Source organism: Sebastes umbrosus, chromosome 14 (genome assembly GCF_015220745.1).
Source record: "Sebastes umbrosus isolate fSebUmb1 chromosome 14, fSebUmb1.pri, whole genome shotgun sequence".
In the NCBI taxonomy this organism is placed as follows: domain Eukaryota; kingdom Metazoa; phylum Chordata; class Actinopteri; order Perciformes; family Sebastidae; genus Sebastes; species Sebastes umbrosus.
In genome coordinates this window covers 18,182,012-18,300,457 of record NC_051282.1, presented here as the reverse complement: position 1 = coordinate 18,300,457, position 118,446 = coordinate 18,182,012, and the positions used below count along the sequence as shown (strand labels likewise).

Sequence of the window (118,446 nt, the reverse complement as noted above, 5' to 3'; positions counted from 1 at the left end):
GTTATGTCCCAATGTAAAAAACTAATCCTGATCTGTCATCACATCTCAACAACAGCTTTTTCCCGTTGAAGGTGAACATTCATATAAATAATCTGCCTGAACTCATCTAATTTGGCATAAAATATCATTGTCACAAGAAGATCCTCATCACACGGTGAATATCTGAAATACTTATATATTTTCTTAATTAAGGTGTAATAAATATAACCTACGAATGATTGCTGTCAACACCCTGAGCTGATGTTAAATCCAAATTAGTGTCTAATTAAAATATGCACAATGAAATGCTGCAACTACAGAGTTGTCTGTCTCTGAACGCTATATAATGTGTGTCATTTGAAAGCAGGGGGATTTAGAGACTTTGGAGACACGTGCAGACAGCTCTCCTACTTTGAGACGACCACTCTACAGTATGAGATCAGAGAGACAGAAGAGGAGGAGGAGACGAGACACGAGGGTCAGCATCTTGCCTTCTGAAGGGAGTTACATTACAGAGCTGTAGGACAAACAGAGAACACACAGAGAGTTGTGTTGGCTTGACTCTGCATCATTTACAGTATACAGTATAAATTGTATATTGCAAAAAGGCTGGAAGAGAAGCAAACAGAAAGAATAATCAGAACCTCCCGTCTTGAATTATTGAGGCATCATGACACAGCAGGTCAGTGGCTCACCGTTCCTCAAGCCCTTCTTTCTGAAGACGCCGGGCAGAGTTGTCAACCCTCTGCGACAGAGACGACACACGCTCCCCGCCAGCGAGTTCAGGAACCTCACGCCACAGGACGCCATCAGTGTGTTTGAGATAGAGAGAGAAGGTAAGACAAGTTTCTGCTCACCATATAACTAACCTGATATGTGATTTAACACTGTGTATCATCCGGTAAGAACTTGACTGACTTTCTATGTGTGTTTGATAAAGAAGAATATACTGTATTTTCCATTCTGTCATTAGTTTAGTTTAGTTTATTTGAGAAGGGACAGTGCAAATGAATAAATACACATGCCAAAAGGCTATTTTTCATCAGTTGTTCACGTGTTTAGTTGTCTGATGTGAATGATATCTGACTCTCTTGAACCTCTGACAGACCAGGCTGACTGAATAAAGGCATTTGTCCGCAACAGAATAGTGCAATCTCCTCTTATAGACCCCCTAGTGACACGATTAGTATCTTTTCTTGTGTGGATAGAGATGTTGATATGACCCACTGAATAAACTGGTTTCTTTTCAACCCCCCAGCATTTGTCTCTGTGTCTGGAGAGTGTCCACTTACCTTGGATGAAGTGCTTAACTTCCTGGGTCAGTGTCCTGAGCTGTCGCTGGGTTGGTTCGAGGAGGGACAGCTGGTAGCTTTCATCATCGGCTCTGGCTGGGACAAAGAGAGGCTCTCACAGGTATGAATACACTTAGAAAAATGTACAAAGAATATGACAAACCTTTTCAAATGACTGATTTTGACAAACCTGCTGTGATGCATATGAATTTTGCCTCATGGGTGCTTTGACTTTGCCTCTTTTTCTGCAGGAGGCAATGACTCAGCATGTCCCAGACACCCCCGCTGTGCACATCCATGTGCTGTCAGTGCACCGTCACTGTCGCCAGCAGGGCAAGGGCTCCATCCTGTTGTGGCGCTACCTGCAGTACCTGCGCTGTGTCCCGGGCCTCCGCCGAGCTCTGCTGATTTGCGAGGACTTCCTGGTGCCCTTCTACCTCAAGGCCGGCTTCAAGGAGAAAGGGCCATCAGCCATCTCCATATCCAACATGCAGTTCCAAGAGATGGAGTACATGGTCGGCGGGCAGGCGTACACACGGAGGAACAGCGGCTGCTAGTCCATGAGCACCCTACTCCCCACCCTCCTCCACTTACTCACCTCTAACATGGACTCAGGGCAGATGAGATTAATAAAACACAGCCAACAGATGGACAGATAGAGGCGCGGAGCCAGTATGCACCAGTGGACTCCATTCACTTGTCAAATCGTCAAATCGTTCACAATTCACTATTGTAATTTTCAGCATTAAATCTGGATTTGTTATGTAAATACTCTTCTATTTTTTGTAAACCATGTAATTCAAAAGGTTTGATGTGATTACTTTAAAAGTTAGTCACTTAAGGACGTATGTTCTAAAAACGCTTGGATTGTCAATTGAATATTTGTAGCAGATATTTGCTGTTTCTTTGTTGCATGATTTGAATAAAACAATCTTTGAGAGACATTTTAATTTGTAGATTTTTTTTACTGTTGTTTTCAGTTACATGTGAGTAGACAGGTAGCTAAAACACTACCGTGTTCAAAACAATCATCACTTCTTGAGAAGCAATCAACAAATAAAAAGAAAACATTCGAGTGCTCAGCATAATGTAACAAAAATATGGCAGTAGTTGGTACATTTATCAACAAGGCACCAACGGTATCAATATTTGATTTTTGTCCCTGCTTCGGTATGAGGTTGCCTGAATAATAAAAACCTATGTCTGGAGTGTGAATGTAAAAATCCTTCTCTCTGTACCAGCGCTGGCTTCTCTGATTCCTGCCTCGCGTGTAAACGGCAGCTGAGATTTTTGATGAGGTTCAGAAGTGCCATACCTTTGTTCCACTGGACAGTGAAGGCGTGATAATGACTGCCGGTGAACAGGGAGGTGATTAAAGGAAGTGTTTAAGATGAGTGGCATAGTATTCATACTGACAGAGTAAAAAAAACACAAGTATATTGTTCACAGAAAAGGGGACAGTCCCCCAGTCACACATGGGCAGAGTGGAGACACAGACTGGCTGATATCATCTGTTAGTCCACATCTTTTGACCTGATGCCTTCCTGTTGTGTCCACACTTCAATGGAGGTGAGCGTTGAGGTCGTACTTCTCGCAGAATTTGTCCGTGAAGGGGATGCAGGTGAGCAACTCGCACCATTCACACTTGATTGGGTAGACGTAGAAGAGCACCACAAGGCCTGAAAAGAGCCCGACAAACACCAGCAGGAAAACGATGATCTGACAGCGCTTGCGGTACAGGTCCATGCGGCCGAAGCTGATGTAGGGTAAGAAGGCGAAGGACAGGAAGAAGCCAGAGATGAAGCCGCAAATGTGGGCGAAGTTGTCGATCCATGGCAACAGCCCAAAGGCAAAGAGGAAGAGCACCACACACAGCAGCTTGGTGAAGGCCCTCCAGGGCTGGGCAAGGATCTGCCAGCTCTGAAACAACTCCACGAACAGGCAGGCCAGGATCCCAAACTGAGAGCCGGCTGGGCCCACCTGACAACAACGACAGCAGAAAAAAAAACATGTTCACAAACATTTATGACGTGATTTAAAAGTTCTTTGCATTATATGGTTTTCTTAGTAAACCTGATGAGCTCCCAATCAGGAAATCTCTGATCGGGGGCGGTTCTAGGATCAGACCTTTTAAGGGGTCACGTGTAGATTCAAGTGCGTAGGTTTTGTTTCACCATTGTGGGGGGACACATATGCAATTTTGAGCATCAAACACTTCATTTCCTGCATTCTGGTGAATTTTTCTGCACCAACTTCTGCTTTTTCTGCATCAAGTTATGGTGGAAATGTCTTTATTTATTTAAATGAAAACACAAAATATAATGCAGTAATTCCAAGACTGTTTAGGGATCCCAGTATGCAGAAATATTCAAATTCACCATTTTTAGAATAGGTGAAAATAACACATTTATACTGCATGCAAAATTCAGTATGCATGCATGTTTTGCTACAGTCGAGATGAAATTTATATGTGCTTGAGCACCCCTAAAAAGACTCTAAAATGGCCCTTGTCTCTGACACATAACATGACTCATGAATGCACTGTGATATGTTGTGTGGGTGTTAGACTGGTGATCACCTCTGCTCTGTAGGGTAAAAAGATGGCTGAAGCTAAGTTGCCAGTGATGCCACTGAGAATGTAAATGATTGAGATGCGCAGCCAGCCCGCCAGCTTCTCCAGGTCCCTCAGGATGGTCATCTGGAAAGCCACCGACACCAGGCAGTGAAGGATCCTGGGAGGACAGGAAATAGACAAAGTGCTCATGTGTGTGCAATGTCACGTGTGTGTGTGTGTGTGTGTGTGTGTGTGTGTGTGTGAGAAAAGCTGCACGTGTTGAGAAGATAATTCCTCCGTGTTGAAGAGGCAAACCCCTCAGCAGACCGATGACTTTGCCCATCAACAAAATCGGTCTCTATCTCACTGAAGCTTAATGAGTTCGTGTAGCGAGGGCACTTTGTTTAATTACCCAGGAGACAGATAACAGACAGCACGAAGATGAAGCACTGCTCCTCTTAATAGTGAGGTCAGCTCTTTGTGCAGACTGACTGACAGGTCTGAACTACACCAAAGTAGTGCTCGTAATCCGAAATATACAGTTCATAACTGCAATCAACTGAATATGATTAACATATTTGTTATGTACAGTACGGAAGTACAGTCAGAGCAACTCCCGCTATAAGTGAATAAATAGATGATTCACTAAATTGAACCAAAGTATCTTTGTTCAGCCAATCCTACATCACAGGAATATGGAAGTACTTTATTTTATTGCACTACCCATATACTATTTATTTCAACATTTCATGCATGTGGGAAATATTTTCTGTGATCATGCATAACCAGTTCCAGGAGGAAATAATCGCCTCATTTACCACTTTGTTTTTGTTACTATTCTATCTCTATATCCAGAGTTAGAGCACTGACCTGTGCTATTACTGTGTGTGTGAGGGTCAAGCAACAGGATGGGATGATTTCAGTGGCTATGATACACTCTTGTTTTGCCAGCCTTACAGAGAAAATTATGAGAACTTGTCTCTCTCGTCTCTCTGTGGCGGAGAGAAGTTTGTATTTTCTCATTCCCACAAGAGATAAGAAAGGCCAGGTGCACGCAGCTAAAAAAAAGGAGGATTTAGAAATTAGAAATGCGTTGGTGGACAAAGATATCCTTTTTAATAAGCTGAAGCCATGGGAAGATGCACGGAAGGGTTGACCAAGAAACGAGACCTAGAGATACCGTTATGTGTTGAAAAACATCTCCAAATATGGTTAAGGGAAATCACGGGCCGACCAGGAAGTTAGCATCGCCATGGTTCACAGACGAGGGAACCGGATGTGTTAAAATGCTAACTCATTTCCGTGTTTTAGGACTCATTCCTGTAGCAGAATGGGGAGGTATTGAATTTACATTAAATCTATAAATGTATGTGTCTTTTTACTCTGGGATCAGTCTGCTGCATGGATCAGCTCAATTTACTTGTACTGTTTTGATTTTACAGTAAATCTTTATTACATTGAACTTGATTTGTTTGAATTATTATTTTAGTTTGGTAGGAACCTGAAACCATCTGGTACAGTTGAAGATTTCCTCCCACGCAGGCACTGTTTTATTTTTTATTATACATAACAACCAATAACCTCACCTGTGCTTCTGTAAGCTTTATCTTCTGCTGTCTTGTTTTTTCTTTTACATATATTTGCTGAATGTCTCTTTATCTTTCTATGCTTTTGTTTTGTTGTAACGGGAGTATGAAAACACCAAGAGAAGAGCTATTGACAGCTGGAGCCAATTTCCTTGTATGTGCCAAACACATTTGTCTAATAAACTGATTCTGATCTTTTAATCTCACCGCTGGGTGAAAAACACGGATCTAGTATATCAGGCCTTTTGAAATGTTGTTTTGACTGATTCGAAGGCTGATAGGCTGACCTTTTCCACTAAATAGTGCTTCTGGTTTGCACGTTTTGCTTATATTTTGGGTAGAAGGTGCTTTACATATGTAGGGTTTTTCTTTTTTTTTATACTTCTCATATTTGAAGCTGAAAATATCTGCACAAAATAAAACCATTAAAAAAAACTCTCTGAATGTAACTTTTATAACAATAGCACAATAAAATACATCCCATATCATTTTTGTCTGTTTCCTTTGCAGTCAAATCTTAGAAATAAGCAAAACCTATTTGCTGACAGCTAGTGACTCACCCAGCATGCAGGAAAAGTGAGAGCCAGAGCCTGTAAAACTGATCTGGGATCTCGGGGTTGAGGAAAGGCAACAGTCCACACACATCGTCCATGCAGTGCACCTGAAGAAAGACATAGCACAGCTTATTAAGTAATGTTCCTCAGTCATACGCATAATATTAATGCGACAAAGATCACAAATGACATGTAAATGAAGACAGACTCAGACTGGTATTCGGGAAGTATACAAAATAGTTCACCAGATTAAATATAGCAACAGATGCAAGGCAAATTAACTTTTGCACTTTTTTGCATTAAATAGCTTCTCTCCTTTTTTTTCCCCATGAGAAAATAAAATGCCTCATTTGTGCATAATAAGGAGAAAGTTGCTTACTTGCGAGCAGAGAGTAGCCTCCTCATGAAAGTAGCCGTTCATGAAGTCACAATATTCCCGGGATGTGATTTCACACCTTGAAGAAAACGAGCAGAAATTAATAAATTAAGTAAACTAGTCATTTATCATGTGTTTTTTTTTACTAGTCCAGGATATGGTTCATCATACTGTAGGTACATCAGCTCTCCTCACCTCCCTTTGGTTCCAATGCAGCATGGTCGGCCTGTGATGGTACAGTCTATATGAGGCAGGTTGGTGTGGTTCCCTGTGTTGTACCTGGTACAAATCTAAAAGCAAAAGCAGAGTTTTTTAGTTTTTGTAGCAGCGATTTAGTTCTAAATCTTCATCAGTACTAAAAATGTGATATATTTTTGGACTGTCTTAGACCACAGGAATAACATGAAGTTCCCCTTTAGCTAAAAATGTGATATTTTCAAATACTGTAACAAAGATATTTAATTCCCACAACCACTTCATCAAAGTCAGATCATATGTGGCTGATCATAATCTCCCTCTTCATGCCTAAATACCAGACAGGTTTTACTGCACTCACTGGCCACTTGCTGATGTCATCAGGCCATTCATGAGGAGATACTGAGGCAGGCTCTAGACATATCCTGTAATGAGACAAACAATATGCACACATTATATTTACCGTTTTAAATACTGTGTGCAATGAAAGAACTACTAGTGAATCTTACCTGGGGTCCTGATGGCACACGGAGCCGTACTGTCTGTCTTTACCATGTAACTGGGGTGTGCTGGAATGCCTCGGCCACTTTACCCAATCAGCTAGAGTACTCTAGAAATAAAAGCACAAAAGAAAGGGTTAGACGTTCCCACAGCTTCTATCTGTATTGAATTATAAAGGTCGAATAACATGAAGAAGAACTGGGTTTGTTTACAGACCGAGCATTCCTCCTCTGAGGTTTGGACGCAGCCGGAGCGATCGTTACGCACACAGCAGGCAGAGTTACGTTCGATAGCTCTCTTGTCCCTGATAAGATCATGCACCTGTTTGTCCTGCCGCATGCATGGAGAGTATTTGGCCCCCAAGTGGATCAGAGCTTCCTAACAATACAGAGATAAAGGGAAAAAAAAACATCTAAAATGTAGTGTTTATTTGAAGACATATACACAGGATTATTTCTTGTATTCTTGATCTTCTATCAAAAGAAGAGCGCTCACCGACCCCGGCCCGATCCAAAAGTTCTCCTGCTGCACATACTTGACATTTTCATACACAGCTTTGTTTCTTAAAATCTAAATCGGAAGAAATCACAAAAAGAGAACAATCAATATGAGATGAAAATATTGTTAAAGTGTGTTAACAAATCATCACAACTGAGCCGTTACTCACAGAATCAACTGTCTCATGCTGGGAAAAGCCCACTGGTGCAATACCATAGGTGCATACAGCCAGGATAGTGATGAGCAAATGGACAACGGTGATCCAGTATGTAAAAAAAGGCCTGGAGGAGATCGAGAGTGTGTATGTTAAAAAAAGAACAGCAGCGCTCATCATCCATCACTGTCATCCACTGAGAGAAGCAGAGAGAAAGCGCTGATTAGTCAGGTCTGTGAAGAGGTGCAGTACCTGTGGTCATCCATGTCCTCTATCTGCCTCTTGACGTAGCTGTCAATGCGCTTGCGGTAGGTGCGGTTTGTGAGCTTCCCTACCATGCCCAGTCCATAAGGCCTCTTCTCTCGGGCAAAAAGCTTCTTGACAGGTACAACGATGCGCTGGCCACGCCGCTGCCCGGTAACACTCACCACCTCCTGCCGCAAGGGCACCTTTGGTGGTCCTGGAGTTCCTTCTTTGGCTTTACGCCACCCTCGCTCCAGAGGTCTGGAAGAGTTAACAGAGGAAACGACTCTGCATTACTATGAAGGGGAGACACGCCGGGTGAATAGGGTAAAACAAATTAACTAATAGATATCACCATGAAACTTCTCCAGTTGATTACTTACATTAAGACAATTATTTTTTGTATTACAAGTTTTCTGAAATGTTAAGTTTAAATATGAAAATTATGCATTATGTTATCAAATATGTGCAACTTTGCATAAATATTATTTCCAGAATATAAATGTGAACATTGGATAAAGCAAGGTTCAAAACTGTTGTTTCATGTTGTTGACATATTACGTAGAGTCAAAGATTTTTACAGAGGGAACTTTAGGTATCTCTTTTTATCACTCCATGAATCAGAAAATATTGTCAACAGCCATAAAAAATCAATTTCCGCCATGTTTTTATGTATAAAATGCTGTATAAATCAGGCCATGAATGATATATGAACAACCCCTCTGTAAAAACCTTCAGAATATAGATAGGAATGAAGTGTGGTGTATTGAAGTGGAGATTTAGTATGAGAAAAACCTAATTTTGAGAAATCGGCCTTTAAAGATATGTATTGTAAAATGTACTACATTTTGCAGACAGCCCAGGTGAATAGGGTAAAACATTTAACTAATAGATATCACCATGTAACTTCCCCAGTTGATTACTTACATTAACACAATTCTTTTTTGTATTACAAGTTTTCTGAAATTATATTTTAAAATATGCAAACGAGACATTATCTAAGACCAACTTTTGCTGAATTTATGAGAAATCTACGGACTCAAATAGACAAAGTAGTAAAATAAACACCTAAATGTGTATTTCGAATGTTTTCTTTCCACTTGTCTGAAAGATGACATGTTATGGAAGCAAAATAGCCCAAAATCATAGTTTTGTCAGACTGGTTATCAACAGAGCTGATGTGAAAATCTCACTGTGAGAACTGTTTTTCCAGTAACATGGATGGTGTTAATCATTATTTTAAAAACATTGGTATCAGCACAGCCTGAATGACTAACACTGTGGCCACAGTGCAGTAACTTACAGCATGAGATGACTTCTCTCCAGCTCTGTCTTGTCAAGGGCGCTGCCTGTCAGCTCCGTCTCATCCTTCTTGCCGCTGGGCTCTGCCTCTTTCATGTCCGCCTCAGACGGCGACTCAAACACCTCGTCTGCGTACGTGGACAACTCCTCCTGCATCAGAATATCCTAGAAAAAACACATTGTGGAAAAAAAACAGTGAGTAGAGGTGCAAGAAATCGTGATCCCATGGGTTTTTAAAAGGAGAATTATTATTCACAGGTTACACAGTAACACAACAACATTGTTGTTTTTCCCCGTCTTACTCTGGCAAAGAAAGATGTGTCCAGTTCATCAGGAAAGTCGACCATGTCCTCCTCCATGAAGCTGGCAGGGGTGAAGCTGCGTCTTTGGGTCCGTCTTAGAGTGCTGTCCCGTATTGAGCGCCCCTGAGAAACACACACACACACACAGTAAGTAAGTAAAACAGTACCAATAAGGTCCAATAACGTACAGAAAGGAACATGTACAGTGTTTTTGTACACATATTATTTATTTTCCTGTTTATTTATTATACATGCTATATTTGCAAGTATAACTATCTGTATTTAATCTGTTCAGTGGATCTCATCCCTCTCACTCACCTTGACCAGCGCTGCCGCGGCCCTGAAGCTCATCTTCGCCACAGACTCCCTCTTACGTCGACGAGGCAGTCGGTTGAGACCTGAGCGGGAGCTGGTGAAGGAACAAAGCGACGCGGCTCCAGGGGTGATGGGGGTCTGAGGCACGCTGTAGCCATCCACCTCCTCCACCATACGGAAGGCTCGTCCTCGCGCCAACGGGTCCACAATCTGGAGACCAACAGGTTCAACAAGTGGTAGTTAGAAAGAGCCAAACCATATGAATTATCAAGAGACATTCAACACATTTAACACATTTAACACAAGACACAGGCTCAAACTAAGGAGAGTGTCTGTCCATAATGCACCTGTGTGCCAAGTTGATGTCCCAGTGACATATTCAAGAACATCAGTCTCTAAATTGTTTATTTTTTTCAAGTTAAAGCACATGATTTTCCACCATGTGCATGACATATTTTCATTAAAAAAAATGGATTCAAATAAGAATAGCATTTAAGCAAAGCAACCCCACTTTACCTTTTGCATGCCATATTGTGAGGAGGGGACGTAGAGAGGAGGCGGCGTCTCCGTGCTGGTTAAGGAGATGTTGTCCTGGCTGGGCAGATCCATCTCTCGGATCACCTGTGGTTTCAGCTTCCCGTAGCGGAGGCTGCAGTGGCGCAGGCTTTTCCTCTGCCATTTCTGGGTGGCGTCGCCGTCCTTACTGACCCCAAACCAGTCCGCTGTTCCCCTAACACCACAAACACTGACCTTTCACAAAACTTGCACACATGCTTCATTTCTCACAGACAGATTAAATGCTATCTGGCATGGTTGAACTTGAGGTGTAGAGGCACTCATTAATGAGCCATGTATATGCAGGAATGGGTCGACAAACGTGTGGGACTGATAAGACTGCACTTCCCGGGATGTAGAATAGAATAGTGCAAGTAATAGGCAGAGTAGAGGGAGCAAGTCTGGGCATGTTTATGTCAAGACACACCAGGAAAAGACAAGTACACACAGACCAAATGCATGTAGGAGAGTCACAAAGTCTATATGTTCAAAAAAAGAGAGAGCAAGAGAGGGATTTACTGCAAATAAAGTCCAACTTATTCAGATTTCTCTAATCTTAATTGACACAAGCCGACGGCAAATCCAATTAACAGAGAACGGGGGATTTTTCGGAGGTTTTAATTGTGTCCTACTCCACTCCAATTCCAACGAACGTTGATGAATATACATGCAATCACGTTGTTGAAGTTGAAGCCTAATAAGTACCAGAGCAAACAACGTTATTGCGCCCCGAGGGCAGAAAGAGGAAGTGGAAACATTCTTCAAAGGAAAAGTTCAGGCAAGCTCGCTGTTTCTACTCTAATTACCAGCTGCAGAGTGAATGTTCAGTGAAGTTTGGTTAAAGTCTATTTTTCACTTTTTTTGTCAGTGAATATGTTTTGCTGGTTGTCTGGTCCTCTGCTCTCGAACAGAGCCTACTTGCCAACCTTGAGACCTCAAAAATAGGGAGGATTTCAAAACCAAAGCTGGGTGGTCTGGGGGTTAAAAATTTGAAGACTTTGTTTCCTGCATTCTGGTGACTTATAAAGAATGAAAATTGCAAAGTTATTTTAATTATAAAGTACACTGCAACAGCTGCTTTATGTTACGGCAATGCAACTTCTAATTCTCAGGAACGAATACCGAGTAACTGGCCTCTCTGGTGTGAACTTGTGTGAATCTCTGGCATTGTCAGTTTTCATTCATTCACTCGAGTAGGCCTATTTCTTTCTCCTACTCTCCACTTCCCTCTCCTTCTCTCACTCACTGAAGGTCCTTTCAGACACAACAAAACAACGACACCACTGCGCTCTTAAACCTATTATTTCAAATGGCTTGCGGCGCGCCACGACGACTTTTCGCTGCATCGAGCTAAGCCCTACTTTGGGTGCAGCGTGCCCTGACAATGTGCGCTAAACCCAGCGGTGAGCGCAGATCAAACCACGAGCAGCTCTCTTTCACCAGGAAGCAACATTTGGTGTAGCCTGCTCACTGCCCAGCTGGGTAATTACTGCAACTCTGACTAAAGAGGAATTTGGTAACAGGAAAATTACTTTGAGCTTTTGGTTTCAGTTCCTCTTGTGACTCATTTAAAAATATTTTTTTTGACTCACAGCTGCAACAACTGGTGACTGAATGAATCTTGTAACGTGTAAAGTGAATAAAGATTAGGGCGGTCAAAGTTAACGTGATAATAACAGGTCAATGCAAAAACGTTTTAACGCCACTCATTTCTTTAATGCATTAACGCAACTTGTGATTTTTAGGTTGTAGCGGGCTCAGTTTTAAAGCTAGAGTGAAGATACTGGCACCATATGAAGCTAGAAAACCTAAGGAATTCATTGGTACCAACCATGTCATACTAGCTTGTCGCAAAGGAACATGTTGAACAGATACAAAATGTGTTAGTAATTTGCGATTATTCACGATTAACTATTTTAATCGATTGACAGCTCAAATAAAAATAAGAAATTTTAAAGTAACATTGTCAAAATCATTTCAGAATTATCACTGTAAGCTAAACATATATACAGTATACTCACTTATTTCCTCATAGTGAATAAGTGAGTATACAGCACACACCTGACCCTAACACTTGCAGTCTTGTGAGGGACGTCCTCCCGTACCTGAGCAGCGTTCTGGAGAGCGAGTGGTGCTTCCTGATGCTGCGGCGAGCAGCCCGCTGCCCCTTAATAGGAACCGTGTTAATCCGCTCAAAGTGCACCCTTCTGCTGCTGTGACCAGGCAGAGCAGGGCCGCGAGGTGGTGAGAAGGGACAGAAGGAAGGAGGAGGAAAGAGAAAAGACAACAACAGGCAGTGAGAAGGAAAAGTGCAGCTGGACAGTGCTGTAGCCATCATGCAGAGAAAGAGCAAAGCAGACTGTTAGGTTAAGACTTTAAGGTTTTCATTGAGATTTACGACATTAGGAAGGTTATAACCAGGCAGATGACAGAAGCAGTCATGCAATTTGGAAAAAAGGAAAGCAGAAATACTGTAGTTAAATGGAAAAGTTATTTTTTTACATGCCATGGGACTCAGGCTGCTAACATCCTACATTTAACTCATGAATCTTATATAAGCATGTGCTGCTTATATATTACATACTGTAGCATTTCATCCTATAATCTGCAAACTCATATTCTAATCTTGAAGCATGCTACAACCCACTTATATCAAGACATTAATGCTGCGTTTACCTCTTTATGGTCTGAGTGATGGATGACTGGCGTTGTAAGACATGCCGCCGGTTGTCAAAGAGGTCGCGGGGCGGCGACTGGAGGTGAGAGGTTTCCACCGGCATGCTGATACTGCGCAGGAACCCCTGCCTCTTCACCGGCTACACAGGAAAGGATGCAAGTGTGAACATAAGTCATGAAAAAAAAAATGACAAAAAAAACAAGAAGGGGATTCAGCGAGAAAAAAACACCTGAACAAAAGTGGGCGGCTCATCTAGCGACATCTGAGCCGTGGGAATGTCCAGTCTGAGCCAGGGAGGCTTCTTCCTCTGCAGGCTGCTGGTGCTCTCCCGCCGTGGTTCAGCCATGTTCTCTGTCCCACCCCAGGCCTGCCAGCTACACAGACAGAGAAAGAGAAGATGACATTATTATGAGGCTCAATGAATCACATTACAGTAATAACACATAATTAATATACTTATTACACAGCTTTGTTGTGATGATTGTTCAATCACAGCGTTCTACGATCTGTTATTTCTTTATAACAGACCGTTGCTATGTATAACAGACCGTTGCTATGGCCGCAGTTCTAATATCAGACTCTGGCGGACCATTTTTGTGTCATATAATTGATTTTTTTAAGTAAGTAGTCGTATAATAAGCAGGATAATGTACAGCTAGCGGTTCATTGTTGTGAAATAACAACAATGACCGGCTCGCTGTACATTATCCCTTACATAAACTATACAATACATTGTACAATGATTCGATTGCGCAATACCTATTATATATGCAGTCATTAATACTGCATGTATACTGTACATTTCTTTTTTAGTTCTTATTTATAGTATACTAGTCTTGCATTAATATTTAAAACACTTAATAGATCCCTCTTCTCAGCATATTTATTTACTTATTTACACTGTGGTTATATGTCTTTCACATTTTTGTACATACTTCTATTTCTTATTTAATATTTGTATTATTTATTCATATTTATCCACATATATTATGTTATATTTTGTAGCATATGTGCATACTTTATATGTTACATACCCCTTTATTTCTATTTTTCTTAATGCTTTTATATAGGTAACGTCCCAATTTCACCCAGGGATCAATAAAGTATTTCTGATTCTGATAATCAGAATGTAAAGGAACAGTGTGTAGGATCTGGTGGTATTTCAGCGGTGAGGTGAGATCGCAACCAACTGAAGAAGCTTCTCCCGTGTGCCAACCGCGTCAGAGAGCTACAGTGGCCGACGCGAAAATGTCAAAGTCCCTCTCTAGAATCAGTTGTTGTAAGAGTAGCATAGGTCATTTGGAGCATAGCCAGTGCGAGGAGTGTGTGTGTATATGAGGGAAGTGAGTGTTGGCAACGGAGACGAGTAACGTCATCGACTCCTGCCCAAGCAGGAAATGTTAGCAGTGTTTGGTTTGTCCGTTCTGGGCTACTGTAGAAACATGGCAGTGAAACATGGCAGACTCCGTGGAGAGGATCCACTCTCTGTAGATATGAACGGCTCATTCTATGGTAATGAAAACACAATGATTCTTATTATCAGGTGATTATACGCTAAAGGAAACATTCTTATTAATCTTATATTCCATTGCTGCCAATAGATCCCCCTAATCGTTACACACTGGTCCTTTGAGGGTATTGTTTACAGTTATAAACATGATGGTCAAAATCATTTTGTGCTGCAAAATTGTTTCACAAGAGGGTGCTAAGGCCCCTGATTTGATTCAGGCATGGGTGTTCACATATTTCTGTTCATTAGACAGTGAAGGAGAAACCACAGAGAACAGCCTACAGCTGTTTACCCCTAACCCAAAACAGTTCAGAGCCATTTAAAAAAAAAAAAAGCAATAAATATGTGTGCTGGAGAGTGGGGGAGTTTGCAGCCTTAAATATAATCCCATAATTCTACAGTTAAAAATCAAACTGAATCCTTCTTTGCGGTTAAAAGTTGCTCTGCATCCAGCAGACATCTATCAGAGACTAATGACTATGTATGCATTCCCACGACGAGGCCTGTGGAGCAGAGGAGGTGCACAGTAAACCTCAGCATCAGACAGCCTGCCTGTAGCTGCAGCCTTGTTATCGCCAGGCGTTTTATTGTCCCACCGTTTCTAACCTCACTACTCTGGGCCGGGTGCTTCATTTCCTGTCATTTACTTAATTCCCATGATTCCCACGGAAAACTGCTCCTTTACCCCTTAACATTACACACTACACAGGCATCATTTGCACTTCAAATGGTAAAGCAGTAACCCACAGAAATGTGTGTATGCACAGTTACGCCTTCGTCATTGATTAAAAGCAATCTCTCACTCTGCAGACGTGAGGAATGTTCAAAATAACGACGGCCTTTCTGCAAAGTGTAAACTTACGAAAGCTACGGAGCTGTTACAAAACCAAATGAATTTGAAGAATCCCTTTCCCATCCTTAAATTAGTTCTGTTTCTTTCACGAGATGGCATCACTCAGTCTTGATGTCGCATCAGGTCAGCTTCGAGCTTCCAGCAGGTCACGTCCTCACTTCTCTTGTTACAGATCCCAGAAAAAAAAGTCCACTGCTTCTAGTGGCCACATCTGCTTCCCATTGCCATTTCAACGCACCACAGGCTTCTGTTTTAGCCCAAGTGATGATGGGAAGTGTGGATCTCAGCAGAGACGGAAGGAAAACCTCAGACTGAGGGCAGCAGGGGTCATCACCAATGTGTTAATATTTAAACACGGTCTAGCTCTCGCTGACAGATATTTCTCAATCCACCAGTTCCCAGAAGAACAGTAACACTGTATTTATTATATCATACGCTGACATTTCTACCGCAATAAAGTTACTAAGCGTGCTACAAGAGGCAGAAAAACTAGATGGGATGTTTATAAGACAGCAGTAAGTTGTTACAGTGGGGTTTCATCTTTCATTCACTGTCAGTCTGGAAGGTTTATTAGGCTTTTACATTGAATGTTGTCTGACCTCCAGTGACATTGTCTGGACTGTGATACCAGATTAGCAGAGCAGACTGGACCATAGCCGGCTGGTGCAGAGTCAGAATGCCGAGTGAGAAACAGAGAGATGATTGGTGGATGAGGACCCGTAAACAGAGTGCAATGTGATATATTGTGACTAAGGCTGTCACAGTTAACGTGATAATAACGTGTTTACGCAAATTTGTTTTAATGCCACTAATATCTTTAACGCATTAAGGCAACTTGTGATTTTTAAGTTGTAGCAGGCTTAGTCTTAAAGCTAGAGTGAAGATACTATAGCATCTTATAAAAATAGAAAAACCTAAGGAATCCATAGGTGCCAACCATGTCGTATTAACTTTTCGGGAAAGAGGGTAAATAACACTCCAAACTTGTGCTAAATTTTGGCGAGGAAAAACTGGCATGGCCATTTTCAAAGGGGTCCCTTGACCTCTGACCTCAAGATATGTGGATGTAAATGGGTTCTATGGGTACCCACGAGTCTCCCCTTTACAGACATGCCCACTTTATGATAATCACATGCAGTTTGGGGCAAGTCATAGTTAAGTCAATGTTTGCCCACTCCCATGTTGATAAGCATATTTAATACTACTACTACAAATCTCCCTTTAATGTACATTTTGAACAGATAGAAAAAAAATCACGATCAATTAATTTAATCGATTGACAGCCCTAATTTTGACCCATCCGGCTTCACTCTGCTCTACTTTTTTTGTGTCACTAAAGACAGACTGCAAAGTCGTCTGCCTGTAAATGCACTGAGAAGCATCATCACTGCAAATCCTGTATCTCAGCTCGCGCACAACAGCCCTCTCTGTTGCCGCAGGCCAGAACACCCGACATTTAATTACTTTCACCATTAGTCCAAACAGCGGGGCTCCTGATCTAGAGCAGATCAGTGAAGGGAGGGGGCATCAGCTTCAGGGTTGCAGATTGAAACAAACTGAGAGCAGACAGCGAGGGAACCTAATTTTCCTCCATGCTAAACATTGTTTGATTGCTTAAGCTTTGGCTCCTGTTTGCCCTGAATGCTGCGTTGATGCAGCTCTGCCTCCAGAGAACGAAGGAGGGACGGCGGAAGCAAACTCTCATTGTTCATGCTGTGCACTTCTCCTCCTGCTTTAGGCTTTTTTCCTGCCTACTGTCTCCCGCTCCTCTCGTCCTCACATGCATGTGGTCTCTGTGTGAGTGATTGCCATTTACAAGCAATTACAGCTTCATAGTTTCTTTATGCCGGCTGTCTACTTGCACGCCAGCTCCAACCCACACAGACAGACTTTAAAAAACATTCAAGCTATGTAAATGAAGTGAGAGGGCGGCTGAAACTTCTCACAGCTTTAAATGACAGTGAGTACTAAACATCTGTATCTCACACAGTAGCAAAAACTGTTTTCTGATCGTGCCAAATTGACCTCAACACATAGACATGTACAAATAGTAGCGCTGTCAATCGATTAAAATATTTAATCGCTATTAATCGCGCATTTTTTTCCTGTTCAAAATGTACCTTAAAGGGAGATTTGTCAAGTATTCAATACTCTTGTCAACATGGGAGTGGGCAAATATGCTAAATGTATGTATATATTTATTATTGGACATCAATTAACAACACAAAACAATGGCATATATTGTCCAGAAACCCTCACAGGTACTGCATTTAGCATAAAAATATGCTCAAATCATAACATGGCAAACTGCAGTCCAACAGGCAACAACAGCTGTCAGTGTGTCAGTGTGCTGACTTGACTATGACTTGCCCCAAAACTGCATGTGATTATCATAAAGTGGGCATGTCTGTAAAGGGGAGACTCATGGGCACCCATAGAACCCATTTTCATTTACATGTGAATGTGAACAGAGGTCAAGGGACCCCTTTGAATATGGCCATGCCCGTTTTTCCTCGCCAAAATTTAGCGTACGTTTGGAGCGTTATTTAACCTCCTTTGCAACGAGCTAGTATGACATGGTTGGTACAAATGGATTCTTTAGGTTTTCTAGTTTCACCTGATGCCAGTATCTTACTGTGGTTTTAAAAGTGAACCCGGTACACCGCCGGAAGATCGTTTGCGTTAATGTGTCAAAGAAATTAGTGCCGTTAAAACAAATTTGCATTATCGCATTAACGTATTAACGTTGACAGCCCTAAAAGATAGTTTTGCAGATGATGCCAGCCAAACTTGATGCATTACTGCAGCTATGCAGCTTTTTGTCATGGATTTCCATTAGCCCACTGATCGGTGGGTTGTAAGAGAATTTGGTCCCAGCCCAAGGTAAACCTCCAACGTTCATCAGACAGCCAAGCCAACTGCCCTGGAAGTCTGTCTTCCTCTTTCTCTCTCGTCCTCCTCCAAAGTCAACATGGCAGCTAAACTGGCATGGGCCTGCGACTCGTGTCTCAGGAGAAGTTTAGCTGGAACAGTTGGCACCGCTCAGCCGCCGACTCATTTCTCAAAATGTCAGTCATCTCTCCAATCGAGTGATATGAAATCACTGCGCAGAGAGGGCAGGACTCAAGGCTGAGAAAGACCAGTCTTCATAGGCAGAGAGTCCTTCAGAAGGAGAAATATCCTTGAGGGAAGGAGAGTTGATTGAATTTTGTGTTTGGCAATTATCCAGACTGGAGGATTAGCCTTCCCTTGACACCGCGTGTTATCTGTTCATGGTCAAGTCTGCCGGTTAAAGAAAAATCAGTTGTAAAGTAATGGCTCACTGAGACAAGACTATTGAGTTCATTCAACATGACTAACTGCTTAGCGAATGCCCCACAACGTCTTATCTTACTCTCAAGGCGATTGCGCTTTTTTTCTGGTTGAGATGTCGCATGGCAACAATTCAAAGCGTGTAATAGTTTCCTACAGTGTTTACATTCCCAGCACTGATTTCAACTCACATTCTTTTGACCACGATGATTTAATCTAGTGTCTCAAAAATGATTTGTTTTTTTACTTCACGATTCACATCTAAAAGAGGGAAAAAACATCCACGCCCTTTACTTTGCAAAGCGCCTCGCATGGTTGGCTTCCTGCCGTCATTTGCTCCTTGTGAGAAACTAACACTTCCTACTCATTTACACAAGACCCAAGACAACCCTGCACGGATTGTTTTTTAATTCTGGGGCTGACATTGGCTACCTCTTCTCTCCATCAGGCAGGGACGGACGGACAAAACACAGAGGACAAGCTGACGTCTCTCCAGGTGCAGGGACGTCCAGCCGGCCCATAATGACTGGAGTTGACAGGCATAACCAGCTCTCTCTGTCTCTGTCTGGGGAGCTGCGATTTATTGTATTACTGTCTGCATACAAACTCAAGCCCAATGACGTTTTCCATGCCATTGTTTAATATAATCACTTGGTAATGGTCTCCAGTCGTGCAGAGAGAAAAAAGGCAGTGGTTTGTGACAACAGCTGCCACAGGTGAGGCTTAAAGTCAAACAGATGACTGGCTCAGTGGATGGAGCTCTTAAGTGCCACCTTGAACACATTCAAGCCAGAGTAAAAAAACTAAAAAAAACAAAAGCTGTGTGAGAGTGGGGGCTGTGCTACTGCTTCATTTTGTGCTTGTTCATTGTGCGCAACATAACGTTTTCTCCGACTGCTTTCACGCTTCAAATATGCGCAGAGAGCATTGCCCTCCTGTTTCACATTCATCATAAATAAAATAGTAATCTGGCCGTGGCCTCTTTTATATTGAATCTGTCATCTTTTCTGCAGATGCCTAGTTTAAAAGCTTCAGTCCCTATTGTACATGAAGAGAAATGATGGACAGAGCGTTTTTAAACTGAACACATATAATCTACAATGTACACATGACTCTACCTTAAAGAATTTATGAATTTCTAAGAGAGTCTTGTGAAATATTTGTACATTTTTGAAGTCTTCTCTATCCGAGGCCATTTTGAATCCCAGTGCATGCCATACCCACATTCCTCACGATCTCTGGCTGCACTGAACCAAGCTGAAATGGCAGAGAAGGAAACCACATGAAGTCTAACCATTATGGACGGGAGCTGGCTGGTTTCCGGGTACTGTGTGTACTCTACTGCTCTGCGCTGCTCTGCAGGAGGTCGGTGAGCTGCAGCCACACTGAGGGTGGATGACAGAGCTGTGTCATAGAGGCTGACAAAGCCTCAGGTGGCTGGCCAAGTAGCGCCCTGCCTGCTCCCTACAGGGGTTATAAAGTCAGGGTGGACAGTAGTATACTAACATGCACGGGGCGGGCGCCATGATGGATGACCTCATTAATTTGGGTTGTGAGAAGGCCGGATAGCTCATTCTTGAGAACTGCAGCGCTTCCTGTCCCCAGGCCTTCGTTCCTCTTTCCCTCTTTCATCCTCTTTCCCTTCCTGCATGTTGCTTCAGATTCTTTTCTCCACTACAGGGCAACTTTTTGACCACTTTGGCTCAAATCATTATTTTAGTGTTATCTAAACATTTTACACACACACACAATATATATATATACATATACACACTGTATATATACTGTATATATATGTATATATATATATATATATATACATATATATTACTGTATATATATATACTTTGACAGCCCTATACAGGGTGTCAAAGTTAACTCAATAATAACGTATTAACGCAAAATTGTTTTTAACACCACTCATTTCTTTTACGCAACTTGCAATATTTAATTAACCTCTTAAAAATCCGACTGGCCGCAGATCTTTTGGAGGTTGGAGCAGGCTCAAAGCTAGAGTGAAGATGCTGCTATCAAATGAAAGTAGAAAAACCTAAGGAATCCACTGGTACCAACCATGTCATACTAGCTTGTCATGAAGGAGGCTAAACAACGCTCCAAACCTACACTTAATTTTGGCGAGAAAAAACTGTCATGGTCATTTTCAAAGGGGTTTCTTGACCTTTGACCTCAAGATATGTGAATGATAATGGGTTCTATGGGTACCCACGAGTCTCCCCTTTACAGACATGCCCACTTTATGATAATCACATGCAGTTTTGGGCGAGTCATAGTCAAGGCCTGTTACCTGTGAGGGTTTTTGGACAATATTTGTCATTGTTTTGTATTGATTTCCAATATTAAATATATAAATACATTTGCATAAAGCAAGCATATTTGTCCACTCCCATGTTGATAAGAGTATTAAATACTTCACAAATCTCCCTTTAATGAACATTTTGAACAGATACAAAATGTGACTAATTTGCGATTATTACACTACTACAGTACTTGGCAAATAAATCTGTTTCTGATCTACTACCAAGCTAATAATATATTAAATAATATATTAAATCATATTTAATATCGAGTGATGTTGCTACAATTCTGTGTAACATAAACAGGTTTTAGATCATCAGATACTGATACTGTCTTCCTGAAAACCTAGTGACACAAACAGGTTATGTTTGGTATTCCCCCATGCTCTAACTGTTAGTCATTCACTATAAATGCTCCTACTATCCATTGTTTTTTTATGTTTCACTCCATGCTGGAGGCAAGGCTCGACGCTGGAAACAATGAAGGGAAACTAGGCACGGTCACTCTCCCTGCTATTCTCTCACTAACTAGAAACATTCTTGGTAAAGCCTCTTCTCACTATAAGAACACACACAACGCAAAGACACACTTAATGCTGCCGTACAGTAGCTGTAGTTCTCTTAAATGGGATTTCACAATGATGAGCAGGAACTCATGACCACATAGTCATTTAAGTGAGTGGGTGGAGGCATGTGGGAAACAATATGAAGAAGCAACAGATCTGACAATTCACCCCGACACACGATCTAAACATTAATCATTAGCACCTAATAACACTACAGGCGTGTGACTTGTGTGGTTCCTACCGGATCTGAGGCCCATCTGTGCATTAATTGCAGAACTATGCTTTTGATCTTTATATAGCACATCGTGCTTCCGACCGGGGTTGAATTAAGAAGCTGACAAAACTACAAAGCTACTGATATTTCATTTGGGTGAGAGGAACAGAAACCGAGACAGAAACAGGCACAAAAATAAACGTGTTATGCTACAGTGAACACTTTAACGGCAGATGACATAACCAGATGTGAAGATTGATTTAAATACAGAGTTACAGCTATGATATACAGCATGCTGCAGCGATTAATCCATGAGTTGTCAACTATTAAATTAAGCTATTTTGATAATCGATTAATTGGTTTGAGTCATAAAAGTCAGTAAAAACTCTGATTCCAGCTTCTTAAATGTGAATATTTTTCTAGTTTCTTTACTCCTCTATGACAGTAAACTGAATATCTTTGAGTTGTGGACAATACAAGACATTTGAGGACATCACCTTGGACTTTGGGAAAAAACTGATTGACATTTTTCACCATTTTCTGACATTTTATAGACCAAACAACTAATCAGTTAATCAAGAAAACAATCAACAGATTAATCAACAATGAAAATAATCGTTGGTTGCAGTCCTAAATGTGTCTCTTCATTCCTGGCTGCTCTGGCGGCAATGAAAACCATGTGACTTTAACACATGGCTTCCACACACATTAATCCTCAGCAAAAATAAAATGGAGCTGTCCCCAGTCCGGGCTTAAAGCCTTTCTCTCTATCTCTTTCTGCCCAGCTTACAAGGAAGAAAAATACTCCACCAAAAAAAAAAACGCCGCAGGCCAGAGAGTGAAGTGCAACCGAGCACCAGTAAAGCCGCAGTCATCTGAATTGACCCTAGTGACATGTGACAGGCTGTCACACCAAACCTTACGACATTAAAAAACACACAGAGAGAGAGAGAGACAGCAGAAATATCCGTCGCAGCTGACCCTGAGATCAAGTGTCACAGCTATCTGAGGGCCAGGCATGGTGGGCGGGCGGGGCTGCTGCTGCTTTGACTTGCAAGGTGGGTGGTTGAGGGTCGGCATGCCCAGCCAAGAAGGGTGGAGCAGCCTTCATGCCTTTTCCCATGTTTTCCACAGATCTTTAGCTCAGGCTGTCAGCACTTGGTGGGGTTTTACAATGAAGACTTAACCTTTTACTCTCAGTGGTTTCAGTCTGGGGGGTGACAGATTTGTATCGGGTCCATTGCCAGGCTGCCTCACTGTCATAACAGTGTTTACTAAATGACAGGAGCGAGTGCCAGAGATATGAATAGCTCATGAAAGTATAAATGGCCTCCTAACAGCGGGCTGTGTGCATGTGGTGTATTTATAGCTCTCAATTGCAAATGTAAGTCTGGATGAAACTGTAGACCGGCATGAAAAACATCCTGCTCCAGATCTCCAGGCTGTTTTTTTCTGTGACTACACCTCTCAAAAGACGTGCACGTCAAACTAGTTTTATGGAACTGGATGCGTTCGTTTATCTCCACCAGAAGCAATATCTGTATTCACCATCGTACAGCCCTTCACCGCTTCCCGTCCTCCTCTACAAAGCCTTATATATTGCCAGGCGAATGCAGGTCCTAGAAAATTGCACTTGGTTATTTTATCAGCACAAGACCCTGCTTGTCCACGTGCAGCAATATCCTGCACAGGAAATCAATATGACGGAGAGGAGAGATGTGTTAAGAGTACACAGAAACCAAGATATACAATTACTTTAATCTCAGTGTGTTGACAAACTTGATATTATCAGCTCTGTTTAGCACAAAGTTTTCTTCCTTCTTGCTATACACATGTGAAACTTTTTTTACATGCATGGCTAATTCAGCACTTGAATTATTTAGTCATTCTGCGCAGGTGAATTATTTACTACATACTTGCTACCGGAGCTGCCGTGAGTCTCCTTAGCTATACAGCATTTCTGTTCTCAGGATTGTTAACGGGCCTGTTTCAGCTCACAGTAGATAGTAAAGGCCGGTCTTCACCTCAGTGGAAAAATGAGGCTCACTTAGTAAATCTGTCTCCGTCTGTAGTCGTGTCTCTAATCTTGAGGAAGAAGCTAAAAACTCCCTCGGCGTGGGCTATATATACTTCCCAGGCCGAGACAACTTAATACACAATAACTAGGGAGTTGTGTGACTACTGTATGACCACTTCAGTTGGATCAGGTAACACCCTGTTGAATCAGCTCCCAGTGAGACGGCCTTCACCGCTTTGGGATAAAGCAGTTGATAAGCAGTTCGTTTTCGGCTCCAGCTGCCAGACCTGAAACCTCTTTTTGTTTACCGTACAGAAGCTTATCTTCAACTTACTGTATCTCCAGCTGCCTACCGCGGAGTGGGAAAATCCAGCAGCCCCTGAAACCGACCGTACAGCTGCTCACTGAGCCAAAGAGAGCATGTGCATGATAAACACGGACAGTTAATGAAATTCAACAAGACTGTGATACGTCCAGAGGACCTGACCTCATCTCAGAGGCTAACAGAGAACTGTGGTAGATGTTTAAAACCAACAGCTACAGCATCAGAATAAAAATATGGCTTCAGTTGCACATCTGCCTCTGCAATGAACCCACATGTCTAATGTATAATACTTTATAGTAGAGTTGTTCCGATACCGATAACAGTATCGGAAATGCATCCGATACTGCCCAAAATTTGTGATTGGGTAGCGGCGAGTACGCCAGTCTATGCACCGATCTGATATCATAAAAAAAAATAATCAAATTGTTTAACCGTAAATTAATTCTTCTTCACCACTCCAAAACAGTGCTGTGGTCGTGTCTAGAAGGTAACCCACAAATTGCTAAATCTGAGCTCTGCAAAAACTTGCAAAAACACTTGCGAGACTCGCTGCCCGACAACCTATCCTAACTTTAACTTTTCAAGATCAATGTCTAACCTTAACCATCTCAAGAGAGTTTCCCCAACTTGCGGGGTTCCCTTCTAGACACTGCCCTGTGCTGTCGTCCGCGATGTATCATGGCTGCCACTGGCAACTACTGTTTTAAGGCCCTGACTTTCAAACCCTGGTTTTCAAACCAGACCAAAATGATCGTTTTGATGTACAGTCCTTGTCAAAGATTTGCACTACTCGCCATAATCAGGAGATCAATGACGTGAGCATCAGTTTTGCTGACAAGGTTATTTCTCTCCCCTTGATCTGCCCTGGTTTGACGCAACATCTCAGATTTATGTCTTACGAAGGGAAGACGCTGCCTTCAGACAACAAAGGGGAAGTGAGCCATCTTTCTTGCAGTCCTCCCTAAAGTGTCCTGAGAGTACAAACAATCACCTCATTGTCTACGGGAGGTTTGACATTCTCTCTTTAAGTGAGTAAGAGGAGAATCTCAGAAACAGTGTGCCCTAACAACATGTGATCCCCATCTAAATAGTTTCCAGCATGATATCAGCCTGAATCAGGCCTACAAAAGGCTGCATTGTGCGGCCTGATGTGGACTGAACAAGGGTCATTGTGCAGCATGATCGGAGTCAAAAAAAGCAAGAGCATGCTGAAGTTTTCATTCCTCCATCAATGGAAGTGGTGCACTAAGCAAATTCCCAGTTGGGATAATTACTCAGGGTGAGGCGCAAGACGAGTTAACTCCATTATGGCTTAGCAGAGACGTCATATAGAGAGGCTTAGTCCCGCCCCTTCCAGTGGACCACCATGGGACCTTATTTCGAGAAAAATATGAACGGTGAGAGATAAATATTTGTTTTAATCCAGTTTGAATTGCTCCATGAATCACATATATGATGTTTGTCAATTTAAAATATAATTTTGGAAGTCAAAAAGTCGCAGTTTGATGTAAAAGTATAAGACTGTGAAAATGCATAATTAGAAAGACTACACACCCAAAAGTGGCGTACTGATGTCTCTCTCTCTGAAGCCAACGTTTCAGTTGTGCGTGGAAGTTAGTAAGTTAGTTAGCTGGCTAGTGTTGGTGATGTATATTGTGCAAGAAGAGAGATTATGTTTTGAATTGACAAACATCACGTGTGTGATTCATGACGCAATTCATACTGGATGAAAAAGAATATCTGTCTCTCGCCGTTGACTACTGAACATATTATTTCTGGAATAAGGTCCCATGGGGTCCACCGGAAGGGGAGCGACTTCGCCTCTCTATTGGCGTGTACATCATGCTACTGTCACAACTGTTCTATCTTTGTGATCTAATCAATCACCAGGATTAAAAATACTTCACAAAAGGAGAGCCATCAGCTCCGTCATCTCACATCCTCCGTGGGAGACCACCAGCACTGAGAGAGGACCTTATTTTACCGAGGAGGAGGAGGAGTGCTGGGAGGAAGGAAGGAAGTGCAGAGCAGAGAAGGGGAGACGTGCACACGAAGGCAGGAAACAGACTGCAGACCAGGCGCATTCTCCGTGTCCGGTCCACACAACCACGGAAACAACATATGCTTGCTCACATGCACAGGAACACATCCACACTGCACATGTAAACATATACATCCCATCCACGGCCATTGATGAAGCAGCAAGTCACTGTACGCAGAAAATAATAGGGCTTGTTTGAGTCAGGCCGGACGCCCACCAGATAGTGAGATCTCAGTGTAGTGTGACATTGAAGCTGACACGTCTATTGAAAAGAGCAGATGAAGTGTGGCCTATAGTTCTGGCACAATGGGAATTAGCCACATTAGCATGGACTCAAGCAGAGAGGAGAATGGAGGCTGTCTAGTCTTTCATGACACAGAGCTCTACAAAGTCAATCCCTATAAGTTGGCGCTTAAAGGGGCGTCAGAAGGCGATAAGGAATGATTGGTTAAACTGAATTCTTATTAAATTATATCATTAAAATGTAGCTTCAAAGGGTAAAGTAATCCACATAGGGGGAAATTCTTGGTCGACTAACACGCATATGCTTTTGTCGACTAATCGATGAGTTGATTTAATCGACAGATCTGTTTCTTCACAAAGAATTACACAAAAGCGCCACTTTAAATCCTGTGTTTACAAGAGATGTGCTCATCAAATTCTTGGAAATTAGTTATTCAGCATGAAAAAAGCACAAAAAATGACTAATCAGCTAAATAAATCTGGGTTGACTAAAGGCCGTGACACATCAAGCCGACGGTTGGGCGTCGTTGGGCGTCTGTCTGCCTAGTTTTTCCGGTGTGTCCTGCACCGTTGGCTCTATTCTGCCCGTGTCAGAGGTTTCTCAGCCGATTCAACATGTTGAATAGGCGACGGTGCCCGTTGGTGAGAGAAATCACTCTGATTGGCTGTTCATCTTAAACAAATCAGTGCACAAGAAGAGAAACAGAAGTGAGGAAAGCAAGCCAATGAGTAAAGTCAAGAGGAAAAACACAGAAGGTTTTTCTCATTTTTCATCTTCATCTCATCTGATCATTCCAACACACACATATTTTCACAACGCAATCTGGCCGTTTGAATATTTGCAGTCCTCGGTCTTCCGGTTTCCCTTTTTTGAATGACAAGTGCAGACTACCAAGACCTGCTGGTGTGGGGAGTTATTTCCTTTCACGCAGGCGCAGAACGTACGTGGTAGTTGGCCATCAGCCGTCGTCTTTGCGGTGTGTTCGAGTGCAACTTTTTGGCCAAGACAAAGGCGACGTGAGGCGACCAAACTGGTGGCCTTCGTCACCGCTTGTTCTTTGATTTCGGCCTTAAGACCAAAACGACCGATTAATCGACTGTATCGATCCCCAGGATGATGACGAAGGACTTTAGAGGAAAACACACTCAGTCCACTTCAAAATCAAACCAACATATTACTCGTGACTACAGTGAATATTAACTCTTCAATTCTTCGGGATTTGAAGATTAAAATTGTAACTTCTTAGGATAAAACTATATTAATTAACAATAAACTTAGATTTGCTTTTCTCAATATTGGTCAAAAAGGACTGAGCAAGTTAGAAAACCCCTTTTCAATTCAGCTCTCAGCCTTCCACGTCCACAATCGCTGCTAAATCTCTCTAAAGTGAATCTGTATTACAAGAGAAATACGCAGCACCTATACCATGGCATGAAAAAGGACAGCTTACATTGACTAGTCATGAACAGTATATTAATCATTCAATGTAATATTGAAATGTTTTACTAATTCATTCTTTTCTACATCAATCACGCTCGTACCGTACACTGAAATGACTAAGATGCCTCGGCAAATGAGTTCTCCCTGAAGGGTTTGCAGACCTGTTACAGCCCAGAGTACAGATTATTGACTGCATTGATTTTCACCACTGCAGGCTGCGAATATATGTACACACAACGTGGGCGGGCGGGTGAGCATGTGTGTCTACGAGTGTGCAGAGTGTGCAGTGTGCAGTGTGTGTGTGTGTGTGTAGGTGTGCACAGCCCGAGTTCACAGTCAAGTGAAGGACAGGGAATAATATCAATCGAGCCAGCAGCCTCCTTCGGCACCGAAACACATTTAGTGTCACATCCCAGTCAGATTTTCTCTTTGGGTTTGACGGTAGAAACTTGATTCTGCCACAGGTAGGAGGATTTGATTTGATTTTTGCAAAAGCAACAGCCGCAGAGACCTATTTAGACTTCAGGTTCCCCTCTGGATTGGAGGAAGGGGGAACCGTTTTTTGTTTTCACACACAACAACTAGGTCATTTTAATAAAGCTCCTATATTTGAATCTCTTTCATCTGGCAAATATGTGGATGAAAGAGAAGCAGAAGAGGCATTCATTAAAATGAATTACACGCACAAAGTTTATCTGATTGGGCATGACTTATGGAGGATAAAGTAGTTTGACCAACATTATTCACAGCTACAGTATGTGCTCTAGTTCCCAGCGCTGCTTGTGGGAAGAGCACACAAATCAATGACACATACATCAACTACAACAACCCTCTGCTCAAACAGTTAAAGGAATAAAATTAACTCCACAAACAGTGTGTTTGACATTTCCGCAGGAGAGATCTGTGAGTCTGACGGTTACTCAGTCACTGTGGCGGGACACAAATGTGGGTCACAATGCATTTTGGCAGAGGCTGTGAACAGCGTAGATTGTGGAGCAATGATTCAGATAAATGTGAGGTGAGATTTGGGTATCAGAGCAAGTAAGAATCACTCGTCATGGCGGCGCCATTCCTATGACTGCTTTTCAAACGACAGTTCTCAGACAAATCTTCAGATGATGAAGAACGTTCACAGATCCATTTGTTACTCTGCACATGGTGAATACGTGGCTTGAATAGCACTGAATTCACACTGGTAACATAAGCTGCAACGATTAATCAATTAGATGTCAGCTATCAAATTAATCGCCAACTATTCTGATAATTGATTAATCAGTTTGAGTAATTTTTTAAGAAAAATAAATGTCACAATTCTCTGTTTCCAGCTTCTTAAATGTGAATATTTTCTGGTTTCTTTACTCCTCTGTGAAAGTAAACTGAATATATTTGAGTTGTTGACAAAACAAGACATTTGAGGACGTCATCTTGGGCATTGGGAAACACTGATCCACATTTTTCACCATTTTCTGATATTTTACAGACCAAACAATTTATCGATTAATTGAGAAAATGATCAACAGATTAATCAACGATGAAAAAAATTGTTAGTTGCACGCCTAATTAGATGCACTAGTTCATCTAGTAATCTCATTGGTCCTTAATAATTGAGTATTTTACAGTAAAGGATGAAATGACTGAATTTCTGCTCAGTGTAACATCACTTCTTTTAGAAGACTCTGATATCGGCTGCTCTGAGGAAGTGAGGGGGAACCCAGGGGGAACACATGTTTAAATATGCAAACGAGGCATGATCTAATGCTAATTTTTGGTGAATTTGGGAGAAATCAACAGACGCTAATAGATAAAGTGTAGTAAAATAATCACCTAAATGTGTATTTTGGATGTTTTCTTTCCATTAATCTGAAAGAAGACATGTTACGGAAACAAAATCTCAAAATTGACCAGAGCTTTTTTTGCCTGAGGTGTCTCTTTGGGAAAATCAGCGTCCTGTCTGGGTTTAACAGAATGTGAACATGTGAAATGCTTAAATGAAAAGCATGCAGAATTATAAGTGTGAAATAACCGAATTTCTGCTCTTTGTAACGTCACTTCTTTTAGAGAGTCCCCAGACTCTGATATCGGCTGCTCTGCGGAAGTGAGGGGGATCCCAGGGGAACACCCAGAGGTGAAGCCAGGGTCTCTGAGCTGGAGATGTCAAAGCGAGGATGATGGGGGAGGAAGGAGGAAGAATGAAGCCATGCAGCTGGGCCAACAGATCAGTGGAAAACTCCCGACAAAGGCACAGGAAAACTGGGAAGGCTGGGGCAGGTCCTCTGGGACGGTCACAGCCCCAGTGAGGGGGAGGCCTCCTCAATCCTGATCTAACTGAAGAAAACACACACACTCTTTTTCTCTGGAAATAAAGTCCCACATGTATGGATGCTTCATCACTCTGCTCATGTTTTTCACAACAAGTCAATTTGTCACGCAGCAGTGACAAATGATCAGGAAATGTAATATAATGATGAGGAGACAGAATGTCTGATTCAGACAAGATGAGAGAAGTGAAACAAAAAAAGAAAAACAACTTGTCTCCCAGAGTGGGAGTACAAACCCTGACAGCCTCCAGGAATAAATTACCTTCGATTTGCATTACTGTTCATGTTTGTTTCTGGGTGAATATGCTTCAGCACATATTAGGCTTCCAGCGCGATGCCTTCACTAGAACTGGGCGTGATCAACTGGGCACCATAAATGAGAGGCTTTACATCATTTTCCCTGGCAGGCGGCATTACAAGCTCCGTCAACTGGCAGATGGAAAGGAAAGTTGGCACGGGTGTGAAGAGAAGCGAAGGCATTTAGGAAAGGAAAGTTATGAGTTACGGGATCAGGTACATGTTCAAATATGCCAACGGTGTCTGGCTGGATTCCACGTCAATCCGTCTGACTGACAAACATTGAACACAGTTCCAACAGATTAATCCAAAATCTATTTGTATAACAAAAAAGTACAGCTGAATAATAAAATAGGACTTCAGAAGACGCACCATGGGCATACTTTAGTGAGCACTCGTATTTCAACACTTACATGGTTCAAGTTCAGTCAACAGAAAAGAGCCGACTAAGATCCACCTCTTCCGAAAAAAGCCAGTAAAATAAAAAGTCACGGAGGAATCCAAAACACACCCTCATTTCTGGGAAAGCTGCTGGAGTGAGTTTGGCGCATGGTATGTGATGTTGGTGGGACTGTTGAAACTGTCCAGATATAACTGTGTGTGCAGCTCCATTCAGGGAACAGCCAACTTGAGTTTAGCAGTCTGGTACACAATGAGGATTCACAGCCTCTGGGTATGACGGCCGACTGTGCCAAAGATCTGGGGGAAGAAGGGTGGGGGGGCTATCCTATTTAAAACTGCACCCTCATTGCTGCTGTAACAGTGCTGCGATACTCTATCAGTCTGGATGTTTCTTCAGTTGGTCCCCTGGCCTTACAATGATGAGAAAAAGTAAACAGATACAACACACAGTGCTGTCATTACAGCATTTGAGGATTACAAAAAAAGCAACATTTTCTGGATGTACTTTGAATATTAAGTTCTGGTCGGTCCAACTCTTCTGTAATAAGTCAAGTTTTAAAGGTTGTAACCATAGACTTCATATAAGAAGTGGACGTAGTAGTTGAGATACTGTAATCAAGGCAATATATATCAGTTTATAATGTTAGTGGTGCACCCTAATGCTACTTCCTGTCTCAGTTTACGTCGTTATGTTAGACCTCCTCGCCAAAATTTTGCGCAAGTTTGAAGCATTATTTAGCCTCCTTTGCAACAAACTAGTATGACATGCTGGTACCAATGGATTCATTAGGTTTTCTAGTTTCATATGATACCGGAAACCTCTCTTCTAACTTTAAAACTGAGCCTGCCCTGAAGTTGATCATCAAGTTGTACCACTGATATTTAATCTCGTGTGAGCTGTGAAACAAAACCCTCTGTCAAGGGATTTCACCCAGGTAAGACTCCGCGATTGCAACATACCTGACGTATATATATTTCTGTCTCGAGGCGCCAGGTAAAGAGAGATATTTATTGGGTTATCTGCGGACACGCCCTCAGAGAGCTCTTCACGCTCAAAGAGGAAGATCAAAGTTCAAGGAGCCATTGCTGCTCGTCTGCGAGCGCCAGCCTTCTGGGAAAGAAATTCCCACAGCCCTGAAAATGAGCGTTGTCCTGAGGTTAACCAGCCTCAGACACCGTGTCAGTGAGAACACCACCTACGGGAACAAAAACACCCTGTAACTACTGACCCCAAATTAGATGTTTTCATCTCTGCTACAGCCTAATGTTGGCCTGAACCAAATGACTGTGAAAACAATTCATAGTAACCTGTATTTTTCTATTTAGTCACGTCTGTGACTTTTTCTCTGTGTATCAAAAGGTTTCTAGTAAATTCTGTGAATGCCGGTTCATGTATTACTTTCTGGCTCATGACAGATGAGGTGCTGACTGAGAGAAGGGCAGGGTGGCATGCTGGCAGACGGAGGCCATGGAGGCTCAGAGGTGGACCTGAAATAGCCCTGCTGCTGCATTACAGCATTACATCACAACTGACTTCACCGTCATGGCTGCCGCTGCATCATGCCACCGCTAAGATGTCATAGGATGGGAACAATTGGATGCAACGGCTGTGAGTCACACAACCGAGCCGTCAACAGGAGAAGCAGGCAAACAAGCAGCCATAGGATGAGGATCTGTACGAGCCACAAACACACTTCCTGTATAATTAAAGCCAATGCACCACAAACAATATATGTTTGTCTTTCCTCTGATAATAAGTGGGGATGTATCGGCTTACATTCCTCATTGCGTATGCATGACAAACACGAGAGACACAACACGCTTTTGTTTTTTCCGCAAATACCACATTATTTGACAAGCGAGAAAAACCACTGTTCCTGTTCCTGACAACTTCGTCAAAACCATAACCACATCAAAGCCAAAAAAAGGTACCGCGAGCTGAGCGGGTACCAGCGAGAACTAGATCAAACACTGCCTGTGGGCTCTCTCACCATCAATCCCCTGCAAAAGAAAAACATACCTGACATGCTTTTTAAAGCTAATGTCTGTTTGAGCTCAGTTGTGGGAACCATTGTATTTAGCAGGAAAGCATGCGTATTGTCTCCAAAGTAGCAGAACAAGTTGGTTAACATGTTTGACCTCTCCAGATACTGCTGCCGTGCCCCACATTCACAAATCAACACAGACAGTCGTCACTGTGGCAGTTTTCACACAAAGCTGCTCGTGATGACGGTCTCACAGAAATATGTAATTCAGCTCTATAATGATAATTAAACTCATTAAGCTTTTACAAGCACTAAACACTCACAGGGAGTCGGTCAATCACTACTATTAGAATGAGTGGACTGGGAGCTATGTTTAAACCCACAGAAATGTATTTTTAATTCAAGTTAACGCCCCAGAGTTTCCAAAAATAACCTACTAAATACCTACTTGAGCTGAATTTTTGCAAAGGGAGAAATAAAATGAGGCACAAAACTTCTATAATGATTCCCTGTGGGTGGTGTCTTGTGTTTTGATATATTTCCCCAAAGTAAAATAATCATTTAGGCTCTCTGAAGAGTTGGAATACTGGAATAAGCAAATACAGAATATTAAGTGATGTTGATATATAATGCAGAGTTTTTTAAAAGCTGCTTTTGGGAACTTTTAGGCCCTGACACACCAAGTCGACGGTTTGGGGCCGTCTGTGAGCATCCGTCAGCCTTGTGTTTTTCAGTGTGTCCCGCACCATTTCAGCATGTTGAATGACCTTTTTTGACCTTTTTCAATGACGAATACAGACTACCGCCGCCTACTGGTAGGGAGAATTATTTCATCTCAAGCAGGCGCAGAACAATTGTGGTACTTAGCCGTTGGCTGTAGTCTTGGCGGTGTGTTCGAGTACAACTTTTTGGCCAAGACAAAGGAGACTCAACGGTTGGCCTTTGTCGCCGCTAGTTCTTTGATGTCGGGTTGGTGTGTCTGGGCCTTTAAAGAAGACATATCATGCTCATTTACAGATTCATACTTACCCATACTTTTGGGTTTCTAGTAGAACATGTTTAAATGATTTAATGTTAAAAAAAACACATTATTTTTTTTATACTGTCTTTCTGAATATACTATACCTGTATTCACCCTCTGTCTGAAACGCTCCGTTTTAGCGCCTGTCACTTTAAGGGCACTTTCACAAGCCAACATTTAGTCTGTTTTAATCATACTCTGGTGCGGTTCGTTTGGGCAGTTGTGAACGCAGTAATCATCGTTTGGTGCAGACCAAAACAATCTGACCGAGAAGTGTCTTGGACTGTTTCCAAGCGAACCAAAACGCAGGCTGCCTGTGTGGGCATTTGTTGAGATGGACACAGGTAAACAACAGGTTAACATGAGTGGGAGAATATGCGAAATAAAGCCCACAAAAATATTGACGTTTATAAAGTCACAAATGGGAGAAGAAGGGATTCATGCTCACAGTAGATCAGTCAAAGTAAAAAAAAACGTTGACAGCATCAAAGTCTGCGATTCCCTGCATAGAAGTGGCAGCTCTCGGGACGAAAAAGACAAATTCGCTCCTTCGTATACGCCCCTCAGCAACTTAAACCAAACCAGACTGAATAGAAAATGAACCGAAAGTATCAATTTAACTCTGATACGAACTAGCCAAATGGACTATGGCTTGTGAAAGCGCCCTAAGACTGCATTCACACCAGATCCAGCGGTGCAGCGAAATCTCAAGTCCTCCCATTCATTTTGAATGGGGGTAGTGCGTTTGGGCTGTGGCTGTGGCGGCCGCAGGGGGTACCGATAAAAGCCTGTGGCGGAAAAGTAGAAACAGAATCAACTTTTGGAGAATTGCAACCCGACGTCACTTTGCGGTGGCTAATCATGTACCCAGCGATCCAGAGCTGTACAACCCAGCCATGAGGGAACAAAAGACGTCAATTGTCGCAGTCATCAAAGTGACTCTCCCACGCCGCCTCACAACCCCACAGCGAATCGCCGCAACGCCTGATCTGGTGTGAATACAGCCTAAGTCCAGTCTGCTCTAATTGGCTTGCGAGAAAAATATCGTTTGCAAAAGTTCTCAAGCTGTGGGCGATATATTCTAATGAGCCTGCATGTGACATAGGAAGTGGAGCCAGATCTGAATGGGTTGTTAAATCACATGTTTTCCCACAAAAAATCTACAGTATATAGAAGACTCCTTTAAGAAACATGTGTCCATTAATAGAGACCATCTTAATACAGTATGTTAGACCACTTTACTAGTTTAGTATTACACCTTTAACATTAAGGTCAGAGCAACTTTCCACCTGGTCAGTAATAAATGTAACCTTCAGGTTCCCTGTAAAAACAGGACTCTCAAGTGAACAAATTTCCGACTCGTGATACAGATGTGTTTGTTGGAGAAACGGCCTGAGGTTATTTAGAGAAACATGTGCTCTGCACACATGGGACTGTTCAGCCCAGTGACGCTGAACTCAGAGCGAGCTCGGTCCAGAGAGATGGAAGAAAATGACCAACAATCACAGAGAGTACACCCAGGTTCAGATTTCAGAGGACTTCTTCCAGGAAATCTATCGCTGCTCATCAACGGAGCATCAAATCTACAAAGAGAGACGCTAAATAACTGTGTCCTGCTTGTAGATGCATCATCTTGAAGTGATTAGGCCACACATGAAAAACATCAGGTGCTATTGTGTAGTAATGCATAAGGAAAGAAATATCTATTGATGAACGGCCATGAATGAAGTGTCCCGAATACCATTTTTTGGGCTTCGAAGCTTCGATGACAAATATTCAAAGGTATTCGAAGCTTGTGTTTGTCTCCATCACCCCCGTTTCAGTGCCGCTGACGCACTACTGTACACACACTCACCTCCACACACAACAAACAGTGATATCCGTCTGAGAATAACTACTAATAATTAAAAATGTTGTTGGATTATCCCTTATTTTGTGGGCTATTTTGTGATTTAAACATTATTATTACATACTTATATATATATAAAAAAAAATTTAAATGAAAAAACGAAGCATTCAAATTGTGATTTGGAGGTTGAATACCATGGCAACGGTCGAAGCTTTGAAGCATTCGGGGTCAGCCCTTGAATGAAGGTTGATAACATCTCTGCTCAGATCTGTAGCTCTTTTGAAGGCAACACCATGAAGCACTTGGCCAGACTGACAGACAGACAGATACCGCGCCATGAGTCATGCAGGCATGACTACAGCATGGCCCCCCTCAGCAGCCCCCCTGAAAAACTCACATACCAGCCAGTCAACACAGACCGGCCTGGATGGTCCACCTGCCTCAGCGGAGCGACTCCCAGCTCCCACCCAGTATCACGTACCCAACGTGCACCCACACAAACACACACACACACACACACTGGGAATACTCTCCCCGGAGTCCAGTTGGAGCAGATACAGAGGACGAGCCACTATCACACACCAGAGCCCTGCTTTATTGGTGTGATTACATCACCCAGAGCCATGATCCACCCTCCCTCCATGCGATAAGGTTTCAGGAACACTGGGCACACAAACCAGGCCATGTGCTCCTATGTCCTGTCTGCCAAAATAACTCAGCAGTTTCTAATACAGTACGTCTACGGTTTCACTTCAGTCTGCCCAGGTATTGTAGGACATTGGAGCGCGTAACCTTTCCGATGTCAACAACTTTGTTAATATGTGAGCTGTCCTCCTGGAGCTTTTTTAACCTCTTGATGAGTCAAATCTAGAGGTGGCCCCCCCACTCCATGCGTATGATTTCGTGGAATTTGTGTCCTTTTGTGACCGTCTGCCATGAGTCACTTTGAGTCACCGTGCGTTAGTGCCTCGTGAAAGAGCCCACAGTTTGTGAAGAAAACAAAGCTCTAAGGAAGAAATAATACTTTCAGGGGTCAAAGGGTTCGAGTGCAGGGAGATGATAGGAGAAGCACACTGCTGGCTGCTCTTCTCATCCACATTTTCATCATGAATTATGTAACATAACGCAAATGTGTGGTGCTGCTATTTGTTGATTCACAGAAACATTGAGGAAGGCGATGCTGATCATGAGAGGGTGGAAGAGGAGGAAGAGGAGGAGGATGTCTGAGGTCATGGTGTGACTTTATAAGCATGATGTGTTGCATGATTAGGCAACATCACAACACAATCACTTAGCATTCCTTTAGTACAAAATTACAATTAGACCCCAGCCTCCAGCCACATGAGATAATGTTGAAATTAAACCATCAAGCCTTTTAGCTCAGATAGTGTGCTTCTAATGAAACTCCTGAATTTGAAGTTTTTAAGAAAAAAAGAAAAGAAAAAGTAATTTAGCTTCTGAGCCTGAGGCTCATTTTGGACATTTCCCACCTCATTAATTCCAACTCTTGAATGTGTAATAGGGGATTTCACACTTTCTTTAAAAAGGTGATTGGGCCTAAAGGTGGACCCAATTATACCACTTTAAATACTTTCACTATTTAAACTCCACTACAAGCAAGCCTGTGAGCTAAACACTCCTCTGCTTACTATATGCCCAGCCTGTCTGTGTATGAAGGGTTCCCATGTCGACCAGTAATTCAATCCACCAGTATATATACAAGCTGGTTTATCCTCCTCGATCACGACGCGCTTCTTCCTCGCCTTCCTGCATGCCTTCCGTATGTATGTCTGTATGTATGGGCGACCACAATAGACAGTCATGATAATAATAATGACACAACTTACCCTTAGAACAAGCAGCTCAGATGATCTCCAGCAGTGGAAAAAAAAAAAGAAAAACAGATTTTTCTCCCAGGCAGCAGCAAGATGAGATGATTTGTCACATCATCCTGGTATATAGAGGCGCAGGAATAAACGCGCTTCTTTCCAACACACAGCCAGCAGATGTTTTTAAACCAGGTCAGTCCTGATGGCAGCAGAGGACGCAGCAGTCCAGGGTGCTGTGGGAGAAATGTCGCTGCCGTCCGGTTCTCTGCTTCTTCCCACCTACGGACAGAGCATTCCCACACTGCTCCATGAATCCACCCGGGCGAAGTTTTTCTTCTGCCGGTTGTAGCCTTGATTCAGTTTGTCGGAGAGAGAGTCAGCCCCGCCCTGGACTTGGAGACGGTCTGTGTGTGAGAAGAGCCTCGTCAACATCTCCAACCAATCGGTGCGCACACAGGGAGGCGCTGCTGCTGCCGGTTCTCCGCCGGTGACTAAGCGATATCAGCCTGAAGGGGAGAGGTCCGGGGACTGGAACCACCGACCAGGGTCCAACTCTCTCCATCTCCATCTGCAGTGAAAAAAAAAAAGACATTAGTGCAGATTAATGTATTGGATATGTATTTGATTTTTTTTTTGCATTTTATTATGATTCTGTAGATATTTTATTTTTACATTATTATTTTGTATTTGTATGTATTTTATCTTTTTTTTGTATTTTATTATGATTCTGTAGATATTTTATTTTTACATTATTATTTTGTATTTGTATGTATTTTATCTTTTTTTTGTATTTTATTATGATTCTGTAGATATTTTATTTTTACATTATTATTTTGTATTTGTATGTATTTTATCTTTTTTTTGTATTTTATTATGATTCTGTAGATATTTTATTTTTATATTATTATTTTGTATTTTATTTTTTTTGTATTTTATTATGATTCTGTAGATATTTTATTTTTACATTATTATTTTGTATTTGTATGTATTTTATCTTTTTTTGTATTTTATTATGATTCTGTAGATATTTTATTTTTAAATTATTATTATTATTTTATTTATTTTTTGTATTTTACTATGATTCTGTAGATATTTTATTTTTATATTATTATTTTGTATTTGATTTTTTTTTGCATTTTATTATGATTCTGTAGATATTTTATTTTTACATTATTATTTTGTATTTGTATGTATTTTATCTTTTTTTGTATTTTATTATGATTCTGCAGATATTTTATTTTTACATTATTATTTTGTATTTTTTTTTTGTATTTTATTATGATTCTGTAGATATTTTATTTTTATATTATTATTTTGTATTTTATTTTTTTTGTATTTTATTATGATTCTGTAGATATTTTATTTTTATATTATTATTTTGTATTTGATTTTTTTTTGCATTTTATTATGATTCTGTAGATATTTTATTTTTACATTATTATTTTGTATTTTATTGTTTTTGTATTTTATTATGATTCTGTAGATATTTTATTTTTATATTATTATTTTGTATTTTATTGTTTTTGTATTTTATTATGATTCTGTAGATATTTTATTTTTATATTATTATTTTGCATGTAGGAGTAATTGGATTTGTTGACCAAAATGTGACAATGTTCATGTAGAAAACTCAATACAATACTAATTACAAAAAAAAGAATAAGAACTTAAATGTTTATACTGTAATTAATTTAACAATATTTTATTTGTTGAACTTGATTTAATTTTATTTATTTTTAAAGACTGACATAAACCTTTATTGCTGAAAATAATGTAAAAATCCTAGTGTCAATGGAAAAAAATCATTAAAGGTCCCATATTATAAAAAAGTGAGATTTTCATGTTTTTGTATTATAAACCAGGCTTAAGTCCTATACAAATACTGTGAAAGTATCGAAACATTCAATCCACAGGGAAATACACACAGCCCGTATTCAGAAACTCTGCATTTGAAACAAGATCAGAAATCCTGACAGCTTACTGATGAGCATCATCTGTAACCCTTTAAAATCATATTGCCTAACTGAGTGTCTTAAACTGAAAATAATAATTATAAATACATACATGCTGATATATACATTGTGTAAACAGGTCAAAGGACCATTACATGTGTATTACGTAAACCTTCATGTCTTTCCCCATTTTTGGTCCGTTTTAGACAAACCATGCAGTCAGTGTTGCCACATGACACGGTGATGATCATGATATCACATGATATCAATGAACCCTGTGCTCCCGGTGAATGATACAGTCCTGCTTATTACCGAGCCAAAGAAGACACTGGTAGTCCATTATATAAATCCCACACGTCATATGAAGCCTGGGGTTTGGGTCTGCTGATGTTAATATGGCTGACTGAGGCCTGTTAAACTGAGCCTGGACACTTTCTGTGTCTGCTGCTGCTGGTTTGTCTTGTTTAGTTTTTCAAGAGTTATGTACACAACAACAAAAAATTATAACTCAAAAGCAATGGTAAAGAATGTGAGTGTCAATGCCAGGATATGTGCATAACACATATCATAAAGGTGGTCACAGTAGCAGGACAGAATGGATGAATGAATCAACCTCACAAAAATGAGATTCACATGTGTGGCATGCCATTATTTTCCCATCATTGCTGCTGAGATTCCTCCCATACTTGGCTCTGCAGCCGTGTCTTAATCATTAATTCACACCCAAACCTCATGGTCATTCCCAAGTGTGAGATGCATGTGAAACTGACTCCAATGCATTTTCACAGCAATTATCTGTGTGACTGCATATCTATACATTTTGAATGCATTAAAAAAAGACTCACCAGTAAGACAATGTTCCTCTGAGGAGTCATTAATAAACACATTTCATACATTAAATCTGTTAAGAGAAATACAAAAATCACTTTGCTTACTGTAAAAGAGGAGATTTTCATTAGAGGAAATGGAGCCATGCTACTGCATCAGGTAATCCAGGCCGCTGCTCCATCTAATGAAAAGACCATTGCGGTGCTTTCCATCATGGCTTCAGTGAAAGCTCAGATCCACCTGGGAATATCCTGCAGGAGAGAGATGGATGTAAGGAAGCAGAAGGTTTCTGAGGTGCTGACAAAGGGCCACCAAGTACGCACTTTTCCTCAGATGAGGTTTCGGGGCACCTGGAAACGTCTCCTTCATGGTTACTTTGATGTACGTCTCGATTAAGACACTCACCACTTCTGCTATTAAAATAGAGGAAGACATAATATGACCCCATGTTTATACTGACAGGATGAGTGATTTGTTTGTGTTACAAGAACGAGGGGTCATAAGAGCGCCTGACTTTTATATTCAAACATATCCTCTACAGATCTAAATAGCAAATACATAATTTTTTTTTCAATGGTGGAGGAAGTATTCACACACTTTACTCAAGTAAAAGTAGCACGATATAAATACTCCATTACAAGTCTTGCACTCCAGATTTTGTGCCCAAAGACTATTTTTAGTAAGAAAGGGAAAAATGCCACATTTGTTCTGATCGGTCAAAAGTCTTGAAATTTGGTACGGACATACTTTGAGCAAATATCTAACAGTACAACTTTAAAATGTTTAGATCACATGAAAAAAATCACACTTTTATTATTTTTTTAAAGTCATGATTATTGAATAATGAGGAAAAATGCTAAAGTTGTGTTTATTAAATGTCTTACATAAGACTTTTTTTTCACACTGCATATGTGTGCGAAACTTTTGGTATTCAACTTGTTATGAGTTCATAGATGCCAAATACTTGATTGTGATCCTTGTAGTTTCTGAGATACAGACGTTTTCTTATCATACTATATTTAGTCTTTGGGCACACTATACTGCTTCTTTTTTTAAAAATGTAAAAATTCCCTAGAATAATCAGTAAAAATGTAGGGATTTTTATTATTTTCAGTACTCATGCGAGGGGCTCTTATCTATATATTCCATATAAATAAAAGTTGCACAGAACTATTATAAGTCAAACAGCAAGTGAAAACATTCGCTCGAGGAGCCATTCCATTAGTTTCAATACAATGAACCACTCTCACCAAGTAAAAGCACTGTACTGTATTAACAGCAACATCTACTAAAATTGCAAAAAGTAAAAGTACTCATCATGCAGGAAGGCCACTTCCAGAGTGTTATATTATTGTATATATTGCTATATGGTTTATTAATCCTTCTCGTGCATCAATGTTGAGATGATTTGAATTATTTTTTACACTGTACCGGTTTAAACTGTAGCAATGCGTCATGATTTTATGATCTGATCCCATGCTGAAACATCTTTAAAAAAAAAAAAATGAAATAAAGTAATGAAATAAAGTAGAATAAAATGGAAACACTCTCAACTACCTCAAAAACTGTACTAAAAGGTGCTAAATATAAGATTGGGTTGCATTTCTATTGCCTCCGCACGGCTCTCAACACTGCAACGGCGAAGCAGACGGATGGCAGGTAACGGTGCTAACAGTGAAAAATGTGCTGACAAAGCTAACAGTGTTAACCTGACGGGGAACCGGAGGGTGGGTTCTTCCACAATGGCTCTATTGGCGTTATCAGCTGTAACTGCTGCATGAGAGCAGTGCAGAGCGGCGGCCGTGATCTAGCCAGTGGGACATGCTCACATACACTAAAAGGCCAGCCCGGCTATGTCAACAAAGCACAGAGAAGCTCTTTGCATTACAAATAGTTGTTTGCTGCTATAGTAATGCTCTAGATATCGTATCAAGCACCTTTAAGTACTGTACAGTAGTTGACTAAATGTACTTAGTTACTATCCACCATGTTTTGTTTTTTTCAGTAAATGATGGATCATCTTGTTTTTCCCAGGAGCCCATCCTTTTTCACATTTGTTGTACATTTGTTTGCCACAATTTCAATTGAGGGGTCTGTAAAAAATTACTGAAGCGATACTATTCCTTAAGCAGAAGTGAACATACTTTCATTACAACTAACAGTCATCTCGCTACAGGAAATATAAGTGTCTAAAAAATGTGGTTTTGAAATTTTGCAACACCTCCTCCGCAGCTCCTCCACAGCTAGACAACATCAGCAGCTCTCCTCCCATACAGTGAGTAATATCTGTTGCAAGAAACATCCTATCCCTCTTTTTTTTCTTTTCATTAAGACTATTCAAATGTGAGGACAAACCCAAATTTACAGCACACACACAGACAAGTTTCACATCTTGTTTGTGGTTGACAGTATGAAAGGCGAGAGCTTCCTCTCAGCTCAAGTCTCCTCTCCGTCTAGCACCCATGGGTCTCGTCCCTGCCAGCGTGACTGATAGGACACTGAAAACCGAGTTGATTCACAGACATGCTCCTAAACTAGCCAAAAGACAGTAGTTTATTGTACTTCATCAACTCTCTTACTTGTACTCAGCTATGTAAGAAGCCTTCAGTGGCCTACCGGGAGTTTCTGATTGATATACCATGAAGTCGAAGTAATTAATGGTGACGTTTCCCGTGGGACACAGGAAGGCTGAAGTTGGGGCAAAGGCAGCAATTAGGAAGCGACACAGGACCTGCAGGAGCACTCAAGTCCCCCTGAGGCCCCATCAATCAGACACAGATAAAAGGGTTGAGTGCAAGGGTAACGTTTAAGCAAAAGGACACCGTCACACGGTCCATAAACGGCTTCCTCTTTCTTCAGCCAAGCAGAGAAGTGGAGGAGAGACCATCATCTCAGGGTTAAGACTACAGAGAGGTCTTTGCTCGTCATGGGTGACACGGTTTACCACACCAAAGAAATATTCAAAAGAAGCCAAATACTGTATACAAGCATGTGACTTTTTTAAGGATGTCTCTTCCAGTGGTTCCCACGACCTATTTGTATTTAAGAAAAGCTGAAATATGGATTGAAGCAGAATATTTTGTTAGATATAAACATGTTTTGAATTTTTTAAAATTATTACATCTATCTCTTTTCAATACATTTTGACTTTTGGACTTAATAACGCTCTGGAGTTATTGGAAATGTTTGGATTATAGGAGTCGGAAACAATCCTATGCAGCCACCTCTGGAATCTAATTCTACAAATATTATAATACTAATAATATTAGAGTAGCCTGATCTTTATCTGCAACTGTGCACAAATACTGTGTTTAAACAGAATGTGGCTTATTAGGTAGCAGAAAAATATCTTTTTTAAATAGTTTTATTTACAGACTTTTCTAAAAATTATCCAATTTATCCAATCTCCAGGTGTGTTTTTATGATTTCAATTTAATTTTGACAACACCTGAGCAGACAAATCCTGGCGCATCCCCTTGTGATCTTTGGCGCCCCCCTAAGGGGGACCCGGACCCCAGGTTTGGAACCACTGGTCTATTCTGTCAGAGCTAATGGCACTTTAGAGCTTTGTAACTTAAAGGTGCTCAATACTAAATTCAGATTCAGATTCAGAATTCTGATTTATGCTTGCCGCAAACGCGAGGGTCGCGAGTGTCCGCATGGCCAACGTGACGTCACACCATCAGCCGTTCGTGGGGGTTCTGTGCGGCAGGTTTTCGCCTGTCCGTACACATCCAACAATTTCAATCTATGTGGACGCAGATGGGCGGGGAAAACATTGAGGAGCTTTGAGAATGATGGTTTTCCGCAAGCAGAAACCTGCATGGAGTATAAAAGATCCAAACGTTTCCTCGTCAGCCAATGTCCGAGCAGCGCTGACCGAGCTAACAGTGTGTCTGTCTTATTATGACATTGAAATACACATACAAACCCAGTGACCAATACTTACAACTCCTCTATATCTTTACAGAGCAAATAGTTAAAGGAGAAAAACCTTTGCGGTTTTGTTGGTAGCTAGCACTGATCACACAAGCAATAGCCAGGTAGAGCGGAAGTCATTGAGTTAAAATATTCTGCTAAATTCCACAGCAGAAGGAGGCTGGTTAAGAAATCAAAGAGGGCAGAAAAGCTTTTGCTTTGTGGTCATGCTGAGCAGATTATACTCCCTTGTTTTTGTGATAAAACCAGTGACATCCTGCAGACAGCCCTCCCTCCCTCCCTCCCTGACTCAACGGTTGTTCCCTCTGAGAGAGCCACAGGTGTGAGCCGAGACAAGGAAGCTGTTATCAGAGTGGAGCGAGAAAAGGTCAGAGGGCTGGAGATTTTAAAGCCGGCTCAATCAATAAACCAAACATGGAAGGCTGAGTTTTTGTCTTTTAATGATCTACTTAAACAGCCCTCAAACTGTTATTGACTCTCTCATTTATGCCTTGAAACTGCTATTGGTATAAAAATAGATTCTGCACAGTAGCTTCTGTTTCTCAAGTGTGAATAGGTGGAGAAACAAATAGAACAAAACCAAACATGTGGTCTAGACAAATACATGGAAAACACAGACATACTTGCATGGTATATTCCCTAACCTGTGTTTATATACTAGTGGTTCTGTTGGCATGCAATCCCAGATGTGGAAACAGGCCTGTTCCTCCATATAAGCATGTCTCTGTTGTGCAGGTGTCTTAACTGGGTCTCCCATGCAGTAATCCCCCTGTTTCCTCCTCCCATGGGGAACCCGGGCACCTGTGCAGCACACACCACACCTCTGCAGCAAACAAGAAGAGAGACTCATGAATCATTCATTGTCATCAATTAATAATTAATCCCATCAAACGCTGAGGATGCAGATGACTACCAGGCTCTGCCACTCATTGGCTCGGTGAGGAAGAAGCATCTTTTGTGTAAAAGAATGACACAAAAATGATTAAAGGTGCTACTGGGAAGGTTTCTTGGAAACATTTACAGAAGGGTGATATGCAGCGGATCTTTGTGTTTATGTTTTAATATTTTTAAAGGAACAGTGTGTAGCATTTAGATATAGATATTAGATTTAGATATAAGATAGAAAATAAATTAGGGCTGTCAAAGTTAATGCAATAATAACGCATTAACACAAATTTGTTTTAAAGCCACTAATTTCTTTAATGCATTAACACATCTTGCGATTATTAGGCTCAGTTTTAAAGCTAGAAGAAGTGAAGATACTGACATATGAAACTAGAAAACCTAATGAATCCATTGGTAACAACCATGCTATACTAGCTTTGTCGGGAAGGAGGTTAAATAACGCTCCAAACTAATTTAGGTGAGGAAAAACTGACATGGCCATTTTCAAAGGAGTCCCTTGACCTCTGACCTCAAGATATGTGAATGAAAATGGGTTCTATGGGTACCCACGAGTCTCCCCTTTACAGACATGCCCACTTTATGATAATCACATGCAGTTTGGGACAAGTCACAGTCAAGTCAGCACACTGACACACTGACAGCTGTTGTTGCCTGTTGGGCTGCAGTTTGCCAAGTTATGATTTAGATTGACAGACTTAAAATAAACCCATTAAGAATGCAGCAATTCATAGTGAAAAGGCCTCTGAAAGACCATTTAGACTATCATTTGACAATAAGACTCTTTACTGCCGCACCTTGTAATGGAATGTAACACTAAAATCTGTTATAAATACGATGGTGTCATATAAGCAATACAAATTTAAACTCTGTATAAAACAAGAGGTTATCTCAGCAGGTCAAAAGCTATGACACATTGCCACTAATAGTTTACTGTGTTTATTTACAACAAAGAACATCCGAGATGTCCTTATTTTAACTCGTGACTCTCATGTAAAAGAGATGCCACAGCAAAGTCTCACATAGTTATGATTGCAGTACAGTATCTACTGCTGAAACGCTACCACAGTACTACTTGATTTGTTTACATGCCTCATGTGACAGTTGTTCTGTTTAAGGACATTCATGCCACACTGATGATGCATGCGAGGATAGGGTTTGTCAGAAGAAATCATCAAGGAAAAAGTAAATAAGTAAAGCTTTAAAAGTGCAGTGTGTAGGATTTGGCGACATCTAGTGGTGTGGTTGCAGATTGCAACCAACTGAGTACCCCTCTGCTCACTCCTCCCTTTCCAAGACTGCGGTAACGTGAGCCGCAGAGTCCAAAACCGTGGTAACGCCGTTCACCTCGCTCAGAGGCTATCCTTACCATAATAACACTTACCTTAGGAGCAACGGAAGTCAGACGGCGGCTGGCGGTTCTGCGGCTCACGTTATTACAGTTTTACAAGTTTTTCACCAGTGTTTGGTTTGTCCATTCTGGGCTACTGTAGAAACATGGCTGAGTAACATGAAAATTCATGAATTCATGAAAAGTTAGAAGAAATTGAAACATTTCACTGTTTAAATTTTAATTTAGATAAACTTTATCAAAATAATCCTGTCTTTAAATCAAAAACAAATGTTTTTACTTTCAAAACACTGCATGAGCAGAGGGTATTATACCCATCGGATCAACCCTTATTCTTCATAGGATTCTCTGACTCATGGTGTAGTAAGATATTTTGAGTCTGCCTGCATTCTGCTCGTCCATCTGCACACATAGATGAGTCTCTGGAGTCCCTGCTCAGCGTCACTATCACTGCGGTGACTGCCGGAGTTGAAAGTGATCCAGAATGCAACGCTACAGCCAAGCTGTGGCTTCTAAGATTATCAGAGGCAGCTACAATGAAAGCTGCCCGGCCCAGACCTCAGCATCACTGCTGACAGCCAGTGGAAACACAGTCAGAGCAAACAATGGCCTTCACTGGTCCACCAGCCATGACAAAGTCAACAACTCATGCCAGGACTCTTCTACTGAACACGCTCAGCAGATTTCTGTCTGAATCATATCCTGATTCAAGGCATCAATCCAGATCTTTATGTCTGTAATTACTGCTCTAATCCTACAATGGCACTACTTGTGAATAAACAATAACTCTACTAAACATATTAATTGACTCTTATGATTATTATTCTGAAAACTTTTGCCGTTTTGTCAAAAGACACACACACACACACGCACTAGGCTGCCACTTCACCAGCGTGCTGCTATTTCTGGCACCTCTCCAAAGATCTGACTGACCAAAGGAGAGAGGCCTTTAGGGGAGAATTTCTTAAGTAGCATTGTTATCTGTGTTTCTGTTTTCCTCTTTCAAATGAATGATTAACAGACTGAGGAAAATTCCTTATCAGACTAAATAATTTATGAGCAAAACAGTATACAAATATAGCATCATATTTGTAGTATTAAAGCTTCAGTAGGCAGAATATTTTTGGAATCATTTGTCGAAAATCCCATAATAACCTTTCAGCATATTGTTATTAAAGTGTTCTGAGAGAAAACTGGACTTCTGCACCTCCTCATGGCTCTGTTTTCAGGCTTTAAAAAATCTGGTCAATCAATCACAGGTCATTTCAGAGAGAGCGTTCCTATTGGCTGTGCTCCGGCTGGTGGGTGGTGCTTGGTATTTCCTGAACTGATCCAAGGCCTATTGAAGGAGGCTGGGTCACGTGTCATCAATGCGTCATATCTTTGGTGTACAACACATGCGCAGTACAATCTGGTCTGCACTCGCCGAAATAGAGCCAATCGCAACGCACGACCACAGCTTCAGTTACACTGTGCATGTGTTAAACCCCATACCCCAAGACCCGTGTACGCCTGTGTCCCAGCCTCCTTTAATAGGCCTTGAACTGATCTCAACATCGCTGCCAGGTCACAAACTTTCTAATTTTACAGCTAAACAGTACACTACAAGATGATTCTGAAGTTTGAAGCTGAATTGACAAGATACGATTATTATAGACGAGGTGAACAAGAAGCTGCCAGCTGCAGGAGGACAGGAGGAGGCTCCCAGTCACAGCACAAAGGCTTTCCTAAAGACTAAAGTCAGGGATGTATCAGAGCTCATGCTGCAGCTGTAGAAAGCTCAGGCAGATCTGCAGAAGAACACTGCAAAGTTGAGCGCAGAATAACAAGGCTGATGAACATCAGAACTAAGAAAATGCCCAGGCTATAAAGAAGGGCATTGTGAATCTACCCTATGTGTAAAGGTGCAACAAAAACTCACATCAAGTTTGTTCCCTGCAATGTGGGGAACAAAGCTATCTCCCAGCAGACCAGGTCTATACAAGCGGAAGAGATTGAGAAGGTCAATCTCCAGCTGAAAAGCCTAAAATGCAGCTCAAAATGTCTGTGAAGGAGGAAAAGGTCAACTGAAGGTACCAGTGCTGCAAAACACACAGAATAACTGCAGATGAACTTTAAGAAGCCGTGCAGATCCAGTGTGGGCTGCAGCTACAAAAAGTTCAACAGAATGTTCAGAGGAAGATTTTGCACATGGGAAATTTTACTTCTGTGCATTAATCTGATAGCTGTGGTTAGTTTAGTAACTTGTGGCTAAACATGCAAATGAACACAAAGCAAAATTAGGAAGTATGTAAAAAAATACTTGCAAAAGATGACATCTCAAAAACGTACAAGGCTGTCAATTGATTAGATATTTAATCGTGATTAATCGCATGATTGACCATAGTTAATCGCGATGAATTGCAAATGAATCACACATTTTTTTCTGTTCAACATGTACCTTAGAGGGAGATTTGTCAAGTATTTAATACTCTTATCAACATGGGAGTGGGCAAATATGCTGCTTTTTGCAATTGTATGTATATATTTATCGTTGGAAATTAATTAACAACACTAAAATGACAAATATTGTCCAGAAACCCTCACAGGTACTGCATTTAGCATAAACAATATGCTCAAATCATAACATGGCAAACTGCAGCCCAACAGGCAACAACAGCTGTCAGTGTGTCAGTGTGCTGACTTGACTATGACTTGCCCCAAACTGCATGTAATTATCATAAAGTGGGCAACGCTGTACCCATAGAACCAATTTTCATTCACACATCTTGAGGTCAGAGGTCAAGGGACCCCTTTGAATATGGCCATGCTAATGTTTTCTCGCAAAAATTTTGCATAAGTTTGGAGCGTTATTTATAAACCAATGGATTCCTTAGGTTTTTGTAATTTCCTATAATAACAGTATCTTCACTCTAGCTTTACAACTGAGCCCGCTACGAGGGGAAAATCACAAGTTGCGGTAATACATTAAATAAATTAGTGGCGTTAAAACAAATTTACGTTAAAACGTTATCACTTTAACTTTGACTGCCCTAAAACATATCAATATATTTCTTCAGCAATTTCAATGAGACAAGAAAGCCATCTATTTCATACATAACATCATTTGTCTATCTCACCAGCTCCGCATTTACCCATCTATCTATCTATATAGTCAATGCATGCAGCCATCCATGAGCTTTAATGTCAGCGCGGTGCTTCAGAAGAACAAGCACAGCAAACTTGTACATTACTGATAAATGTTGTAGTCTGTGGCATGGCCCCATGTCACACACTGTTAGTTCTCCAGAGAGCCACATGGACCCACAGTGCCTGGAGCCAAACTGGCGCCATCCACTTCCTGGGCACAGGCAGGCATGAGCACACCGGGTCTATTTATAACCTCTTATTAGAGCCGAGTGTTTTCAAATGAGGCTGAAAAGATAAGACAGCAGCAGGAAAGGGACACTGTTAGAGAGAGGGGGTGGTTGTTTACCTATCAGCACCTTATTTGCAGCAGGAAGAAAACTTTGGGCAGCAAATTCACGTTTGAGAATTTTGTGGGGAAAACACCAGATGGACCTTTTTTTCCTCCTTTAACAGGAAAACTAAGTGGCAACATAATCAATAGTGACTTACAGTGACGTCAGTCAGTGCGAAATGGTGCGCGGTCCCTTTAAGAGAAACTAAACAATCGTTTACTTCCGGTATGTTAGCTACTAGCATTCATCTACAAATAAGACTCAAATAAATGTTCTTTTTAGCCAGATGACTAAACGATATGATGGCAGGGAGAAAAAGAAAGATGCTAGCATTGACAGCAGCAGCAGCAGCACCTGAACAAGCAGCAGGTAAACATGAAAACCGGACGGATTTAAAGGTTGCACCTGCCAAGGTGAAGTGTGAAAGTGAGCAAAGTCATTATTTCATGCAGACTGACCTGCAGCAGCAGCTCAGACTGAGAGAGCACTTCTTCAACCAATCCTGCATCAGTCTGGCTAAAGCCTTCCTCGACAAGGTAATGCTGCCACCTCAAGGTCTCTACATCCAGTTATGTTGTAAGGATGATTTATATAAGCCATATAGATGTATATATGTGTATATATATATATATATATATATTCACATACACATACACATATATACATCTATATATACACATATATATATATACACACACATATATACACATATAATTATACACATATATATATATATATACACACACATATATATATATATATACATATACATATGTATATATATATATACATTATATACATATATATATATTTACATATATACATATATATACACATATATATATATATATATATATATTCACATACACATATATATATATATATATATTCACATACACATATATATATATTTATTCACATACACATACACATATATACATCTATATATACACATATATATACACATATATATATATATATACACACACACATATATATACACATATATATATACACATATATATATATATACACACACATATATATATATACACATATACATATACATATATATATATATATATACATTATATACATATATATATATATTTACATATATATATTTACATATATACATATATATATACACATATATATATATATACACGTATATATACACACATATATATACACATATATATATATATACACACATATATACACATATATATATACATATATATATATATGTATATATATATATACACACACATAGAGTTCTATTCATTAAAGAAAGTTGATTTAATAATAAAAAGACTCATTTGATACACTGAATCACTTTATCCAAATTGTGGATTTTGTTCGAGGATCTGTAATTTGTTTTGGGTGATGACGTCGGAGTGGGGTGGGGCTCAGCTTTCCTTAGATACAAGTGAGTGGGGCCTCAAGAAAAATATGTTGGGAACCACTGGATTAACTCATCATAATGAAACATAATCTGCCTTGTTCCTGCAGGTGTTGGTCCGCAGGTGTGCAGACGGCACTGAGCTACGGGGGAGAATAGTGGAAACTGAAGCCTACCTTGGAGGGGAGGACAAAGCTTCACACTCAGCAGGAGGCAAACGCACCAAGAGAAACACAGCCATGTTCATGAAGCCCGGCACAATCTATGTGTACTCAATCTATGGCATCTACCTCTGTATGAACGTGTCTAGTGAAGGTAAAAGCATTGCCCACCAAAGGTGATAGCCATTATGTCTGCTGATGCAATCTCTCTTTTTGGTTTAATCTGCCTCCTTCCGAGAGTTTATCATTAATATGACACTAAATCAATACAGCAGAGTTTTTATTATCAGTGGGTGAAGGGCGAGAGGAAGGAGACAGACTGGAGCCTTGCTGACTGATGCATATTGTGTGCTGTATCCCCAGGGGAGGGTGCTGCCGTGCTGCTGCGCTCCCTTGAGCCCCTGGAGGGTCAGCCCGTCATGAGGCAGCTGAGAGCAGCCAAACGCAAAGAGGGAGCCCGGCAACTGAAGGACAAAGAGCTCTGCAACGGGCCTTCGAAGCTGTGCCAGGCTCTAAATATACCCCACTGTTTTGACCGTCGAGACCTAGCCTCAGACCCAGAGGTGTGGCTGGAGAAGAACCCCAACACAAATCAAGTAGAACCCCACAATATAGTAGCAGCACCGCGCATTGGAATAGAGTCTCACGGGGAATGGGCCAAGAAGCCCTGGCGGTTCTATCTTCGTGGGCACCCGTGTGTTAGCGTAGTGAACAAAGAGGCAGAGAGACAGTCTGGAAATGTAATGAACAATTTAGGTCCCTCAGATGTGCAGTCTGACTCAGGACACACAATGTCAAAGGGACGTAACGGGAATATTCCTGAAACTACTCTGCCATCTGTTCCCTTTGTGGACTTCTCCATTTAGGCAGTATAAAAACACAAGAGGAGAATCAAGATGGTAGAATAACCTCCACGACTGGTTCAATGTCTACATTCCAATTTGCATAAACTATACAAAAGGGTTTTCATTAATTTTGTAATCTGCAGCTTATTTTGACAGTGTATTTACTAGAGCTGTCAATCGATTAAAATATTTTACCGCGATTAATTGCATGATTGTCCATAGTTAATCGCGATTAATCGCAAATTAATCACACATTTTTTATGTTCAAAATGTACCTTAAAGGGAGATTTGTCAAGTATTTAATATTCTTATCAACATGGGAGTGGGCAAATAGGCTTGCTTTATGCAAATGTATGTATTAATTATTACTGGAAATCAATTAACAACACAAAACAATGACAAATATTGTCCAGAAACCCTCACAGGTACTGCATTTAGCATACAAATATGCTTAAATCAGGACATGGCAAACTGCAGCCCAACAGGCAACAACAGCTGTCAGTGTGTCAGTGTGCTGACTTGACTATGACTTGCCCCAAACTGCATGTGATTACCATAAAGTGGGCATGTCTGTAAAGGGGAGACTCGTGGGTACCCATAGAACCCATTTTCATTCACATATCTTGAGGTCAAAGGTCAAGGGACCCCTTTGAAAATGGCCATGCCAGTTTTTCCTTGCCAAAATTTAGCGTAACTTTGGAGCGTTATTTAGCCTCCTTCGTGACAAGCTTAGGTTTTCTAGTTTAATATGAGGCCAGTATCTTCACTCTAGCTTTATAACTGAGCTCGCTACGAGGTAAGTTGTGTTAAAACTTTGACGGCCCTCGTATTTATGCAAAGTTGTACTGGAAACTGACAAAATAAGACTCAATTTATCAGTACCTATAAAAAAAAATAATTCTGAAACGTACCTTCAGTCACTCGTGAGTCTTTTCTTGCCTAGGTCTTCCATCTGTGTTTTTTAATAAACAGTCATAATGGGGGAAACTCTCTTCACAGTGATTTCACAGATGTTTGGAACGCTCTGCTTCTCTCAAAGCAAAAACAGCCCGTCTGATGTTTAGAGTCTTCCCTTTCTTGCCGTCTTTCTCTCCCCACCTCTGGGATTCCTGAGAGGTAGCTGGAGGTCTGGAATGATCATTACTCAGTGTGCCCCTCTGTGGTCAGTGCAGATGATCTAACACATCTGGAGATGATGAAGAGAAGATGAACCCCCGCTACACAAATATTTCCAATAAACACAGGCACCTCTGGTATGTACAAAATAATTTAATATTGTAAACAAATATTTGGCTCATAATGGAACACTTTCTTCATTTTGTAAATCTGCACTCATTAATGCAATCATTGCATCAGTTCATTTAAAACAACACTGTTGAGCAATAGCACTTAGCTGTGAGCACAGCAGGCTATTAACTGCTCTCAAACTGTTGATGGGAGCTGATACCGTCTCTGTGCCACTACTCCATGGGTGACTGAAAGATTGAAATAATTGGATCTTCATGGTTGGTCACCACAAGGACACTGCGGAACTTGTCAAACAGCGTCTTGAGCTGCGAGCGTCTCATGTTCTCGTTGTACATGATCTCTTCCAGGTGGTGATGTCCCCGGAAATAGTGCAGCAGCCTGGGAGCAGAGAAACGGGTTGAGATTCATTGAATCATTAGCTGTGTAAATCAACCGTGAGACAGGACTTGTGCAGCTCTGATGACATTTTCCCTTACTGTGCAGTTGGTATCGCATAACACTCGATACTAAATTGGCTTTCTAGACATTTCCTATTTTAAACATGCACACAAGTAACAGCAAGCAGATGATCTCAACTCTCCAGCCAAAATTTTCCAATTAAATTTCCCAATATTTTGTCAGAATGCAATTAAAATAAGTTTATTTTCCAAACCAATGTACAAATAGCTTTCTTAATTCCTAAGAGACAAAGCATTAACAGTGATTTATAACATCATGAATCCCTGGATCCTCACTAAAACACATCCCATCTGTTAAGGCGCCTTTAGACTGCACAACGACAGTGATTGTGTACGCTTATTGCAAGTCACACTGTTTACGCAATCTGTGTTCAATATCAATGGATTGACGACTGAAGATTCCACGATTGTCGTCTCAGACAGCCCAAAATGGCACAGTGTAAAGGGGCCTTTATCCTCTTCCACTCTTTGAGGGCGGCGCCCTCGGCTGACTTTACTGACTTTCAGAGTCTGTAGCAGACTCATTTTTAGACAATGAAGATACTGGTATTAAATCAAAATCTCCAAATGTCAAATGTTTTTGATACCAAATCACAGCATGGCTTTTTCAGTGGTGTTCCTCAAGGTCTTGGTGTCTTAATGTGATATTTTGGAGGGATTATTGATCACTTTTTTAAAATTTAGCACCAAATCTATGTAATAAATGGTATCATCCCAAAAATTGCTGCAGCAATTTATGAGACAACTCCTCTCCCAATTAATTTATTAATTTTTTGTTTTATTTCTGATTCATGACTAGAACAACTTGACACACAGTGCTGAGCTGCATCTCAAATTAATCTTCAGGTTACCAGCTTTCAGATGATGTACACCACTTCTATGTGACATCTACTGTTGACCTGTTATCACCCCCTAAATATCCCCTGTACCCCCCTAAAAAAGACAAAAATTGGTCTATGAAAAAGAGGGGTGGAGTGGAAAAGGTTAATCTGACTGTCCAAAAGGAGAGAGCACTGGAGAGCTGAGAAACATTTAACGCACTAACAAAAATCTCACAGAATATGCTCGAGGCTTCTGGCTTAATTACCTGGCAAACATCCGCAGATCCTCTGGATTTTGTGCAGCAGGGATGTTAAGAATAACCTGCCTCTCGTGCTCTGACAGGCTGGCAAGCAGCGTCTCTGTCATCCTCTTGTTGAGCGGAGAGTCCCCACCAGGAAGTAGCTCTGCACTGGAGTTGTCCATACTGGGACTGGTGAGGGTCATGTCATCACTGCTGGCTGTACACAGGATGCAGACAGATGATCACAGATGATCTATTACACTGTTATACCTCTAAGAGTTGGGCAGAGGAGAGAGCTGAGTGAGGACTTACTCGGGGAACCGAAGCTGAGAGCGCTAGGGGTGCTGAGACTGCGCCCTCCTACTCGGGCAGCCAGTGGAAGGTCTTCATCCCTCAACCCGGGCTCATCCTCGCTGGGTGGTACCAACAGGCAGACATAAGTGTGCAGCTGGATCAGCAGGCGGCGCTGGAGCATCCACACCACCATCTGGATCAGCTGGGCCTGGTCAGGAGCAGAGCATCACAGCTGAGCACAGGATAAACACTGAAAAAGTGAAGCTGAACACGCTCGTGTCCTCAACCAGGTCAAATGTTTTAAATCAGCCGCACAAGCTCAAAATAGAGCCAAAAGAAAGGGCCCTGGCTCTGATCGTGTTCTCATGAAAAAAGGAGGCTGCAGACGCTGGAGCTGATGTCCCTTTGCCATTTATAATTCATCGCCGACGCTCAAGCAGCAATGCCAAAACAAGATGGGTCGGAGAAGAACACCAGATGGTTCTGCTCTTACAATCCAGTATGTGTATTTACAGGAACAGACCTGTTTGGACTAGGGATTTACCAGGAAACTATAATTGCACTTTATTTTTAATTAAACTTAACTTAACTTTTTTACAGTCATCCATAATATACTGTATGTATTTTATGTTCTCTACATTTTTTTTTTTTTGTTGCGAAAAAAATTTGAAGGACTTGATACTAATTACTCGCTGGCTTAAAGGAGCAGTGTGTAGGATCTCCTGGTATCTAGCGGTGAGGTTGCCAAACGTGTAGAAAAACTGCAGTGGCTGACGCAAAAAAACACGAATGGCCCTTTCTAGAGCCAGTTGTTGTAGCGTAGGTCATCTGGAGCAGAGCCAGTGTGTAGAGTGTGTGTGTGTGTGTGTGTATGTGTGTGTGTGTACGTGGGAAGTGAGTGGTGAAGCAAAAGAGAGAGGGTGGCAGTGACGGGAGCGAGTAACATTATCGACTCCGGCCCAAGCAGGGAAAGTTAACAGTGTTTGGTTTGTCCGTTCTGGGCTACTGTTGAAACACGGCGGTGCAACGTGGCAGACGAAAACGCAACAATGTGTGTGTAGTGTGTGTGTGCGTTCCAGTGTGGAGGGGTAAGGTTGTAAGGTTATTTGTGTATTTGTACTTGTCCAGTAGTCGTACCTCCTGTGCAGGAGCTTCCAGAGGGTTCCTGAACTCGGCCAGAGAGACAGGCAGTGAGAACTTGGCTAACATGGAGGGCAGATCGTGACCAGGAAACTGCTGAGCACACTGCTCAGCCAATGGTGAGTATCTGTCCAGAGAAAGATGGCACATGTTATTCTACAACATCAAAGCTTTTCCTTTAACACAGCTTTTTAAAATTAATTTTTCCACAATGTTGTAAAGGAAAGGCTATTTAAAGTTTTATGTTTAGAGAAGAAAAAAAATACAAGTGCTGCCAATGGCCCAATTGAGTTCATTCATAACACAATCTGAAGTGATTTAACAAGTCTGAATTTAATTACAATAAAGAGTTAGTTGAGACCGATGTGACCTATGAAATGGACGGGTGCTTAGGGTCCATTCGCTCTACAGTAATCAGTATAGCCAAATGGCTTACATCACTTCATGAACACTTACAGGCAGATGTTGGCGTGAGGAGACAGCATGTAGACGTTGTTCTCACACAGCGGGTAGATGATGATCGCTTTGCCCCAATAAACCAAGTGAGCAGTAATTTGAAAGATCTAAGAGGGAGAATTATTTGCAAATAATATAATGATGTGAAATGAGATGAAATAAACAACAAAATGTGGAAGGAAGATATAAGAACTTCTTGTTTTTTTTTCTCTGAATGTACATACATTGTCCACTAGATGGCAGTAAGACATCAACACCTCTCTCGGTAAACAACTTTTACTGGTATATTTTTTAATGGATCTCATACATACAATAACATATTACTCCCATTGTTGCACTTTTTTCTATTTATAATAATTGTAAGTGCTACATACTGTACAGCTAAAAGGATCACTATCTTTGATTCTCCCTATATTACACATGTACTGCTTCTGTGCATTGTATTTAAATGGAAAAGGTTTCAAAATACCATACAATCACCAAACCCGTTATTTGTGAATGAGCTTAATGATTGTAAGCAATGATAAATCTTTTTTTTATTTTAAGATAAATGCCTTTTGAGATCAGAGAATGAGTGATCTGGTGTTGTAAAGTGCAGTGGTGATGCAGACTGTTCTCCACCTGAAGCAGGGCCAGGTCAGCATCCTGTGCGAGCTGCTGCAGGTTTTTCACCGCGGAGCAGGTTTTGATGAGGCGCACCATCGCAGGCGAGCAGTCCAGAGGAAGCTGGCTCAGCAGTGCCTTCTCACTTTCCAGCAGCAGCAGGGCGTGATAGGGTCTGAAGGATCAAACAACATAGGAATCAATGGACCTCCTCTTTAGAGGTCGAGACTGCTCCCCCAATAGAAGCCAGCATGAGGCTAAGAACATCATAAAATACATTACACACCCTGGACATCATCTGTTTAAGCTCCTCCCATCCCTTACTGGACTTTTGCTGCTGCTGCTGATGTTTGCACACATATTAGTTGTATTTTAGCATAATTGTATGATACTCATATTGCTTATATTATACTTATCTTTCTCTGATTCTGCACTTTTTATCGCTGATATTTATTACTAATATTTTAACTAATTTGTGCCTTATTTAGTCCTTGTAAATATGTGTGTAGATTTTTAATACAATACACCATTTGAGGGCAACTGCAGTTTCGTTATGCTTGCATAATGACAATAAAGTTCTTGATTGATTGAAGTGCCAGTCTGTACACAGAACAGTCTGTACATGTATCTATGTAGAGAACAACTGAGAGCACAAACTGACCTTTGCAGCTTCAAAAGACAGAAATAAAGGGAGAGGTAGAAGTTGATCACAACTCTGATGTATGTATGCTGAAGTAGCAATAAGTGGCAGTATGGTCCACAGAAAACTTGACATGGTTTCTTTGGATGCTTTGAATAGTAAGTCAGTACTGAAGCTCATAAAATACACAGCCCTTAATCAGCTGTTGAAGACACAATACTCCTTTGACATAACAAACTGATGAGGGGTTAGACTCTCAGCTTCGAGGATCTAAGATTTCTTGTTAAGCAAGTCGACCTGTGGGTCAACAGTGCAGCAACAACACAGATTTAAAAAAGGATTGTAACAATCCTGTGCTACTTGGTAGTCATGTATAGGCCTATGCAGGCTGGTTGAGCAGGTTAGAGTCGTCACTTTTTATAGGTCGACTCAGGGTATTCTACCTTTCATATTCTGAGCTTACAAATAAAAACTAATTTTGCAGTTTTGCATGACATGCAGCAAAGTCAGATTAACAAATTAACACCATGCTGCTTTAAAGTTCCATTCAGAATTAAGTAGAGTATAAATGAACAATATAGAAATGAGACTATAGGAGACTTCTTCTACCCCGAGGAGATTTTGCATTTGTGGGCAGAAGAAAAGGAAACTATATTAGCAACTAATTGTAAATGTAAAACATCTCTTAAATAGTAAATTAAAATGAAGGCTTTATCTAACACTTGTAATAACACGTCCTACATGTAGGAGGGGGACACTGGGTGGAGTATCTGTGGTCAGTAATGATAGGCCATTTTCAGTTTCACACTGGCAGAGGTGTTGCCAAAAGTGCAAGTTAAAAAGTTTCAACCTACATAGGACAGTGTAGAAATGTTTTATTCTGTCCGTAAAAAAATAAAAACAAACCTTATAGCCTTAAGGCTGCGCTCTAACGACTCAGGGGGGATGTAGTTGCCTCCAATCCTGTGGATCTTGTGTGGTAAACAGAAGCTCACCTCCAGCCAGTTGTTAATATGTAGTCGCACCACGCCAGTTGTACAAAGGCTGCAAAAAGCAAGAATATTAGAGTCAACTTTATGAACAATATACATTCTGCATTGTAAGAAAAAGGGAAATGTATAATTATTACACACCTGTCATAAGCCTCCTTCAGGTCCCTGGCTAGTTTACATTTGGGAAGAATTTGTCTAAATGGGGACTGGGGGCTTCCATCCGCTTAGATCAGGAAAAACAGAGAACAAATCATACTTTCAAATCTATAAAACATCATCACGATGTTAGTATGCTGATCAGCTAAACATTGTGCTATAATAAATGTGTTATATACAATGAATTCTTTGAAATTCTATAGACTGATTGAGACGAGAAGTGTGTATCTCACTCTCAGTCACGGTGGTAATCTCATCCTGGGCGGCCAGCATCAGTTTGGCCTCTCTGGTCAGGTACTGGCATCGCCGCTCCTCATGCTGCAGGGCTATGGCGATGCGGCGTGACAAGTTGTGCATGCAGCTGATGACGGACGGGTCAGCATTCGCCTGTAAAAGGTCAAAGATGAGGAGGAGACAATTTTTAAACTGTGTAATTTTGATAAAAAACATTAATATGTGTACATATATAACTCAGTGATTCCCTATTTCACTGCATTTACAACATCACTGGTTTAATTTGTAGCCCAGTAAACATTCATGTCAAACATTACCAGCATGTTAACGGTTAAACTTTCTAACATCTGTTAGCCTTTAATATTGAATTTTGACTCCTTTATGTTTGGTAAATATCTCAGCATGTAGCTCACTAACAGAGGTAAATGATAAGTAATATAAATATAACACATAATTCAAAATATACTTACACTAAATATCAAAGTAAATGTTTAACACAGAATGCTTATCATTTTTATGTTTTTAAAATATTTAGTGAATGTCAATAGACAGAGTTAACAGTTTATTAGTTTCACCTGTTCAATCATCCCTTATGTAATCAAATATAATAACCCTGTAATAATTCCTATTACTGTAAAGCTTATTGTTCTGTTGTTATTGAGACTTTAAGGGAAAGGTTGTGCCTCATCTCTGTGGTATTTCTGAAGTTTAGGTGTTTTATTGCATTACACTGAGAAGTATTTATGTGTTCTCCTCGGGTATGTAAATGAAGGTGGACAAAATATATAAAATGAATGGTCACTGACCAACAGTGTCTCTTGGTATTGTTGAGTAGATCAGCTGCCATAATGTTCTTGCAAAGTATGTATAAAAACAAAGAACAAAGCTAATCTGTATGAATGAACACGTAGAATCATTTAAAATAATTTACTGGTGTACAATCTATTGAAATTTGGATGGGTAAATATTGTTCAATTAATTGCAAAATACACAAAAATGACCCCTATTATGGATATATAATATAATGATATATATATATATATATATATATATACAAACACTCCCATATTAAATTAAAATAAACCATATGTTATTCTTATGAAAATATCCAGGGTGCAAATACCACAGTTGCTGGGTAGATATCGTTGACAAAACATGACACAGCATTTCTCGCCCCATTTCAGCTGTACTGGGACTTACTGGGTACCATGACTCAGCATGGGCAGGAACAGGCTGTGCCTTGTTGGGCAGCATGATTAAACATAGTGCATTGGCCCCTACCCCCTCTGTGTTCCCATGCGCTCATAGATAGAGTATACCAGAATATTATCACACACACGCACCCCTCACATTCAGATTAACAGAACACAAAATATAGGTGTCCCACCCACTGCCAGCTGACTTAATTAAAACAAAAAATATCAAGTTAATTTGTAATATTAACATTTATACACAACTTATACCAACTGGTGGAGCAAAAAAGCTAAACAATTACAATTTAAAATCTAAATAATAAAGTCTTTTCATACCCTCAGTGCGAACACCACATTAAACAAGATCATCGTTGGCATTTCTCTCTTCGGTGAAGGATCTGTCTTAGAAACCTGCACAGACAGAAACATATTTTTTTTTTTCATAAGATGCATAAAATAAACGTGTTCACAAAAAAATTATAAAATGTAGAGCATGTACAGCATATAGATTTATATATGATATATATCAATACTTAATTTAAAACGCGGTTATATTTACAAAAATAACATAATAAAAGCTGCACCAGTACAATGCTATTCAACTGAGTTCAATCAAGCTTAGTCAAGTGTTGACTGAACTCTGGGGTAAATTGTAAGTCATGTACAGCAGGTGTTGATGTATTGAATTACAGTTGAATGTAAGTTGTTCCTGTTATTTCCACAGAAGCACCCCGTAATAGAATATGTTATTGGATTGCAATGTTTTTACATGTTCTTGTCATTGTCTATATTCGTTTTAAACACCTTCATCTGGGCATCTCGGGCAGTGAATCATCAGACTAACAAACTGTCAGCAGGGGGCACTGCTGAAGTTTAGACTAACCTGCCAAAGTTCAAAGCTTACATACATTTAGAGGGTCATGATGAAATGAGTAATAGCCTCATCAAAGCCAGATAGCAAGACACATTAATATTACAATAATAATGTTAATAAAATTCATTAAGGTACCTTTTAATTGGTATTATCAGAGGTGTCGAATACAGTTTATAATAACAGCTACTGCAAAATGCACATCACAAATGGTCTTACCTACTAAGTAAAGCTTTTTAACATAGTGATTCTCCAGACAACACACTTGTTTTGTTGTGCTCTTAAACTGTGCATCTACAATCAATTTCTCTTCCATGTGAGAGGAAGAGACAAAACATGCAGATTTCCTTAACACTCTTGAGACCCGCGGGTTCGCCAGCGATCCCAGCCTACATTACTGTCTTTAAGAGGCTGCAGCGGGCTAGATATTGGTATACCATGTCATTCTAGCTTGTCGGGAAGGAGGCTACATAACGCACCAAAGTTAGACTAAATTTTGGCAGGGAAACTGGCATGGCCATATTCACAGGGGTCCCTTGACCTCTGACCTCAAGATATGTGAATGAAAATGGGTTCTTTGGGTACCCACGAGTCTCCCCTTTAACAGACATGCCCACTTTATGCTTATGCCATGCTGTTTTGGGGCAAAAACCATGCCGTTTTTAGGACGAGGTATAATGTGTTATTTCCGCATATTCTAAAAATGATGTGTTTGAGTATTTCTGCATGCTGGGGTCCCTAAACAGTCTTAGAATTGCATAAATTGGGTATGACTGTAAAGCTGAGACTCTTGTGGATTCAATGAGCCCAACTGTATTCATGGGTGATGATGTTAATCCCTCATAGCCATTTCATTGTAATGAGACCATTTTTTCCATTTTGACCTCACAGTATAAAATGACCTGTGGTGATCTCTAGGATAATCACAGCCTCATGAAACTTTACAGCCACAAACTATAGACCTAGGGCATTCAGAGGATGGATGGCTTTCCTAGCTAGATTGACAATAGGGGGGTTTCTGAGCAGTTCCCAGAACAGAAGTGCTCGCCATCCAATCACCAAAAAAATGCAATTCTTGCAGAAATCTCCAAATGTCAAAAGTTTTTTATACCAAATCACATCGTGGCTTTTTCTATGGTGTTCCTCAAGGTCTTGGTGTCTTAATGTGGGATTTTTGATCATTTTTCTGATGTGGACATTTTTTTTTTTAATTTAGCACCAAATATGTGTAACAAATGGTATCAACCCAAAAATTGCTTCAACAACTTATGAGACATAAGTGAGCATGGGAATGGCCATCATATACTTCTATCATAATGTTCTGAACCCTTATACACTTTCACAATTTATTTATTTTAATTAATTAATGAAGTATATTTGATTTCTGATTTATGAATAGAACAACTTGACACACGGTGCCGAGCTGCATCTCAAATTAATCTTCAGGTTCCCAGCTTCCAGATGATGTACACCTCTTCCAGCTATCTCGCCAGAGAAAAAATTGCAGATCTTGTTTACACTTGAACTTGAAATTCAATTAAGAACGATTTCACATGTTTTTTAGTGAGACCCATTTTGCTCCTTACCTGAATGATGGGAGGATGCTGAAGGAGAGTAGGGTGACCCACAAATCGAACATTGTCTATCTTCAGTTCAAACTTCTTTCCACAGATATCAGATTTGGTGGCCAGGATGGTGGCGAGGATGATGTCAGAGTACCTTAAAGGAGATAAAACAGCCTCAATAAGAGAAGTGTGCAGGTTGAGAGGTAAGAGCACAGAAACAGTTGGGACAAGTAAGACAGTTTAAATTAGCTCTGTTTGTTTACATGTTTCACATTCCTGTCTATAAAAAGGGGTTGCATTAATTAGATGCATCTGCCTGTAATGTAATTCAACAATGACTGTATAAATAACAAAAGCTTGTGTGGCTACTGGAGAGGAGAAAAGAGGAGGAGGCCTCCTTGCAGAAACAGTGAAGTCGCTGTATGAATGAAGAATGTGAAAGACACATGCTGGTTTGACTTAAGTAACTCATGCTGCAATCAAAGGGATAAAAATCAAGGCGTTAACTTCCAGAAATAAATTAAACACACTATAGACTTACCTCACCAACACAATTTGAAATAATGTGTAGTAGTTGCTTTATTGTAGTTTGCATTTGATTTATGTTTTATTTTGTAATGCTGAGTCTACATACTAGAGGTAATATAATTAATGTGAATTAAAACTTTAATTATTGTTTTAAACTGTTGGATTTTTTTTTTCTTTTTCAAAAAGGCATACAAGTACAGAGGAAAGCAAAATTGAATTAACCAAAGCACTGATTCACTGGATCTGTTACTCATCATTTACAAAGGTTTTATTGAGATTAGGGTTGGGGATCCATATAGGACACAAAATAGGAAAGAAGGGGATAAAAAAAAGACAGGGGTGATCTAAGCGAAGGAAAGGTGGTTTAGAATGATTTGGTCTTACCCTGCTACCAACTGTTCGTCAGTTAGTGGAGATTGTTCTCTGAAATGGGAATTGGGCCATAAAAAGAAGAAAAAAGCAAACAAAAGGGAGAATGCAACACACAGTTGGGCTGAATGCATAAAATGGACATCAAAACAACCCAAACAAACATGTGATACTGTGATGTGAAAATGCTGGTCTGCATGTTGATTCAAGCAAATTGAACCTGACAGCCTTTAATGAATAATGTCAGTTAATATAGATGTCATCTTAAAAGCCGGCTTAAAAGTGTCATAAAGGCAACTCAAAAGATACAGTGAAACTAGTTTATGCAGTCATAACTAGGGGTGGGGAAAAAAAAATCGACACGGCATAGTATCGCAATGTTTGGCGTGGCGATATTGTATCGATACACGGACGTCAAGTAGTGATCTTTTATTATATAAACTATTAACTTCTTAACGACCCGGACACTATTCTGCCTTTCAGAGGATGTAGCTCAGTCTTACAGCTAGAGTGAAGATACTGGTATCATATGAAACTAGAAAAACGTCAGGAATCCATTGGTACCAATGATGAAGAACAGTGAAGAATGTTCAAAAGCTGCACTAAATTTTGGCGAGGAAAAACTGGCATGGCCATTTTCAAAGAGGTCCCCTTGACCTCTGACCTCAAGATATGTGAATGAAAACTCTGAGATGAACAGAGTGAACACTGTATCTTATTAGATAAAACAGATGTTGACAAACTGCATAATTTGCAGCTGAAAAAAAGGTAATATATCGCAATATATCTTATCGCAATACTCGGCATATCGCAAAATGTAATAAGATTGTATCGTGACTTAAGTTTCGTGATAATATGGTATCGTAGGACCTCTGGTGATTCTCACCCCTATACATAACCAGCCGTTTAAATACTGAAAACCACTTTATACTGGTCTTTAGTGATTAATGGGGACAACATTTTTTGAAAGTGGTCCAGTATTGAGGGAAAGTGCTGCAGGAGACAGCAGCTAAACGGGCTGTGATGTAATCGCTCAGGACAATTCCTCACTGTCAATGTACATCCACTAAAAGTGTTTGTTTTTGCCACTGACAGGCTCAGATTGTTATTATAAGTGTCTGACAACATTATGGAAAGGACTCTACGGAGAAATAAAACAGTTTTTTCTTTACCTTTTGCTTGATCCGGTCAGTTATTGTGTCATGTAACTTGTTGCTGGACGACAACGGTGGAAACATGAGTGAGAGTTGGAGAGAGGAGTGCTGATGTTGTCAGAGTTTGTTGTGTTGGGAGTACAGAAAGCGTAGCTTAGTGTTATCTAAAAGATTTTCCAATGTCTTGGCGGAATATTTTGTCACATCTCAACAATGTGGATGCGACGCAAGATTTCAGAACAAGACTTCTCTCAGTGAACACACAGACCGGATCAAGCGAAAGTGGGGTCCTTTCCATAATGTTGTCAGACACTTTTAATAGACGTAAATTGACAGTGCGGAATTGCCCTGAGCGATTACATTACAGCCTGTGAGCAGCTGCTTTCTACAGCGCTCTTCCTCAATACTGGACTAATTTTTTAAAATGTTGTCCCCATTAGTCACTGAGACACAAAAAATATGGAAAAATATAGTCCAGGTTGAAAAATACTGAAGTTATCCTTTAACTCTGGCTTGTCAACTGGAATTGATTTTACTGTTGAATAATTTGTATAAGGCTCTGTTGTGCTAATTTCAGTTCTATATCTATATCTTTATTTTTATATATATATATATATATATAGAGAGAGAGAGAGAGAGAGAGAGATAGATATCTATATATATATATATATATATAATCTCTCTAAAAGGTAATTTAAGCTCTTATATTTTTAAAAAGCTGTAAAACTGGAGAACACTTAAAGCCTGTTTGTAGTTGCATCAGTAGGTAAAAACTAAGCCAAAAAAAAGGAAGAGTTGTGCCAGTTTTATCTCATTATGCCCGGTGAGCTGTATTGATAAAAAAGACTTTAAATTATCTGCTTCTTACAGCCTTGTGACCAATGTAATTTCAGCCAACCAACGACTGACCAGCATTACCATGTGTAAAGTGGAAGCATGATGAAAACTAAATGCTGTTGGAAACAGATAGGAAAAGTTCTGTGTGGTATTTTATTTTATTTTCCAGAAACAGACATCAACATCTTTGAGTGTTGAAACAGGGGGGAGTTCAAATTCTGCCTCAGTCACTGCGCTCGATGAATAGCTCAGAGGGTTTATTCCACTTTATCTGCATTTGTATTTCTTTTTTATCTGTAACTCATGCAACTGGTGGTCAACAAGTTGCAGAAAATACTTTTTTTGTGTCTATTTGTGTCTATATTATGGAGTTTTCACATGCTGCATGTTTGTACTAATTTCAGTAATTATATTGATTCTCATTTGGTTCAGCACCAGCACAGTTTGAACCATTTAAACCACATACACCTTGGTTTAATATACTTTAAAGACAAAAGACATTTTCACATGTGGTGTAGTGATTGTGGACTGAACATTAGCGAAACTCAACTATTGTCACATCTGCTGCTCCCTTGTACAGCAGTTTCACTCTTTCTTCTTTTACTCAGTGGATAAAAAGTCCGCCCCTCTTCTTTTATTTCATAACTTTTGTAAAACCATGAAATGATGCAGCACTGCCATCATCCTATTTTTATATTTATGACCAATTCCAGTTTGTAATCTTAACATTTTCTATGATTGACAGCACATTCATGTTTAGCTTGATAAAATCCGACGTGGTTTATCAAGGCATTATATTAACGTGTTCATTCATCTTAAGTGGAGTTTTAGGCTTGTTTTTATTACCAATTCAGATAAGCAAGCTTATTCAAACAGCATGTGACAAATTTCTCGGGGCATTTAGATCCATTTTGAAGTACCACCCGTACAGCATTTTATAAAATTAAAAAAGTTAAATATTTAATTTTCTCTCTGTGAAGTACTTTGTTTTGATAAGTGCCCTATAAATAAAGTTTATCATTATTATTATTATAATTATAATTATAGCTCAACCACATGAGTTAAATGAATCATGGGCTAGCTTCTCAATTCCTCTTGAAAAATACAATTAGGTTTTTGGAAAAAATAAAATAAGATCCAGTGCAATAGGGAGGAAAATCCTTATGAGAGTAAGTGGCTCATGTGGATCTTGACCTACAGTCAATGTCCCTATAATGAATTTATAAACCCAGTAATATTAAATGAAGAACAATAAAATACCTTGAATCACCATCCTGATCTTCAAGACCATCACCGGTTGTGTTCAGAGCATATGGACTTCGTTGTTTTGCTTGTGGACAGAAATAATAGTATTGGTCAGTTCACATGATTATTGATGTCAATTAGAAACAAAAACACATTGGTAGAGATTTAGCTCCCTGAAAAGACCACAAAAAACAAGATGTTCAAATAACAATCTTGATGTCAAACATGTGTCAGAAAGGTGTTGCGTAAACTCAGTGATCTTTTACTGTATGAAGCCATAGTTTGTTGTTGTTGTTGATGGTCTTTCTCTCTGTTGGTAAGAGTCTATTTGTGACCATTGTTGATCTTTGCCAAAGCAGTTTTCCAGTGTTTGGCTTCTTTTTACCTATTTTTGCCATATTAGGCATACCTCCAAGTTGCCCTATGTTGCCAAAAAAACTAACATATAAACTCTGGAAAAAAAGTTTATTATTTCTCTGTTGTTACAGTGCTAATGGTCATTGTATTTCACATGGTTGGAAAGCCTGTTTATTTACCTTCACAATGATGTCCAACTTGTAAGGATCGTGCATTTCTGGGATGAGCAGCACAGCTGATTATGTGGGTAGCGCCCAAGTAAATTTGCCAAAATGCTCTGCCAATGGTAACGAAAAGTCAGATATATTGCTAGTTTTTATTCAGCTAATTCAGATAACTTAATTATTTTACATACTACATTTATTTATTGACGGACTGTACACACTATGTTCACCCATTCACTCTGTATGTTTTATATCTCTATTTATTGTTTTTATCATTTTTGTATACCTTTACCTCTCCTGTGTTTCACTCTGTTTGCTGATGTTGCTGCTTTGACACCTGAATTTCCATCCGGGGATTAATAAAGGTTCATCTCATCTTATCTTATAACTCTGTTTATCAGGTGTTAGGACAAAATAACAAGCACACAAAAAAGGACACTACATTTGAAGTAACTAGCTATATCACAGTTTACAATGAACTCAAACAACCACAAGGACATTATGCAAAACAACAGGAAAACTGTTTTTCAGAAAGGGGAACAGTGGACACAAGTGGGCCTCATCAACACATCACATACTGAAAGGAACCGAAACTGTGGCCTTTCAGATTATTACAGTCACAATCTGATTATAAACTTTATAGAGGTTAACATGTATGGCTGGGCTGTTATATAATATTGGGGAACTTCGCCCTGCCTCTGTAAATGTGTAACTATATCAACATGACACCTTGAAGGAACTGAGTTTATTCCCCGAATAAAAAGTAGTTAAAGGTCCCATATCATGCTCATTTTTAGATTCATACTTGTATTTTGTGTTTCTACTAGAACATGTTTACATGCTGTAATGTTCAAAAAAAACCTTTATTTCCCTCATACTGTCGGCCTGAATATGCCTGTATTTACGCTCTGTCTTAAACGCTCCGTTTTAGCGTATTTCGACGGAATTGCAACAGAATTGCGTTGCTGGGCAACAGCTTGGGTCTATGTGTACTTCCTGTCAGCTGATGACATTCACATACACACTGCAACCAGGAAATAAACTGTTTAAATCTGTGTCAAGGGTCTAAATATTGTATATTCGTGACATCACAAATGGACAGAAATCCTGACAGCTTGTTTCAAATGCAGAGTTTCTGAATACGGGCTGTGTGTATTTCCCTGTGGAATGAGTGTTTCGATACTTTCACAGTATTTATATAGGACTTAAGCCTGCTTTATAATAAAAAAACATGAAAATCTCACTTTTTTATATTATGGGACTTTTAAAGTTATCTTTTAGGGAGATGAGCTGTGATTCTCTGGAGAATGCTAATTTAGCTAGCTTAAAAGATGATGCTCGTATCGTAAATTTGTGAGCCTGGTTTGATAGCTCAGGGCTTATGCCATTCTCTATCAATGCACGGCCAGTTTAGGAGTTTTTTTAATATATATACAGTATATATATATATAAGTATATATATATATACTGTATATACATATACATATATATACTTATATATACATATATATATATACAGTATATATATATGTATATATACATACATACATACATATGTATGTATATATACTTATATATACATATAGTATATATATATATGTATATGTATATATATATATATACATATACATACATATATACGTATATACATATATATATATACATACATATACATATATACATATATATATATATATATATACATATACATATATATATACATACATATATATATATACATACATATATATATACATACATACATACATATATATATATATATATATACATACATACATATATATATATATACAGTATATATATATAAAAAATCAAAAAAAGGAAAAATACATATATTTTTCCTTTTTTTATTTTTTATTTTTCTTCCTTTTCCTCATAACAAAATAAAATAAAATAAAATATGGATAAAACAAAAATGGAGAGAAAAATAAATTAAAGAAAGGGAAAAAAAAGAAAAATAAATAAATAAATAAAAGAAAGAAAGAAAACTTTAAAAAAGCCAACATAACTGGGCAAGATCAATATCATGTGACTGTGTACAGTGTGTGCTGCTTGAGAGGGGGCTGTCAGTCAGATTAAAAAGAATAACATAAAATAAAGTAAAATAAATATAAACAGGCAGATAGAAGTAAAAGAATGATGGATAAAAGGATGGTGTTTAATAGATAAACACATGATGCTACTACACAGCCTACCTGTCAGAGATGAGGGACATTCAGCCACTCTCTGGAAAGGATATCTGAAGAGCAGCTTGTTGCCTCGGCTGCCAGAGCTCACCAGGATGACGCTGATAGGGCTGGTTTGGTCTCCAGTCTTGTACACGCTGTTGTGTGACTGACTGTACATGGAGGTCCGGTCATCTGAGTTCAACATCATGTTAGCATTCTAGCTGGTAGTTAGCCAGTCGCTAAGACAACAATAACGTCGGTTGCGATGGATACCAACGGCCAGAGAGTGACCGTTAGCTCGTCACAGGGGTATTAATGAATGATACACATAAACACAGACCCGGATTAAACCACAGTATGACTGGAATTAACGTAGAGGCTGTGAAGTCCTCTCTACTGCACATCCATACAGAAACACTGCTGCTGCGATTGTTTTGTGTCACCTTGAAAAATGTCCGGCTGGTTGTTTGGTGTCACCTTGAAAAATGTCCGGCAGGAAACAGCGGATACGTGCTATAGGATCCCCCCCTGGTTCAACAATGGTTCCACCCATCCACTCATTCATCTTAGATAGATGGATAGATGGATAGATGGATAGATGGATAGATGGATGTATGGATGGATGGATGGATGGATGGATGGATAGATAGATAGATAGATAGATAGATAGATAGATAGATAGATAGATAGATAGATAGATAAATAGATGGATAGATGGATAGATGGATAGATGGATAGATGGATGGATTGATGGATGGATGGATGGATGGATGGATGGATAGATAGATAGATAGATAGATAGATAGATAGATAGATAAATAGATGGATAGATGGATAGATGGATGGATGGATGGATGGATGGATGGATAGATAGATAGATAGATAGATAAATAGATGGATAGATGGATGGATGGATGGATGGATGGATAGATAGATAGATAGATAGATAAATAGATGGATAGATGGATAGATGGATGGATGGATGGATGGATGGATGATAGATAGATAGATAGATAGATAGATAAATAGATGGATAGATGGATAGATGGATGGATGGATGGATGGATGGATGGATGGATGGATGGATGGATGGATGGATAGATGGATAGATGGATAGATGGATGGATGGATGGATGGATGGATGGATGGATGGATGGATGGGTGGATGGATGGATGGATAGATAGATAGATAGATAGATAAATAGATGGATAGATGGATAGATGGATGGATGGATGGATGGATGGATAGATAGATAGATAGATAGATAGATAGATAGATAGATAGATAGATAGTAATTTTATTGATCCAGAGGGAAATTCAAGTTTCCAGCATCACAGTTCCATAGTGCAAAAACATGTTAGTAAAAAGGCAGTAAAAAAGTTAGTAGGATTTCTGCCCATTCGTGATGTCACGAATATACAATATTTAGACCCTTGACACGGTTTTAAACGTAAACATTCTAAATGTGTCCCAGTTTATTTCCTGGTTGCAGTGTATGTGAATGTCATCAGCTGACAGGAAGTAAACATGGACCCAAGCTGTTGCCAGGCAACGCAATTCTGTTGCAATTCCGTCGCAATTCCGTCAAAATGCGCTAAAACGGAGCGTTTCAGACAGAGGGTAAATACAGGCATATTCAAGGCCGACAGTATGAGGAAAATAAAGTTGTTTTTTTAACATAACAGCATGTAAGATGTTCTAGTAGAAACACAAAATACAAGTATGAACCTGAAAATGAGCATAATATGGGACCTTTAAGTGTTTAATAATAAGTGTTAAATAAACAACCAACTACAACATTAAAAATTAACCTACATAAATAAGGAAATAAGCAGGTAATGTACACCACTTTAAAGCAGGAGCTGGTAAATGTGGAGCTAAGTTCTATAATAATATAACTTATTTTATTTGTTGACTATATTTTGCATTATTAATCTGAATCTGCAAAGCTTTCCACCACTGTTCAGAGTAAACCCCAGAAATAATGTGGATCACTACATTATACCTGACTTTAATGTCAGGATGTTTCCCAGTGCAGCTACATTGCTGTGGCACATCCATCACAGGTCCTTTCATAAACATTATACATCTTAAGTGAGGTGGGAGGGAAAATTTAGATTTAGGGATGATGCTATATAACAAAAAACATAAATATAGGACATATATTTTGAACTCATGAATGATTAATGACATCAAAAAGCAAACGCTTATGAAATACATAAATGCATTTTAGTTAGTATTTATTGACAGTCTATATATAATACAGTCTGATAAATGCATGGGCTAAATTGAGTCGACAAAGGGGCATTTATCAGTTGTGATTTTGCAAACATGATTTTACACTGACTGATAATGTTTCAATGTCGTCTTATAATATAAGACAGACTACACATTATCCTCATCATGAGCAGATTGTTGCATTAACTGTGGAGCGCCCTCTACTGGATTTATTATGTTTAATATTTATTGCAAACAGATCCATTTAACACAACGACCATGAACGCCTCACATTAGACTACATAGCTTGAATAACATTAGTTATAAATATATATAACTCAGCCTGGAATTTGCTCCAAAATGACCTAAAATCAAAGAGCTGGTATCATTAAATATTTTAAAATTTAAAATTTAGAAGCAGACTCTCTATGGCATGCCAATGTTTTTAGCCCCCTTGTTGTACAGCTGACTCCCAGAAAAGTTCATTTTCGTCCCCCCATTTGTCTTTAGATAGTTCTCTTTTAATGCAAATTTGAGTGCTTTTAGTGTTTGTGAATTGTATTTTATCTCTATTTGTGTCAATGTGTCTGCAACTTTGTGTTCTTGCTGCTGACCGTCTTGGCCAGGTCTCCCTTGGAAAAGAGGTTCTTAATCTCAATGGGACTAACCTGGTAAAATAAAGGTTAAATAAAAAATATATATATATATATCTGTGTGTGTGTGTGTGTGTGTGTGTGTGTGTGTGTGTGTGTGTGTGTGTGTCATCTAAGATAAGTCAGAATAAAAAGAGTAGTAAAAGCCAATTATTTGAAAAGTAAAATTGGTCATTTTCATGAGAAAATTGAATCAAATGGGACCCCATCCTTAAACAGTAATTCATTTTTAGTATACTGCATGCTGTTGTCTTCTTTTGACAGCACACAAGCAATATATCCTTTATTCCTGATCATGGCAGACATGTTGCTTAATGTAATTACAGGACCAGCATTATATCTATTCCCACAGCATGGGGTCACAATCTAAGAATTGCAGATTCCTTATCAACTTGGCAAATCCTTAATTCTCGGCCTGCCCACTTCCCCCACCCCCAACCAATGATTGGATTGGATTTTAATCACATACTCTTGGGAGGAGTTAGATGGTTTCTTTTAAAAGTTGCATCTGGTACTGACCTACACAAGTACTAGTGACACAGATCTAGAGCCAGCAAACATGGTTGAGTGGACAGACTTCGAGCGCGCAGCCATCAAGGACATCTTCTCCAAGATGGAGTATGATGTGGTGGGCCCTGAATCTCTCACCAGGTGAGACATCTTTTTCTGATCTTATGTGTTTACCTTTAACATGAATATGCAAAAGCATGAGGCATTTAAAAAAAAAAAAAAAAAAAAGTGTAAAAAATATACATAATAATAGAATTATAATTTAATGCATGACTTTTACTTATTATTATTGTAAAATTGTGAGTTATGCATGTTTTTACTTGTCTCCTCAGGTGCCTGATCGTCTACCCCTGGACTCAGAGGTATTTCGGCAACTTTGGAAACCTCTACAACGCAGCTGCCATCATGGGAAATGCAATGGTGGCAAAGCACGGAACCACTATCCTCCACGGTCTGGACCGGGGAGTGAAGAACATGGACAACATGAAGGCGACCTACGCCGAGCTGAGCGTGCTGCACTCAGAGAAACTGCACGTGGACCCCGACAACTTCAGGGTAAAGATGTGGAAACTATTCATGATCAGCAATTAATGACCAACCTTTCATGTTGTTGATGTTTTTTTCTGATGCTTGTTGTGTTGCAGCTCCTGTCTGAATGCTTTACCATTGTGGTTGCTGGTCGGTTGGGTAATGCCTTCACTGGTGAGATACAGGCAGCTTTCCAGAAGTTCCTGAACGTGGTGGTGGCCTCTATGGGAAGGCAGTACCACTAGAGAGCTGCAACAGAAGACCATCACATTCTGATCATCAAAAGCTCTTTGTTTTTGTCTCAAAACCAAATAAAAACAATATGCAAATCTAACAAACTCTTTTGTTTTGGTCATGTCTCAAAGGCGTACATAATTAAGAAGCATATTTAAGAAGTTGTTGCCTGTGTCTTTCCCCCTTAAACACAGTTTAAAGGTCAAAGGTGAAAAGCCTTTGTCACACTGTGTAGTTACGTATGTTCACTGGTGGAGGAGGTATTTAAATCCATTCAAAGTTTCAATACCACAATGTAAAAATAAGACAAGTAAAAGTCATGCATTAAATTATAATCCTATTATTATGTATATTTTTTTTACTTAAATAAAAGTACATTAGTATCATCAGCATAATGCACTCAAGTATCAAAAGTAAAAGTACTCATGTAGAATGACCACTTTCAAAGTGTTACATTATGATGTATTATAATAATTATACAGGGTATTATATGTATGATTATTACATTATAAGATTTCTCTCTGAACTGTTGGAGAGGCTAAAAATGAAAATATTCAAGGAAAGCACAAATCCCAACAGAACTACTTTAGTTTGAGTTTAGTTTATTAGCACTAATGAAGTGACAAAAAACTAAAGTATATAAACAACACACAGCATAGATAGATAGATAGATGTGCATGGAGACCCCGCGTATTACAATTTATGGTAATACAATATAAAAAATAACTATATCTACTTGTAAATATATACACAAATATATAAGAAGAGCTAATAATAATAATATGACACATTATTAATCACCAGTAGTTAAATATTGATGCACCAATACTACTACTAATAATAATATAAATAATAATAATAATAATAATAAAAAAATATTCTATTGGTTTTATTATTATTTATTATTTTTATTATTATAATACATCATCATATAGCATTTTGAAAGCCATTCTTCATAACGAGTATTTGAGTGCATAATTCTGCCTAATAAAAACTTTGAATGCAGGACCTTTAGCCTACTTTTCTTATTTTTATATTGTGACATTGTAACTTTGACAAAAGCGCATAATGCCACTGAACAGTAGGCTACATTTTTGGCATATTGAGATTACTCTTTATACAATATGTTGTTGGAATAAGCTCTTATTAATACTGGTTTTTATTTAAAATCTTGTTCTTCGGTTTAATGTGTGAAAAGTCTTTAAAATGCTTCTGTATTCATTCTGGCATATTCAAATTCTGTTTTAACCCTGATTCATAAACAGTGTAATTGCTTTGTGTGGAAAAAAACCTTCTGAATTTTTCCAACTTGAACTTGAGACCATTTTAATCTGTATATCTGCACGAGAGAAATTCAACACCACACAAACAAAAAGTTTGATTGCATTTGATCTTTTATTATCATATTCAGACTGGCTGGGTGTTTATCCTGCATGCATGCTGTCCGTCCTCTGCTGACAGTTTATCTGTACTTTTCAGACAGGGCACGAGCCACGGCAGCCAGGAACTTGTCCATGGACACATGGGCCTCAGGGGTGAACTCCACGGGGAACATGATGGACAGGACAACAAGCATGCAGTGAGAGAGGAGCTGTGAAAAGAGCATATAGTGGAATTAACATAACGATCATGCATAAGAGTGTATGACACCAAATATGAAGAGGCCAAAGAACACCAAACTAACATCTGGTGTGTCACTGGTTTTCTCTTCTATCTCTGTGCTAATCAGCATCACTGAACTCTATACCTTGAAGTTGGCAGGGTCCACACGCAGAGTGAAGGCATGCAGCTCACTCATGTTCAGAAGACCAGCATTCAGGTCGTCGATTTTGGTCACAGCCCTTCCGATTCCACCCATCACAGTCGATCCATGCTTCCTCACCTGCGCAGAGCCGGGGTTCAAGTCCGCCCAGTGGGAGAAGTAAGTCTTGGTCTGCGGATACACCACCAGCATCCTGTGGGGAAGAAATGTGAGTGAGTGAGTGAATAAGTAATAAAAAATGAAGAGATATTTTAGGTGCAGGTCAGTCATTTGTACCTGCACAGAGCATCGTTGCCGATGTCTTCTGCCTTGCCAGACACTTTATTCCAGAAATCCCTGACTGTTTCCTTGTCCGTGACTGAGAGACTCATCTTGCCTGATGATTGTTTGGTTCAATGGCGATCAGCAAAAATTTGGGCCTTTTATACATGAAACAGGGCATGGGCATGCCCGGGCACCTCCTAGATATGATACAGAATAGCTGGACAGCTTCCAGATTTATGCTGGAGTCAGCATGAGATAAACTTCTCATGAAGACCACACCACAAGTTAATGATAAGTCAAATCCTGTTCATTTATGAAACTGAAATTGAGTGTGCATACTTTATTATTGCTATTGTTGTTGTTGTTGTTATTATTATTACAATTTATTATATATATATAACCAAGTTATTATTATTATTATTATTATTATTATTATTATTAATAATAATAATAATAATAATAATAATATTGAGTCTTTTTAAATAGATTAAATCTTATATAACATAATAATAATTGCAATAACAATTATTGTTATTATATTTCCAAAAACATAAACTATAGTAATATTTTGTATTCAATATTTAAATATTACTATTATGACGTGATATTTTCATTTATATATATATATATATATATATATATAACTTTTGGCATTTGCTTAATGATGTTCATGAAGCAGAAGACCGCAAGAAAAACTGTGACTTTAGACACAGTAAAGCTGATATTTGCCAACTTTTTCCCTTTAAAATGTATTTTTCATGAGCATTTAATAACAACAGTTCACTCTGTGGAGCTTTCTTTTTATACTTAGGCAACCTGAACTGTTTCCACTATACTTATACCAACAATAACAACAACAGTATTATAATCAAAACATTGTTTTGTTGATTTATTTTAATATAGGCAACGGTGGTTCATCTTTAATCTCATGTTCTTCCTCTGGGCTATCTTTTTTAATGATAATTTATCCCCTGGTACCACATTTCATCAGCGCTATTGTTCCTCATTGTGTGTCTAAAGACCAGTCTTGATATCTTTTTTTTAATCTCAAATACATGTTTTGGTGGTATAATTACAGACAAACAACTTGTTAGATTTGCTTAATGTTTTATTTGCTTTTGAGACAAAAACAATATATATATATAGTTAATAATTTCCAATGCATATCTTTAAAATCAATCAAATTGATCACAAAAAAAAGAAACAGGCAAGGAAGAGTTAAACATTTTTAAATGAATGTTTAAATGAATTGGCCATAAGCAATAAAGGCTCCTGTGTTCGAGCTCAATATGCTGTTACAGATTTGAGAGTAAACAAGACCCTGAAGTTGCATCTTTCAATAGGCCGAAATCATTTTCAATATGGGCCAAATCCAATTATTTTTTGTTCTTATTTTAGATTATGGTAATTAAATTCGAAAAAATATTTATAACTCTGATTTTACAGCTGTTTATCCACAGACTTTTTTTTTTTTTTACTTTTCCCGAAATTAAAACTTTTGTAAGTTTCATTGTTTACAGCAAATCACCAAAATAATGAATATATTATAATTAATATATAATAAATATATATATAAATAAAATATATATAATAAATAAAATATTTATTTAAAAAAAATCAAAATGCTGTAATTTAGAGAGGAGATATGACAAACAGGCGAATCTACGGTGTAAACAGTCCTACAGTCCTATTGATGACACCAACATGAAGACTATAAAGGTCATTCGTGGTGAAGTTTGTTGCCAGTTACACGCTTATCTAAAGGGCCTTTAAAGGGTGGATCCCTTCAGAGCAACAGGGGAAGTACAGTATGCAGCTGATACAGACGGAAGCACAACCAACATATCTCAGTGTGTTGAAGCTGTAGTTTAATGTCTGTTTCATTAAATTGCACCTGTCTAATATGCATTCAGTAGAGGAATTTCTTTAAAGCTTTATTAGACTGCTGAGAACCACTGGTTGTTCCACAAATACAAATGGCTCCATATTTAGCTTCAGATCCACTGTTTATGCCTCATAAAAACCTGTTTTTCTGTGACAGTGGTCGCCCCCAGCAGCTACCAGCTACCACCTTCAAAACATTTTGAAAAAGATATCATACTAACAATGATTGAGTTGACTGAATTACAGTTTTCTCAGCATATGAAATTTACATAATTAATTTGATTGATATCTTAGCAAAATATTACAATCCATAAAATGATATTGCTTAAAAAGAATAGCCTCCTTTTATATTTTTAAAGATACTGATTTAAAAACCCATTTGACTGTGATTGAAAACTTAAAACTCATAAATTCTAAAGGGGCAAAAACTATTAGATTATTTAGACATTTCAAATTTATTCCAATTGTTTTTTCTTTTCATTCATCTTTTCCTTTCCTTACATTTGATTTGTAGTATAATTAATTTTATTTTTATATTATTTTTATACTGTGAAATACATTTACTGAATTTTTTGTAATGAAAAATCTGAACATGTTTATGTAACTACTAGCTACCAGATGATTCGGCTCAATAAAGTATAGGGCGGAGCATTAAGGACAACAATAGACTGATCACATCTGGAGACGCTCTGTCACACAGCCAGAATGGGCAGATGTTGATCGAGCATCACTGCAGGGGTCTAACGTACCACTCACCTTTACCAGGTTAAATACAAAATCTATTCCACCATATAGGCCTATTAACGCTTAACAACCTAATATCATTTTCAAGAGATCTATTTTCAGTGTATTTGTAAAATGATATTGTAAGTCTAACCCCCCAAAATCCCTCACAACAGGCCTCTCTTCTTTCATCCAAGTGGCTCATTAAAGTTATTCAAACCCTTATTTGACATATTGGCCCTGTAAGTTGATACAAAACTTTTAATAACTGGTGTGTCTACCTGATTGAAGTGTATTAATAAGTATCTATTGACTGCAGATATGCCATTTACCCCCATTTCATGCTTGGAACACATGATACATTTCTTAATGTAGACCATTGACCATACCTGCTACAGTTACATATCATATATTGCTGGATTCAGCACAGTCATACCATTCCAGAAAATCCTGATTGGTGTTTCTAGGAGAATCCCAGCCAAAGCTACCTAAAAGTAAATGAATACATTCATCATAGACCTTCAAATTTGATACTACCGCTTATTGTACTTATGTGTTTGTAGTACTGTATTTCCTCAACGCATCAATATATTCACATTCTGTTTCTTCACACATGTAGAGGAACCCCCTGGCCATTATCACATAAAATTTGGGATCAATCAGAGCTAGCATTATGAAATTACATGAGCTTTGGTGTACCATCTCCCATTCGGCCTGGCTTCATTTTGCGCTTTTTCTATTTATGGGTTATGTCACAATATCTGTCAATTTAACCATTTTTGCAGTAAAATATTTTTATACAAGAATCCATTTCATATATGGGAGACCTAGGAGAATATGAAAATCATTGTTGTGCTTTGTTCTACCTCCGGTAGGGGTATCTCAAAATTTTGGGTGTCTTCCCACAGGCCTACTGACGATGACCTTTCATATACAGTATGACAGAGAAATGAATCAATACATAACTACGAGATTATCTAAAAAAAAAATCATAAAGAATATTACTCGACATATTCGTCTGTAAACACTGTTATAGGATTCAAGTGCATCGCCTGTACCAAGGCCCACTTTGTCATGCCCAAGCATGCATGAAAAAACACTCAAGTTTATCCAACAGAAATCCACTTATTTATTGGATTTCTCACATTTGCCTTGATGAAGAACTACTAAATGACGTTAGTAGCGACTTGGCAGTGACTTAACCCAGCCAACCACAATGCAGTTATTTTGCTATTGGCACAATTTTTGAAAATTCAAATCATTGGGTTGGAAACTAATATCAAATCCAAAATGATGAGCAGGTGCTTTGATACCACAACTAACACTATGTAGTTTCTAAAGCTTTCTGATGCTGTTAAATGTTTGATCAGCATTGTTTATAAATGCACAAATAACAGACACAGACAGACATATTTTCAACTTCAACATAGTTGTCTATTGAGCCCCTTATACTGCACATTAAAGAGATCGTGCTTGACCATTAATGGTATCGGAGCTCCACCCAGTGGACTTGCAAAGCAAACGTCCATCTCCTTTCCACCATCATTGTAGCCTACTCATTATATTGCTCCATCTTTCCATATTGTAAGCATATTTGTAGTGGCCATTTGTTGGAAAAAAAGGCCACTGACGCACCATGGGTGTGTGACAGGCCAAATAATCCATTGTGTATGCAAAATGTATGTGTTTCTGATGGGGTATTTATCCAAAAAGCAAGCAAACAAACGAGGCACGAAGAAAACATGGCTTTCTTGTTCTGGTAAAAAAAGAAAAAAAGCTCACCCAGGTGCATGCTGGTCCTACCTGCCTACCTACCTATATAACCGCAGGTGCCCACAGTTTTACCCAATTCATAAACAAAAGAAAACAAAATACTAATTACACAAATGATATATAATATATACACAGTATATATATATATATATATATATATATAGGCTACTAAAAAAAGAAAATGATTAAACTAAAGAATAAAACACAATCAGAAATTGAATCTAAATAAAGTAAACATCTAGAATAATAAATCAAACAATACTACTTATTAGTAAAACAACAATTAAATACTAAAAACAAATAAATGGCTCCTACAATATTCTTGGTCCACGGCTTATGACTATATGAGATATCCAAAAATCAGCTCCCAGGTAACGGCATGACTATCAACGTGATGCACTGCATTGCTGGATAAGGCCAGGTGTTGTATAGAGTTAAATGAACCTGCACAGCCTACTGATTTATACAGCAAAGTAGGCTACTGTTTGAAAACAATATAATCTGCTTTGCAATGTGGATGCATTATTAAACAGAGGTATATTTTATTAGCTGCCGATAATTGCATCACCTTCTTTCTCAGGCCAGGTGAGTTACATGTATGAAATTCACACTGTCCAGTCAAAAACAGCCCAAAATAGCAGCTGGTAACATCGTTTGATCAAGTGTCTGAAAAGGTGCTTAGGTGGGTGCATTATTTGGCAAAATTGATTTTACTGTGAATTTAAGCCTGGGATAAGAGATGCATTCACGTTACTTTGTCTCTAGAAACCTACAATAGGGGTCAAATGGTTTTAACATCACACATTTTAGAAGGTTTTGGCTTCATGTAACTCTAAGAAAGGAGGGTATGTAAACCCTTTGCTGAAAAATGCATTCCACATCGTAACTTTATCTCTAGAGATCTGTGATTTATATGCGATTATCAGCACATCGTTTGGGCTATTTTGGCGCGACAGTGTGAATTTCATTTAATACCAATTTAAGGTGAACTAACAGGGAGCTGTTCAAGGTCCTCTCCTCCCTATGAAGAGGAACTGCTGGAGGGCAGCAGCTCCAGCCGATCACTGAACATGTTTAATTATTCAACTATTGATCTTCTGGAGTAAAACTAGTCTCTCTTGGTATTGTGATTTTCTTTGATTTCATGTTACTTCTTTTTGGTTTGATTTACAGAAGAACTTCTCAAAACATTTTGAAAAAGATAGACTTACAATGATTGAGTTACTACTCACTTTTAACAATCACAGTTTTTCAGCAGATGAAATTTAGATAATTAATTTGATTGATATCTTAGCAAAATATTACATCCATAAAATAATATTGCTTAAAGAATAGCCTGCTTTTTTGCTTTTAAAGATACTGATTTAAAAACATATTTGACTATGATTGAAAACTTAAAACTCAAAAATTCTAAATTGGCAAAAACGACTAGATTATTTAGAAATTTCAAATTTATTCCAATTGTTTTTCTTTTCATTCATCTTTTCCTTTCCTTACATTTGATTTTACTTATATTTTTATAGTATTTTTATACTGTGAAATACATTTACTGAATTGTTTGTTATGAAAAATCTGAACATGTTTATGTAACTACTGGACCAATGGATATCTTTAATACTGAGCCGCTACAACCTCCAAAAGATCGAATTGCTATTCGAAAGTTTTAAGAGGTTAATTCAAAATCGATACAGTGTTCTGGAGAATGTATCGCACAACATAATATCGCGATATCGATGTTTTCTTAAACCCCTAAATATGACAAAAGTCGAGAAAGTACAACAATCTAAAACACATGAAAGATTTGGCATTATCAGTGAAATAACACAGCAATGAAAACAATCAATGTTAAAAGGAAAAAATCTGAAGTCTGAATATACGCTGTCTCAGAGCTCTAGTTGTAAAAACGGTTGTAATTGAAGCTTTACTTTAGGTCTATATCCTCGACTGAAGCGCCCTCTGCTGGTGATTTGATATGAAGTCGGTCTAGAAGTTGAGGGCTCTAGTCCACAATTTTTTTTAGTAGCCTATATATATATATACATATATATATATATATATATCCTGATATATATATATATATATATATATATATACACACACACTCAGAGAAACTGCACGTGGACCCCGACAACTTCAGGGTAAAGTTGTGGAAACTATTCATGTTCAACGATTATTCAAGAAACGACCAACCTTTCATGTTGTTGATGTTTTTTCTGATGCTTGTTGTGTTGCAGCTCCTGTCTGACTGCCTGACCATTGTGGTTGCTGGTCGGTTGGGTAATGCCTTCACTGGTGAAAATCAGGCAGCTTTCCAGAAGTTCCTGTCCGTGGTGGTGGCCTCTCTGGGAAGGCAGTACCACTAGAGAGCTGCAACAGAAGACCATCACATGCTGATCATCAAAAGCTCTTTGTTTTTCCCTCAAAAGCAAATAAAATCACAAGCAAATCTAACAAGCTCTTTGTCAATGATGATGTTCAAAACAAATTCTATATTATGACAATACACAAACAAAAACAGTGACCTTTAGTTTATAGAGGAACAAATATACTACATATGCATAACATTAGAGCAACCATTTCATTCTGCAGTCTATTCTGTTATTGTTTATTAGGTATATATATATATATATATATATATATATGTATATATATGTATATATAAGTATATACATATACATATGTATATGTATATATACATATGTATATACATATACATATATATATATACGTATATGTATATATATATGTATACGAATATATATATATATATATGTATATATATATATACACACATATATATACATATATACACATATATGTGCGTGTGTACACGTGTACATATACATAGCATATTATATATAAAATAATATATTATATTACAATATATATATATTATAATAAATATATAAATATATATATTATATACACACTGTATATAAACACACCCTATGTTTTCACATTAAAGCTGATGTGTTTATACCAAGTTTTATTTTAGTAAAATATAAGAAACAACCTTATGTCCCCGTAATTCTTTTTTTAATTCTGCTAATGTAATACCACGAGTATTGCTGCACAGGCTTAAACAACAGCTGATTTTTGATGTAAACCAATATACTGTATAACAAAAATCATCACAAAAAAGCCCCAAAACGTTTTTTTTGTTTTTTTTTTCATTCATTTTTATTTATTATATGCAGAGTGAGCTCATGCTGCAGTCTCCGCCATCTTCTCCTGCTGTTTATCGGTACTTCTCAGACAGGGCCAGAGCCAGAGCAGCCAGGAACTTGTCGATGGCCACATGGACCTCAGGGGTGAACTCGGTGGGGAACATGGTGGCCATGACCACAAGGATGCAGTGGGAGAGGATCTGTGAAAAGAAGACAATCATGTTACATGTATATAGTTTTTCTTTTTAGCTCCCCACTCACCTATAATGAATGCATCATATGCATGGTCTAATAACAGATGGACTTGTTGCAGGTCTGGAAACTCCTCAACACCCTATGCTTGAGGAAAACTTCATATACATTACAGACTATTATATTGAAATAACTTTGGCTCTGCACCTTGAAGTTGGCAGGGTCCACACGCAGAGTGAAGGCATGCAGCTCACTGAGGTTCAGAAGACCTCCTTTCAGGTCGTCAATTTTGGTCACAGCATCTGCAACTCCAGCCATCACAGTCATCCCGTGCTTCTTCGCAGAGGGAGAATTGGGGCTCTGGTCCTTCCAGTGGGCGAAGTAAGTCTTGGTCTGTGGGTACACCACCAGCATCCTGGAGGGAAAAAAGCAAGTGAGTGATGCGTATATAAATTAATCAATAAATGTTGGAGCATCAGTTTTTGGTCATATTTACCTGGCCACAGCATCGGTGCCGATGTCCCCCGCCTTTCCAGAAATCTTACCCCAGAAGTCTCTGACTGTGTCCTTGTCCTTAGCAGTGAGACTGGTCATCTTGTCGGTTGATTGAGTGTTTAGCTGAATGCTGTGATGAGTCCAAATATTGAGGGTTTTTATACTTGAAACAAAGCATGGACACACCCAGAACCTCCTCCAAGATATGCTGCGCAAGGCGTGTTGGGATGCAGCCTCCACGAGATAAACAAAATAATCGTGTCATGATGACTCTGGATCTTTCCAAATAATCTGCATTTATGTATGGATAGCCTACTTTAGAAAAATCCAATCTAAAAGTTCCATTAATACTTCATGAACCGCCCTCTCTTATAGAAGACATTCATTTTACAATGAGTGACACAGCTTAAAAAAAAGAAGCCTAAAAGTTGTAAATATGCACACCCCTAAATTAAGTTTAGTTTCTAATGCCCGATGGAATAATGTACAGTGAAAACTAAACATCTTAAAGGACGGTTTTAAGTTATTATAGAGATTTGTGTACATATTCTTAATATCGCATGGGGGTTGTCATTCAACATTTAAATTCAGAGATCGCTGTCCAAGGTGCTGATGCTGGGACCTCTGGGGATGTCTCAGAGATAATCTCTAGGCGGTGCAGATACGCCCTTTTCTTATCTCATTGTTGCAAATCCAGTCCAGCCCACCGCTCAACCAATCGCCTGCTTGTGGGAGGGGAGCAGGGTTGCTTTAAAAGTTGCTTCTTGGTGTCAGAGAGCACAGGATCTACTGACTTGCACAGGAAAACCTAAAGCCGGCAAGATGGTTGAATGGACAGACTTCGAGCGCTCCACCATCCAGGACATCTTCTCCAAGATGGAGTATGAGGTCGTGGGCCCTGCAGCTCTTGCCAGGTGAGTCTTTACATTTTTTAAAGGGTGTGCTTGAGACATTATTTTTGCGAAACCTGCCTTGACTATGTTTAAGGAACAGGATTTTGTTTTGTTATTGTACACAACATGTTTCCAACAATCACAAATGTTCATGTCTCCTCAGGTGTCTGGTCGTCTACCCCTGGACTCAGAGGTATTTTGGTAACTTTGGAAACCTCTACAACGCTTCTGCTATCATTGGAAATCCAATGGTTGCTAAACACGGAACAACTATCCTCCACGGTCTGGACCGGGGAGTGAAGAACATGGACAACATCAAAGCGACCTACGCCGAGCTGAGCGTGCTGCACTCAGAGAAACTGCACGTGGACCCCGACAACTTCAGGGTAAAGTTGTGGAAACTATTCATGTTCAACGATTATTCAAGAAACGACCAACCTTTCATGTTGTTGATGTTTTTTCTGATGCTTGTTGTGTTGCAGCTCCTGTCTGACTGCCTGACCATTGTGGTTGCTGGTCGGTTGGGTGATGCCTTCAATGGTGAGATGCAGGCAGCTTTCCAGAAGTTCCTGACCGTGGTGGTGTCCTCTCTGGGAAGGCAGTACCACTAGAGAGCTGCAACAGAAGACCATCACATGCTGATCATCAAAAGCTCTTTGTTTTTGTCTCAAAACCAAATAAAATCATAAGCAAACCTAACAAGCTCTTTGTCAATGATGATGTCCAAAAACAATTCTATATTATGACAATACACAAACAAAAACAGTGACCTTTAGTTTATAGAGGAACTAAAGGTCAAATGTAAAAAAATATAATACATATGCATAACATGAGAGCAACCGTTTAATTCTGCAGTCTATTACTTTATTTTTTATTAGGTCACAGCATCACTGAATGTCCAACCTACCATTTAAAAATACTTATTATTTACTCATCATTTCCATTAATAATCACAACAAAACAACACAATACAACTACTTCTATTACTAAATAATAACGAGAATTGGCTTTGTTTAATTATATTGTATATATATATATATATATATATATATATATGTATATAAAAATGGAATATCATATATATATATATATATATACACATATACACACACATATATACATATGCATATATAAACTGTATACATATACATACACACTTGGACAAAATTGTTGGTACCCTTCCGTTAAAGAAAGAAAAACCCACAATGGTCACTGAAATAACTTGAAACTGACAAAAGTAATAATAAATAAAAATTTACTGAAAATTAACTAATGAAAATCAGCTGTTGCTTTTGAATTGTGGTTCAACAGAATCATTTTAAAAAACAAACTGATGAAACTGGCCTAGACAAAAATGATGGTAGCCCTAGAAAAGATGTAAAATAATGTGACCATAGGGACATGTTAAACTAAGGTGTGTCCTGTAATTAGCATCACAGGTATCTTCAAACTTGTAATCAGTCAGTCTGCCTATTTAAAGGGTGAAAAGTAGTCACTGTGCTGTTTGGTATCATGGTGTGTACCACACTGAACATGGACCACAGAAAGCTAAGGAGAGAGTTGTCTCAGGAGATCAGAAAGAACATTATAGACCTTCATGTTAAAGGTAAAGGCTATAAGACCATCTCCAAGCAGCTTGACGTTCCTGTGACTACAGCTGCACATATTATTCAGAAGTTTAAGGTCCATGGGACTGTAGCCAACCTCCCTGGACGTGGCCGCAAGAGGAAAATTGATGACATATTGAAGAGACGGATAATACGAATGGTAACCAAAGAGCCCAGAACAACTTCCAAAGAGATTAGAGGTGAACTCCAAGGTCAAGGTACATCAGTGTCAGATCGCACCATCCGTCACTGTTTGAGCCAAAGTGGACTTAATGGAAGACGACCCAGGAGGACACCAAATCATAAAAAAATGAGACTGGAATTTGCCAAAATGCATATTGACAAGCCACGAAGCTTCTGGGAGAATATCCTTTGGACAGATGAGACAAAACTGGAGCTTTTTGGCAAGTCACATCAGCTCTATGTTCACAGACGAAGAGATGAAGCATCCAAAGAAAAGAACACTGTACCTAATGTGAAACATGGAGGAGGCTCGGTTATGTTATGGGTCTGCTTTGTTGCATCTGGCACAGGGTGTCTTGAATCTGTGCAGGGTGCAATGAAATCTCAAGACTATCAAGGCATTCTGGAGCGAAATGTGCTGCCCAGTGTCAGAAAGCTTGGTCTCAGTTGCAGGTCATGGGTCCTCAAACAGGATAATGACCCAAAACACAGCTAAAAACACCCAAGAATGGCTAAGAACAAAACATTAGACTATTCTGAAGTGGCCTTCTATGAGCCCGGATCTAAATCCTATTGAACATCTGTGGAAGGAGCTGAAACATGCTGTCTGGAGAAGGCACCCTTCAAACCTGAGACAGCTGGAGCAGTTTGCTCACGAGGAGTGGGCCTAAATACCTGTCGACAGGTGCAGAAGTCTCATTGAGAGTTACAGAAATCGCTTGATTGCAGTGATTGCCTCAAAAGGTTGTGCAACAAAATATTGAGTTAAGGGTACCATCATTTTTGTCCAGGCCAGTTTCATTAGTTTGTTTTTTAAAATGATTCTGTTGAACCATAATTCAAAAGCAATGTCTCATTTTCATTAGTTAATTTTCAGTGAATTTTTATTTATTATTACTTTTGTCAGTTTCAAGTTATTTCAGTGACCATTGTGGGTTTTTCTTTCTTTAACGGAAGGGTACCAACAATTTTGCCTACGTGTGTCTACATATAGAGGCTCTGGGTACCTGGGTAGCGAAGGAGGTTCTGGGTAGCTGGGCAGTGAAAGAGGCAGCTCTGGGTAGCTGGGCAGCAAAGGAGGCACCGGGTACCTGGCAGTGAAGGAGGCAGCTCTGGGTAGCTGGGCAGTGAAGGAGGCAGCTCTGGTTAGCTGGGCAGCGAAGGAGGCATCGGGTAGCTGGGCAGCAAAGGAGGCATCGGGTAGCTGGGCAGCAAAGGAGGAGGCTCTTGGTAGCTGGGCAGCAAAGGAGGAGGCTCTTGGTAGCTGGGCAGCAAAGGAGGCATTGGGTAGCTGGGTAGCGAAGGAGGCAGCTCTGGGTAGCTGGGTAGCGAAGGAGGCTCTGGGAAGCTGGGCAGTGAAGAAGGCAGCTCTGGGTAGCTGGGCAGCAAAGGAGGCGGCTCTGGGTAGCTGGGCAGTGAAGGAGGTTCTGGGTAGCTGGACAGCAGAGGAGGTTCTGGGTAGCTGGACAGCAGAGGAGGTTCTGGGTAGCTGGACAGCAGAGGAGGTTCTGGGTAGCTGGGCAGCAGAGGAGGTTCTGGGTAGCTGGACAGCAGAGGAGGTTCTGGGTAGCTGGACAGCAAAGGAGGCTCTGGGTAGCTGGGCAGCAAAGGAGGCGGCTCTGGGTATCTGGGTAGCGAAGGAGGCAGCTCTGGGTAGCTGGGTAGCTGGGTAGCAAAGGAGTCGGCTCTGGGAAGCTGGGCAGTGAAGAAGGCAGCTCTGGGTAGCTAGGCAGCAAAGGAGGCGGCTCTGGGTAGCTGGGCAGCAGAGGAGGTTCTGGGTAGCTGGACAGCAAAGGAGGCACTGGGTAGCTGGGCAGTAGAGGAGGCTCTTGGTAGCTGGGCAGCGAAGGAGGCGGCTCTGGGTAGCTGGGCAAGCAAAGGAAGCGGCTCTGGTTAGCTGGGCAGCAAAGGAGGCGGCTCTGGGTAACTGGGCAGCGAAGGAGGTTCTGGGAGCTGCTAATGTAATACCACGAGTATTGTTGAAAAGGCTTAAACAACAGCTGACTTTTGATGTAAACCAATATTCTGTATAACAAAAATCATCACAAAAAAGTCCCAAAACGTTTTGTTTTTTTTCATTAATTTTTATTTATTATATGCAGAGCGAGCACATGCTGCAGTCTCCACCATCTTCTCCTGCTGTTTATCGGTACTTCTCAGCCAGGGCCAGAGCCAGAGCAGCCAGGAACTTGTCCAGAGACATGTGGACCTCAGGGGTGAAATCGGTGGGGAACATGATGGCCATGACCACAAGGATGCAGTGGGAGATAATCTGTGAAACAAAGACAATCACACGTTACATATATGTCGTTTTTATCTCCTCAGCGCCCTAAGTGTGAGGAACACTTCATATACATTACAGGCTATTATATTGAAATAACTTTGGCTCTGCACCTTGAAGTTGGCAGGGTCCACACGCAGAGTGAAGGCATGCAGCTCACTGAGGTTCAGAAGACCTCCTTTCAGGTCGTCAATTTTGGTCACAGCATCTGCAACTCCACCCATCACGGTTATTCCGTGCTTCTTCGCAGAGGGAGAGGTGGGGCTCTGGTCCTTCCAGTGGGCGAAGTAAGTCTTGGTCTGCGGGTACACCACCAGCATCCTGGGGGAGAATAAAGAGAGTGAGTGATGCGTATATAAATTAATCAATAAATGTTGGAGCATCAGTTTTTGGTCATATTTACCTGGCCACAGCTTGGGTGCCGATGTCCTCCGCCTTTCCAGAGACCTTACCCCAGAAGGCTCTGACTGTGTTCTTATCCCTAGCAGTGAGACTGGTCATCTTGTCGGTTGAATGAGTGTAGCTGAATGCTGTGATGAGCCCAAACAGTGAAGGTTTTTATACTTGAAACAAAGCATGGACACACCCAGAACCTCCTCCAAGATATGCTGCGCAAGGCGTGTTGGGGTGCAGCCTCCACGAGATAAACAAAAAATCTTGTCATGATGACTCTGGAGCTTCTGCGAATTTGACACAATCTTTTCAAATCATCTGCATTATTTGTATACTTTAGAAATACAATCTAAATGTGGTGGAAGAAGGACTCAGATATTTTACTTGAGTAAAAGTAGCTATAATACAGTGTAAACATACTCTGTTACAAGTAAAAGTCCTGCATTCAAAATCTTATTAAAGTACATAAGTACTAGCATCAAAATATGCTTAAAGTCCCAAAAGTAAAAGTAGCATGCCCATTTCAGACACATATATATTAATCACTGGGTTATAATTATTGATGTAATAATCATTGGTAAAAGTGGGGCTAATTTTAATTACTTTATATACTGCTCTGTAGCTGTTATTAGTTATATATAGTTATTAGTTAATAATCTACATCTGCAAAGTAACTAAAGTTATCAAATAAACGTAGTGGAGTAAAAGCAGTGGAGTAGAAGTAGAAAGTAGCATGAAATCAAAATGTTCAAGTAAAGTACAACTAATGTTTGCACTGCACTGAAAGAAGAAATGATTCAGGTGATCATTCAACATTCTGCAGTTCAATTTAAAGATCGCTGTCCAAGGTGCTGATGCTGGGACCTCCAGGGAGGTGGGAGCCGTTTTTCACACTGATGTGCAGGATTCAGGTTCAGCTGTAATTCAGCCGTTATTGTTCCATTGTCTGTCTCCGAGAAACAAACTGTCATTTTTTTTATTTGTCATCTATGTCAATATATCAGGCTGTGGCTGTGGGGCTCTGTGGGGCCATGAGGGGTATTGTTTGAGGCCAGACTCTTAGCATTTCTTCTATCTCAGGAGATAATCTAGGTGGAGCAGGTACGCCCTCCTCTTATCATTGTTCCAAATTCAGAACAAAGTACTTGTCCAGCCCACTGCGCATCCAATCGCCTGCTTGTGGGAGGGGAGCAGGGTTGCTTTAAAAGTTGCTTCTGGTGTCAGAGAGCACAGGATCTACTGACTTGCACAGAAAAACCTAAAGCCGTCAAAATGGTTGAATGGTCAGACTTCGAGCGCGCCACCATCCAGGAAATCTTCTCCAACATGGAGTATGAGGTCGTGGGCCCTGCAGCTCTTTCCAGGTGAGTCTTTACAATTTTGCAAAGGGCGTGCTCATGACATCATTTTGGCGAAACCCTTGACTATATTTAGGGATCAGGATTATGTTTTGTTATTGTGTACGATATGTTTCAGATAATCACAAATGTTTATTTTCTTGGCACACAGATTTCATTTTCTAATCTAACCCTCTAACATTGATGTTTACTTGTCTCCTCAGGTGTCTGGTCGTCTACCCCTGGACTCAGAGGTATTTTGGTAACTTTGGAAACCTCTACAACGCTTCTGCTATCATTGGAAATCCAATGGTTGCTAAACACGGAACAACTATCCTCCACGGTCTGGACCGGGGAGTGAAGAACATGGACAACATCAAGGAAACCTACGCCGAGCTGAGCGTGCTGCACTCAGAGAAACTGCACGTGGACCCCGACAACTTCAGGGTAAAGTTGTGGAAACTATTCATGTTCAACGATTATTCAAGAAACGACCAACCTTTCATGTTGTTGATGTTTTTTCTGATGCTTGTTGTGTTGCAGCTCCTGTCTGACTGCCTGACCATTGTGGTTGCTGGTCGGTTGGGTGATGCCTTCACTGGTGAAAAGCAGGCAGCTTTCCAGAAGTTCCTGACCGTGGTGGTGTCCTCTCTGGGAAGGCAGTACCACTAGAGAGCTGCAACAGAAGACCATCACATGCTGATCATTAAAAGCTCTTTGTTTTTGTCTCAAAAGCAAATAAAACATTTAGCAAATCTAACAAGTTGTTTGTCTGTAATTATACCCCCAAAAAAATGTATTTGAGATTAAAAAAAGATATCAAGACTGGTCTTTAGACACACAATGAGGAACAATAGCGCTGATGAAATGTGGTACCAGGGGATAAATTATCTTTAAAAAAGATAGCCCAGTTAAAAAACATGAGGTATTGAAGATGAACCACCGTCGCCTATATTAAAATAAATCAAAACAATGTTTTGATTATAATACTGTTGCTGTTATTGTTGGTATAATTATAGAGGAAACAGTGCAGGTTGCCTATGTATAAAAAGAAAGCTCCACAGAGTATACTGTTGCCATTAAATGCTCATGAAAAATACATTTTAAAGGGAAAAGTTGGCAAATATGAGCTTTACTGTGTCTAAAGTCGTAGTTTTTCTAGCAGTCTTCTGCTTCATGAACATCATTAAGCAAATGTCAAAAGTTAAATATTTAATACATTTTAATACTATATATATATATATATATATTCTTATATATATATATATATATATATATATATATATGTGTGCATATATATACACAATATATTTATATATATAATAATAATAATAATAAAACATGAACTCGTTAGTCATGGCTGAGAGGGATTTTTTTTTACTAATGTCACATAGGAAGTTAATCCATTCTAATATTCTGAGAAAAATATTGATTCCACCACCATTTTTAAATTTGTACAGATACAACATATGTAATATATATATATATATATATACACACACACACACACATACATACATACTGTACATACATATATACATACACATATAAATATATAAAACTATTTTATGTGTTTCTACTTTCTTTTGTTTTCTAAAAACTGATAAATATGGAAATGTTAAAACTGATCCCAATGTTTAACATTATAAGGCTGCAACTAAAAGTTGTTTTGTAAATTAATCAATTAATCGTTAAGTCTTTAAATGTCAGAAAGACGGGTCCGAGGTGACGTCTTCAGTCGTCTTGTTTTGTCACACCAACAGATATTCAATTCACAATGATATAAAACTGAGAAAGGAAGCAAAATCTCACATTGGAGTATCTGGAAACAACCGATGTTTCGAGTTATTGTCTAAAACGATAATAATCGATGTTCAAAATAGTTCCTGATTAATTTTCTATCAATTGATTAATCAATGAATCAACTAATTGTGTCAGCTGTAATGGGAAACATGTGTAGCATTTAGGGGGATCTATTGGCAGAAATGGAATATAATATTAATACGTATGTTTTCTTTAGTGTACAATCACCAGAAAAGAAGAATTGTTGTGTTTTCGTTACCTTAGAATGAGCAGTTTATATCAATATAGGGAGCGGATCCTTTTCAAGGAGCCCGCCGCCATGTTTCTACAGTAGCCCAGAATGGACAAACCAAACACTGGCTCTAGATAGGGCCATTCACGTTTTCATTTCTGCCACTGTAGTTCTCCTACAGCCTTGTCGGCACACAGGAGAAGTTTCACTTGGTTGCAATCTGCAACCTCACTTCTAGATAACACCAATTCTACACACTGCACCTTTAACTGGCTTGATTTGTTAAGTCTGCTTTGTGCTGTAGACGTGACTTTTGATGTACTCTCACATATGACACAAACCATCACAAACAAACCAAAATACAACACTTGCTTTGCTTTTTGCATGAATGCATTTATTAATCATTATGCAATGTAAGCTCATGCTGCAGTCTCCGCCATCTTCTCCTGCTGTTTATCGGTACTTCTCAGCCAGGGCCAGAGCCAGAGCAGCCAGGAACTTGTCCAGAGACATGTGGACCTCAGGGGTGAAATCGGTGGGGAACATGATGGCCATGACCACAAGGATGCAGTGGGAGATAATCTGTGAAACGAAGACAATCACACATGTTACATATATGTCGTTTTTATCTCCTCAGCGCCCTAAGTGTGAGGAACACTTCATATACATTACAGGCTATTATATTGAAATAACTTTGGCTCTGCACCTTGAAGTTGGCAGGGTCCACACGCAGAGTGAAGGCATGCAGCTCACTGAGGTTCAGAAGACCTCCTTTCAGGTCGTCAATTTTGGTCACAGCATCTGCAACTCCACCCATCACGGTTATTCCGTGCTTCTTCGCAGAGGGAGAATTGGGGCTCTGGTCCTTCCAGTGGGCAAAGTAAGTCTTGGTCTGTGGGTACACCACCAGCATCCTGGAGGGAAAATAAAGCGAGTGAGTGATGCGTATATAAATTAATCAATAAATGTTGGAGCATCAGTTTTTGGTCATATTTACCTGGCCACAGCTTGGGTGCCGATGTCCTCCGCCTTTCCAGAGACCTTACCCCAGAAGGCTCTGACTGTGTCCTTATCCCTAGCAGTGAGACTGGTCATCTTGTCGGTTGAATGAGTGTAGCTGAATGCCGTGATGAGCCCAAACAGTGAAGGTTTTTATACTTGAAACAAAGCATGGACACACCCAGAACCTCCTCCAAGATATGCTGCGCAAGGCGTGTTGGGGTGCAGCCTCCACGAGATAAACAAAAAATCTTGTCATGATGACTCTGGAGCTTCTGCGAATTTGACACAATCTTTTCAAATCATCTGCATTATTTGTATACTTAAGAAATACAATCTAAATGTCACTGACACAGTGGTGGAAGAAGGACTCAGATATTTTACTTGAGTAAAAGTAGCTATAATACAGTGTAAACATACTCTGTTACAAGTAAAAGTCCTGCATTCAAAATCTTATTAAAGTACATAAGTACTAGCATCAAAATATGCTTAAAGTCCCAAAAGTAAAAGTAGCATGCCCATTTCAGACACATATATATTAATCACTGGGTTATAATTATTGATGTAATAATCATTGGTAAAAGTGGGGCTAATTTTAATTACTTTATATACTGCTCTGTAGCTGTTATTAGTTATATATAGTTATTAGTTAATAATCTACATCTGCAAAGTAACTAAAGTTATCAAATAAACGTAGTGGAGTAAAAGCAGTGGAGTAGAAGTAGAAAGTAGCATGAAATCAAAATGTTCAAGTAAAGTACAACTAATGTTTGCACTGCACTGAAAGAAGAAATGATTCAGGTGATCATTCAACATTCTGCAGTTCAATTTAAAGATCGCTGTCCAAGGTGCTGATGCTGGGACCTCCAGGGAGGTGGGAGCCGTTTTTCACACTGATGTGCAGGATTCAGGTTCAGCTGTAATTCAGCCGTTATTGTTCCATTGTCTGTCTCCGAGAAACAAACTGTCATTTTTTTTATTTGTCATCTATGTCAATATATCAGGCTGTGGCTGTGGCTGTGGGGCCATGAGGGGTATTGTTTGAGGCCAGACTCTTAGCATTTCTTCTATCTCAGGAGATAATCTAGGTGGAGCAGGTACGCCCTCCTCTTATCATTGTTCTAAATTCATAACAAAGTACTTGTCCAGCCCACTGCGCATCCAATCGCCTGCTTGTGGGAGGGGAGCAGGGTTGCTTTAAAAGTTGCTTCTGGTGTCAGAGAGCACAGGATCTACTAACTTGCACAGAAAAACCTAAAGCCGTCAAAATGGTTGAATGGTCAGACTTCGAGCGCGCCACCATCCAGGAAATCTTCTCCAACATGGAGTATGAGGTCGTGGGCCCTGCAGCTCTTTCCAGGTGAGTCTTTACAATTTTGCAAAGGGCGTGCTCAAGACATCATTTTGGCGAAACCCTTGACTATATTTAGGGATCAGGATTATGTTTTGTTATTGTGTACGATATGTTTCAGATAATCACAAATGTTTATTTTCTTGGCACACAGATTTCATCTTCTAATCTAACCCTCTAACATTGATGTTTACTTGTCTCCTCAGGTGTCTGGTCGTCTACCCCTGGACTCAGAGGTATTTTGGTAACTTTGGAAACCTCTACAACGCTTCTGCTATCATTGGAAATCCAATGGTTGCTAAACACGGAACAACTATCCTCCACGGTCTGGACCGGGGAGTGAAGAACATGGACAACATCAAGGAAACCTACGCCGAGCTGAGCGTGCTGCACTCAGAGAAACTGCACGTGGACCCCGACAACTTCAGGGTAAAGTTGTGGAAACTATTCATGTTCAACGATTATTCAAGAAACGACCAACCTTTCATGTTGTTGATGTTTTTTCTGATGCTTGTTGTGTTGCAGCTCCTGTCTGACTGCCTGACCATTGTGGTTGCTGGTCGGTTGGGTAATGCCTTCACTGGTGAAAAGCAGGCAGCTTTCCAGAAGTTCCTGACCGTGGTGGTGTCCTCTCTGGGAAGGCAGTACCACTAGAGAGCTGCAACAGAAGACCATCACATGCTGATCATTAAAAGCTCTTTGTTTTTGTCTCAAAAGCAAATAAAACATTTAGCAAATCTAACAAGTTGTTTGTCTGTAATTATACCCCCAAAAAAATGTATTTGAGATTAAAAAAAGATATCAAGACTGGTCTTTAGACACACAATGAGGAACAATAGCGCTGATGAAATGTGGTACCAGGGGATAAATTATCTTTAAAAAAGATAGCCCAGTTAAAAAACATGAGGTATTGAAGATGAACCACCGTCGCCTATATTAAAATAAATCAAAACAATGTTTTGATTATAATACTGTTGCTGTTATTGTTGGTATAATTATAGAGGAAACAGTGCAGGTTGCCTATGTATAAAAGAAAGCTCCACAGAGTATACTGTTGCCATTAAATGCTCATGAAAAATACATTTTAAAGGGAAAAGTTGGCAAATATGAGCTTTACTGTGTCTAAAGTCGTAGTTTTTCTAGCAGTCTTCTGCTTCATGAACATCATTAAGCAAATGTCAAAAGTTAAATATTTAATACATTTTAATACTATATATATATATATATTTTTATATATATATATATATATATGTATATATATATATATATATATATATATGTGTGCATATATATACACAATATATTTATATATATAATAATAATAATAATAATAAAACATGAACTCGTTAGTCATGGCTGAGAGGGATTTTTTTTTACTAATGTCACATAGGAAGTTAATCCATTCTAATATTCTGAGAAAAATATTGATTCCACCACCATTTTTAAATTTGTAGAGATACAACATATGTAATATATATATATATATATATATATATAAACACACACACACACACACACACACACACATACATACTGTACATACATATATACATACACATATAAATATATAAAACTATTTTATGTGTTTCTACTTTCTTTTGTTTTCTAAAAACTGATAAATATGGAAATGTTAAAACTGATCCCAATGTTTAACATTATAAGGCTGCAACTAAAAGTTGTTTTGTAAATTAATCAATTAATCGTTAAGTCTTTAAATGTCAGAAAGACGGGTCCGAGGTGACGTCTTCAGTCGTCTTGTTTTGTCACACCAACAGATATTCAATTCACAATGATATAAAACTGAGAAAGGAAGCAAAATCTCACATTGGAGTATCTGGAAACAACCGATGTTTCGAGTTATTGTCTAAAACGATAATAATCGATGTTCAAAATAGTTCCTGATTAATTTTCTATCAATTGATTAATCAATGAATCAACTAATTGTGTCAGCTGTAATGGGAAACATGTGTAGCATTTAGGGGGATCTATTGGCAGAAATGGAATATAATATTAATACGTATGTTTTCTTTAGTGTATAATCACCAGAAAAGAAGAATTGTTGTGTTTTCGTTACCTTAGAATGAGCAGTTTATATCAATATAGGGAGCGGATCCTTTTCAAGGAGCCCGCCGCCATGTTTCTACAGTAGCCCAGAATGGACAAACCAAACACTGGCTCTAGATAGGGCCATTCACGTTTTCATTTCTGCCACTGTAGTTCTCCTACAGCCTTGTCGGCACACAGGAGAAGTTTCACTTGGTTGCAATCTGCAACCTCACTTCTAGATAACACCAATTCTACACACTGCACCTTTAACTGGCTTGATTTGTTAAGTCTGCTTTGTGCTGTAGACGTGACTTTTGATGTTGTTACAACCCGGCTCTTAGGTTGCGACAAAAATGGGAGTGGAGACGAGGTAAATGCCAAAAAGTACAGAATTTATTTCAAATTAACAAACAATAACTAAATAAACGTGGAAAGTCAGTAATCAGTAATGTAGGCATGTGTGGGTGTGTGAAAATGTCTGCTACAAACAAAACCAAAAACAGGTGTGCCAGCCAAGGAAGAGAGAGAGAGCCAGAATGGGCTGAAAAGTAGAGAGCTTTTATTCCAGCCACACCAAGCCCAGGTGTGGCTCATCAGCCTGACGACCCTCTCCTGCAAAACAAAGGAAAGAGCAAAGACACGGGACACCTAGTGGATAGGAGGGGTCGTCACACCCCCCTCCATAAAAACGGTGTTCCCACAGGGAATGCCGACAGACAACAGTTCAAATAAAATACATTAAACTACATTGCCTAGTAATTCCAAAAAAAAAACCTTTCATACTGACCAGTTCTATAGTGTATTTCCCCGCAGCCAACCAACCCCCATCCCGCCCACTCAGCAACTCCGGCGCCTGAAGAAGCATTTAAGGTGACGGAACAGGGACATAGCAGACCAGAGGGGTTAACAATTCAGTCAGAAATACTTAAGAGCTAGGAGCTCTAGATAAGGCATCGGCCACAACATTATCAGAGCCTTTGATGTGGCGAATGTCCAAACAATAAGCTTGCAAATACAACATCCATCGCATCAACCTGCGATTTGGGCAATGTACTGAGTGCAAAAAAGTTATGGGATTATGATCTGTGTATGCGACCAGAGGAACACTAGAGCCTACATAAACATCAAAATGCTGTAAGGCCCAGATGAGTGCCAGGGTCTCTTTCTCAATCACCGAGTAGTTCAACTGAAATGAGTTAAACTTTTTTGAGTAGAAACTCACGGGACGATCCACACCACTACCATCCGTCTGGAACAGCACCGCCCCTGCCCCCACATCACTTGCATCCACCTGCAGTTTGAAAGGTTGATCCATGCAAGGAGCTGCGAGAACAGGAGGTGAACACAAAACAGACTTAACATTGTCAAAAGCCTGCTTACACAAGGCTGACCATACAAATCGAGCTTTTCCTTTCAGCAAATCCGTCAGAGGGGCTACCACAGTCGAAAAGTTTTTACAGAAGCTGCGATAGTACCCGACTAGGCCAAGGAAACGCTGAAGTTCTTTTTTCGTGGTGGGAACTGGATATTTCTCAATGGCCCTCACTTTGGCCTGGACTGCACACACCGTCCCCTGTCCTACGACTTTACCAAGGTAAATGACAGTGGCCTTGGCAAACTCACATTTTGCCAGGTTTACTGTTAGACGCGCATCACTCAGACGGTCAAACAATTTTTTGATACGAGCCAAATGTTCTTCCCATGTATTGCTGTAAATTACAACGTCATCCAAGTACACAGCACAACCTTCCAGCCCCGACACCACCATGTTCATGAGGCGCTGGAATGTTGAGGGTGCATTCCGCAGTCCAAAACTCATGACATTATAAGTGAACAAACCGTTGGGTGTGATAAAGGCAGAGATTTCTTTTGCCCTCTGAGACAGTGGAACCTGCCAGTAACCCTTCAGTAGATCAAATTTACTTACAAATTTCGCAGAACCAACCTGATCAATGCAATCTTCGATCCGAGGCAGTGGATAAGCATCAGGTTTGGTAACTGTATTTACTTTTCGATAATCTGTACAAAACCTAGGACTTTTGTCAGACTTTTCAACAAGCAAACATGGTGACGCCCAGCTCGAAGAGGAGGGTTCTGCGATGCCATTTTCGAGCATGTATTTAATTTCTGTGTCCATTACCTTGCGCTTCTCTTCAGACACACGGTAAAAACGCTGACGGATGGGCTGCGCGTCGCCTACATCTATGTCATGCTCGACCAGATGAGTTTGGCTTGGTGTATCACCAAACAAGCATGGATAGCTGTGAATAAGAGCAGACAACTCAGCACTTCTTTCCGCAGACAAATGAACAAACAAAGAATCAAGATTACGCAATGTTTCAGCGTTCTTCAGTCGCCCACGCAACAAGCTTTCATCTGGTGCGGTAACCCCATCATCCTCCCCTGCAGGGAACTGACTCCCAACAGCCGCCGCTGCTGAGAGAGGTCTAGACTCGCGAGCATAGTACGGTTTCAACATGTTGACATGGCAGAGTTGAGTTGCTTTCCTACGCTTCGGCGTGGAAAGGATATAATTTTGGTCAGACACCTGCCGCAGTACAGTAAAAGGGCCAGTAAATTTAGCTTGAAATGGCGACTTAACTATTGGAAACAAAGCAAGGACCTGATCTCCAGGACTAAACCCGCGCTGCTCGGTTTTCCGATCATACAAACGCTTCATTTTTTCCTGGGCAGACGACAACTTTTCTTTAGCCATCTCCCCAGCGGAGTACAAACGATGCCGGAACCCGTTTACATACTCTATTAGATTACTAGGCGGTTCTGATGGCGTGACAGTGTCATGCAGCAGCGTGAGCGGCCCACGCACTGTATGGCCAAAAACAAGTTCGTTAGGGCTAAAACCGGTGCTTTCCTGCACAACTTCTCTAGCAGCTAACAGAAGCCATGGCAGCCCTTCCTCCCAGTCCTGATTCAGCTCAACACAATAACTACGCAAAAGAGACTTCAGAGTCTGGTGGAACCTCTCAAGAGCTCCCTGACTCTGTGCGTGATATGCGGAAGACTGGTTATGTTGGACCTTCAACTGTTTCCACACTTGTGCAAAACGGTTGGATGAGAAATTTGAACCCTGATCACTCTGTATCACTTTCGGGATTCCGAAGATGGAGATGAATTGTGTCAGTGCTTTCACTACCGACTTCGTGGTGATAGAACGCAGTGGATATGCGGCTGGATACCTCGTGCTCTGACACATCACAGTAAGCAAGTAGTTACAGCCTGCTTTGGAACGAGGTAAAGGACTGACACAATCAATGATCAAATATTCAAATGGCTGTGCAGTCGCTGGGATGGGGCACAGTGGAGCAGGTTTAATGCTCTGATTGGGTTTACCTGTCATTTGGCACGTGTGACATGATTTAATATAACGAGACACATCTCTCTTTAAACGAGGCCAAAAAAAATACCGTAAAATGTAATTATACGTCTTACGGACGCCCAGATGTCCTGACTGGTTATGTGATGTTTGAAGGACCTCGTCACGAAACTTTACAGGAACCACAATCTGAAACACTGGCTTACCGACAAAGTCTTCCCCATGCGACAGCCATTTTCTCACCAAAAGCTCTCCTTGCAACAGATAACCACTGGCGGCGCTGTTTCCATCCTCAGTGGAGAGAACAGCCTCAAACAGCTCGCTCAGGGAGGGATCAGCTCTGCTCCGCCACTAGGTCACTGCGAGATACAGACAACAATGAGTCAGGAACAACAACAAGATCCCCCTCACTCAACTCCTCTTCACCCTGCTCAGGTTCCCCCTGTGCACGGCTCATAGCCCGTGTCACAGCGCAAGCGGTAAACACTTCTGGGAAACACAGAGCGTTCTCATCTGGGTTACCAGTCACAGTGGGTGAAGATGACACTATAGGAGGTGGTGGACGCTCGGCCCACACCTGGCTGCCAGCCAGGCCGTTACCAAGAATGATATCCACACCTTCGATCGGCAGTGCAGGACGGACTCCCATGGCGACCTTACCCTGCACCAAACCACAGTTAATTTCAACAGAATGCAGAGGAACAGGCACAACGTTCAAACCCATACCCCGCATCAGGACAAAGTCCCCAGTATCAGAATCATCACAAAATGGCAGAACAGAGCTCAAAATGTACGAGTCATATGCTGCGGTATCTCTCAAGATTTTTACCGGCACACTGTTTCCTCCCACCAGTGACACACAGCCGTCAGACACAAAGGCAGAGAAGTCAGGTTCCTCCAACCTGCATGGCTCTCCAATGTTAACCTGTCGAAAGGGAGAGACAACAGGGACAGGTTCCACAGATACAGCACAAACACCAGAGTTCAACCGACCCCCGTTATACCCTCTTCCAGCATTAGCTCTGGGACAGTCAGCTTTCCAGTGCCCTCTACCCCTGCAAAAGTTACATACTCTTGAAGAGTCAAAATGCGTCTGGCCTCGTGTATAGTGTTCCAACCTACCAAGGCGTGGATGAGGTTTCTCCTCTCGTCCACCCGAGGCACGATACATACCACCTCCGTCTGGGACCCTGAAGTTGCGGTCACCTCTGTGCGTCAGTACGTAGTCATCAGCCAGGGTGGCGGCCTCAGCAGCAGTCTTCACCTTATGCTCACCGATATAAACAGCGATGTGGCTGGGGATGGAATTTTTAAATTGTTCCAAAACAACCAGATCACATAAAGCATTATAAGTGTCTACCTTTACGGCATTGCACCAACGACTGAAAAAAGTGACCAAATCTCTGGCAAACTCCACATGACTCTGTTTACCAGACTTCTCCCAGGTCCTGAACTTCTGTCGATACGCTTCTGGGACTAACTCGTAGGCCTTTAATACAGCAGATTTAACAGTTAAATAGATTTTACTTTCTACCACTGTCAGAGCAGAGTAGGCCTCCTGAGCCTTACCTATTAAAACACACTGTAATAATAATGTACGATCAGCATCAGACCACTCTCTGCTCTCAGCTACACGCTCAAACAGTGAGAAAAAAGTGTCTGGATCTCGCTCACTAAACTGAGGAACTAACCGCAGATTACTGGCAACATCAAATGACGAAGTCGATCTACCAGAGAAGTCAGAGGCACGGCTAGGACCTCCAGCAGGTAAACTCAACCTGTGCTCTATCTCCAGCCTTTTAAGTTCTGCCTCTCTCCTCAGTTTCTCCACTGCCAGCTTCTCCATCTCTGTCTGCAGTAGCAACAGCTCTCTCCTCTGCTCAAAAGTCAGACCTGTATCTCTGCAGCCAGACACATCAACACTGTCCACCTCAGGACCAACAGTATACATTTTACCTCTGAAAATACCCCTATCACTGAGATTTGCTTTAACAATACCTTTAATGTTTTCCTTCATCCTCTTATCACCAACATCTAAATTAAAATGTTCGGCAATACGGATTAACTGTTCACGTGAGCAGCTCTCCAGCAGCTCCTCCGATGGCGCTCTCAGAAACTCCTCTACACTCGCCATAACTCACTTACCTACACGCACAATCCTCTACTGACGCGACAAAAACACACCTGGCACGCTGAGCTCACACAGCCCGCACAGCCGTGACGTCACCGTGCACCGTCCCTCTAACTGCCTGACAGAGAACTAGGTAAACTCCCCCCTAGTCTTCAAGTGCTAGTTGCGGTGGGTATTTATGCACTATCTACCGCAAAGCCCGGCGAAGCAACCGGCAACCGGCGACTCCCCCCGCAGCCTCGGCCGTGCTCCCGAGCTGACAGCAGCTCTAACCGCGTTCACACCACACTAACACCCCCCTACGAACTCCAAAGGGAGTCCGCACTGAAGCCTAACAGGGACAGAAACACCGGTAACTTACAGTGGCTGGACCTGACTGCTGAACTCACTGCCAAACATCACCAGCACATCAAACCTGGCGACACTAAGAAACAACCAGCGGCTTCACTGAAATGAACACAAACAGCACTTACCCTCGTCAACGCTACTCCCAAACATTTAGCTGAGCGCTCATTGACAAAAAACGCTCCTGAAATTGGCAACAGCTGTGTGTCGACGTCACACTACAACCGGTCCTTCTCACTAACTCCGCCCAACAGACCTCTTACTACCTGAGAAACTAGGTCCACCAAAATAGACGAGCCCCCATTTGTTACAACCCGGCTCTTAGGTTGCGACAAAAATGGGAGTGGAGACGAGGTAAATGCCAAAAAGTACAGAATTTATTTCAAATTAACAAACAATAACTAAATAAACGTGGAAAGTCAGTAATCAGTAATGTAGGCATGTGTGGGTGTGTGAAAATGTCTGCTACAAACAAAACCAAAAACAGGTGTGCCAGCCAAGGAAGAGAGAGAGAGCCAGAATGGGCTGAAAAGTAGAGAGCTTTTATTCCAGCCACACCAAGCCCAGGTGTGGCTCATCAGCCTGACGACCCTCTCCTGCAAAACAAAGGAAAGAGCAAAGACACGGGACACCTAGTGGATAGGAGGGGTCGTCACAATGTACTCTCACATATGACACAAACCATCACAAACAAACCAGAATACAACACTTGCTTTGCTTTTTGCATGAATGCATTTATTAATCATTATGCAATGTAAGCTCATGCTGCAGTCTCCGCCATCTTCTCCTGCTGTTTATCGGTACTTCTCAGCCAGGGCCAGAGCCAGAGCAGCCAGGAACTTGTCCAGAGACATGTGGACCTCAGGGGTGAAATCGGTGGGGAACATGATGGCCATGACCACAAGGATGCAGTGGGAGATAATCTGTGAAACGAAGACAATCACACATGTTACATATATGTCGTTTTTATCTCCTCAGCGCCCTAAGTGTGAGGAACACTTCATATACATTACAGGCTATTATATTGAAATAACTTTGGCTCTGCACCTTGAAGTTGGCAGGGTCCACACGCAGAGTGAAGGCATGCAGCTCACTGAGGTTCAGAAGACCTCCTTTCAGGTCGTCAATTTTGGTCACAGCATCTGCAACTCCACCCATCACGGTTATTCCGTGCTTCTTCGCAGAGGGAGAATTGGGGCTCTGGTCCTTCCAGTGGGCGAAGTAAGTCTTGGTCTGTGGGTACACCACCAGCATCCTGGAGGGAAAATAAAGCGAGTGAGTGATGCGTATATAAATTAATCAATAAATGTTGGAGCATCAGTTTTTGGTCATATTTACCTGGCCACAGCTTGGGTGCCGATGTCCTCCGCCTTTCCAGAGACCTTACCCCAGAAGGCTCTGACTGTGTCCTTATCCCTAGCAGTGAGACTGGTCATCTTGTCGGTTGAATGAGTGTAGCTGAATGCCGTGATGAGCCCAAACAGTGAAGGTTTTTATACTTGAAACAAAGCATGGACACACCCAGAACCTCCTCCAAGATATGCTGCGCAAGGCGTGTTGGGGTGCAGCCTCCACGAGATAAACAAAAAATCTTGTCATGATGACTCTGGAGCTTCTGCAAATTTGACACAATCTTTTCAAATCATCTGCATTATTTGTATACTTAAGAAATACAATCTAAATGTCACTGACACAGTGGTGGAAGAAGGACTCAGATATTTTACTTGAGTAAAAGTAGCTATAATACAGTGTAAACATACTCTGTTACAAGTAAAAGTCCTGCATTCAAAATCTTATTAAAGTACATAAGTACTAGCATCAAAATATGCTTAAAGTCCCAAAAGTAAAAGTAGCATGCCCATTTCAGACACATATATATTAATCACTGGGTTATAATTATTGATGTAATAATCATTGGTAAAAGTGGGGCTAATTTTAATTACTTTATATACTGCTCTGTAGCTGTTATTAGTTATATATAGTTATTAGTTAATAATCTACATCTGCAAAGTAACTAAAGTTATCAAATAAACGTAGTGGAGTAAAAGCAGTGGAGTAGAAGTAGAAAGTAGCATGAAATCAAAATGTTCAAGTAAAGTACAACTAATGTTTGCACTGCACTGAAAGAAGAAATGATTCAGGTGATCATTCAACATTCTGCAGTTCAATTTAAAGATCGCTGTCCAAGGTGCTGATGCTGGGACCTCCAGGGAGGTGGGAGCCGTTTTTCACACTGATGTGCAGGATTCAGGTTCAGCTGTAATTCAGCCGTTATTGTTCCATTGTCTGTCTCCGAGAAACAAACTGTCATTTTTTTTATTTGTCATCTATGTCAATATATCAGGCTGTGGCTGTGGCTGTGGGGCCATGAGGGGTATTGTTTGAGGCCAGACTCTTAGCATTTCTTCTATCTCAGGAGATAATCTAGGTGGAGCAGGTACGCCCTCCTCTTATCATTGTTCCAAATTCAGAACAAAGTATTGTCCAGCCCACTGCGCATCCAATCGCCTGCTTGTGGGAGGGGAGCAGGGTTGCTTTAAAAGTTGCTTCTGGTGTCAGAGAGCACAGGATCTACTAACTTGCACAGAAAAACCTAAAGCCGTCAAAATGGTTGAATGGTCAGACTTCGAGCGCGCCACCATCCAGGAAATCTTCTCCAACATGGAGTATGAGGTCGTGGGCCCTGCAGCTCTTTCCAGGTGAGTCTTTACAATTTTGCAAAGGGCGTGCTCATGACATCATTTTGGCGAAACCCTTGACTATATTTAGGGATCAGGATTATGTTTTGTTATTGTGTACGATATGTTTCAGATAATCACAAATGTTTATTTTCTTGGCACACAGATTTCATTTTCTAATCTAACCCTCTAACATTGATGTTTACTTGTCTCCTCAGGTGTCTGGTCGTCTACCCCTGGACTCAGAGGTATTTTGGTAACTTTGGAAACCTCTACAACGCTTCTGCTATCATTGGAAATCCAATGGTTGCTAAACACGGAACAACTATCCTCCACGGTCTGGACCGGGGAGTGAAGAACATGGACAACATCAAGGAAACCTACGCCGAGCTGAGCGTGCTGCACTCAGAGAAACTGCACGTGGACCCCGACAACTTCAGGGTAAAGTTGTGGAAACTATTCATGTTCAACGATTATTCAAGAAACGACCAACCTTTCATGTTGTTGATGTTTTTTCTGATGCTTGTTGTGTTGCAGCTCCTGTCTGACTGCCTGACCATTGTGGTTGCTGGTCGGTTGGGTAATGCCTTCACTGGTGAAAAGCAGGCAGCTTTCCAGAAGTTCCTGACCGTGGTGGTGTCCTCTCTGGGAAGGCAGTACCACTAGAGAGCTGCAACAGAAGACCATCACATGCTGATCATTAAAAGCTCTTTGTTTTTGTCTCAAAAGCAAATAAAACATTTAGCAAATCTAACAAGTTGTTTGTCTGTAATTATACCCCCAAAAAAATGTATTTGAGATTAAAAAAAGATATCAAGACTGGTCTTTAGACACACAATGAGGAACAATAGCGCTGATGAAATGTGGTACCAGGGGATAAATTATCTTTAAAAAAGATAGCCCAGTTAAAAAACATGAGGTATTGAAGATGAACCACCGTCGCCTATATTAAAATAAATCAAAACAATGTTTTGATTATAATACTGTTGCTGTTATTGTTGGTATAATTATAGAGGAAACAGTGCAGGTTGCCTATGTATAAAAAGAAAGCTCCACAGAGTATACTGTTGCCATTAAATGCTCATGAAAAATACATTTTAAAGGGAAAAGTTGGCAAATATGAGCTTTACTGTGTCTAAAGTCGTAGTTTTTCTAGCAGTCTTCTGCTTCATGAACATCATTAAGCAAATGTCAAAAGTTAAATATTTAATACATTTTAATACTATATATATATATATATATATTCTTATATATATATATATATATATATATATATATATATATGTGTGCATATATATACACAATATATTTATATATATAATAATAATAATAATAAAACATGAACTCGTTAGTCATGGCTGAGAGGGATTTTTTTTTACTAATGTCACATAGGAAGTTAATCCATTCTAATATTCTGAGAAAAATATTGATTCCACCACCATTTTTAAATTTGTAGAGATACAACATATGTAATATATATATATATATATATATATATATATAAACACACACACACACACACACACACATACATACATACATACTGTACATACATATATACATACACATATAAATATATAAAACTATTTTATGTGTTTCTACTTTCTTTTGTTTTCTAAAAACTGATAAATATGGAAATGTTAAAACTGATCCCAATGTTTAACATTATAAGGCTGCAACTAAAAGTTGTTTTGTAAATTAATCAATTAATCGTTAAGTCTTTAAATGTCAGAAAGACGGGTCCGAGGTGACGTCTTCAGTCGTCTTGTTTTGTCACACCAACAGATATTCAATTCACAATGATATAAAACTGAGAAAGGAAGCAAAATCTCACATTGGAGTATCTGGAAACAACCGATGTTTCGAGTTATTGTCTAAAACGATAATAATCGATGTTCAAAATAGTTCCTGATTAATTTTCTATCAATTGATTAATCAATGAATCAACTAATTGTGTCAGCTGTAATGGGAAACATGTGTAGCATTTAGGGGGATCTATTGGCAGAAATGGAATATAATATTAATACGTATGTTTTCTTTAGTGTATAATCACCAGAAAAGAAGAATTGTTGTGTTTTCGTTACCTTAGAATGAGCAGTTTATATCAATATAGGGAGCGGATCCTTTTCAAGGAGCCCGCCGCCATGTTTCTACAGTAGCCCAGAATGGACAAACCAAACACTGGCTCTAGATAGGGCCATTCACGTTTTCATTTCTGCCACTGTAGTTCTCCTACAGCCTTGTCGGCACACAGGAGAAGTTTCACTTGGTTGCAATCTGCAACCTCACTTCTAGATAACACCAATTCTACACACTGCACCTTTAACTGGCTTGATTTGTTAAGTCTGCTTTGTGCTGTAGACGTGACTTTTGATGTACTCTCACATATGACACAAACCATCACAAACAAACCAGAATACAACACTTGCTTTGCTTTTTGCATGAATGCATTTATTAATCATTATGCAATGTAAGCTCATGCTGCAGTCTCCGCCATCTTCTCCTGCTGTTTATCGGTACTTCTCAGCCAGGGCCAGAGCCAGAGCAGCCAGGAACTTGTCCAGAGACATGTGGACCTCAGGGGTGAAATCGGTGGGGAACATGATGGCCATGACCACAAGGATGCAGTGGGAGATAATCTGTGAAACGAAGACAATCACACATGTTACATATATGTCGTTTTTATCTCCTCAGCGCCCTAAGTGTGAGGAACACTTCATATACATTACAGGCTATTATATTGAAATAACTTTGGCTCTGCACCTTGAAGTTGGCAGGGTCCACACGCAGAGTGAAGGCATGCAGCTCACTGAGGTTCAGAAGACCTCCTTTCAGGTCGTCAATTTTGGTCACAGCATCTGCAACTCCACCCATCACGGTTATTCCGTGCTTCTTCGCAGAGGGAGAATTGGGGCTCTGGTCCTTCCAGTGGGCGAAGTAAGTCTTGGTCTGTGGGTACACCACCAGCATCCTGGAGGGAAAATAAAGCGAGTGAGTGATGCGTATATAAATTAATCAATAAATGTTGGAGCATCAGTTTTTGGTCATATTTACCTGGCCACAGCTTGGGTGCCGATGTCCTCCGCCTTTCCAGAGACCTTACCCCAGAAGGCTCTGACTGTGTCCTTATCCCTAGCAGTGAGACTGGTCATCTTGTCGGTTGAATGAGTGTAGCTGAATGCCGTGATGAGCCCAAACAGTGAAGGTTTTTATACTTGAAACAAAGCATGGACACACCCAGAACCTCCTCCAAGATATGCTGCGCAAGGCGTGTTGGGGTGCAGCCTCCACGAGATAAACAAAAAATCTTGTCATGATGACTCTGGAGCTTCTGCGAATTTGACACAATCTTTTCAAATCATCTGCATTATTTGTATACTTAAGAAATACAATCTAAATGTCACTGACACAGTGGTGGAAGAAGGACTCAGATATTTTACTTGAGTAAAAGTAGCTATAATACAGTGTAAACATACTCTGTTACAAGTAAAAGTCCTGCATTCAAAATCTTATTAAAGTACATAAGTACTAGCATCAAAATATGCTTAAAGTCCCAAAAGTAAAAGTAGCATGCCCATTTCAGACACATATATATTAATCACTGGGTTATAATTATTGATGTAATAATCATTGGTAAAAGTGGGGCTAATTTTAATTACTTTATATACTGCTCTGTAGCTGTTATTAGTTATATATAGTTATTAGTTAATAATCTACATCTGCAAAGTAACTAAAGTTATCAAATAAACGTAGTGGAGTAAAAGCAGTGGAGTAGAAGTAGAAAGTAGCATGAAATCAAAATGTTCAAGTAAAGTACAACTAATGTTTGCACTGCACTGAAAGAAGAAATGATTCAGGTGATCATTCAACATTCTGCAGTTCAATTTAAAGATCGCTGTCCAAGGTGCTGATGCTGGGACCTCCAGGGAGGTGGGAGCCGTTTTTCACACTGATGTGCAGGATTCAGGTTCAGCTGTAATTCAGCCGTTATTGTTCCATTGTCTGTCTCCGAGAAACAAACTGTCATTTTTTTATTTGTCATCTATGTCAATATATCAGGCTGTGGCTGTGGCTGTGGGGCCATGAGGGGTATTGTTTGAGGCCAGACTCTTAGCATTTCTTCTATCTCAGGAGATAATCTAGGTGGAGCAGGTACGCCCTCCTCTTATCATTGTTCCAAATTCATAACAAAGTACTTGTCCAGCCCACTGCGCATCCAATCGCCTGCTTGTGGGAGGGGAGCAGGGTTGCTTTAAAAGTTGCTTCTGGTGTCAGAGAGCACAGGATCTACTGACTTGCACAGGAAAACCTAAAGCCGTCAAAATGGTTGAATGGTCAGACTTCGAGCGCGCCACCATCCAGGAAATCTTCTCCAACATGGAGTATGAGGTCGTGGGCCCTGCAGCTCTTTCCAGGTGAGTCTTTACAATTTTGCAAAGGGCGTGCTCAAGACATCATTTTGGCGAAACCCTTGACTATATTTAGGGATCAGGATTATGTTTTGTTATTGTGTACAATATGTTTCAGATAATCACAAATGTTAATTTTCTTGGCACACAGATTTCATTTTCTAATCTAACCCTCTAACATTGATGTTTACTTGTCTCCTCAGGTGTCTGGTCGTCTACCCCTGGACTCAGAGGTATTTTGGTAACTTTGGAAACCTCTACAACGCTTCTGCTATCATTGGAAATCCAATGGTTGCTAAACACGGAACAACTATCCTCCACGGTCTGGACCGGGGAGTGAAGAACATGGACAACATCAAGGCGACCTACGCCGAGCTGAGCGTGCTGCACTCAGAGAAACTGCACGTGGACCCCGACAACTTCAGGGTAAAGTTGTGGAAACTATTCATGTTCAACGATTATTCAAGAAACGACCAACCTTTCATGTTGTTGATGTTTTTTCTGATGCTTGTTGTGTTGCAGCTCCTGTCTGACTGCCTGACCATTGTGGTTGCTGGTCGGTTGGGTAATGCCTTCACTGGTGAAAAGCAGGCAGCTTTCCAGAAGTTCCTGAACGTGGTGGTGTCCTCTCTGGGAAGGCAGTACCACTAGAGAGCTGCAACAGAAGACCATCACATGCTGATCATTAAAAGCTCTTTGTTTTTGTCTCAAAAGCAAATAAAACATTAAGCAAATCTAACAAGTTGTTTGTCTGTAATTATACCCCCAAAAAATGTATTTGAGATTAAAAAAAGATATCAAGACTGGTCTTTAGACACACAATGAGGAACAATAGCGCTGATGAAATGTGGTACCAGGGGATAAATTATCTTTAAAAAAGATAGCCCAGTTAAAAAACATGAGGTATTGAAGATGAACCACCGTCGCCTATATTAAAATAAATCAAAACAATGTTTTGATTATAATACTGTTGCTGTTATTGTTGGTATAATTATAGAGGAAACAGTGCAGGTTGCCTATGTATAAAAAGAAAGCTCCACAGAGTATACTGTTGCCATTAAATGCTCATGAAAAATACATTTTAAAGGGAAAAGTTGGCAAATATGAGCTTTACTGTGTCTAAAGTCGTAGTTTTTCTAGCAGTCTTCTGCTTCATGAACATCATTAAGCAAATGTCAAAAGTTAAATATTTAATACATTTTAATACTATATATATATATATTTTTATATATATATATATATATATATATATATATGTATATATATATATATATATATGTGTGCATATATATACACAATATATTTATATATATAATAATAATAATAATAAAACATGAACTCGTTAGTCATGGCTGAGAGGGATTTTTTTTTACTAATGTCACATAGGAAGTTAATCCATTCTAATATTCTGAGAAAAATATTGATTCCACCAACATTTTTAAATTTAAACACAGATACAACATATGTAATATATATATATATATATATATATATATATATATATAAACACACACACACACACACACATACATACATACTGTACATACATATATACATACACATATAAATATATAAAACTATTTTATGTGTTTCTACTTTCTTTTGTTTTCTAAAAACTGATAAATATGGAAATGTTAAAACTGATCCCAATGTTTAACATTATAAGGCTGCAACTAAAAGTTGTTTTGTAAATTAATCAATTAATCGTTAAGTCTTTAAATGTCAGAAAGACGGGTCCGAGGTGACGTCTTCAGTCGTCTTGTTTTGTCATACCAACAGATATTCAATTCACAATGATATAAAACTGAGAAAGGAAGCAAAATCTCACATTGGAGAATCTGGAAACAACCGATGTTTCGAGTTATTGTCTAAAACGATAATAATCGATGTTCAAAATAGTTCCTGATTAATTTTCTATCAATTGATTAATCAATTAATCAACTAATTGTGTCAGCTGTAATGGGAAACATGTGTAGCATTTAGGGGGATCTATTGGCAGAAATGGAATATAATATTAATAAGTATGTTTTCTTTAGTGTATAATCACCAGAAAAGAAGAATTGTTGTGTTTTCGTTACCTTAGAATGAGCAGTTTATATCTACATAGGGAGCGGATCCTTTTCAAGGAGCCCGCCGCCATGTTTCTACAGTAGCCCAGAATGGACAAACCAAACACTGGCTCTAGATAGGGCCATTCACGTTTTCATTTCTGCCACTGTAGTTCTCCTACAGCCTTGTCGGCACACAGGAGAAGTTTCACTTGGTTGCAATCTGCAACCTCACTTCTAGATAACACCAATTCTACACACTGCACCTTTAACTGGCTTGATTTGTTAAGTCTGCTTTGTGCTGTAGACGTGACTTTTGATGTACTCTCACATATGACACAAACCATCACAAACAAACCAGAATACAACACTTGCTTTGCTCTACATTACTGATGTTACTGACTGACACACTCCACATTTGTAGTTATTTCTGTATATCCTTAATTTATTTGTAATAAATATCTCTAATTTACAATCAATCACTGCGTCCTTTCCCGTATTTGTCATGGCCTAGGAGCCGGGCTATGACAGCATGAATGCATTTATTAATCATTATGCAATGTAAGCTCATGCTGCAGTCTCCGCCATCTTCTCCTGCTGTTTATCGGTACTTCTCAGCCAGGGCCAGAGCCAGAGCAGCCAGGAACTTGTCCAGAGACATGTGGACCTCAGGGGTGAAATCGGCGGGGAACATGATGGCCATGACCACAAGGATGCAGTGGGAGATAATCTGTGACAAAGACAATCACACACGTTACATATATGTAGTTTTTATCTCCTCAGCGCCCTAAGTGTGAGGAACACTTCATATACATTACAGACTATTATATTGAAATAACTTTGGCTCTGCACCTTGAAGTTGGCAGGGTCCACACGCAGAGTGAAGGCATGCAGCTCACTGAGGTTCAGAAGACCTCCTTTTAGGTCGTCAATTTTGGTCACAGCATCTGCAACTCCACCCATCACGGTTATTCCGTGCTTCTTCGCAGAGGGAGAGGTGGGGCTCTGGTCCTTCCAGTGGGCGAAGTAAGTCTTGGTCTGCGGGTACACCACCAGCATCCTGGAGGGAAAAAAAAGTGAGTGAGTGATGCGTATATAAATTAATCAATAAATGTTGGAGCATCAGTTTTTGGTCATATTTACCTGGCCACAGCTTGGGTGCCGATGTCCTCCGCCTTTCCAGAGACCTTAGCCCAGAAGGCTCTGACTGTGTCCTTATCCCTAGCAGTGAGACTGGTCATCTTGCCTTTGTTTGATTATTGTTGACCGCCGCGATCAGCCCAAACCGTGAGGGGTTTTATGCTTGAAACAGAGCATGGACACACCCGAGACCTCCCACAAGATATGCTGTGTAACCACGTTATGGGTTGCAGTTTGTTTGAGAAAAAAACAAAACTTTCCCACTGTAGCTCTGGAACCAAACCTCGAATTATCGGTAGGATTATGGGCAAAATATAAAATAACTAGCGCATTTATAATATATTTCAGATGTCATTTTAATCGGCAGGTCAAAGCATAAGGCATACTGTAGCCTATTTACTACTTTAAAAAACAATTAGATCAAAGGATCTTGCAAAAAATCACTCCAGAGCAATATGTTTAATCACTACTCAAAAATGAAAGAAATAAAATGGTTCATTTTAGTGTCTGACTAAAAATGTTTCAGAGACCAAACAGATTTCAAATCCAAGCTCTGCAATCAAGTAATATTAATAGATTTGTTTATCAGTTGAAAACTTTCCAACATGGTGATTGAAGTCATTTTCTGCATTTCCTGGCATACATGGTGTGTTTCTCAGGCTTATCTAACCCTCTGCACATAAGCTATGAGGGTGGATCCACTCAATGGAAGGAGTAGATAAGCTGTTTTTCCTGTGTGTAGCTCAGCTGATATCTAAGTTATACAATGCTGCTGTACATAACAGGAAATTAGCAGTCAATTATAACCAAATGAGGAGTTTAATTGTTTTAGAATTAAGAGCTAAATATGGCCACGTGTTTTATTTTGTTACTGTCCAGACAGTTTGGCTTTACATGATCACGATTAGTTCTATTAGGCCAGTTCACTACTGCTACATTGTGCAGAGAATAAAGCTAATGTAAGAGAAATTACCTATCATTTAACTCTTGGAGACACACTGTCTGGAAGTCAAAGCTGAAGTGAGTGAACCTCTCTGCCGTAGTAGTTTCGTTACATTCTATTTGTTGTATAATTTATTTTATTTTTATACAGATTTTTTGTAATGAAAAATATGAACATGTTTATGTAACTACTGTATTGAACGTTCGAAATAAATTACTGATTATTATTACAGAAAGTGTATATTGTGTCATTGTGTTACTTATGGATGGAATTATGGTGAAATTAAGTTATTCCCCTTTTTGCTGGGTACCCCATGAAACCCCCTTAAGGACCCCAATTTGAATACCACTGCTCTAGAGTGTTATATAGTGTCAAACATAGTTCATAACAGCACTTTTATGATGTAGACTGAAGGCATTGCTTACATTGACATGTTATCTTATGGACTCCTCCCAAACACAAGCAGCTGTCTGAGGAAAACAGCTGGTGCTATGACAAAGTGTTTTTCTTCCAGACTGTGACGAGTGCAGACTTTCTAAATGCTACACACTGCTGCAGTCTTTTAAAGGATGTACTATATGCTCCTAAAACCTTTAGAGTAGATGGGCCTAAGCGTCATGTTTTTAAAGATGGTAACTTTTCCACTGAAAAAGAAAAGGGATATGTATGCATCATCAGGGCAGCATCCTTGCCTGAACCTCAGCATTGAGGCAGAAACACAGGCTAACAGTCAGTACCGTAACAGTGCTGTTTACCGCCAGAAATGGGCTGGCAAGTTGAAAATGAAAGCCAATATGAATGGCTTACTTGAGGAATGCAGGGGGTCAAGTGGACAGTAAGTCATACACTATTTGATACCTGGCTTAACACATTTTTTAATAAACATAGTTTTTGCATAGGAAAGAAATAAGACCATCATGAGACCCTGCTGCATGAAGCAGCATTTCAGACATTAACTGAAGCTGGTATAAAACACCTTACACATGGGCTTTTTTGTGAACATAAAGACAAGGGCCCAATTTAATGTGTGAGAGCTTCATGGACCATCTACTTCAAATGGTCTGCTTCCTAATGAGGCTGTACCCCAGTTCATGTCTCCTGCACACAGTGCTCTGACTCCAGGCATGGTGAAAACCTATGCCTCGCCTATCTCTTCCTGTCCACCTGGTTTTTGTGACAGGTTTGTGTTTAAACATCCGTTAATGGAGCATTTTTTTATGTATCTGGGGCCAGTGTCATATAATTCATTGCATGTATACTGGATTAATATTGTTGTTGGTGAGTGTTGAATACCACAGAACAAAGAACCCTAATAGGCTACCAAAACATATTAAGGTAATTTTGTGTTGGCAGCATCACAGGAAAATCATCATCTCACATTTATAATGCTGTCGAGACTGAAACTGATGACACTGACTTGAAGTATATGTATACAATAAAGCAGGTAACTACAGTTAGGAGCCTTTAAATATGCTTAAATATTTAAATATGCTGCCTTCCACTGTGTAATTGTCTGAAATATATTATTTATTTATTTTTTTAAATATTTTTATATATACTGTATATTTGTATTCTGGGGTATCGTTCCTATGCAGAGGGTAGTTTAGTTTATTTATTAACTACACTGAGGGCGTTTTATATTTTAATAATTTATTTATTTATTGTGTGTGTATGCGTGTTGAGTTGAATGTGCTACTTATTTTGTACTGTAATTACCTTGTGCCTTTTCTACCTTTTTTCTTTTCTTAAAGCTGACTTGGTGTAAACTGCTCAGAATTCCAATGTATTTATAAGTGCAAATGGCAAATAAAACTCTTGAATCTTGAATCTTAAATGAGTAAACAGTGCTCAGTGTTGAACACCAGAGATGTCAGGTAGACTGAGGGAAGACCTTACTCAACTGTGTTGTAATGTCCTCTAGTGGACATTCACTAACATGCACCTCACACTGTTGGGTCGATGAACACCTCCCTGTTATCAAGGTGTGTTCCAGCTGCTTTTAAACATGCTGTAGTGGAGCCTCTTATCAAAAACAAAAGTCTGGATTGCTCTGCTTTAGCTACGTTTTTTATCTTAAATTTTAGAAAAATTGTTGCGAACATTTTTAGATAACCACGACATTTATGAGAAGTTTCAGTCTGGCTTTAAACCACACCATAGCACCGAAACAGCTCTTTTAAGAGTTTTTCATGACCTGAGCTGTCATCCATGATGGAGAATGACTCCCACCCAATGCAGGACACCATCTCAGCACTGGAGAGCTCCTTCAGCGACTGGCTGCTCCACCCAAAGTGTGTGAAGGAGTTCCATCACAGGTCCTTCCTTCCTGCAGCTGTCAGACTCCACAACCAGCATTGCTCCCAGTAGACCACTTACACACCAAAAACTGACAATAACCTGATATTTTCAGGTGGAATTGTATTCATTCATTCATTCATTCTCACTATGCAATATCATTTTCCACTTGTGCAATTTTGTTAATTTGTCTGTTTATTGTCAATACTGTATATACTGTTCCTATTTTTATACTTGCTTCTATTTAAATGGTTCATATTTTGTTACACTTTGTTTAGCTCTTTTTTTTTTAACTGTGTTAGCTGATGCATCTTGTTTTTAGCACTATCCCCTTTGCTGCTGTATACTGCAAATTTCCCCACTGCGGGACTAATAAATAAATATCTTATCTTATTTATAAATTATATAAATATCTTATCTTAAAATCAAGGGGAAAAGGTTGTGTTGAGAAGGTAACCCACAAATTGCGAAACTTGAAACGGCCCCAATGAAAGCGTCTTGACAACTCACGTGAAAGACAAACATACACAGGGACAACAATGTTCCTGCACAGCAAGGTTTAAAGATACGTTAATGTTTAGTGGTGACTCCCTATAGCATACATTATCTAATATAAAACTAAACTACCCCGCTTTCCATGTGTTTAAAGCGCGTCAGGTAGCTAATATTCAACCGTCTTTGGTAGCTAACATGCTAACTAAGGTGACGTTGTTCGTGTCTTACCTTGGAGCAAACAAATTCGTTTTTGTTGAACTTGGATGGATTCAGCGGTGAGTGGGGTCTTCCTCGCTGTTAAATCCACATGTGATATCGCTCCTCTTGCGTTTTTTGGCTTCGGAAAAGCAAAAAGAGAAAGATACGACACGTCCCCTCTAAACTTAACTTTGAGGATATCTGCTGTCGGTTGAAAGCTCGCGACACAGCCAGACCTCCTGCGCCTAGTTACGGTTGCTAAGTAACGTGGGATTGGACAGTCCGGCCAACCAGGAGATTGCATAACCCTGGGTTCCCTCTTTATTACATCCCTGGGTTCCCTCTTTATTACATCCCTGGGTTCCCTCTTTAATACATCCATGGGTTCCCTCTTTAATACATCCATGGGTTCCCTCTTTAATACATCCATGGGTTCCCTCTTTAATACATCCATGGGTTCCCTCTTTATTACATCCATGGGTTCCCTCTTTAATACATCCATGGGTTCCCTCTTTAATACATCCATGGGTTCCCTCTTTAATACATCCATGGGTTCCCTCTTTAATACATCCATGGGTTCCCTCTTTAATACATCCATGGGTTCCCTCTTTAATACATCCATGGGTTCCCTCTTTATTACATCTATGGGTTCCCTCTTTAATACATCCATGGGTTCCCTC

The 118,446-nt window shown here is 39.8% G+C and overlaps 17 protein-coding genes across 24 annotated transcripts; 8 read left to right on the top strand and 9 right to left on the bottom strand.

Moving 5' to 3' along the window:
- The first annotated feature begins 203 nt into the window (after window positions 1-203).
- On the top strand, window positions 204-2,215 carry aanat2 (arylalkylamine N-acetyltransferase 2). Its single transcript, XM_037791473.1, has 3 exons — window positions 204-815; window positions 1,238-1,392; window positions 1,523-2,215. The coding sequence occupies exons 1-3, from the start codon at window positions 650-652 to the stop codon at window positions 1,826-1,828; spliced, it is 627 nt and encodes a 208-aa protein (XP_037647401.1). The 5' UTR covers window positions 204-649; the 3' UTR covers window positions 1,829-2,215.
- Window positions 2,216-38,035, bottom strand: rhbdf1a (rhomboid 5 homolog 1a (Drosophila)). Of its 3 annotated transcripts, none has more exons than XM_037791467.1 (19): window positions 37,640-38,035; window positions 13,313-13,457; window positions 13,083-13,222; window positions 12,512-12,619; window positions 10,368-10,581; window positions 9,855-10,061; window positions 9,537-9,659; window positions 9,236-9,399; window positions 7,942-8,193; window positions 7,705-7,816; window positions 7,533-7,607; window positions 7,254-7,415; window positions 7,046-7,146; window positions 6,898-6,961; window positions 6,537-6,631; window positions 6,345-6,420; window positions 5,972-6,072; window positions 3,850-4,003; window positions 2,216-3,251 (listed from the first exon to the last, which is right to left on the bottom strand). In XM_037791467.1, exons 2-19 carry the CDS (start codon window positions 13,427-13,429, stop codon window positions 2,832-2,834), a joined length of 2,685 nt encoding a protein of 894 aa, XP_037647395.1. In that variant the 5' UTR covers window positions 13,430-13,457; window positions 37,640-38,035; the 3' UTR covers window positions 2,216-2,831. The 3 variants fall into 3 exon arrangements, with proteins under 3 accessions (XP_037647395.1, XP_037647396.1, XP_037647397.1); XM_037791468.1 differs by having other exon boundaries at window positions 12,512-12,616; XM_037791469.1 differs by lacking the exon at window positions 12,512-12,619 and having other exon boundaries at window positions 37,640-38,032.
- A 12,221-nt stretch (window positions 38,036-50,256) lies between these two features.
- Window positions 50,257-52,666, top strand: mpg (N-methylpurine DNA glycosylase). Its single transcript, XM_037791150.1, has 3 exons — window positions 50,257-50,591; window positions 51,571-51,775; window positions 51,985-52,666. The coding sequence occupies exons 1-3, from the start codon at window positions 50,355-50,357 to the stop codon at window positions 52,485-52,487; spliced, it is 945 nt and encodes a 314-aa protein (XP_037647078.1). The 5' UTR covers window positions 50,257-50,354; the 3' UTR covers window positions 52,488-52,666.
- Window positions 52,667-53,715: 1,049 nt separating this feature from the next.
- On the bottom strand, window positions 53,716-70,731 carry nprl3 (NPR3-like, GATOR1 complex subunit). 2 transcript variants are annotated; one of them, XM_037793000.1, is made up of 14 exons: window positions 70,250-70,731; window positions 67,528-67,597; window positions 64,292-64,330; window positions 63,401-63,533; window positions 61,280-61,354; window positions 59,750-59,903; window positions 59,502-59,583; window positions 59,275-59,412; window positions 57,747-57,903; window positions 57,126-57,232; window positions 56,667-56,796; window positions 55,548-55,737; window positions 55,260-55,452; window positions 53,716-54,092 (listed from the first exon to the last, which is right to left on the bottom strand). In XM_037793000.1, the coding sequence occupies exons 1-14, from the start codon at window positions 70,428-70,430 to the stop codon at window positions 53,927-53,929; spliced, it is 1,815 nt and encodes a 604-aa protein (XP_037648928.1). In that variant the 5' UTR covers window positions 70,431-70,731; the 3' UTR covers window positions 53,716-53,926. The 2 variants fall into 2 exon arrangements, with proteins under 2 accessions (XP_037648928.1, XP_037648929.1); XM_037793001.1 differs by lacking the exon at window positions 64,292-64,330 and having other exon boundaries at window positions 53,927-54,092.
- Window positions 70,732-73,582: 2,851 nt separating this feature from the next.
- Window positions 73,583-83,225, top strand: LOC119500987 (hemoglobin subunit beta-2-like). Of its 2 annotated transcripts, none has more exons than XM_037791051.1 (3): window positions 73,583-73,744; window positions 73,936-74,158; window positions 83,006-83,225. In XM_037791051.1, exons 1-3 carry the CDS (start codon window positions 73,653-73,655, stop codon window positions 83,132-83,134), a joined length of 444 nt encoding a protein of 147 aa, XP_037646979.1. In that variant the 5' UTR covers window positions 73,583-73,652; the 3' UTR covers window positions 83,135-83,225. The 2 variants fall into 2 exon arrangements, with proteins under 2 accessions (XP_037646979.1, XP_037646978.1); XM_037791050.1 differs by lacking the exon at window positions 83,006-83,225 and adding an exon at window positions 74,248-74,469.
- On the bottom strand, window positions 75,739-76,565 carry LOC119500999 (hemoglobin subunit alpha-2-like). The gene is made up of 3 exons (XM_037791068.1): window positions 76,404-76,565; window positions 76,113-76,320; window positions 75,739-75,956 (listed from the first exon to the last, which is right to left on the bottom strand). Exons 1-3 carry the CDS (start codon window positions 76,496-76,498, stop codon window positions 75,828-75,830), a joined length of 432 nt encoding a protein of 143 aa, XP_037646996.1. The 5' UTR covers window positions 76,499-76,565; the 3' UTR covers window positions 75,739-75,827.
- A 698-nt stretch (window positions 83,226-83,923) lies between the features above and the next one.
- LOC119500992 (hemoglobin embryonic subunit alpha-like) lies at window positions 83,924-84,748 on the bottom strand. Its single transcript, XM_037791057.1, has 3 exons — window positions 84,627-84,748; window positions 84,338-84,545; window positions 83,924-84,138 (listed from the first exon to the last, which is right to left on the bottom strand). Exons 1-3 carry the CDS (start codon window positions 84,722-84,724, stop codon window positions 84,010-84,012), a joined length of 435 nt encoding a protein of 144 aa, XP_037646985.1. The 5' UTR covers window positions 84,725-84,748; the 3' UTR covers window positions 83,924-84,009.
- Window positions 84,749-85,380: 632 nt separating this feature from the next.
- On the top strand, window positions 85,381-86,220 carry LOC119500991 (hemoglobin subunit beta-2-like). The gene is made up of 3 exons (XM_037791056.1): window positions 85,381-85,539; window positions 85,682-85,904; window positions 86,001-86,220. Exons 1-3 carry the CDS (start codon window positions 85,448-85,450, stop codon window positions 86,127-86,129), a joined length of 444 nt encoding a protein of 147 aa, XP_037646984.1. The 5' UTR covers window positions 85,381-85,447; the 3' UTR covers window positions 86,130-86,220.
- Window positions 86,221-89,376: 3,156 nt separating this feature from the next.
- Window positions 89,377-90,134, bottom strand: LOC119500994 (hemoglobin embryonic subunit alpha-like). The gene is made up of 3 exons (XM_037791059.1): window positions 89,993-90,134; window positions 89,703-89,910; window positions 89,377-89,580 (listed from the first exon to the last, which is right to left on the bottom strand). The coding sequence occupies exons 1-3, from the start codon at window positions 90,088-90,090 to the stop codon at window positions 89,452-89,454; spliced, it is 435 nt and encodes a 144-aa protein (XP_037646987.1). The 5' UTR covers window positions 90,091-90,134; the 3' UTR covers window positions 89,377-89,451.
- Window positions 90,135-91,222: 1,088 nt separating this feature from the next.
- LOC119500990 (hemoglobin subunit beta-2-like) lies at window positions 91,223-92,073 on the top strand. The gene is made up of 3 exons (XM_037791055.1): window positions 91,223-91,346; window positions 91,544-91,766; window positions 91,863-92,073. The coding sequence occupies exons 1-3, from the start codon at window positions 91,255-91,257 to the stop codon at window positions 91,989-91,991; spliced, it is 444 nt and encodes a 147-aa protein (XP_037646983.1). The 5' UTR covers window positions 91,223-91,254; the 3' UTR covers window positions 91,992-92,073.
- Window positions 92,074-93,722: 1,649 nt separating this feature from the next.
- LOC119500998 (hemoglobin embryonic subunit alpha-like) lies at window positions 93,723-96,319 on the bottom strand. 2 transcript variants are annotated; one of them, XM_037791066.1, is made up of 4 exons: window positions 96,186-96,319; window positions 94,352-94,582; window positions 94,061-94,268; window positions 93,723-93,936 (listed from the first exon to the last, which is right to left on the bottom strand). In XM_037791066.1, exons 2-4 carry the CDS (start codon window positions 94,447-94,449, stop codon window positions 93,808-93,810), a joined length of 435 nt encoding a protein of 144 aa, XP_037646994.1. In that variant the 5' UTR covers window positions 94,450-94,582; window positions 96,186-96,319; the 3' UTR covers window positions 93,723-93,807. The 2 variants fall into 2 exon arrangements, with proteins under 2 accessions (XP_037646994.1, XP_037646995.1); XM_037791067.1 differs by having other exon boundaries at window positions 94,352-94,471; window positions 96,186-96,318.
- On the top strand, window positions 95,609-96,424 carry LOC119500988 (hemoglobin subunit beta-2). Its single transcript, XM_037791053.1, has 3 exons — window positions 95,609-95,713; window positions 95,911-96,133; window positions 96,230-96,424. The coding sequence occupies exons 1-3, from the start codon at window positions 95,622-95,624 to the stop codon at window positions 96,356-96,358; spliced, it is 444 nt and encodes a 147-aa protein (XP_037646981.1). The 5' UTR covers window positions 95,609-95,621; the 3' UTR covers window positions 96,359-96,424.
- A 7,845-nt stretch (window positions 96,425-104,269) lies between these two features.
- LOC119500997 (hemoglobin embryonic subunit alpha-like) lies at window positions 104,270-106,865 on the bottom strand. 2 transcript variants are annotated; one of them, XM_037791062.1, is made up of 4 exons: window positions 106,732-106,865; window positions 104,899-105,129; window positions 104,608-104,815; window positions 104,270-104,483 (listed from the first exon to the last, which is right to left on the bottom strand). In XM_037791062.1, exons 2-4 carry the CDS (start codon window positions 104,994-104,996, stop codon window positions 104,355-104,357), a joined length of 435 nt encoding a protein of 144 aa, XP_037646990.1. In that variant the 5' UTR covers window positions 104,997-105,129; window positions 106,732-106,865; the 3' UTR covers window positions 104,270-104,354. The 2 variants fall into 2 exon arrangements, with proteins under 2 accessions (XP_037646990.1, XP_037646991.1); XM_037791063.1 differs by having other exon boundaries at window positions 104,899-105,018; window positions 106,732-106,864.
- Window positions 106,149-106,971, top strand: LOC119501000 (hemoglobin subunit beta-2). The gene is made up of 3 exons (XM_037791069.1): window positions 106,149-106,259; window positions 106,457-106,679; window positions 106,776-106,971. Exons 1-3 carry the CDS (start codon window positions 106,168-106,170, stop codon window positions 106,902-106,904), a joined length of 444 nt encoding a protein of 147 aa, XP_037646997.1. The 5' UTR covers window positions 106,149-106,167; the 3' UTR covers window positions 106,905-106,971.
- A 1,692-nt stretch (window positions 106,972-108,663) lies between these two features.
- Window positions 108,664-111,259, bottom strand: LOC119500996 (hemoglobin embryonic subunit alpha-like). 2 transcript variants are annotated; one of them, XM_037791060.1, is made up of 4 exons: window positions 111,126-111,259; window positions 109,293-109,523; window positions 109,002-109,209; window positions 108,664-108,877 (listed from the first exon to the last, which is right to left on the bottom strand). In XM_037791060.1, the coding sequence occupies exons 2-4, from the start codon at window positions 109,388-109,390 to the stop codon at window positions 108,749-108,751; spliced, it is 435 nt and encodes a 144-aa protein (XP_037646988.1). In that variant the 5' UTR covers window positions 109,391-109,523; window positions 111,126-111,259; the 3' UTR covers window positions 108,664-108,748. The 2 variants fall into 2 exon arrangements, with proteins under 2 accessions (XP_037646988.1, XP_037646989.1); XM_037791061.1 differs by having other exon boundaries at window positions 109,293-109,412; window positions 111,126-111,254.
- LOC119500989 (hemoglobin subunit beta-2-like) lies at window positions 110,522-111,389 on the top strand. The gene is made up of 3 exons (XM_037791054.1): window positions 110,522-110,653; window positions 110,851-111,073; window positions 111,170-111,389. Exons 1-3 carry the CDS (start codon window positions 110,562-110,564, stop codon window positions 111,296-111,298), a joined length of 444 nt encoding a protein of 147 aa, XP_037646982.1. The 5' UTR covers window positions 110,522-110,561; the 3' UTR covers window positions 111,299-111,389.
- Window positions 111,390-113,225: 1,836 nt separating this feature from the next.
- On the bottom strand, window positions 113,226-117,933 carry LOC119500993 (hemoglobin subunit alpha-1-like). The gene is made up of 4 exons (XM_037791058.1): window positions 117,797-117,933; window positions 113,839-113,997; window positions 113,548-113,755; window positions 113,226-113,425 (listed from the first exon to the last, which is right to left on the bottom strand). The coding sequence occupies exons 2-4, from the start codon at window positions 113,934-113,936 to the stop codon at window positions 113,297-113,299; spliced, it is 435 nt and encodes a 144-aa protein (XP_037646986.1). The 5' UTR covers window positions 113,937-113,997; window positions 117,797-117,933; the 3' UTR covers window positions 113,226-113,296.
- Window positions 117,934-118,446: the final 513 nt, after the last annotated feature.

Bases quoted from the DNA above. Each gene is read 5' to 3' on its own strand.
- LOC119500988 (XM_037791053.1), top strand. From the start codon at position 95,622: ATGGTTGAATGGTCAGACTTCGAGCGCGCCACCATCCAGGAAATCTTC. The intron at 95,714-95,910 runs GTGAGTCTTTAC...TTGTCTCCTCAG, and splicing joins GGCCCTGCAGCTCTTTCCAG to GTGTCTGGTCGTCTACCCCT. The intron at 96,134-96,229 runs GTAAAGTTGTGG...GTTGTGTTGCAG, and splicing joins TGGACCCCGACAACTTCAGG to CTCCTGTCTGACTGCCTGAC.
- LOC119500994 (XM_037791059.1), bottom strand. From the start codon at position 90,090: ATGACCAGTCTCACTGCTAGGGATAAGAACACAGTCAGAGCCTTCTGG. The intron at 89,911-89,992 runs GTAAATATGACC...ATTCTCCCCCAG, and splicing joins GGCACCCAAGCTGTGGCCAG to GATGCTGGTGGTGTACCCGC. The intron at 89,581-89,702 runs GTGCAGAGCCAA...TTTGTTTCACAG, and splicing joins TGGACCCTGCCAACTTCAAG to ATTATCTCCCACTGCATCCT.
- mpg (XM_037791150.1), top strand. From the start codon at position 50,355: ATGATGGCAGGGAGAAAAAGAAAGATGCTAGCATTGACAGCAGCAGCA. The intron at 50,592-51,570 runs GTAATGCTGCCA...TTGTTCCTGCAG, and splicing joins CTAAAGCCTTCCTCGACAAG to GTGTTGGTCCGCAGGTGTGC. The intron at 51,776-51,984 runs GTAAAAGCATTG...CTGTATCCCCAG, and splicing joins TATGAACGTGTCTAGTGAAG to GGGAGGGTGCTGCCGTGCTG.
- LOC119500998 (XM_037791066.1), bottom strand. From the start codon at position 94,449: ATGACCAGTCTCACTGCTAGGGATAAGGACACAGTCAGAGCCTTCTGG. The intron at 94,269-94,351 runs GTAAATATGACC...TTTTCCCTCCAG, and splicing joins GGCACCCAAGCTGTGGCCAG to GATGCTGGTGGTGTACCCAC. The intron at 93,937-94,060 runs GTGCAGAGCCAA...TTCGTTTCACAG, and splicing joins TGGACCCTGCCAACTTCAAG to ATTATCTCCCACTGCATCCT.
- aanat2 (XM_037791473.1), top strand. From the start codon at position 650: ATGACACAGCAGGTCAGTGGCTCACCGTTCCTCAAGCCCTTCTTTCTG. The intron at 816-1,237 runs GTAAGACAAGTT...TCAACCCCCCAG, and splicing joins GTTTGAGATAGAGAGAGAAG to CATTTGTCTCTGTGTCTGGA. The intron at 1,393-1,522 runs GTATGAATACAC...CTTTTTCTGCAG, and splicing joins ACAAAGAGAGGCTCTCACAG to GAGGCAATGACTCAGCATGT.
- LOC119500996 (XM_037791060.1), bottom strand. From the start codon at position 109,390: ATGACCAGTCTCACTGCTAGGGATAAGGACACAGTCAGAGCCTTCTGG. The intron at 109,210-109,292 runs GTAAATATGACC...TTTTCCCTCCAG, and splicing joins GGCACCCAAGCTGTGGCCAG to GATGCTGGTGGTGTACCCAC. The intron at 108,878-109,001 runs GTGCAGAGCCAA...TTCGTTTCACAG, and splicing joins TGGACCCTGCCAACTTCAAG to ATTATCTCCCACTGCATCCT.
- LOC119500999 (XM_037791068.1), bottom strand. From the start codon at position 76,498: ATGAGTCTCTCAGTCACGGACAAGGAAACAGTCAGGGATTTCTGGAAT. The intron at 76,321-76,403 runs GTACAAATGACT...TCTTCCCCACAG, and splicing joins GGCAACGATGCTCTGTGCAG to GATGCTGGTGGTGTATCCGC. The intron at 75,957-76,112 runs GTATAGAGTTCA...CTCTTTTCACAG, and splicing joins TGGACCCTGCCAACTTCAAG to CTCCTCTCTCACTGCATGCT.
- LOC119501000 (XM_037791069.1), top strand. From the start codon at position 106,168: ATGGTTGAATGGTCAGACTTCGAGCGCGCCACCATCCAGGAAATCTTC. The intron at 106,260-106,456 runs GTGAGTCTTTAC...TTGTCTCCTCAG, and splicing joins GGCCCTGCAGCTCTTTCCAG to GTGTCTGGTCGTCTACCCCT. The intron at 106,680-106,775 runs GTAAAGTTGTGG...GTTGTGTTGCAG, and splicing joins TGGACCCCGACAACTTCAGG to CTCCTGTCTGACTGCCTGAC.
- LOC119500987 (XM_037791051.1), top strand. From the start codon at position 73,653: ATGGTTGAGTGGACAGACTTCGAGCGCGCAGCCATCAAGGACATCTTC. The intron at 73,745-73,935 runs GTGAGACATCTT...TTGTCTCCTCAG, and splicing joins GGCCCTGAATCTCTCACCAG to GTGCCTGATCGTCTACCCCT. The intron at 74,159-83,005 runs GTAAAGATGTGG...GTTGTGTTGCAG, and splicing joins TGGACCCCGACAACTTCAGG to CTCCTGTCTGACTGCCTGAC.
- nprl3 (XM_037793000.1), bottom strand. From the start codon at position 70,430: ATGATGTTGAACTCAGATGACCGGACCTCCATGTACAGTCAGTCACAC. The intron at 67,598-70,249 runs GTAGGCTGTGTA...TCTGTCCACAAG, and splicing joins ATGTCCCTCATCTCTGACAG to CAAAACAACGAAGTCCATAT. The intron at 55,738-56,666 runs GTACGACTACTG...GCTCCTGACCAG, and splicing joins TGGAAGCTCCTGCACAGGAG to GCCCAGCTGATCCAGATGGT.
- LOC119500991 (XM_037791056.1), top strand. From the start codon at position 85,448: ATGGTTGAATGGACAGACTTCGAGCGCTCCACCATCCAGGACATCTTC. The intron at 85,540-85,681 runs GTGAGTCTTTAC...ATGTCTCCTCAG, and splicing joins GGCCCTGCAGCTCTTGCCAG to GTGTCTGGTCGTCTACCCCT. The intron at 85,905-86,000 runs GTAAAGTTGTGG...GTTGTGTTGCAG, and splicing joins TGGACCCCGACAACTTCAGG to CTCCTGTCTGACTGCCTGAC.
- LOC119500989 (XM_037791054.1), top strand. From the start codon at position 110,562: ATGGTTGAATGGTCAGACTTCGAGCGCGCCACCATCCAGGAAATCTTC. The intron at 110,654-110,850 runs GTGAGTCTTTAC...TTGTCTCCTCAG, and splicing joins GGCCCTGCAGCTCTTTCCAG to GTGTCTGGTCGTCTACCCCT. The intron at 111,074-111,169 runs GTAAAGTTGTGG...GTTGTGTTGCAG, and splicing joins TGGACCCCGACAACTTCAGG to CTCCTGTCTGACTGCCTGAC.
- LOC119500993 (XM_037791058.1), bottom strand. From the start codon at position 113,936: ATGACCAGTCTCACTGCTAGGGATAAGGACACAGTCAGAGCCTTCTGG. The intron at 113,756-113,838 runs GTAAATATGACC...TTTTCCCTCCAG, and splicing joins GGCACCCAAGCTGTGGCCAG to GATGCTGGTGGTGTACCCGC. The intron at 113,426-113,547 runs GTGCAGAGCCAA...TCTTTGTCACAG, and splicing joins TGGACCCTGCCAACTTCAAG to ATTATCTCCCACTGCATCCT.
- LOC119500992 (XM_037791057.1), bottom strand. From the start codon at position 84,724: ATGACCAGTCTCACTGCTAAGGACAAGGACACAGTCAGAGACTTCTGG. The intron at 84,546-84,626 runs GTAAATATGACC...TTTTCCCTCCAG, and splicing joins GGCACCGATGCTGTGGCCAG to GATGCTGGTGGTGTACCCAC. The intron at 84,139-84,337 runs GTGCAGAGCCAA...TTCTTTTCACAG, and splicing joins TGGACCCTGCCAACTTCAAG to ATCCTCTCCCACTGCATCCT.
- LOC119500990 (XM_037791055.1), top strand. From the start codon at position 91,255: ATGGTTGAATGGTCAGACTTCGAGCGCGCCACCATCCAGGAAATCTTC. The intron at 91,347-91,543 runs GTGAGTCTTTAC...TTGTCTCCTCAG, and splicing joins GGCCCTGCAGCTCTTTCCAG to GTGTCTGGTCGTCTACCCCT. The intron at 91,767-91,862 runs GTAAAGTTGTGG...GTTGTGTTGCAG, and splicing joins TGGACCCCGACAACTTCAGG to CTCCTGTCTGACTGCCTGAC.
- rhbdf1a (XM_037791467.1), bottom strand. From the start codon at position 13,429: ATGGCTGAACCACGGCGGGAGAGCACCAGCAGCCTGCAGAGGAAGAAG. The intron at 6,073-6,344 runs GTAAGCAACTTT...GTCTTTCTTCAG, and splicing joins AGGCTACTCTCTGCTCGCAA to GTGCACTGCATGGACGATGT. The intron at 3,252-3,849 runs GTGATCACCAGT...CGTTGTTGTCAG, and splicing joins TTTTACCCTACAGAGCAGAG to GTGGGCCCAGCCGGCTCTCA.
- LOC119500997 (XM_037791062.1), bottom strand. From the start codon at position 104,996: ATGACCAGTCTCACTGCTAGGGATAAGGACACAGTCAGAGCCTTCTGG. The intron at 104,816-104,898 runs GTAAATATGACC...TTTTCCCTCCAG, and splicing joins GGCACCCAAGCTGTGGCCAG to GATGCTGGTGGTGTACCCAC. The intron at 104,484-104,607 runs GTGCAGAGCCAA...TTCGTTTCACAG, and splicing joins TGGACCCTGCCAACTTCAAG to ATTATCTCCCACTGCATCCT.